Source organism: Nuphar pumila, chromosome 5 (genome assembly GCF_984573655.1).
Source record: "Nuphar pumila chromosome 5, dmNupPumi1.hap1.1, whole genome shotgun sequence".
Lineage (NCBI taxonomy): Eukaryota > Viridiplantae > Streptophyta > Magnoliopsida > Nymphaeales > Nymphaeaceae > Nuphar > Nuphar pumila.
The window spans coordinates 5,789,880-5,934,058 of record NC_143253.1 but is presented as its reverse complement, the minus strand read 5'-3'; the positions used below and the strand labels follow the sequence as shown (position 1 = coordinate 5,934,058).

General features: G+C 37.2%; 5 protein-coding genes and 1 pseudogene across 6 annotated transcripts; 3 read left to right on the top strand and 3 right to left on the bottom strand.

Annotated features, from left to right (window-relative positions):
* The first annotated feature begins 25,717 nt into the window (after nucleotides 1-25,717).
* On the top strand, nucleotides 25,718-26,506 carry LOC149836586 (protein DOG1-like 3). Its single transcript, XM_090006952.1, has one exon. It carries the CDS (start codon nucleotides 25,718-25,720, stop codon nucleotides 26,504-26,506), a length of 789 nt encoding a protein of 262 aa, XP_089863078.1.
* An 8,731-nt stretch (nucleotides 26,507-35,237) lies between these two features.
* LOC149836585 (uncharacterized) lies at nucleotides 35,238-59,673 on the top strand. Its single transcript, XM_090005449.1, has 8 exons — nucleotides 35,238-36,407; nucleotides 41,976-42,042; nucleotides 42,138-42,212; nucleotides 42,323-42,374; nucleotides 58,474-58,559; nucleotides 58,738-58,812; nucleotides 59,012-59,106; nucleotides 59,453-59,673. The coding sequence occupies exons 1-8, from the start codon at nucleotides 35,290-35,292 to the stop codon at nucleotides 59,571-59,573; spliced, it is 1,689 nt and encodes a 562-aa protein (XP_089861575.1). The 5' UTR covers nucleotides 35,238-35,289; the 3' UTR covers nucleotides 59,574-59,673.
* Nucleotides 59,674-83,404: 23,731 nt separating this feature from the next.
* LOC149836584 (secreted RxLR effector protein 161 pseudogene) lies at nucleotides 83,405-84,037 on the bottom strand (annotated as a pseudogene).
* Nucleotides 84,038-88,418: 4,381 nt separating this feature from the next.
* On the top strand, nucleotides 88,419-89,577 carry LOC149836583 (multiprotein-bridging factor 1a-like). The gene is made up of 4 exons (XM_090006951.1): nucleotides 88,419-88,445; nucleotides 88,494-88,656; nucleotides 89,288-89,370; nucleotides 89,458-89,577. Exons 1-4 carry the CDS (start codon nucleotides 88,419-88,421, stop codon nucleotides 89,575-89,577), a joined length of 393 nt encoding a protein of 130 aa, XP_089863077.1.
* A 6,411-nt stretch (nucleotides 89,578-95,988) lies between these two features.
* On the bottom strand, nucleotides 95,989-99,900 carry LOC149836582 (tubby-like F-box protein 1). Of its 2 annotated transcripts, XM_090005448.1 has the most exons (5): nucleotides 99,478-99,900; nucleotides 98,617-98,704; nucleotides 97,576-97,705; nucleotides 96,835-96,940; nucleotides 95,989-96,197 (listed from the first exon to the last, which is right to left on the bottom strand). In XM_090005448.1, the coding sequence occupies exons 1-5, from the start codon at nucleotides 99,817-99,819 to the stop codon at nucleotides 96,120-96,122; spliced, it is 744 nt and encodes a 247-aa protein (XP_089861574.1). In that variant the 5' UTR covers nucleotides 99,820-99,900; the 3' UTR covers nucleotides 95,989-96,119. The 2 variants fall into 2 exon arrangements, with proteins under 2 accessions (XP_089861574.1, XP_089861573.1); XM_090005447.1 differs by having other exon boundaries at nucleotides 95,989-96,940; nucleotides 99,478-99,882.
* A 15,068-nt stretch (nucleotides 99,901-114,968) lies between these two features.
* Nucleotides 114,969-115,295, bottom strand: LOC149836581 (heterodimeric geranylgeranyl pyrophosphate synthase small subunit, chloroplastic-like). Its single transcript, XM_090006950.1, has one exon. It carries the CDS (start codon nucleotides 115,293-115,295, stop codon nucleotides 114,969-114,971), a length of 327 nt encoding a protein of 108 aa, XP_089863076.1.
* Between the last annotated feature and the right edge of the window lie 28,884 nt (nucleotides 115,296-144,179).

The window sequence follows — 144,179 nt, the reverse complement described above, 5'->3', positions numbered from 1 at the left end:
ATGACGATCTCTCAGGATGGTGGATTGACAAAGGAAGGACTTATGAAAATGAAGAAGCTGAAGCCAGGAGACCAAAAAAGTGTATATGAGAAATAACACCTACAATGATGTGATCGGGATAGAGTCTTATAGGCTTCAATTAAAAGGGACCAGTCTACTGTTAACAAATATATTTTATGTATCATTCATGAGAAAAAAATCTTTTTAGAGGTAGCGGGCTTTACTAAGAAAGGCTTCAAAATTCATTTTTGGGGTAACAAGGTCACTATTAGAAAATATGAAAAAATAAAGTTCAGGGGTCGCTATGATGTTGATCTTGATATCTTTCATCTGAATATAACTCCTTTTATAAGTAATGCAATGAATGTTTCTTGTTATATTAATTGTGTACTTAATGTGGATGCATATTTATGAAATTTAAGGTTAGGACATACGAATGTTAATAAAATAAAAAAAATAATTCACATGTGATTGTTACCTTCACTTAAAGATATAGAATTTAAAAAAGTATGAACTATGCATATAAAAAAAAATGACTAGACAACAATTTTCTAAGGGTAGCAGGGCATTTGACTTACTAGTTCCAGTACATACAGATATATGTTGACCCTTAATAGTACAAAAATATAGAAATAAATTATATTTTATCACATTCATAGATGATTACTCAATGTATGAATACATCTACCCAATCTCTAAGAAATTTAAAGCTCTAAAAAAGTTTAAGGCATATAAACACGAAGTTGAAAGACTATTAAAAAAAATCAAGTTATTAGATCTGATAGATGAAGTGAATATAATTATGATGAGTTTAAGACTTTTTTCAGTGATAATAACATAATTCTCATACAACTATGCCTTATACACCTCAACAAAATGATGCATCAGAAAAAAAAATATAACTCTAATAGATATGACAAGATTCATGTTGGCACATGCAAATCTTTTCAAGAAATTCTTGGAAGAAGCAATAAGAATTGCCATGTATATTCTAAATAAGGTTTCTTCTAAGACTGTAGAGCTTACATCTCATGAGTTGTTGACTGGCAGGAAGCCAGACTTGAGTTATCTGCAAAAGTGGGGGTCGCCTGCTCGTGTTGATTCTTAGTGAGATTAGTGACAAGTTAGATAACAGGACTATCAAGTGTATCTTCATGGGGTACCCAAAGAGATCAAAGAGATATCAACTATATAATCTTGAGAAAGGATTTATAACAAGCAGAAAAGTGAAATTCTTGGAAACCAAAGAAAGTGGTTTTGTTCATGAAGATGGTGTCCTTCTGGGTATTATAAAAGATTCTAGAGTACCTACTCAAGAGTTAGAGCATAATGATCTAGTTGTGAATGAAGAGAAAACTTCACAATCAGTAACTGGATATAAAAAAACAAGAACTCCTGCATCTTATTTAAATGATTATTATATATTCTTGAGCAAGAAATTATGTTATTTCATGGACTTGAATAAAACTCTTGATAACTTGAGTTTTGATGATGTAGTTGCTTCTAATGAATCTAGACATTGGATGGAAGCAATGAATGATGAGTTTGATTCCATAAAAAAGAATGAAGTTTGATAACTAACCACTTTGCCTAAAGGATACAAGGTAATTGGTAGAAAGTCAGTTCTCAAGAAAAAACTCAAGGCAGATGAAACTATTAATAAGTTCAAGGTAGGATTAGTTGAAAAAGGCTATTCTCAATATGAAGAGATTGATTATAAAAAAACTTACTCTCTTGTGGCCAAATTATCCTCTATTCATATTATCTTGGCATTGGTAGCATATTTTGATCTTAACCTATATCAAATGGATATAAAAATAATATTTTTGAATGGTGAATTAAATAAAATTATTTTTATGCAGCAACCAGAAGGTTTTGAAATTGAAAGTTAAGAGGATAAAGTATACAAGTTGAATACATCCTTGTATAAACTTAAGCAGTCACCAAGACAGTAGTACTTGACATTTTATGATGCTATAACCAAATTAGGTTATAAAGCAAATAGTTTGAACCATTGTGTATATGGTAAGAATAATGAGAGTAAGTTTATTGTGTTATCCCTCTTTGTTGATGGCATATTAATTGCAAAAAATAACATAGACATGATAAATAAGACCAAGTCATGGTTAAGTTCTCGATTTGAAATGGAGGATATGGGTGAAACCTCATATATTTTTAAAATTAAAATATAAAAAAATATAAAATCGAGATTGCTACGTCTAAGTAAAAAAAAAATATCTTGACCACATTCTAAAGAAATTTAGAATAAAAAGTACCAAGGAAAAATGTACACTTGTAGTAAAAGGCTTAAAGCTAAGTCTAGTGAGTAAATATCAAAGTAATCCTAGGCTCGCTTATTGGAAAGCAGTGAAAAAGATTTTTCAATGTCTAAAGAAAACTAAAGAACTCAAGTTATGCTATCAATCAGATAGACTAAAGCTTGTGGGTTATTTATATGTTGACTTTGCTGGAGATAGAGATGAAACAAAGTCCATTTCTAGTTATGTATTTATGTTAGAAGGTGAGGCAATTGCATGGTCTTGCAAGAAACAAGGGTGTGTGACACAACATACTCAAGAAACTGAGTATATTGCCTGTAACACAACAACCACTTTTAGTGTGTAGATAAATCACTTTTTAAACGATTTAAAATTAGATATTTTAAAAGATTTAATTTAACTTTATCATGATAATAAAACTGCTATAAGATTGATTCAAACAAGAGCAAATATCTATAAGAGTAAGCATATAGAAGTTAAATATCAATATATTTATGATATGCTTATAAAAATAAAATAATTGTTGATCCTTAACATGGTTTATTTGCTATGTTAACAAGTTTAATAATATCCAAATGCTATAAGATTCAATTCCATGGTAGTGAAAAATCTCCACCTCGCAAATCATGAAGATAATGGCCCAAAATATTAGGTTGTGTGATTGTTGCAAAAATTTTCCTTTTCCTTTTCCTTTTTCTCTCTTTCTCTTTTCTTTATACTCCTTTTCCCTTTTTGAAGGAAAAAAAGAAAGAAAGAAGAGTGAAGAGAAAGAAAGAAAGAAAGAAAGAAAGAAAAGAAAAGAAATTCTTTTGCAAGGTCTCACTTGACCTTTATTTGAAAAAGATTTAAAAATTAACTCGCCTTCATTTTTGAAATATTTGCGGGAAAATATAGAGACGGGATTCGCTCGTCGATACGAGGTTCAATCATTTCTGGCGCCTTTACCAAGAGTAATTAAACCAAGGATCGAATTAATGCCTTTTGCTTTGCCTAAATTTGTCTAAATGATTATTCTGAAATCCTAAAATGTACATTGGATCATGCTTGTGCTTATGAAAAAATGCAAAGATGTATGCTTTTGATTGATGATTCAGAAATTTTAGATTTTTTCAAGTGACTTTAAAATAAGTTTGAAAATATCTTTGAAGAAATAGTTCAAAAAGTTGAACTTGATTTGGAAAACTGAAATTTGAATCTAAACTTGAAATTTTGAAGTGAACTTGAGATTTTGAAAAGAGAATTTGAAATTCTGAAGTTGAAATCATAACTGGAATAGATTAAAGACTTGAAATAGATTAAAACTTGAATTGGAGAAGAGAGATTTGAAATTGAAAGTGAATTTGAAAGTTGACAATGAATTTAGACTTTGAATTTGGAAATGAATTTGGAAATTGAGATTGAATTTAGACTTTGAATTTAGAATCAGAATTGAATTTGAAGTTGAATTTTGAAATAAGATAGAATGGAGAATAAAAGATAAATTTGAATTGGTAAATAAGAATTGAAAATGATTTTGAATTTTGAAAATGAAAAATGTATTTTTGAAAGTTTATTTCAAAATCACTTAGAATTTGGAAAATGATTTGAAATAATTTGAGAAAGAATGCAATTCTATCCTAAATGATGAATGATTTGAAAGAATTTAAAGATTGAAATTTAAAACCATATTTCATTCTTTAATAGAATTGAAATCAGATTAAATCATAATACATCCATGACTATGGTCACAAATATACTATAATGTAATCTATATTTGAATTCTAATAAAGAATAAAATAAATTTTTGTACCTTTATAGGATTTAAAATGAAATTAACTTTTAATATATCCATGACTATGGCCACATATATATCTTAAGTTAATTCACATATTAAATTCTGATAAAGAAAGAAAAGAATATTTCAGAAAAATATGATGATTTTCAAAAGAGACCTAAGTGAAGGTCAAATGTTATTACATAAAAGATAAAAATCCAAAGTATTGTTCACATTTTGACTATGACCATAAATGTGAATCATTTACTTAGAATTATTTACCTCTTATTAGAAAGGTGCACGTGTCATTCGTGTTTCACCATTCATGAATTTTTGAAATAGAGGTAAAAATGAGATGTCACAAGCAATTTATGAAAATTAAATGCGCATATATTCTATTCTAAGCTGAAAAGATAAAATTCTCATTAATATCTAATTATTACAACCTTGAATTGAATTTAAAAATATCAAAGTCTCTAATCTAAGAAAGGAAGTCTAAATTTTCCATGCATTTATGCAAAAATAGAGTTAGCACAAGATAGAGATAATGGAAGATATTATGTTTAAAATGCAAATGTACATGCTTATGCCTATTCTAATGGAAAATGTATATGCAAAATGCTATTTTTATGTTAAATTAGAAATGCATAAGGCACCCCCTAAATGCAATGCACAGACTAATAGAGAAGAGTGCATATGTAATATTTAAGTGTAATGCACAAACTGATGGGAAATGCAACCTGAAAGTACAGGTGCAACATGTGGAGATGATATAATGTATGCTGAAATCAACATGCAAGGGCTGAGCATGGGGATGAGAAAACACAGATAATGGAAGGTGCTAGAATGTGAAAATGCATTCAGGTGTGTGGAGATAGCAGTGTTGCTGTGAAGAAGTGTAATGAAGTGGGCAATATACAATGGTAGTTGCAGAGAATGTACTATTAGTGAGGTGTGCTGTGTGTTGGAGGTGAAGATAGCAACATGCTCATGCAGTGATGAAGGTGTAGAAAATGGAGAATGAAGTGGGTGAAGTATGTTGTGGCATGGTGAAAGTGATGCAAAGGGATGGCTAACAGGTGCAACAAGTGTTACAGGGATTATGGATGTTGGAGAGGTGATATACGGTAGTGCACAACAGGTAAGTATGGATATGGTGAACATGCTGTAGATGTGATATTGCTGTGAGTGAAGGTGTAGAAGTGATGGCAGCTAGTGGTGCTATAAATACTGTGTGGTAGGCAAGCGAAGATGTTTGCAGGGATGTAGCAGGTGAAAGGATGCTGAGTATAGCGGCAATGCAAATGGTAAGTGAAGAGGATGTGCTATGTTATGTTGGGAATGAGGTGCAGCAAGGTTACAACAGGTAGAGGTGAGTGCTGAAGAAGGGTGAGCATGTGTACAGGGTGTGTTGTATGTGATTAAGGAAGAGTGCTACAGTAGATGGAAACGGTGCAGAGCATAGGTGGGGTGCATTAGGTGGAGTGGGTGCAAGGTGTGGCAGGGATGACAGGAAATGATGTAACAGCGCAACAAGTATGCAGGAGGGGTTGCTGAAGGTAAATGTGTTGGGCAGCAAAGGCTAGTGAGGTTGTGGGGCTGGTGATGTGCTAAATGCGGATGCTAATCTACTGTAGCACGTAGGAGACTGATCTGCAGCAACTAGTGATATGCAAGTGAGGGACAAATGCTGGAAAGTAGAAATAGTGAAAGTGAGGCAGCTGTAGAAAAGTGCAGGGAAGATGGTATGTACTGTAAAAAAAAAGTGAGTGAGGTGCTGAGCATAAGTGCTGAGTATAACATGTGAATTATGCAGGAAGTTTAACAAAGATTTATCATTTCTTTGCCTATGTGCATATGTCTATGCTATGAAATAAAAAGATAATTCATTAGAAACAAGTTATGTAATCTCTATATTTTCTGAAGTTTTACTGTCAGAGCTAATTATCTGGAAATGCTCTCAGCATTTTGTAAGGTAAATGTCCTAAACTTTCAGATATGGTAAATCCACAACTCCCTCCATTCTCCCAATCTAAATCCCTACTTGCATTTTACTGCTAACAGAGTTAACTTCCCAACATTAACATAACGAAGAGGCATGATTAGGGCTTTGATTCTGCTGGTTCCAGATAATGCGAACTCTAACAAAATGCACTCTCAACAAGCTCAAAGTATATATTCTGCTACTACATTCAGGAATCAAACAATTACTGGAACAAAACAGTTTTAATCACCATTTGTAATGCAGCAATATAAAACACAATCTGCTAAAGAAAATAAAACAAAGGGGAGAGGGTACTTCAACCAAGTGATAACCACGAAATGAGAGAAGCACTAGGATGAAGCATACCACTCATAAGTCTGCTTGGTCCTTGCACATTTAGGCCACCAGTACCACTTATTAGCAGTCAGATTTACATATGAGACCGATGTAGGCACACTCAATCCACCACCAGAGTTCACATTCCTGGCACCAATCAAGTTTCCCATGGGGCTTGTAAGCCGATGACCAGTGTTGCCCCAAAATAGGGGAAACCACTATTTCAGAAACAACACTTTGGTTGTCTAGAGAAGCAGAGGTTGGAAACATGCCAGGAAGAGAACCACCAACTCTGTTCATGCTATTACTAAATGGAGGGCTTCCCACAACACTAATACTTCCTCTGTTTGTAACACCTGAACATCTATGTAAACCTCCAGGTGACAGCTGAAACCGTGTTAACAAATTGAAACCTTCGATGGAATTTAGTATAACAGACACACATCTGCGTGCGTATGTGCACGCTCCTGCACATACAATCTCTCCATCCTGAACCATTGGAGTTTTTTTTGTCTAGTAAAAATGGTAGACCAGAAACTCGTATGCAGGTGTAAGTCGCACCAGTCTAACCGTTAAAAGCATGATGGACTCTCCCATGTGTCCCATTGCTAATGAGATTTTGAAAATTTTGTAGTGATGCAAAATGAAGCTAATGGCGACATATGGGAGGTAAAGCTACAAGAAGTTTGCATTGCTAATGATACGCAATGAATTAGATGCTAATAGAAAGCAAAAATATCATGAAGTAGGTAAAATGCAAGGGGGATTTTGGACTTTGAAAACATGGCGCTGGCTAAATGGGCACAGAATAATGGACCGGATGAAGCTTTGGAAATCAAATGAAACAAAAGATCAGACTGAAAAGAACCTCAAGTGTGATGAACAATCAAATGCAACAAAAAGAATGAACACAATACCGGGAACAAAATGAAAAATATAACCAAAAGATCAGTCAAATGTAGTACAAAATAGAAAATCTGATATAAACAAGAAACCATAATGTAACAAGTCATCCAAACAATCAAAGCAAATGCAAAGGATAATAAAATAAGCTAAAGCAAAATGAGAAACAAGGTAGATCATGTTCTAAAATCTTTACGGATGCAGTGAAACACAATTGTAATAAATGACAGGTGAAATAAGATGGATAAGATGTTGTTGCTCTGAATCAAAGCACGTGTATGCAAGACGGGTTGATAAAACGCAGGCGCTACACAAAAACTATCGATGATGCAGGGGGAAAGAGAAAATGTAGAATAAAGAAAATGCATAGGGATCAAGGGATGTTGCTGAACATGAAATACATAGATGATGAATTGGGAGTAATGAAAGCAAAATGATGATAAAAAAGAGAGTGCTGATGACGATCTTTATAATTTGCAAAAGAAATAGCATGCGATGGCTAGGAATACAAATAAATCAAGAAAATTCAAAAGTAAATTATCCAAAAAATGTTGGAATACGATCACTCCATTAATATTGCACTACTACGGATCGATTTGCTATAGGCAGATCGATATCACAGGGGGTGCTTGAATGAGGAGATGAGCAAGGAAAACTAAGAAGAATAGAACAAGAGAGAGGAGGAGGGGAGTCCTTATCGTAGCCTCAGTTGTGAAATCGCTAGCTTCTTCAATCGGTTGGGAAGGGAACAGAAGAAGAAAAAAAGAGAGGGAAGAAGAAGAAGGGGAAGGATGAAAGGTCGATCAGAGGCAATGGGGAGGTGAAAGGCGGATTGCTGGAGCTTCAGAGGATCGTTCCTTCGGTTGCTTGAAAGGAAAACAGGGAAAAAAAGGAAGAAGGATATGGATCGAGAGGAAGAAGGGGAAAAGGAGAAGAAGATCGGATGCCAGAAGAGTGGAGAGGTGAAGACGATGAAGAACCATCGACCCCTGCGGCTTCTTTTATAACAAGAAACCGTTAGGAGATTTTCAAATTGAGTCCCTTTAAGTTTTGAAATTTTTCAAAATGGTGGCTTCTTTTACAAAGTTTTTCAGAAAAAGGGGGATGAAGCCTTTTTATAAAATTTTTCTTTTGCAATCTTTTTGAAAGAAAGACCTAAACCTATGAGGGATTTAAAATATTTTGTTTTTAGAATTTCGAGGTTTTTACAAAAAAAAAGGGTTTTGAAAATAGTGACATTGATTTAAAAATTGGATTTCAAAACGGATCTGGATCTGAGATCTTTGAGAAAATATTGAGTATTGAGATTGAATTTTGAATTGAGATTGGATCCAGATAAAACCTCTGAGAAAATACAAAGAATTGATTTTTTGATTTTTTTGAAAAATAAAAGATCCGGATTCAGAATTGGATTCAGATATCAGATTTGAATCCGAAATTGGGTTAGATATGGAATTTGAATTTGGATTTCGGATCTTCAATCAGTGAATCCGAGAAATGAATGAAATTTTAATCAGAAGTTGACCCGATTATTCAAAAGATGAGTAAAAAGGGATTTTTTTTTGGATTTTTTTGAAAAATTTGGGGTGTTCACGGGTTGGAATCAACTTTAACACATGAAAACAATAAACATAACATGCTAAAAATGATTCAAATGTTAGATTTTGCTTTTATAGATTAGATCTATACAAATAACGTGTACCACTACAAGTTGTGGCGTTTCAGTACCACAACGGGCACAATCAGATTTTACATATTAGCTGTTAGGTTGAGTTTACCTTTCTTTGAATATTGGGATCTTGCTTTCACTTTTTGGTCTTTCATTTTGTCGTTGTTCTGTTTGAACACGACGTAAAGTTTGGTTCACAGCAAAGAAGAAACAGTGGGAACTATCCTTCAATTCAAACAAAACCTTATACTCACTGCTTATGTTAAAACCAAAACCGTCCTCTGCCCCCAAGTATGCCACTATACCACCACCACCACCACCACCACCACCACCACCACCACCACACTGTTAAACTATAAAAAACTCCCCTTGAATTCTAACACCGAAAGCCTACACTGGTTGTGAGGTTAGAATACTATTGCCTTTTTCTTTTCTGTCTTCAGTAGTAGTTTATCTCTAATCCATGAGCCCTAGAGAATGGTTTGCATGACAACACCACGTTTAATACATACAAAGACGCTCCCATGTGAGAAAAAAACTTTTCCTCTGTCTGTTCTCTCTCTCAAGCTTACCTCAACGACACAATGTAACGTTCAAACAAAATGAATGCTCAGCTCTCAACTTTCATCTCTCCTTCGTCCTGTTTACTACTTTCTCTCTCTTCCCTCTTGTTGTTACTATGCTCCTCCCAACCACCTTCCTTGAGCTGCACACGGTAACCTTCTTTAGCAAGGTAAGTGCTCTTTTCTTTACACTTGTGGGTCATTTGTTTCACCCAATTTACGCATGAAATGGGGTTTACAGGTAAAAACCCTTCGTTTTCGTATGCAGGTAAAACAAACATGCTAATTTCATTTTCCTGTGAGGCTTCATGAGGTTATTATCATGTTGTTCATGCATTTACTATGTAAATCCATACACACCATCGCCCCCTATGAATGTACATAAGCACTTTTTCACACGGGGAATGGCCTTACCATCATGAGATGCCTTTCTCATGGAGTCTTTTCTTACGGGTGGGAATGAAACAAACGAACCGTCATCAAATAACCAAATGCATTCAACTTCTCTGCAAAGGGCTACCACCTGTCCACCTACATCTTTATCTCTTTTCATCTTCCAATTTATCCTTGGCATAAGCTCAAGTTTATCCCACCTTTCTTCCGGCTGGTTGCCAATATGGCACACAGCCCAACCAAAACCACCATCAGAAGCGGCTGCACAATTGCAACATGCTTAACTTCATGGTCCTCTTTCCTTGCATATGACAGCGGCTAAACATGGTTGTCTTGGCCTGCCTTGTTAGCAAACGTGCATGCCGGTGCACCAACATTGAGTTTGCTGCTAGGTTAGCCTGTGGCTGTCTCTTCTTCTCCCCCCCCCCCCTCCCCCCACACACACACACACCATGATATATACGTTGGCATTTTGGCCATTGTTCTTTTTAAGGTTGTAAGTATCGTATCATTTTTTGTATCGGTCGGTCTTAAAGCAACACCGTATAGTATTGTAAATTTTTAATAAAAAATTATAAATTTTTTAAAAAATGTAAAAAAATAAAAATATTTTAGTATACATTAAAAAAAAATCATATCACATAAAACAACGATGAATTGCACAAAATACAACCATAAATTCATATATGAAAGCAACTACATAATTTAAATTAATAACAAACTATGCAACTGATAGTTGACAATGTAAATAAAAGATAACTACATAATTTAAATTTTAAACACAATTAAAGCCTTACATTTAACCAATAAGAGTTCATGATAACTAAAAAAATATATTTAACCAGTCTTACATGCCAATCCTTATCTCTAAAGTTCTAAAGTTCTAAATTATAAAGATCCTAAAACTAAACTATTTTCTATAGCCTATTTGTCAAACATCATGATAGTATTTCCTTAGTTTTGCATCTAATTGTCACTTGATGATCTTTTTATGTTGGGCCATTTTTTTTGGCAAGTGGGACATCATCATCATCATCTTTAGAATCTATAATAATGGTTAGAAGTCTTTCATCTTCACATTTTTGCAAAATTCTTCTTCTTCAAATTTTTTCTATTTCAGCAACAACACTAGTACAAAAAGTTGCAGGAATAGATGAAGAATCACATGGATATACATTTTGATCTTGAACTGCAATATGTTGCTTAAATCTATGCAGCTCACCTCTAATAATAGCACCCCAAAATAAACATCTCAAATTTGATGGTAACCCTAGTCATGGTACATCATTAATGCTTTTGCATTATTGCTATGCATGATCATTTCTAATATGACACGAACGTGAAGACGACATCAAATGATCTAAAATAAAATAAAACCAATTAAAAAACTCAATAAAGCAAAAAACAAGAAGCACCAAACACACAGTTCTCCAAAAACACTTAATAAGAAGTAAGAAATAAATATTTTGTACCTTAACCCACTTTCTTGAGTGAAAAAATGATGGAATTGTACTCTTAAGCCTTCGCTCTTTCACACGAATCGTGTAATGTCCCAAATTTTTAAAACAAAACTTTGTCCAAATTTTATGGATTTCTTTTTTTTTCTTTGCAGCGAAATTTAGAAAAGGTTTTAGCATACAAAATAGATGATAGTTGGTCATCAGTTTTAGAAGATATCGGGCAAGTCACAAGTATGCGACCAATCACACATTGTCCACCAAAATATTTTATTTAAGGAAACCAAAATGAGTTATTTATTACAAATAATACTTCTTGGTAAAGCAGTACTAGATAAAATTGGGTTTGTAAACAAAATATCCAGCACAGTCTGGAGAAACTCTAAATATTGATGTTGCCCTGCTTTGTATATCACACCGCAAATTCAGTGCCTGTATCTCTCATAAAAATGGGGTCAGAACCATTCCTAGTCTGGTAGAAAAGCATTCCAATTTTAACAAGTATAATACTTTGAAAACATAAAAATCACTTTAGGCCTATAGTTGGAAACATCGTAGTTAAAGTCTCCACGACTTAGCATATCAGTATCCCATAAATTGAAGCAAGAACTCCTCACGCCTAGCTTAGCCATGCACATATAATTTGGGTCATTTGCTTGATCGGTCCAACAATATACCAAGATCAATACCTTACACAAGGTGATGTATGAGTAACACTAACACACATTCATTCATTCATCGTTGTACCTATAGCTAATGCATTGTTTCGATAATTACCTATTCACCCCTTGGTATTTTGGAGAAACTTGACTTCGACATCAAATGAAGCCATCTAGGTGTTTATTATGCTATGTATTTTTTGTATGCCCAGAGGCCTAAGTGACCTTGTACATAGTGGGGCGATAGTTTTTCTGCCGAGATAAACCCCATTAGGTTGTTTCAGATGCATTCTTCTACTATAGTAATGGGGTTGAATCCCTAGATCTTAAGGATGACTCAGTCTCCTAATCTCTGAGTGACCATGAGACCGCTTGAACTCTTTGGTTCATAAGATAATGTATGTCACTCGAGGTGGTATCATCATCATCTGCCTCGATAAACATAAAATTATGAAGTGGTTCAACGATATAATCATTCTTATTATGACATTGAGTGCCACATAGGCAATCTAGTGCATTCTGTACGAAAGAAATATGAATCCAACCCCAATCAGTTTTCTGAAGCACGGGCCAGTTTTTGTGTGGTCAGGGACTACCTTTATGTTTTGTTTATATACTTGTTGACATCGCTCTTGGCGTCTATGACATTCATGTGAGCTTCACCTCTTGCGGGTGGACAACCAACTCTGGCACAACGACGCTTATGAATGTTATTATTATACAATGTTTTACAAAGGCATGCATAAACAAAGACCACTTTGGATCGTCTGCTTTGCGTATTTAGCCACATCGAGCACTAGCCTAACAAGGTGCAACGACTACTCTAGCACAACGGTTCTTTCGAGTACGATGCCCTTGAAGGCAAAAATAAAATAAGCCATTCAGACAGGGTTCCAACAACGAGGACATCATCGTGCCATCCATACTAGCTTAGGCGAGTATTTTGCCAGAAATTTTGGCAACATCTCCCTTATTTAATGAGAAAAACATGATATTTTTTTGCTTAGAGAGCATCTTGTCAGAAATTTTGGCAGCATCTTTCTTGTTTAAAGGAAAAAATGTGATGTTCCTTTTAGCTCGACGAGCATCTTGTCAACAAATTTGGTAGCATCTCTTTTGTTTAACAAATAAATGTTCCTTTTAGTTCAATTTTGGATAGATGTGCACTGTTGTGCATATTTTATATCTTCTATGATATATTGGAAACCTAGACCTTAGTTAAGCCTTGCGCTGATGACTTAGATGTTTACATAAATGCGATTTTATGCAAATCTGAAACCTTTCTAATAGAGATTTCTTCGTCAAACAAGGTTTTGAACGAGATAAGGTATTTGGAATCGCTTTGGGTGATAGGAATCAGTCACCATTTGTACGCTTAATATAAAACAACTAATTTTATTAAAAGCAAAAGTCAGTGCACATAACAACAAGATGACAAAGTAAAGTGCATAAAGCAAGACCCGGTAAATGAAACCACACATCAAACTAAGTAAAATGCATAAGCAAGGCTCAGTGAATGAAATCATGCATCATGCTAAGTAAATTGCATAAAGTAGGAGCCTGTGCACATAACAATGTGATGGCAAAGTAAAGTGCGTAAAGCAGATCCCAATGTATGAAACCACACATCAGGTTAAGTAAATTTCGTAAAGTAATATATATATATATATATATATATATACATACATACATACATACATACATACATACATATAGTAAATAGAGAAGAAGTCACAAGGATACACACGTGGATACCGAAGCAAGATTGTGGTGCCCTATAGGGTGTAAACCAAAGGCTAAGACCCTATGACACTTAATTCATTGTAAATATTGAGGAATAGTTGCAATGGTACGTGTGTGAACATCGAAGCAAGCTTGCGGTACCCTGTAGGGCATACACCAATGACTAGGGCCATATATTATTTTAGAAAGGTATACGATAAGAAAAATCCCACCGTACACGATAGTTAATCCACTAAATAACTTGAAAAAGAGAGAACAATGTGCAAACCTATAAAAATTTGGCAGTGATGACTTAGTGCAGCGTAGAAGCGCTCCTAATTTGTGGTCAGCATGTCCTTATGTCCAGTACGATCACAACCAAGAGTGTCTTGTGCAGGACTTGTCAGCGCGGTGAAACGAAGAGGTATAGGCCAAAAATGGACTGGACGTAGTTTTGGTCCAACTATTTTCAAACCTACTTCAAGTGGGCTAGACTAGGTTAGATGGGTTGGACCTAGTCAAGAAAAAGATAGAGAAGGTCAGGCGGTCAATGCCTAGGGGCTTGACTCAACTGGGTTCAGTCTAGGTTAAGTGGGTCCAATCTCACCTCAACTAAGCTCGGTCTAGGTCAAGTGGGCTTGACTTAGGCTAAGACCAAAAACAAAAAGAGAGAGAGAGAAACTTACCTGATAAGTCAAGTGGTTTGACCTAAGTAGGTGCAGTCTAGGTTAGGCAGGTTCAAGCTCACCTCAAGTGGGTTTGGTCTAAGTCAACTAGGTTTAACCTAGGCTAGAACCAAGAGAGAGGAGAGAGAGAGAGAGGAGAGGAGAGAGAGAGAGGTCTGAACGTTTTTTCTAAAAGGAGGAGGGGTATCCTCTTATTTATAGCCAAAAGTTTGGATCATGGGTATGAGTATGGACTTGATCTAATACATCTAGATCATTCAATCTAGATCTAAACTTAAGGCTAAAGTAACATAATGACATCTATATCCCTGTGGGGCCCATTAGGTATTTTCATGGGATATTTATGTGTGGCCCACAAGATATTTTTGTAGAGCCCACCAGATATTTTTGTGGTGTCCACACATTTTAGGGGTTTCGCTGATATTTTTTTATATAAAAAATGTGCGTATGTCATTGTCTTCATCTCGACGAGATGAAGCGGATTGGCTTTGCAAAATTCTCTAATTTTGCCTAGTGAGTGAGATATGGCTCCCTGACTGTTTGATCGTATATCTTTGAGGATATATATGTTCTAAGTATAATTGGCTCTATGATTTTTTTTCGTTTCACATTCTAGGTTAATACGATAAATTTACATAAAAATACTTCTTATTTTTATTCAGATTTTTACTGAAAAATTATGGATCTTAAAAATTGGACCCCAAATGGATCTCACGAAACTTAGGGTGTGTGGCTTCCCTTCTAACAAACTTTATACCTAAACATATGGAGAACTCGACCCTCAAGAGGACTTTTAAACAAAAATAAAAATAGATAACTTTTGACCTTTTTTAAGTGCACCGACACTATATCGTACGATACATACTGTATCATATTATACAATATGATACATGGATATATCATACGATACACTCGATAGGGATACGATTCACACTCGTATCATAAAACACAAAAGCAACGATACACATTATACCATATTGTACGATATTGTACAATACCTACAACCATGGTTCTTTCTGTTTACTAGCTCAAAAGGATAAACAATTTGTTGGTAACGTGGTGGTCGGGCTAGGAGACATGTTTTTGAATAGGATGGTGAGCTTACATAAGGCTATGGTTGAATGGTAGTTGTCTGTGGTGATCAATGACACTGCATGAAATCCATGAACATAAAAGGCAGACTTGGCTATTAAGATCTAAGAAAGTTCCTAGGATCTTTATTGCAAGTTTGTGGGGGTGAAATCTTAAGCATGGAAACAATGGATCAAAAAATGCACCTAAGTTTTTAACATTAATCAAACACACCTATGTTTTAAAAGTTGTTAATAATACATCTAAAAATTGCCATGGTTAATTAAAATAGAAAATAATTGTATTGTACAAAAATGGCACATTTCTCAAAATGCCCTATAATTTTTGAAATCTTCTCCATGTCCAAAATCATAAATAACCAACTTCATTAGGACTTTTTTACCTTTCGCATGTGCAAAACTCATGAAGTTTGCGCGATATATCGCTCCACTCATCAGGTATTGCAAACTCCCACTTAAAAGGAGGTCCACACATTTTTTTTTTGTGGACATCACAAAGTTTACATAATCATATTTGCAATCATTTTGTTAAAACAAAACCTTAAAACTTCGCAAATACATGACTAAGTTTGCATGAAAAATGTGTGAACCTCTTGTTAAACTAAACCCCGTAACCTCACAAGTATCTTACTTAATCCGTATATGCCTCACAAAATTCACATAAAAATATTTGTGAGCTTTCTGTTAAACAAAACCTCATAACTTTGCAAATACTAGACTAAATAATGAATTTAAATTATATAAATTATGAGTTTAAATTTTAGATAATATTTAAATATTTCATTATTTGTAAATTACATTTTGCAAGTGAAGGATGTTCTTTAAACAGTTAATGAGGTTTTGCAAATTTTGTATGTTTAACTTTATTTTATATGTAAATTGTATAATTGCTATCAATTTGAATTGTGTAATTGTAAACAGGTGAATTGGATAATTGTAAACAAGTGAAACTATAAACAAGTGAATTGTGTAATTATAAACAAGTGAATTACGTAAATGTTGTTAATTTGAATTGAGTAGGTAAAACTATAAATTTTGGAGGTTGATGAAGTCCACATAAAATATAAGTAAACAATGGCCAATATTTGTGAGGATGAAGAAGTCTATATAAAATATATGTGTATAATAACTAATATTTGTGAGGATGAAAAAATCCACATCAAATATAGGCAAACAATGGCCAATATTTGCGATGATGTGGAATCCACAAAAAACATTTATGAACAATTGACTAATACATTTGTGAATTCCTCCTAAATATGCAATTTTCCTATTACAAAGAGTTGCGAGGATCAAACATTTTACAAAAAAAATGTGGTTTTCCCTTCATTCACATATTTTTTTGTTACAAAAGACTCATTTCTTGCAACTGTTTGTAGAAGGAAAGTCACATATTTAGGATGAATTCACAAATGTATTGGTCAATTGTTCAAAAATTCATTTTTTAAGCTTCCACATCCTTTCAAATATTGGTCATTGTTCACGAATAATGTATGCAGACTTCCTCATCATCGTAAATATTTGTCATTTTTGCCTATTATTTTATGCATACTTTATCATCCTCACAAATATTGATCATTTTTGCCTATTTTTTTGTGAACTTCTACATCATCACAAATATATAGTTTTACCTACTTAAATCAAATTCATAATATTTGCATAATTCACTTGCTTACAATTACAATCTATAAATATAAAAATCATCTGTTACATTCAAATTCATATCACTTACACAATTCATCTGTTTATAATTACAATCTATACATATAAAATCCATAATTATAATTTCATAAAAAGTTTCAACATTTACATAATTCACATGTTATATTCAAATTTATAACACTTACAATTCACATGTTTATAATTAAAATTTTCAATACTTACAGTTCAAATGATTTATGGATTTATTGTTGCACCCTCTTTAAAATCTGGTTGAATCGGTTCAGAGCTTGGACTAGAAGGGAGCCCTAAGCTAGCAATAGATGAGTACTCTAGTCTAAGCTCGATAGAAGCAAGAGGATCGTGTCTAAGGTTCTTAGACCTTCAAAGTTATGATGGACATGTAGAGAGTACCGAACTTTGCTGCACATGATGGGATAGAGGCCTAAGGGTAACTGTGATATAGGATTTAGGTAGTTTTGAGAAAAGACCTAAAGAAACAGGGAAACCAGGTAGACTAAAAATAGTTCAAGAGGGGTTTCAATTCAGATCTGATATGGACCAAACGAATGGCTTGTTGGACACCTAGGGACATGTGTCAGGATTAGGATAGGTTGTTGGTGGTCATGGATCATTGATATGGGTCAATGAGTGGCTGAGATGCCCAAACAGTAAAAATAGGTTTTTTGGGGTTAATCAGGTATATGTGGTTTTCTATCTAAGGCTTTGAAAAGCAAGATAATGCAACCTAAGATATGATTACATGTAAAACTTGAAAAATTTTGAAAATTTTTAGAAATAAATAAAAGGAAAAAAAATTCTTCAAAAATGGTTAAGATAATACGCTAGTATATTAAAATGTATTGAATCTAAAAGAATCTTGGATCCGAATAGGGTTATATTAAATCTAATATGTGGATTTAGAAATAGCAAGTGGATTCAGATCTCAGATGGATTCAAAACCCAATTGGAATTCAGTTTGAATCCTAATGGATCCAAGTATCGTATAACCCCAATCAAGATCCAAAAATCAATGAGAGGATTTTATAGATTTGTAATATTCGGGAACTCATCCAAAAAATCTGAGACCAGTTGGGGAAAACCCGAATAAAGGTATATTTAAATTAAAGTAGACAAAACTTGCAACGAAATGAGATGTGGTGTAGTGGAGAGGTTTGTTGCCTCTTGGGGGTTTGGCGTAGGTTTAAATCCCACCACACTCACGTGCGTGGTTTAATGAAAAAATATTATATTCTTTTTCACAAAAACACATAACTCTTACACCTGTATAAGTAAATTAACGAAAACTCAAATTGCAATGAAATAAATCATAGTGTAGTGGAGAGGTTTGTTGTCTCTTTGGGGAGTGACCTAGGTTCAAATCCCCTTGTGCACATGGGTTTTTACTTTTTTCTACTATGATTCTTCTTTTTTTTCAAAAAAAACTGAAATTAAATGGTAAGTTTACATTTTGTATTTATGCAAGACATAGGCTAGTCAAAAATTCTAAAATGAGAAACTCAATTAGAGTCGACCTGGGGGTGCAAACTCAAAAGAGCTCTCTATGGTCTGAAGCAAGCACCCTGAGTTTGGTACAATATATTTGAAATTTTTTTACTGTATATGGGTTTTTTTCTGAAGTGTGGATGATTCCTCTCTCTTTATATGTCAAAATAAAAAGGTGTCATTATTTTGTTGCTTTATGTTGATGACATCATCCTGGGAGTAGTTCTCTCTTTCTTCAAGAGTTTTTTGATATTGTGAGTAAAGATCTTCGTATAAAAGATCTTGGGTTGCTACACTTTTTACTTGGCATCGAAGTTCATAGATTTTCAAAAGGGTTATTTTTAAATCAAAGACGTTATGCTTATGAGCTTTTGGATAGAGCTTAAATGATTGGTTCCAAGCTTGTCTCCACGCCTATGGTATCTAATCGGCAACCCACTAAGGATGCTAACATATGTTTTTCTGATCCCACCTTATATCAAAGTCTGGTTGGTGGTTTGCAATATCTGACATTTATTCGACCTCATTTCTCCTTCAGTGTCAATTATGTGAGTCAATTTATGCAAAAATACCATGGAGGATGATCTGGAGGACGTGGTTGCTTACTACCTGGTGGTTTGTTTGGATGGCGCGTAATAATACTATTTTTCGTCAGATCCCGATGGTCATCCCCAAGCTCGCACATTGCATTCTGGCTGATGTTTATTCAATCTTGCATATCCATCTTTCCGATCTTCCCTCTCCTCGGTGCGACAATCAATCATTTTTGGTGCCCTCTGTCCTGGTGGCTTGAGTTTGGCATCAATTTTACTCCATCGGCCCTTTTTTTTTTTCCTTTTCCTTCTTTGCTTCTTATTTCCCTGCTATTTTTTCCTGTTTTTGTAGGCTCAACAATTTGTTGATCTCGCTCATTTTTTTGTTAATGTTGATTGTCCTGTTTTGGCTCTCTCTTCAATGGTTGACTTTTTGACGTTTCTCTCTCTACAATGGTTCATTTTATTACATTTTCTCAAACTTTTCTGCTGCAAAAATATCTTTTTTGTGTCCATTTGAAGGGTTTCAGACTATTTGCTTATTGTTAAGCTTTGTTTTATAGGGGCTCTGCTTGTATGGTAGGAGCAGGTAGTGCACGTCACCTTGTGTTGGGACGTAGCAAGTTCAAATCCCAATGATATGGTTGTATAATTGGTGGGGGTCTACCTAACCCCATATTGCCTACCGAAAAAAGAAAACAAGAAAACCTTTGTGCTTGGCCAAAACTTTCTTGGTCTTTTTGCAAGCTCTTCAGCAATTCACTTTAGGTTGGATATCGAGCTACCCTTCTTCTCCTTAAGGTTCTTCTTATTCCATCGTCAGATTTTCATGCCCAAGGGTTTTTGGTTGAATTTCTGGTGTGAATCTCTCGATCATCTCATTTTGGTTCTAATTGTAATTTACAAACAATATTTTCTTGGTAGATATTGTGCATATGCCAGCAAGGGAACGCTAAAACGAGATTTTAGAAAGAAGCTTGATAGGGTTTTGATTTTGGGGGTTTTGTTTGTTTTATTTTTTCAATTAGCATAATGTATGACGTTTATTGGGATTTAGGATTTTGATTTATTTTTTTCTATTTTTTTTAAATAGCATGATTATTTAGTTAGGGTTTTAGATTTTTTTGTGTATTTTTTAATCAATTAGCATTAGGCTATTTAATTAAGGCTTTTGGTTTTTTTGTGTATTTTTTGGTCAATTAGCATTAGGTGTAACTTCATGAATAATGAATGCTTGATTTTGCTTAGAATATTAGGAGTCCTATTTTTTAATGAGCATAAATTAATATTTTTTAAGATTTAAGGTATTGATTTTGATTTTGGCAAATGAAATAAATGTTTAGTTAGGGTTTTAGGGTTTCTTTTATGCTTTTTTGCTTTTCTATTATCATTAAGCATGATTTCATTAATGAATGCTTGATTTTAGTTATCAAACCATTAAATCTTTGATTTTATTAGGATTTAAGTATTTTTTTATGTTTCAAATGACATGAATATTTAACTAAACTTTCTAGGTATTTTTGAGTTTTTGTTTTCAATCAACATTAAACATGGTACCATAAATGCATGTTTGATTTTAATTAGTGTTTTAGGATTTTTTTTTCAATTGGCATATCTATTAATGATGTTTGTTGCTATTCAAGGTTTCAATTTGATTTTTAATAATAGCATAAATGTTTAGTTATGGTTTGGTGTTTTTTTGTTTTTTTTTTAATTACCATTAGGCATGAATCCATGAATAATTAATGCCTTTGAATAATTATTCAATTTTTTAAAACACATTATTGGTATAATTTATTAGTGATTATTTTTTCTTTTTAGCTATGATTTTGTGCCCACCTTTGTTTAGTTTCCTGGCTCCTATAAATTATATTAATAATGCGATAGAGTCTGTGTGTGTTCTTTTGTGCCGACCATTGTTTAGATTCTTTGCTCCCACATTATGGCATTTATTTCTTATATAAATATGCACCTCAAGTTAATCACTAGGGAAACAAATTGTTAGAGAGAAATGGGGGCTAGCAGGGGCAGAGCCAGGAATCTAAATGAGGGTGGGCACAAGAGCACAGTAAAATAAAAATAAAAAATACTAATTAATTATACTAATAATGTGTAAAAAAATAAATAGTTATTCTAAAACATTAATTATTCGTGAATTCATGCCTAATGGTAATTGAAAAAAAACAGAAAAACACTAAACCATAACTAAACATTTATGCTATGTTTTAAAGACCAAATTAAAACCTTGAATCACAACAAACATCATTCATAGATATGCTAATTAAAAAAACCATAAAATTCTAATTAAAATCAAACATGCATGTTGTTTAATGTTGATTGAAAATAAAAACTAAAAAATACCTAGAAAGTCTCGTTAAATATTCACGTCATTTGAAACACCAAAATAGTTTTAAATCCTACCAAAATCAAAGATTTAATGGGTTGATAACTAAAATCAAGCATTCATTAATGAAATCATGCTTCATGATAATTGAAAGAAAAAAAAAGGCATAAAGAAAACCCTAACTAAACATTCATTTCATTTGCCAAAATCAAAATCAATACCCTAAATCTTAAAAAATCATTAATTAAAATCAAGCATTCATTATTCATGAAGTCACGCCTAATGCTAATTGATCAAAAAAATACACAAAAAAAACCAAAAACCCTAATTAATTAACCTAATGCTAATTGATTAAAAAATACACAAAAAATCTAAAACCCTAATTAAATAATCATGCTATTTAAAAAATTTAGAAAAAAACAAATCTAAATCCTAAATCCTAATAAACATCATACATTATTCTAATTGAAAAAACAAAACAAACTAAACCCCCAAATCAAAACCCTATCAAGCTTCATTCAAAAATCTGGTTTTGGTGTTCCCCTGCTGGCATATGCACGATATCTGACAAGAAAATATTGATCATAAATTACAATTAGAACCAAAATGAGATGGTTGAGGGATTCACCCCAGAAATTCAACTAAAAACCCTTGGGCATGAAAATCTGACGGTAGAATTAAGAACCTTCGAGAGGAGAAGGGCAGCTCGGTACCAAACATAAAGATAACCGCTGAAGAGCTTGCAAAAAGACTAAGAAAGTTTTGGTCTTTTATGTTTTCTTTTTTTGATAGGCAAGCTGGGGTTAGGCAGACCCCCAACCAATTATACAACCATACCATTGGGATTTGAACTTGCTACATCCCAACACAATGTGACGTGAACTACCCACTCCTACCATACAAGCAGAGACCCGTTGGATCAAAGCTTAACAATACCGCAGTCCAAAGAAACCCTCAGAATGAAAACAAAAAGAGATTTTTGCAACAGAGAAATTGAGGGAAATGTCATGAAATGAACCATTGTAAAGAGAGAGAGAGAAACGTAAAAAAGTGAACCGCTGGAGAGAGAGAGAGAGAGAGTTCACGGGGAGAAGGGGAATCGGGGTTGGGGGGCGTGTGTTTTCACACGCCGGTCGGGTTCTAGGTTGGGCACTGCTCACCCTAGATTGAATCCCTTGTTGGAGATTTTTGGGGTCATGGTGGGCACGTGCCCACCCTGAGCCCTATGTAGCTTTTGTTGCTACATTTTGAAACTTTTATTTTTCTCTTATTTTTTTTTAAAATCTTGGCTGCAATTAATTAGTTAAATTGGAACTTAAAAAATATATAGGGCTAAATCTAAAAAAAAGAAACATAACACCATAGTCCATATCTATTTCAAAACTCTAAACAAAAGCATTTATCCAGGGATGCACAAGGAGCCGAGCTAGCTTGGACTGATCAACCCATTTAAGCTTGGCTCGAACTCATTCGAAAAAAATAAATTTGCCGTGAGAGTGGGGCCCACGTACATCTCCATCAAGTGAGATATCCAGTGGGGGATTGAATGATTGATAAATTGGTTATACATAATATTGTGACCCGAAGGAGGATGAGGTGCAATGTGAGTGCACACTTTCAGTGCATGTGTTGCTGCACCACGTCGCAAGGGGTGGTTCAGTGCATGCCATTGTAAGATACTCTCCGTTCACTAGATGTTACACATCCACTATTGGAAAAGGCGAGAATGGAACCATGTTATCTCCTCACTCAACACCTTTGCGAAGTAGTCGATCGCTCGATCTATCATATACCAATAGAGGTGATCGGGGTTCAAGTGATATGTCAAAACACAATTTTTTTTGTGTTCTGAAATCGTCAGTCACCCCAAAGGGGGTTGGCATAGTGGGCTGGGGCTTTGGCCACTAGACAGGTGATCAAGGTTAGATTCCCATATGTCTCATTTTTTGTGCAAGCCAACACCCAGCATAAGCCCTGGAGGCAGGGTCTAATTAGCCTCAGAGTTTTATGCTCTCGGGACGACGATCATAAGTATGGCAGGCTGAGCCAACGTGACCAGCTCTTTATGCCAAGTGTGATTTATTCGGGTTATAAATCCAAAAAAAAAAAACATGACATTCATGCTTCTATAATTATGATGTCGGCCTTTCTGGTGAGCTTGTACGGTGATTAGGGGTGGCAATCGGGTCGGCGGGTCAGGTTGGCAGGTCAGAATACCTCAACCCGAATACGACCCGTTTATTAAACAGGTCGGATGTGGCAAACACGAACACTATCCATTTATTAAACGGGTAACCCGACACGACACGATTAACCCGTTTAATAAATGAGTCGGGTCGACACGACCCAATTACATTTAATTAAAGAGTATAGACTGTCTAGGGCAGCTTAATTAATATGACTTTGTTAACCAACAAATTGAAAAAGGTGTACAACTAACAAGCAATATTTAATGATACCCTGCTCCCGAAGCACCTACTCCATTTATACCGTTGGATTATTTTTCAATTCAACGGTTTAAATGAGCTTCAAATTTTGTATAGCTTACCATCTTTAATGTCAAAAAGTAAATGAAAGAAGGGGTGGAGGCATTAATTCAATTATTTTCCTTTATTAATACATTCTAAAAGCTAAACTAAGGAGGCATGCGCGGTGGTGTGGGCAGATTTCAAAGTTATAAATTAAATGTGATTGACTTATTAATTCTCTCTCTCTTAGTTATCAACTTATCTTCACGCACGGTATCATTAAATATTGTATGTTAGTTGTACACCTTTTTTAATTTGTTGGTTAACAAAGTCATGTTAATTAAGCTGCCCTAGACAGGCTATACTCTCTATTTGGGTTGACGGGTTCGTGTAAACGGGTTGACCCCGGCCTAACCAGTATATTAAACGGGTCAAACGGGTTAGCGGGTTGGCATACCCCTAACACAAACCCAACCCATTTAATAAACGGGTTAGGTGGGTTGACCCATTTACAACATGAACCCGTTTAAGCCAAACCTGAACCCGGCTAAGAAGCGGGTTGGTGGGTAGGGTCAGATTTTGCCACCCCTAACGGTGATGAGAAGCTCTGAATTCAAAAACACAAAACAAAATTTTGTTCTGACCTCTATGAAAAGGGGGAGGCGTGGGGGCTCCCCTTGTTTAATAGAGGGGTTAATTAGTCACCGACGTGCAGTCAGTGGTTGGGGCTGAACACTTTATAGAGTGTTTGGTTTACATCATCTCTGGATCTGTCCACCAATTTAAAATGACACGTATATATGAGCAGGCCAGTAACAGAAAAAAACGAAGTCCTAATTAATCCTTGCCCACACGGAGTGACAGAAAGACCAAATATCGGACAATCTCATTCAAGGGATCTTGATAATTGATAACATCATCTTATCCCCTTTTTCTGAAGATAATCGATAGCAGCATTGTATTGTTTTATCTCATCTGCACAGTTTCAGCATTATCCAGACCCTCTTTTTCCATTTTGAAAATATTTACTCGTCATATATGGGAAGTATCTGGGTGTTTGAGCTGCATCAACTCTTGGCAAGTGGCCTCTTCAACCAAAAAAGCTTAGTCCCTCACTATTGTCCCTACTCTATCTTCCCCCAAACAGTGACGGTGCACCCTTTGGTTGTATATTTCAATACCACCTTCAATGGCTTCAAACCACTGCCTCACCTCTATTCCCGTCTAAGTACCACAGTTTGGTGTGCAAAATACTGTCCCGTCTAAGTACCACAGTTTGTGATCTATGATCTATATATCGTTTCCTCAGGATCTTTCACGAGCCCAGGCGAGCCCAACATTCATGTTCGGGCTCGACTTGTTTATACTTAACTAACAGCTCGTGGCTCAGTTGGCCATCTATATAGCTTGACCGTGAGCGACTCTGCGACAAGCCGAACTGAATTCAGCTGCGAGCTGTTTGACTGGTTTACCAACCGTAAATACAACCTGTCAGCTGTGAGGCCCAAAAAGCAGATAGATGGACAGCCATCAGATGCATTCGTATGGGTCGTTTCGTCTGTAAAATTTGTCCACAACCTTGCAGACTATACTTTTTTAGTATTGCTCTTCGTTTATACATATATTCACCATGGCTGTAGCATATCTTGGACTAGTATAAATTCTGGCTTTCAACTTCTTAGTTGCACAATGTTAGTCTCAACTACACAAAAATGACTTACCAAAAACCACCACTACCACCATTACCACAACCATTTGAGCAACAGCAGCAGCCACTTCATGGCTGCTTCCGCGAATGTCACCGCAGATGGATTGTACAACAACAATTAGATCTCCAAGAGCTCGTTAGAGTCCATGACAACAATAGAGAAGATGAGAAAGTGATCAAGGCGGCTTTGGCTAATGTCACTGAGCACTACCGTGACTACTTTGAGGCTCGAGCCCAGCTAGCCAAGCACAACGCCCCGTCGGTCTTCTCCCCGGCATCCAGCAGCGAGTTTGAAAACTCTTACCTATGGCTGGGCGGATGTCGGCCGACGATGTACATCCGGTTGGTCTACATTGTGGCTGGGCTCGAGGTTGAGGCCCAGATGCCAGACCTACTGCAGAACGGGCACGACCTGAACCTTGCCGGGCTTTCGGCAAACCAGCTCAGTATTATAAGCAAGCTGCAGTGCAAGACCACTGGGTCCGAGGACAGGTTGTCAAAGAAGATGGCAGGGTTGCAGGAGGCAATGGCGGATCAGCCATTGATAGGGCTGCTGCTGCCCGGCCGCAAGAGGGGTGGCCCGGGTGCTGTGCTGTCTGCAATGAAGATGTATGCAGTGGGGCTGGATGCGATACTGGAAGGAGCAGACAAACTGAGGATGACCACGTTGAGCCGAGTGTTGGAGATACTTAGCCCGCTGCAGGCTCTGTATCTGCTGATCATGGCATCTAGGCTGCATCTGCATGTGCATGAGTGGGGAAAGAGTTGGGATCGCTTGCATCAGAATGAATAACTGAAGCAGGTGTAGTTTTTTTCTTTTTGCTTTATTTTTTTCAGCAGATAGGCTGTTTGGTTGGGTACCTACGGTTTTGAGCCATTGAACTCGGTGAACAAGGCGGCTTTTTTCCCAGTTATAAAAAAATGTAATGGTTGTTGGTATTATATATATACACTCTGTTCTGTTCGCATTCTCCCTTTTTATCCTGGTTATTATATATATATATATATACATATATATATATATATATATATATGAAAAACCTGTATCTTCGAATGGGTTTTCCTTCAAACCCGTCCTTTTTAAAAAAAATGATGGTGGTTTTGAACTACTGATAATTGTCATTTTTTCTGCCAGGAGATTTAGCGGCAGCTGAGACCGCCGCTAAAAATCCTGAGCGCAAAAAAAAAATGATGAGGCATCGCTGTCGCGGGATCAACGACGATGCTTTGGCCAATGTATTGAAGATACTAGATATATATATATATATATATATATATATATATATATATATATATATGTATAGTTACTAGAATATTAGAACTAATGTGTAAACCACAATTTTCATGGATTTTTTGTTCTTTTCTCTTGCATCTAATGATAAGGATGTGATCTTCTTGCTTGGTTTTAAAAGAATTCTATTTTAATGCATAAACTAGATTTTTTAAAGGCTTTAAAATAATAGTTTATAATCTTAATAAGTATTCAAGAATTCAAAAATCACATTTTTCATAGAAAATACATGATCCAATTATTGATTTTCAGCAAATTCACCATGCCAAGCACATCCACATGATTGAATTTGCAAAAAAAAAATGTTGAAAATGCTCATATTTCTAGTTCTCATATTTTACAGGATTCCTCTCTCTCTCTCTCTTTATATATATATATGAGAGAGGAATCCTGTAAACTGCAAAGGCACTTTGTTAGAGCTTGGCTCATCTAAAAAAATGTTTGCAAACTGGTCCAATACTAATGTTATGAAATGCCCTGGGTTTTTGAAAGATACTTTATGGCATGTCACTAGGCTTCTTTGGATGGTAGAATGTCATGGACAAGTTTGGGCGTACAATTTAAGCCCTAAAACCTCCGTGTTATCCAGAACCAAAAATCCTAACCCTGAGCACTACAGTGAGTCAGTGACTACTATAAGGCTGGAGCCCGGCCAGTCAAGTACAATGCCCTGTCGTCTTCTTGCCGGCATCTGGCAGTGAGTTTGAAAACTCTTACCTATGGCTGGGCGGATGTCGGCCGACAATGTACATCCGGCTGGTCTACATTGTCTCTGGGCTCGAGAGGTCGAGGCCCGAATGCCGGACCTGCTGCAAAACGGGCACGACATGAACCTTGCTGGGCTTTCGGTGAACCAGCTCAGTATTATAAGCGAGCTGCAATTCAAGACGACTGGGCCTGAGGATGGGTTGTCAAAGAAGATGGCGGGGTTGCAGGAAGCAATGGCAGATCAGCCATTGATAGGGTTGTTGCTGCCCGACGGCCAGAGGGGTGGCCCACGTGCTGTGCTGTCTGCAATGAAGATGTATTCAACGGGCTGCATGTTTGCAAACTGGTCCAATACTAATGTTATGAAATGCCCTGGGTTTTTCAAAGATACTTTTGGCATGTCACTAGGCTTCTTTGGATGGTAGAATGTCGTGCACAAGTTTGGGCGTACAATTTAAACTCCAACTATTAATGGCAAAGCCCTAAAACCTCCATGCTATCCAGAACCAAAAATCCTAACCCTGTGCACTACAGTGACTACTACAAGGTTCGAGCCCGGCTAGTAAAGCACAATGCCCTGTTGGTCTTCTCGCCGGCATCGGACAACAAGTTTGAAAACTCTTACCTATGGCTGGGCGGATGTCGGCCGACGATGTACATCCGGCTGGTCTACATTGTGTCTGGGCTTGAGGTCTAGGCCCAGATGTCTGACCTGCTGCAGAACGGGCACGACGTGAACCTTGCTGGGCTTTCGAAGAACCAGTTCAGTATTATAAGCGAGCTGCAGTGCAAGACGATTGGGTCTGAGGATGGGTTGTCAAAGAAGATGGCGGGGTTGCCGAAGGCAATGGCAGATCAGCCATTGATAGGGCTGCTGCTGCCCGGCGGCCAGAGTGGTGGCCCACGTGCTGTGCTATCTGCAAAGAAGATGTATGCAACGGGGCTACATGCGATACTGGAAGGTGCAGACAAACTAAGGATGACCACGTTGAGCCGAGTGTTGAAGATACTTAGCCCGCTGCAGGCTCTGTATCTGCTGATCATGGCATCTAGGCTGCATCTGAATGAATAACTGAAGCAGGTGTAGTTTTTTTCTTTTTTCCTTGATTTTTTCAGCATAGAGGTTGTTTGGTTGGGTACCTACGGTTTTGAGCCATTGAACTCGGTGAACAAGGCGGCTTTTTCCCTGTTATAAAAAAATGTAATGGTTGTTGGTATTATATACATACTCTGTTCTGTTAGCATTCTCTCTTTTTATCCTGGTTATTATATATATGTGTGTGTGTGTGAAAAACCTGTATCTTCGAATGGGTTTTCTTTTAAACACATTCGAATGCGCGACATAATGCCACACGTTCTTTTTTTTTTTTGAAAAATGACCTTTTAGCCCAGTTTTGAACTGCAGCTAATTGTCATTTTTTCTGCCAAGAGATTTAGTGGCAGTCAACACCGCCACTAAAAGTCCTAAGCGCAAAAAAAAAATGATGAGGCATCACTGTTTGATTGTGCGTGATCAACAACAATGCTTTGGCTAATGCATTGAAGATACCAAAGGCGTTGCTAGGGGGGGGGGGGGGGGGCAGGACTGGGCTGTAGCCCAGTCCTGCCTCCCGAAACAGTTAAATTTTTTTTTTAAAGCCCAACCCTGATTCCATGTGAAATAGATTTTTATCCATTTTTGTAGCCCAGCCCAGTCCTAGCCCAGCCCTGACTGCAGCAAATAGTTTGATTTGTCCATATGAAATAGATTTTTATTAATATATAATTGTAGCTATTTTTTATTTTATCTCAATTTTTTTTCGGCGGCGCTGCCCCCGAACCCCCGACTATCGCACAAATAATTTTTTTTTTGCTACACCCCTGTTTGCCCCCCCCCCCCTCACATGAATCCTAGCTACGCCCCTGGAAGATACTAGTTGAGAACTAATGTGTCAACCACAATTTTCATGGATTTTTTGTTCTTTTCTCTTGAATCTAATGATACTGATGTTATCTCCATGTTTGGTTTTAAAATAATTTGCTCTCCAATCATCTGATTTTGATGCATAAACGAGCTTTTTTAAAGGCTTTAAAATAATAGCTCATAATCTTCATAAGTATTCAAGCATTCAAAAATCACATTTTTTCATCAAAAATACATAATCCAATTATTGATTTCCAGCAAATTCACCATGCCAAGTACATCCACGTGATTGGATTTGCAATTTTTTTTGGAAATACCCATATATATATATATATATATATATATATATATATATATATAGAGAGAGAGAGAGAGAGAGAGAGAGAGAGATCCTGTAAACTGCACACGCACTTTGTTAGAGCTTGCCTCATCTAAAAAACGTTTACAAACTGGTCCAATACTAATGTTATAAAATGACCTCGGTTTTTCAATGATACCTTATGTCATGTCACTAGGCTTCTTTGGATGGTAGAATGTCATACACTAGTTTCGGCGTACAATTTAAACTCCAACTATTAATGGCAAAGTCCTAAAACCTCCATGTCATTCAGGAACCAAAAATCCTAACCCTGCTTGGTCCCATATTGTTTTTAGGAACCCATTTCTCAAGAGCCAGGGCAGGCTGCCAAGTATCATAAATGAACTTGGCCACTTCTTTTGCTAACCATGGCCAATTTTTATAATTAGCCTTAAATTTTGGCTAAGCATTGCTAATGTTAGCTTGGAGTTAGATGCAACTAGGGTCAAACAAGCTATGAATTTGTGAGGAAGTGCTAGGAGCAGGAGGCCATGACTCTCTTGTGGGACTCATGAGTTTCTCACCCATTGCTTATTTGAAGAACATGTACGGCAATGTCAAAAGGGACATGCCTAATGACAAGTGGTGCAGGAGCCCCCCTGGTGCCAAAATGTCGACAGGGTAGCATGTCCTCCTACAAAAGAAGTTTCTAGGGTAATCAATAAATACTTGGTGGGAAACTAATTAACTAACTAATTTTCCTCTAAGGAGATGCAAGAAGATCATGCTTACTTCATTGTTGGGAAAGAGACATTCTTTCCTATGAAAGGGCCCTCATCTTTTCAATGAAACAAAATATTTTCATAAAAAACAGGTAGCGGAGTTCATATAATAAATGCAAAAAAGAAATGCCTTTTTCCTGAGAAGGATGGATGCTTTTTTACTACATATTTGCTACAAAGATGTTTGTTTCACACAGTTTCTTAAAGTGCAGGGATACAAATGGATGGGATCGAGGGTGAAGGTTTTGCAATTTTTTATTGTTTTGGATCTGATTCCAATTTGAATAGTAATGTATTTTACTTTTCCAAATCTGAACCATTTGCATCCTTACTCGAAAAGGTCACTTTCATTAGAAACAACATTAAACAAATGCCCCCTAAGAGATCTGAATTAGAGGTAACTTAAAAGACTCATGTATAAAGGACACACTATGTAGGAAAGGTTCCAAAATGAACCATGTAATATTGACTCTTAGCCTAAACGACACCCAAGGCACCCTTCACAATGAATCAAGTGGCATGCTAGGGGTGGACAAATTCACCTAGCCCAGGACTGACCCAACCCAAAATTTTTGATGAGTAAATGAGCATGGGTTGGGTTGGGTTGGGTCTATTGTGTTTCTGTCTTATCAGGAATCCCACACATTTATTAATCAAACCCGATTAGGCCAGAGTTATATTCGAGTTGCAGAAGGTGGTACAAACACGACGCATCTTCGGTTGGGTACTTAACCCAATGTCCACCTTTAGTTTTTGGTAAAGATCAGACTGAATTCTCTTTCCTGATATTTCTTTCATATGGAAAATTCATTTTTTTATAAGAATTCACCTCCAAAGTATATAGGTGACCCTTAAACTCCGTAAGTTTACCAATACCTTATCCACCCTTACTAATGTCATAACTTGTTAGGTTCTGCCTAACCCCAACTTGTAGGGTTGCATGACTTTTGCAAATTTTAGTTGTTCCGGATCTGACTCTTAATATGTATTTTCTAATCCAAAATCTGAACCGTTTGCATCCCTACCAGCTTGCCTATCGAAAAAAAAGCAGTTCAACCAAGGGTATTGAAGTCGTGATATTCCAGTACTTGGTGATGTTCACAAGCCCTTCTGACCAGATGAATGGAGCCCTTGTGGGTTCAGGTATGGGCTTTTTACTGAATTTAACCTAATTGGATACTATCTAATTAAGTTCAAATGGATAGGAGTAGGGTCCATTGATTCAATCAGTTTAAATTATCAAATGAGTAAGACTTTACACGTATTTGGTTTAAAAAATCCATCGGCTTCAGGTTAAATTGAACTCATATTTTGCTTACAATATAAAATTTCATACCCATCTGAATCAAATTGTTAACCGTATGCTCTTAATTGAATATAATTAAACACATACAAAATAGGGTTTGATCTATTTGGATTTGTGATGCAGGAGCGAAGCGACAGAATTCAAAGTCCACAAGGCCCATTTTAACCCATTTATTATTTTGGATTTTTTCTTAAATCTCTTGTAATGGGATCCAAAATATTTGATCCATATCCCAACTTGGTAGTTCATTAGAATTAGAAAGTTTCTTAATCGATACAACAACAACTACGCCTTCATCCCAAAACAATTGAGGTAGACGATATGAACCAAAAAAGAAAATCATTATGGGTCTTCCACATGAATCCTTCAGCTTCAATCATTTCTATTCAATGCCATGTCCTCGGTGAGGTTCAAAGCATTCATATAATTTCCTATCATCTCCATCCAAGTCTTCTTAGGCCTACCCCGACCTCTTTTAACTAATATATTTTCTCATTTCTCCATCCTTCTATTTGGAGCATCATTAGGCCTTCGCCGAATATGTCCAAACCACCGTAAATGATTCTCTCTCATCTTATTTTCAATGAGTGCAACACCTACCTTCTTACGTATCTCCTCGTTTCGAATCTTATCTTTTATTGTATTTCCACACATCCATCTAAGCATACGCATCTTAGCTACACTTATTTTTTGAATATGATGTCTCTTGGCAGCCCAACATTCTGTACCATATAGTAAAGCGGGCCTAATAGTCGTCCTATAAAACTTTCCCTTCAACCGCAATGACATTCTACGATCGCACAACACTCCAATTGCACTTTTTCATTTCATTCACCCAACCTTTATCCTATGATTTACATCTCCATCAATTTCTTCATACTTTTGAATGATAGATCCCAAATATTTGAAACAATCTTCCACCAGTATTTCTTGCTCATCAAGCTTCACTACACTCTCATCACTATTTCGTTGCTTACTAAACCGACATTCCATATATTCTGTCTTACTCTTACTCAACTTAAAACCTCTTGCTTCCAATGTCTGTCTCCATAAATCTAACTTAGAATTAACCCCAGCTCTAGACTCATCAATCAAAACAATATCATCAATAAACAACATACACCACAACATATTTTCTTGAATTGATCTCGTAAACTCATCCATCACTATAGCAAATAGGAAAGGGCTTAATGCAAATCATTGATGTAACCCAACCGTTATAGGAAAATTGGTTGTCACCCCTCCACAAGTGAAGACATTGGTTACTACTCCTTCGTACATATCTTTAATTATACTAATGTACTTGAGAGAAACATCTTTCTTCATCATTGTCCACTAGAGAACATCCCTAGGTATTCTATCGTATGCCTTCTCCAAATCAATAAAAACCATATGTAAATCTCTGTTCATCTTTTTATATCTCTCAATAAGTTGTCTAAGAAGATGTATAACTTTCATAGTTGATCTTCTAGGCATAAAACCAAATTGATTCTCCAATATCATGACAACCTTCCTCAACCTATACTCAATCACCCTCTCCCAAAGTTTCATAGTATGACTCATGAGTTTTATACCATGATAGTTTGTGCAATCTTGTATATCACTCTTATTATTATATAGAGGCACCAAAATACTCTTCCTTCACTCATTAGGCATCTTATTTGTCCGTCAAATCTTGTTAAAAAGATTTGTCAACCATTCTAAACCTCTCTCACCCAAGCATTTTCAAGCCTCGATAGGTATACCATCTGGGCCAACTGCCCTTCTTGATTTTATTTTCTTCAAAGCCTCTGCAATTTCTTTATTTTGAATCTTGCGCATGAAGTCACGATTCATCTCATGAAAAGGAATGGAGAAGTCTCCAAGATCCTGAGCATGACTTCCATTAAATAGCTTATCAAAATAATTTTTTCATCTCTCCTTAATCTCCTCATCTTTGACTAAAACCCTTTGTGTTTCATCTTTGATACATCTAACCATACCCAGATCCCTCAATTTCCTATCTCTCATCTTTGCAAGCCTATAAATATCCTTCTCGCCCTCTTTGGTATCCAACTTGTCATAAACTTCCTTATATACCTTATCCCTCGCGTTTCAAACTACTTTTTTAGCTTCCTTCTTTGCTATCATATGCTTCTCTAAATTCTCATTATCACGATTCTTACATAGATTTTTATAACACTCTCTTTTAACCTTAATAGCTAATTTGACATCCTCGTTACACCATGATGTATCCTTATCTAGCGGTGCATCGCCTTTAGACTCACCCAATGCCTCCTTAGCCACATTTCTCATGCCACCCACTATCTTATTCCACATTGATTCTGAATCATCCTCGAGACATCAATCAACTTCCTTAACTACCTGCTCTACAAACATTCATTGTTTAGCTCTTTTCAGTGCCCACCACTTAATTCTAGGATCTATCCTATATTTATCCTTTTTGCGACATTGTTTAATTCTAAGATCTAAAATTAAGACTCTATGTTGTGTAGCCACACTTTCTCCTGGTATAATCTTACAATCGATGCAACAACCCCTATCTCTCTTTCTAAGTAGAAAAAAATATATCTGACTCGTATTAACCCCACTTTTAAATGTTACTAGGTGAGACTCTCTCTTCCTAAACCAAGTGTTTGTTAAGATTATATCATAGGACAAACCAAAATCTAAATTCCTTTCTCCACTTTCGTTTCTTTCGCCTATACCATAGCCTTTATGGATACTCTCAAATCCATCCCTACTAATGCCTACATGTCCATTAAGGTTACCACAAATGAAAAGCTTTTCTCCATAAGATATCCCTTGTACTACTCCATCTAAATCTTTCCAAAATTGACGCTTAATGAAATCATCTAAACCTACTTGAGGTGCATAAACACTAATAATATTAATAATATCCGTACCTAATACTAATTTAATAAGTAAAATCCTGTCACCATTCTTACGGACCTCAACTACATTATCTATAAACTCAATAGTCATAACAATCCCTACTCCATTCCTATTTATTCCTGTATACCAAATCTTATATCCCCAAGGTTCTATCACTTTTGTTTTCTCACCTATCCTTTTGGTATCTTGTAGACATAAAACATTAATCTTTACTAACTTAATTTTATGGTCTTGGACTAACTTCTTTACTCTACTCATCCAACAAAGTGAGGGAACCGTTGCCTATTGGACACCACACCAGGGCGCGCCGGTGTGACGGGTCACTTTTGGGCAACGACCTACAAATGCCGGAGGAAAAGTAAAGGAAAATAGGGAAAGAGAAGACCCACCACCATGATTTCCTCTCCTTCTCGTCGCCTCTCCTTCATCTTCCTCCGCCACCTGAGCTCAGCCTCATCCGCCTCCATCCTCAACACCCAAAACCACCCCTTCCTCACCTCCAAACAGAAGTCCCGGAACGTCCTCGCCCTTCTCAAATCCGAGACCGACCCTGATCGCATCGTCGAGATTGCCCGAGCGGCTGCCCTCTCGCCCGAGTCCCACCTCGACCGCGTCTCCCTTTCCGTCGCTATCTCTAAGCTCGCGGCCTCCCGCTCCTTCGATACCCTCCACAAATTTCTCGAGCACCAGAAGAATCGGCCCGCTTTCCAACGCGATGAGCGATTCATCAACAAGGTGATCATCCTCTATGGGAAATCTGACATGCTTCACGAGTCAATCAGGACGTTTGAGCAGATGGATAAGCTCGGTCTCCGCCCCTCTGTGAGATCCCTCAACGCGCTCCTCTCGGCTGCCATTGCCGCCAAGAACTACAAAGAGGTCGGTAGGATCTTTAATGAATTCCCTAAAGCATTCTCGATCAAACCGGATTTAGAAACGTATAATACCGTCATTAAATCACTATGTGAATCTGGCAATTCGATGTCTGTTTACTCGATTCTGGATGAGATGGGTAAGAACAGGGTCGAGCCTAATGAGATCTCATATGGGACGTTGATGGCTGGGTTATACGCAGAGGAGAGATTCGATGAGATTGCGAAAGTTCTGGATATAATGAAGGAGAAGGGGTGCCATCCGAGCTTGACAACGACCAACATTCGTATTCGGAGTCTCTGTAAGCTGGGGAAGTCAGCATGGGCGAAAGCCCACTCCCGCCTCTCCTCTCCCTTCTGCAGGCTGAGGCGGATACCCTGCTCCGCCGGCTCGCTCTTCCTGTCCTCCCCGGCGTGGCAGCTCTCCCAGAACGCCACTCCTCTCTACCTGCACGGCGAGCTCGTCAGAACCCGCGCCGCTTCTCTCGGATTGGTCCGAAGTAGGGTTTTCCCGCCCCGGTTTCTCGTCGAGGACAAGAGATCCGTCCAGAATGTGGGGGTCGGCGATGCCGATGGTTTATTCAATTTTCCCAATTTGATCTCTTTGAGTAGAATGGCTTCCGGCCCTCTTCTCGGATGGTGAGTTGTTTACTGCTGAGTTTGAATTTGGAATGTGGGTGGAAGCCAGATTATTTTTTGCCTCATTTTTTTCTTTTTTCTCGTTGGCCTCTTTACATAATCACGTCTCTATCGACAATGGTTGGATATCATGTTCTGGGTGATTTGGGTGGTGTTGAATGTTGCATATGCTTTGATACCATTGTCTCGTTTTTCCTGATTCTCGTGTTGATTTTTTTTGCCCTTGCCCACTGTAGCTCGAGTTAGGAAGTCAGTCATATATTTTAGTTTTGTTTTGGTCAGTTAAATCCGTAAATTTCTTTTTTATCCAAAAATGGCTGAATTTGCTTCTGTTTTGAGTGAAATGGTATACTAGCTATGATCGTCGAGGGAGATACTTCAGCTTGAAACGAAAATGGGGATGTGATGCATGGTTATGTCATAACCCGTATCAGCCCGCCTATTTTTAGCTCCTTCACGTTTAGCGTCTGCTGTATTTGTTATCGTCTTTCAATATCAAAGGAACTTCATGCCATGTGCGTCCTATTTAACCATGTAACACACTCAAGGATTTGGTTTAGATCCCAGCCATTCTTGATGAATGCTCAATCATATGCTTGATCCCAAGTGGGAATTCCTTAATGCTTTCCAGCAGTAGTTGTCTCTCCTATGAAAGCGTCTGCCGTTTGGATATCCAAGGTACCACCACCCATCAATTCCTGGAGAGCATATGGTGCAGTTAAGGAGTGTGTAGTTTTACGATTTTGGCAGAATGCCTAAAGAAAACATACAGTGGTAGAATGCACAAATAGAGCATCATGCTGCTAAGGTAATCTTATGTAGAGTAAAGCTGCCTAATTTGGTTCATCTTTGAGAATTTTACAAATGTTGCTATTATTCTCTATATGTGTCCAACATTGAGTTGGAAAGGGATTTGACTTTTTCTGTGTCATGACCGTGGCATACACTTTTGGAGATTGTAAGATGCAGTCCAAGTTTTTGGGCCTGTTTATTATTTTTTGCTTATGCAAGAAGAAGAATAGAACCTCCAAAAGTCCCACGCATATATAAGCGGATTAGTCCCATTTGTACTTCTACACCTCGTTGTATACAGTAATCAATATAAATAATAATCGTTGCACACATGCTATCACAATAATCGCTATACATAGTAATCACTATCACAATAATCGCTATATATAGTAATCACTATACATAGTAATACATATCATAGTAAATTGTTCACAGTAATCGTTATACATTAATCACTATCACAATAATCGTTATACATAGTAATCGCTATCACAGTAGTACCTATCACAGTAAATCATGACAGACAATATCGATTTACGTACCTTGGTCACACTTTTCTCCTTTTCATCCCCTCCCTCCATCCTCTGCCTTTCTTGTTGCTCTATCGCCTCCCACTGCTTTTCTGCTTCTTCCGTTCTTCACTTCATCGCTTCCCTCGTTTGCTTTTCAATTTCTTTCTTCTTTTCTCTTTCTTTCTCTTTCTCCTCTTGCTTTTTCCTTTCCTTTTCCTTCTCTTCCTTCTCCTTCTTCTTCCTTTCTCTTTCCTTATCTTCCTCGTCCTCTTTCTCCTTCCTTTGCCTTTCCTTCTCTTCCTCATCCTGATGCTTCTTCCTTTGCCTTTTGCTCTTCCATCTTCATCATTTGCCTTTCCTTCTCTTCCTCCTCCTTCTTTTTCAATTGCCTTTCATTCTCTTCCTCCTTCTTCTTCTTCAATTGCCTTTCTCTCTCCTCCTCCCCCTCATTCTTTTTTTGCCTTTCCCTCTCCTCTGCCTCCTTCTTCATTTGCCTTATCCTCCTTTGCCTTTTAAAATATTCCTGCTTCATCAGTTGCCTTTTCTTCTTTTTCTCTTCCTTCATTTGCCTTGTCTTCTTTTACTTTTCATTCTCCTCCTCTTTCTTCCTTTACCTTTTCTTCTCCTCCTTCTTCTTTTGCCTTTGCTTTTCATTCTCCTCCTCCTTCTTCCTTTGCTTTTCCTTCTCTTTGTCATCATTTTTCTTCTTCTTCATCTTTAGTTCTTCTCCATTCTTCTTTTGCGCTTCTGCCTCAATATCTGATGGATAATCCTCCACATAATACAATTCTAACGCTTTGTCCCTGTCTTTATCATTCTCAATCTTCATTATATTTTGGTATATTTCATAACACTCATATAGATGGGACTGACAGATAACTTCTCTAATATTCAACCCATAGAACGAAGGGAGATTTATTGTGTGACAAGCTTTAGAGATTGCTAACCTGCACAACACATAAATTTAATCGCATCATTATATGTTACAACCGACTCCCCAAGTATATAATAATACAAATTATCCCATTCGTTACACAATCACCAACATTAAAAATCGTCGCAATATTTGGCTTCATAAGTAAACATCGTTGTAAGATTTAGCAAACTTAAGTATAAATAGAAAAAACTTCATAAATACACATCGCCAGTGTTTTAGATGTATAAATTGTTGATTCAAACTTACAAATCGTTGTATAAATCACAACCTTAATAAGTACATACTGTTATAACGTTTGGCTTCATACGTATACATTTTTGTACGATTTATCAAACTTAAGTACAAATCGTGGTAGTTTCATTAAATCGTTATTGTTTCAAACGTATAAATTGTTGCTGCATCGAACGTACAAATCGTTGTAGAAATTTATCCTTCTTAAGTACACATCGTTGAAATATTTGGCATTCATAAGAACAAATCGTACTAACTATTTTTCGACGCCCAGAAGCTGGATAGGTACAAATCGATTGATTTTAGTATGAAAATAGGTCTTATTTAGTATGAATAGTAAAACCAGTTGTAAGATTTAACATTCATATTTATAAATTGATTTGTTTGCATAGCGAAACCTTGGTAATCCGACAATGGAGGAGAAACACCCAGAAGGTAGATGCAGCCGATGCTGACAACGATGTTGCCACTGCGCAGTCGATGGCAAAGGATGCTTCACCAGTAGCAGATGACAGAAAAGGGTGTTTCGACGTCAATAGATGATGACAAAGGGTGCGGCAACGCAGACGATAGTAAAAGATGCTCCGACGAAAGCAGATGATGACAAAGAAGGTTCCAATCAATCCGATGGCAGCAGACGATGACAAAGTTTGTATCGTTAAAGGGAGCTCCAATCACAGCAGATGGTGCAAAAGTTTACTGCTTAAGGCAAAAATGAAACGTTTGAACTTTAAAGAGTTATCATCATTCTCGACCCGATGTTTCACTTTTCTAGATAAAGGATCTCTCATTTTATTTTTTTTTAATGAAAGATATTTTTGTCATCTTCCTAAGTCATTGTTTCTTGGCAAGAAAAAGTACTTTATGTCTTTGCACTCTACCCGAAGAGCTTATATACGTGGCGCGCATTGGACCCCCAAACACGCACTCTGCGGCCGTCTTGAGAGGGGGGGTGTATATAACCTGCTTCGCCTTTTCCACTTCTAAACCCACGATCCCGGTCCCATCCGAGGCGTCCCCCCCCCCCCCCCCCTTCTCTCCTTCTTCGCCTTGTTGTTGGACGACGAGCGAAGGAAATCAGAAGTCCAAAGGAAACCCCAAATCGCAGCACCGCGCGACTTTTCAACTAAGATGTGCGCCGATGGCGATTTCGAGGATCCTAAATTCCCTGAAAGCCCTAAAAACCGTGAGCCCTAGCCTTTGCACTACGCCCTACCACGCGACATCCGCCGCTGCCGCTCACCTGTGCTTCGCCTCTGCCCACTCCCTCCTCTCCTCTCCCTTTTGCAGGCTGAGGCGGATACCCTGCTCCGCCGGCTCGCTCTTCCTGTCCTCCCCGGTGTGGCAGCTCTCCCAGAACACCACTCCTCTCTACCTGCACGGCGAGCTCGTCAGAACCCGCGCCACTTCTCTCGGATTGGTCCGAAGTAGGGTTTTCCCGCCCCGGTTTCTCGTCGAGGACAAGAGATCCGTCCAGAATGTGGGGGTCGGCGATGCCGATGGTTTATTCAATTTTCCCAATTTGATCTCTTTGAGTAGAATGGCTTCCGACCCTCTTCTCGGATGGTGAGTTGTTTACTGCTGAGTTTGAATTTGGAATGTGGGTGGAAGCCAGATTATTTTTTGCCTCATTTTTTTCTTTTTTCTCGTTGGCCTCTTTACATAATCACGTCTCTATCGACAATGATTGGATATCATGTTCTGGGTGATTTCGGTGGTGTTGAATGTTGCATATGCTTTGATACCATTGTCTCGTTTTTCCTGATTCTCGTGTTGATTTTTTTTGCCCTTGCCCACTGTAGCTCGAGTTAGGAAGTCAGTCATATATTTTAGTTTTTTTTTTGGTCAGTTAAATCCGTAAATTTCTTTTTTATCCAAAAATAGCTGAATTTGCTTTTGTTTTAAGTGAAATGGTATACTAGCTATGATCGTCGAGGGAGATACTTCAGCTTGAAACGAAAATGGGGATGTGATGCATGGTTATGTCATAACCGTATCAGCCCGCCTATTTTTAGCTCCTTCACGTTTAGCGTCTGCTGTATTTGTTATCGTCTTTCAATATCAAAGGAACTTCATGCCATGTGCGTCCTATTTAACCATGTAACACACTCAAGGATTCGGTTTAGATCCCAGCCATTCTTGATGAATGCTCAATCATATGCTTGATCCCAAGTGGGAATTCCTTAATGCTTTCCAGCAGTAGTTGTCTCTCCTATGAAAGCGTCTGCCGTTTGGATATCCAAGGTACCGCCACCCATCAATTCCTGGAGAGCATATCGTGCAGTTAAGGAGTGTGTAGTTTTACGATTTTGGCAGAATGCCTAAAGAAAACATACAGTGGCAGAATGCACAAATAGAGCATCATGCTGCTAAGGTAATCTTATGTAGAGTAAAGCTGCCTAATTTGGTTCATCTTTGAGAATTTTACAAATGTTGCTATTATTCTCTATATGTGTCCAACATTGAGTTGGAAAGGGATTTGACTTTTTCTGTGTCATGACCGTGGCATACGCTTTTGGAGATTGTAAGATGCAGTCCAAGTTTTTGGGCCTGTTTTTTATTTTTTGCTTATGCAAGAAGAAGAATAGAACCTCCAAAAGTCCCACGCATATATAAGTGGATTATTGAGGTATTTATGTTGCAGCATAGCATCCTTTTGGTATCACAATCATGGATTTTTTCCTGTCACGTTTGTCCCAAGGTTCTTCTCTCCACCTTGCTGAAAAAGTGTTCAAGGCTCTTGAAGGTAGGGTGCAGTCTATGTGTTATTCAAGAAGAAATTATTTGCACACTTGGATATGGAACATTTATTTGTGTTTCGAGATCTCTGGTTGGCCATGGATGTTGAGGGCTAGGTTTCTTTCATGAGAGTACATTAAAGACATTTGGTTCTGTAGCTCTCTTTTTTTCTTTTTCTTTTTTTTTCCTCCTATCCAAAATAAGGCATTGTGGTTATGTAGCACATATTTTTTATCATGCTAGTCTTTGCTTAGCTTAGATATTAATACTCAAAATGTACATGTTTTCTGATATTAGTGAAGACACAAGAAAAGAAAAATAATTTTGAAAGAATTAATTGAAGTGTCTTTGCTGTAGGATGATTGTAAATGAGTATTACTCTTTAGCGTTTGTAGGACTGGCTGTATTTGGAGCTAGTGATTGGGTAAGAAGTCATTGCTTTTCTATTCCACAACATCAGTTGAATGGTTTCATTTGAAATCCTTAATATGGCTTCATTCTTATGCTTCTATTCTGTAGCTTGATGGATTTGTTGCTCGGAGGTTGAACATTAATTCTGTGATTGGATCCTACCTTGATCCACTTGCTGACAAAGTGAGTACTATCCTTATTTACATATTTACTATTTTTTAATTTCCCCAATTTACTTCAAGTATATGCTTTTTGTCAAGGATCATGCAAAATTTTTATGTTGCTTAATACAGGTTTTGATTGGTTGTGTTGCTCTTTCAATGATGAAGATGGATTTATTACACTGTAAGTATCCTTGAGTTTTCCTTTTGAGTTTTGTTGAGTCACACAAGTTGAACATAATGCAAAAGATTATTAAAAAGTCCAGTTTTGTATTTTGCTAAAAGTTTAAAGGACCACCTAAAATTTTTTTCTAGAACTCTACAACAAGATGGCAATACTAAAATTTGTTGTAGGAAATTGCAAACTCAGAACTGATATTACTGTTTTCTTTAGGATGATGACATAAATCAAATGGGGCATGAGAAATGTTAAGAAGCTTAATTCAGGCTTTTGTCAGTTTTCTTTCTTTAATGAAGTTCTTAGGTCACACAATAAGTAGCTACGCCAAAATATTTTTTTTTGATTTCCATGGAAACTTCATAACTGGTATGTGGAATAAGTAGCTATGCTAAAATATTTTTTTGATTTCCATGGAAACTTCATAACTGGTATGTGGAGTCTTTTTATTGCTTTTATGGTTTAAATTTTAAACATCCTGTTGTATATCTAGATTCACATATGAAGTTTGTATTGCCTTTGCAATTGAATGGGCTATAGCTGAAAATTTTCAAAGTTACATGTGTTGAAGTGATAAATTTTTATTTAACTTTGTAAAATAACTTTGAGTCATTTGCTTCTGTTATTATGGTTTCTATAGTTTAATTAATCCTTTTTACAAATTGATACTGATTTTCTTTAATAAAGTAATACATTACATTGAAGTTTCTGATTATTTTTGTTTGCAACAAGGATGTAACACCAAAAGATGACACATCTGTAGTCATATAAATTTAGTTGAAACCACATAGAGGCAACAAATTTGTTGGTTCATTTAGTAGTACACATTTAAAAGTTATTGTAAAATTTGAATTTGTTTGTAAACCAAGGTTGTAAGTATCGTATTGTTACCCGTATCGGTTGGGCCCAAAATAACACTGTATTGTAGCGTAAATTTGTAAAAAGTTTCCAAAAAATCCAAAAAATCAAGAAAAAATAGAAAAATAGAAAAAATTCTAAAAAAATCATAACACATGAAACAATGATGAATTGCACAAAATACAACCATAAAATCACATTTATGTCTCTATGAGCTACATAAGACATCATCAAACATCAACTAATATAGAATCATAGATAATATTGCATGCATATCTCACAAGAACAATGCCAATAGACTCATACTTTCATATTAGATAAACATAAACAAAATAACCAAGTTTATGAAATACGATTAAAAAAATGATACATATCGTACAACATAGGGGATGTATTGTACGATACATCCGATAGAGGTATGATACACACCCGTATCGAGATACGAGTGTGTATTGTATCATTTTCTCCAAAGTAATGATATGTATTGTTTGATACTTACCACACTGTTGTAAACAAAAGAAGTGTAATAAGTCATTTACCTAGCAGTGCTAAACAAAGGCAAAATAGTTTTCTTGAAGAGCATGTGTAGATCAGTGCAGTTGCTGCTAATAAAGATGATGAGATCCATGTGGCTACGTATATGCATGAATCTTTCAATGCAATTGCATATGACAAAACACTTTGATAAAACATTCATTTGGAGAATTGTCGTTTTTTAAATTAATTGAAAATGTGATGTTGAACAAATATTATAAGAATTATTCAGCAGAAAATAGTGGTGTAGAAAAATTTCAGAGCAATTAGTATTTGATGGTGTACTTAAGGAGTGATGATTTTTTATTTGCCCGAACTGGAAAGAAAAGAAGAGGGAAAAGGGAAAAGGTGATATCAGGCTCTTCTTTTCAAGCCAGAAAGGGTGATGCACTCACTAATAAAATCAATGAGTACGAACCCAACTACATCAATTAAGGCATGAGTGACCAGTGACACTAAGGAACGAATCCTAGTCAAGGCAAACTTAGCCTCATTTTTTGTAAATAAAATAAGTGTGAGTCCATTAATGTCAGAATGGCTCACACCAAAAATAAAATGGAAAATAATCACAATGCCCAACACCTAAAAGAGATACACGTATTTGGGCAAGAAAGCACTCATAAGTGCTTCTTGAACTAATGCCAAGATGCAATTTGGATAAAAGGCACCAAATCATTGGAGACTAAACTTGGTTTCTTCCATAAAAATGCAACCCGATATTATGAAGCCATCAAAGTCAAGGTTGCCAACAAACCAAGTGTAAAAATGGATGAATTCTCCCATGCCCTTTGATGATTCTCACTTTAAAGGTAAGAGTTGTTAAAATGTAAAACTGTACATATATGTATATATAATAATATTATATTATATATATATATATACATTTTTCATTTCTTTCTTTTCTGTAATTTTTTTCCTTTATTTTTTATTTTTTGTCTTTATGTCATCTAGTTCAGTTTGAACTAGAATGACTGTTGCTAGTCAAGTCCTGTCCAGACTTGACTAGCAATATAGCTGTTGGACTGACACAGTCCAACAGCTCTTAATAGAGCTGTTGGACTGACACATTCCAACAGCTCTTAATAGAGCTGTTGGACTGTGCCCAACAGCTCTATTGAGTCCTCTTTCAGCTGTGTATATAAAGGGGTGCAGCCCCTCTTGTATTTTACTCCAATGCTTCTTAAGCAATTGGTTTTTCATATCAATAAAGAATACATTTTTATTTTTATTTTGTTTCCAGTTATACCCTTTTTAAGGGTTATGCTTTAGTGTCATTCTTGACACTTGCTCTTGTTAATCTAAGCTCGTGTTTCGAAGATCCCCATTTCATTTCATGGTATCAGAGCCGCGGAAGTACTAAATCTTGAGGAAAAGCTGCCTCGGTTTCCGTGCCCGTTTGCAAAAGTGTTCGCCACTTGAAGAGAAGTGTTTTATCACTTCATTGGAGAAGATTTCACATCTTGTTGTATTGTTTTTTTTTTCTTTCTTTTTCATTTTCCTTGTTTCTCTTCTATCCCTATTCTTTCTCTCCTTGTAATCGATGGATGACAATGATAAAGTCACCATCATGCCTATGAAACTAAGCGATACGAACTATGTAACATGGGCTTCAATCATGAAGCACCATATATGGGGAAAAGGCTTATGGGGGATTGTGGATGGTTCCGATTTGGAACCTAAGCTATCTCTTACTAAAAAGGAGGTAGATAAAGAGGTCCCTCTATCGGAAGAAGAGAAAATCAAGGTTATTGCCTCATACGAGAAGAAATGGAAAGAATGGAGAATATCTCATGCGAAGATAATGTCATGGCTTATCAATAGCGTTGACATTAAAAAATGCTCAAGTCTTGCCAAATTTGATCATGCCGATAAGGCATGGGAATACCTTAAGAATATGTATTCCCTTAAAGATATTGCACACGTGTGCAACCTCCAAGAAAAAGTTCGAATGATGACACAAGGAGACAAAACTATTCGTGAATATTACAATGGGTTGTCCGAACTTTGGGAAGAACTTTCCCTTTTAGAACCAAAGTGGCATTGTGCCGAAGACATCGAGCTTCGTCAGAAACAACTCGATGCCGAACATTTTTACCAGTTTATCACTGGATTAAGGCCAGAATTTGAAACCACTAAATCGGCCCTACTTCACCGGGGAAAAATTTCTTCTATTGTTGAAACTATTGAAGAGTTAACAATGGAAGAAAATCGTCTCCGGAAAGGTTCTTTAAAAATTGAAGATGATTCCGTTTTAGCCGTGTCTAGACCAGAGAATCATGTTCGATCATATAGGCTTCCTCACTTTAACCGACAAAATGGTGACTATGATAAGAAGAAAGTTATTTGTCATCACTGTCATGAATCGGGACACTACAGGCCACAATGTCCCAAACTTAAGGAGCTGAGAGAAAAAAGAGCTGCAATTGCTGGATCGGAGCCTAAAGATCAGGATGCACCAGTTTCCCTGGCCCAACTAATGGAGATTCTTCAGCCTCTCATCAAAGGTGCCTCTTCCTCATCTGAAGCTTCAACCGGCGCAGCAGCCTCATCTTTTTCTGATCTAGGTAAAATTTCTTGGCTTCTTGACTCTGGTGCATCTTTTCATATGACCCCAAATAATCAAAGTCTATCCAAATGTGTTAAAAATAAAACAAGTGTGTCAAAGGTCTTTACTGCTGATGGGACTTCTCTTGAAATAGAAGGAATAGAAAATTTTGAAAAAATTTATAAAACAAAAAATTTTTTTATTCCAGAAATTAGACATGTTCCCAAATTAAATTTAAATCTTTTATCTGTATCTCAAATTTCTGATTATGGGTGTAATATTTCTTTTTCTTCTCATGGTTGTTGGGTACAGGATCGCCAGTCAGGCAAGCTGATTGGGGAAGGCCATAGAGAAGGAGGACTCTATTACATGGATTTTTTGGAAATGCCAAAGAAAGCTTTTTGTTATAATATTCAAAAAATAGAGTTGGAACTGTGGCATAAGAGACTTGGTCACCCACATATAGCCAAAATCCAACATTTTCCAAATCTAGGAAAATTTTGTAATTCTGAATCATTTGATTGTAAAGATTGTATTCTCGGCAAAATGAAAAGATTACCATTTCAGAACAGAACATTTTTCTCTTCAAGACCACTTGAATTAATACACTCGGATGTTTGGGGTCCTGCACCAGTAATTTCTAAAGGAGGATTTGTTTACTATGTTATTTTTGTCGATGATTTCTCCCGACATACATGGATGTACTTTCTCAAACATAAGTCTGAAGTATTTTCATACTTTCAAACTTTTCATAATATGGTTAAAAACAAGTTTCAAAATGATATTACTATTTTTCGCACAGATTCATGGGGAGAGTTCTTATCCACAGATTTTCAAAATTATCTTAAATTGCATGGCATCACACATCAAAGATCTTGTCCTTATACACCTCAAAAAAATGGACTGGCAGAACGAAAACATCACCATATTATAGAAACCACTAGGACTTTATTAATAGCAAATCAAGTCCCGAAAGACTTTTGGGCAGAAGCTGCCTTAACTGCCACATATCTCATTAATAGGATGCCATCTTCTTCGTTACAAAATATCACTCCCATTGAAAAACTTATGAACATTTCTCCAGACTACTCTAGACTAAGAATATTTGGGTGCAAATGTTTCATATTTACTGACAAAAATGATAAACTTTCCCCTCGTGCGATTCCTTGTGCCTTTTTAGGATATGCTGAAAACCAGAAAGGTTATAGATGTTTTGACTTCAAAAATAATAAACTATATGTGTCTAGAAATGTTTCCTTTCTTGAAAAGGAGAGCTTCTTTGATTTTAGAAAATTAAAAGACGTCACTGAGTACTCCTTTTTGCTAGATCTAACATCAACATCTAATGAATATGACCTTGACTGTAACTTTGATGATGATCAAAGAATTATTGATCTTAATGTTGAAAATGAAGAAGTTCATAGAGATACTAGTATTCAATATTCCAGGCGACAAGAGTCTAATCCTCCATGTGCACTTGAGAAATATTCTAACATTCCAACTAGACAATCAACCCGAATCTCGAGGCCTTCAGGAAAGTTTGTATCATACGAGTCTTTCTCACCCACATATAGGGCAGTTATTGCATTAATTCACTCATATGAAGAACCAATCCACATATTTTCAAGCAAAAAATGATATCAAATGGATAGAAGCCATGAAAGCTGAATTAGATGCACTTGAAAAGGCTTCTACATGGAATATTCAAGATCTTCCTCCAGGGAAGAAAACTATAGGATGTCGATGGGTTTATAAAATTAAAACCAAGAGTGATGGTACTCTTGAAAGATATAAAGCCCGTTTAGTAGCCAAAGGTTATGCCCAAGAATATGGGATTGATTATGAAGAAACCTTTGCTCCGGTGGCTCGTATGACTACTGTCCGAACCTTAATTGCCTTAGCTTCTATCAAAAAATGGTCTATTTTTCAAATGGATGTCAAAAATGCTTTAAATGGAAAGCTAGTTGAAGAAGTATATATGGAACCCCCTCCTGGTCTAAGTATTCCTAAGGGTAAAGTCCTTCGCTTAGAAAAAGCTCTTTATGGACTTAAACAAGCACCAAAAGCTTGGTATGATAGGTTTAGTCGTGTTATGATTGATATTGGTTTTCAATTCTGTTTAACTGACACTGCTTTGTTTATTAAGAATTCTGATGCAGGGATCATTGTGCTTCTTCTCTATGTGGATGATATGATCATCACCGGAAGCGATAAACAGGGAGTTGAAACAATCAAAACACTTCTTAAATCTCATCTTGAAATGACTGATTTGGGCTTGTTGAGATATTTTTTAGGCATTGAAGTTGCTTATTCACCTAGAGGATATTTATTATCTCAGACTAAATTTGCTTTTGATATTGTTTTCAGGTCTGGTATTACTGATGATAAGAAAGTCGACACTTCAGAAGTTGTTAATGTTAAAATGAAGATTGATGATGGAGAACTTCTTGCAGACCCTACTCCTTACAGACAGCTTGTCGGGGCACTTTCCTATCTATCCATTACCAGACCAGATATAGCACATGTTGTTCATACAGCAAGTCAATTTCAACATGCTCCTACTTCTGTTCATATGGGAGCAATCATGCGTATTATCAGATACATCAAGTCCTCTCTTTCACGAGGACTTTTCTTATCTTCCTCCTCTTCTCTTGATTTAATTGCATATACTGATGCTGATTGGGGAGGTGATCCCAATAACAGACACTCAACCACTGGCTTTTGTGTCTTTTTAGGGGAATCATTAATCTCGTGGAGGTGTAAAAAGCAGCAGAAGGTATCTCTCTCATCCACCGAAGCTGAATACAGAGCCATGGCAACCACGACCATGGAAGTAGTTTGGCTCCGACGACTGCTTGCTGACATGGGAGTTGAAGCAACAAAGGCTTCACAAATGTGTTGTGACAACAAAAGTGCGATCTACATTGCCAGTAACAGAACATTCCACGAACGCACCAAACACATCGAAATGGATTGTCACTACGTCAGAGAGGAATATCTACACGGGATAATTGATCTGCCATATGTCACTTCAGAATATCAGTTAGCAGACTTCTTTACAAAGCCTCTCGCTGCTCCCCGATTTCACTTTCTCTTAGACAAACTTTCGCTCATTGTACCGTAAGTTTGAGGAGTGTTAAAATGTAAAACTGTACATATATGTATATATAATAATATTATATTATATATATATATATATATACATTTTTCATTTCTTTCTTTTCTGTAATTTTTTTCCTTTATTTTTTATTTTTTGTCTTTATGTCATCTAGTTCAGTTTGAACTAGAATGACTGTTGCTAGTCAAGTCCTGTCCAGACTTGACTAGCAATAGAGCTGTTGGACTGACACAGTCCAACAGCTCTAAGAGCTGTTGGACTGACACATTCCAACAGCTCTAAATAGAGCTGTTGGACTGTGCCCAACAACTCTATTGAGTCCTCTTTCAGCTGTGTATATAAAGGGGTGCAGCCCCTCTTGTATTTTACTCCAATGCTTCTTAAGCAATTGGTTTTTCATATCAATAAAGAATACATTTTTATTTTTATTTTGTTTCCAGTTATACCCTTTTTAAGGGTTATGCTTTAGTGTCATTCTTGACACTTGCTCTTGTTAATCTAAGCTCGTGTTTCGAAGATCCCCATTTCATTTCAAGAGTTACTTGGAGGAGGAGGAGAATGAGAATTCTCAATTTTAAGGGAGTTAGCAGATTGTGTAGTTTAGTAGAACTACATATGATGTATCTTTTTTTTTTGTATTTTTGAGTTTAGGAAAAACTCATGCACATGTAATTTGAAATTTCCTTGTAATTTGGGGTAAACTTGTTAAGAGATGAAAATCTCATTTTATCAAGAGGGCCTCGAATTGTAATGAGCAAGGAAGCTACAATATTACTCAAAGACGAAGACTAAGAAGGACCGGTGCAACACCACCTCACACTACTCAAGCTTTGAAGACAAGTCCATTGGAAGCGTGGTGGATTGATACCAACCAGAAGGGAGGACAGTTCATGAGTAAGGGAGTCCACTTGGCTAGTTAAGCTCACATATACTCGAAGCAGTTGGTAATGCTTTGTAATTGAGGTTAGGTCAACTAAGATGTAAGAGATTGGAACAAATGTAGTAGAGTGGGTAATAAAGCCATGAGAGGAGAGGTATAATGGTCACTTGATGTAGGTCACGGAGGCTATAAATAGGGCTCATGCCTCTCATTTTGTATGAATCCTTGATCATTATTCATTAATAGAATCGACTCGCTTTGAGTCTTGGTTAGGGTCTCTCTAGCTAGAGATGGGATCAAGCACTTGATCCTTCTAGTGTTTGGGATTTCCACACCTCTTCACCATTTTCCACACCTTTCCTAGCCATTCCCATTCCTTTTAAATTTTTTACAATGGTTAGTGTAATGGAAAACAATTGGTTGCAACTATACAACATATTGATGACATGCATGACTAGACAACTATTACAACATAAAGTGGAATAGATAGGAGATTATCTTGATCATGCAACAGAAAGTTGAATTCAATGTTTTTATGATATGAATGATGACACCTCTTCTCAGCAGTTTCAATAGGAGGTTGGGTTATAAGTGAATCCACTAGTGCATAGGAGCTACCTAGTTCTTCAATCTACTTTTCTAAATATTGAGTTTTGGTAGTTGATTTTATAATTATTTCTCAAGCGATGTGCTTCTTTTCCTTGATATATGTCCATTTGACCCACATTGTTGTTAGAATTTCCACTTGTACCCGTATTGAGAAAGGAGAGAGAGAGAAACGAAGAAGAGAATGCAAGAGGGGTCTACAGCTGTCACGATTTCTGTGTTAAAGAAATCGTGACCTAACTTTATATTTATATTTGGATGTATAACATGGGTCTGGATCTATTATAATATCCAGACCCGAAACAAAAGTAACAAAACCTACATACAAGAGATAGTTGTGGGTCGGGTTTTGATAGCTGTGGGTCAGGTTTGGACCCGAATACCTAAAACACCTTTTTCACCCCCCCTCAAGTTGATCATGGTTTTGAATCATGAACAACTTATCTTTAAGCATCCAAAAACGATCTTTTGTCAAGCCCTTTGTAAATATGTCTGCAACTTGTCTTTCAGTGTTGACAAACTCAGGCACAATCTCTTTTTCTTCAACTTGTTGTCTTACAAAATGTTGGTCAATCTTAATATGCTTAGCACGACTCTGGTGAACTGGATTGAATGACATGTTGAGAGCACTTTAATTATCACACAGCAAGATAGAGCGAGCATTCGTTTCTCCTACTTCAGTTAGGAGATGTCTGACCCACGTGGCTTCGGCAGTAGCTGCAGCCATAGATCTATATTCTGCCTCAGTGCTTGATCTAACAACAACCTTTTGTTTTCTGCTGCTTCAAGAGACTAAATTTCTTTCAATAAAGACACAATATCCCGATGTAGATCTTCGTTCATCGGGATCCCCTGCCCAGTCTGCATCACAGTATACAGTAAGCTCGCGCTCATTCTTGCCCAACGACTGCGATAAATATATCAATCCGTCCCCAACGGTCCCTTTCAGATATCTAAGTATCCTCTTAACCGCTTCCATATGTCTAGTACGTGACGCATGCATAAACTCAGACACTTGATTGACTGAATAAACAATATCAGGTCGAGTGAATGTGAGATACTGCAACATTCCTATTAGGCTGCGATACCTGGTGGGATCGTCACATAGATCTCCATCATGAGCACTGAGTTTTTGGTGAAGCACACTTGGAGTTCCTAGAGGTTTGCAGTCTTTCATGCCTGCCTTGCTGAGAACATCCACAATATACTTGTGTTAAGTGAGCGTCAAGCCATGAGCCTGGTTATCAACTTCTACACCAAGAAAATAGCGCAGGACACCAAGGTCTTTCATCTTGAACCTCTGACCTAGTAAGTTTTTTACTTCTTGGATGTGAGCTTTAGAGTTCTCTGTGATGACGATATCATCAACGTAAATTAATAGTAGAGTAGTCGCATTCTGACTTCTAAAAATAAATAGTGAGTGGTCCAACACGAAATGAGCAAATCCACGTTTTTGAATCTCAAGCGAGAAGCTATCAAACCAAGAGCGAGATGCTTGTTTTAGCCCATAAATAGCTCTCTTTAACCTGCACACATGTGTTTTACAATTGTGTTCTTGATATCCAGGGGGTTGTTCCATATAGACTCCCCCTTTAATTTCGCATGCAAGAATGCATTTTTTACATCAAGCTGACTCAACTTCCATCCATGTTCAACAACTAGGGAAAGAATAATTCGAATTGTTCTCATTCTCACCACCGGACTGAAGGTCTAATCATAGTCTTGCCCAGCTTCTTGAGTGAACCCTTTTGCCACAAGTCTTGCTTTGTATCGTTTAATGGTCCCATTTGGCTTATACCTTATTTTGTAGACCCATTTGCATCAGACAACATTTTTGTCAAGTGGTCTGGGAACAACTTCTCAGGTTCCACATTCATGCAATGCCTGCATTTCATCATTCATGGCTTCTACCCATTTGGTAGAAGTGACTGCGAAGTGACTACCTGATAGTACATAGTGGGCTCATCTTCCTTATTGAGTGCAGTTAAAAAAAACTGAAAATTCAAGAAGTTGTTATAGCTGACCCACCTGTCAATAGGATGTCGTATGCGATTTGATTTTCTGACTTCAAGAGTATGAGAGGGAGTAGGATCGGTAACTGAGACATGATCTGGATGATTTGATGCTTTCGGTCTCTGTCTAGAATAGGAAATGCCTTTGTATCTGCCTGATATGAATGATGGTGCTTCCTCCTCATTCTGCGATCCTGATGTCCCAGTGTTCTCAAACATCTCTTCTTCTCGCTGTACATAATCTGGAGAACAAGCTTCATTGGAATTAACAAAAAGTTCTGAACTCAGCCAAGGATAGTAAACTTTAGTTGTGTTAGGGGACATATCCATTGTGTCGGTACCATGATCAAAATTTTTCTCATCAAAGACAACATTTCTTGAGATTCTGATGCGCCTGTTGGTTGGATCATAACACCTATATCCTTTGTAATCATCTGCGTATCCTACAAACCTACACTTCTGAGCCTTGTCCTGAAACTTGTTTCTCAGGGACTGATCAATATGCACATAACACATCCAAAGACACACAAATCGTGATAACTAGGGTGAGCTCCAAAAAGACAATAATGAGGAGACTTATTTTCTAGAACAACTATAGGCAGTCTATTTATCACATGAACGACAAAATGAAAAGCTTTTGTCCATAGGTTGATGGGAAGATTACTGTCATGAAGCATACCCATGGCACTTTCAACAATATGCCTATGTTTTCGCTCAGCAATCTCATTTTGTTGTGGGGTGTGTGAACAAGACACCCTTCTTCCTATTCCGTTATTTTGAAGAAAAGAAATAAAATCACGAGATGAGAACTCCCCACCTTCATCACATTGGAAAAATTGAATGGACTCAGAAAACTGATTTTTAACCAAGGAAAAAAAATTTTGAAACAAAGGGAAGACTTTCGACTTATTTTTTATGAAATATATCCAAGTGTATCGAGAATAGTTATCAACAAAGATCAGGTAGTATCTGCTCCCGGATCCTGAAACAATTGGGGCAGGTCCCCATACATCGGAACAAATTATCTCAAAAGGTTTTGAAGCTCTCTTATTAATGGAATGAAAAGGCAATACATGACTTTTGCATGAAAGACAACTGAGACACTTCTGACTTCTCTCATCCCCATTAAGACTTTCTTTTGGAATGAGATTATTAGAGACAAGTTTCTCAATAAAAAGACTCCCACAATGTCCTAATCGACTATGCTATAAGAATGACTTATTATATTCAGAAATACTAAAAACATTAGCAGAAGGGGATGAACACGACTCTAATGAAGACTTCGAATCCAGATGAACAGGGCGGACAGAATGACATGGAGCTTCTTCAAAGACATACATATTGCCTCGTCTCTTTCATTCAACGAATGTTTTCCTCGTGCGTAGGTCCTTAACTTGCACAAAGAAGGGAGTGAATTCAACTGAAACATTATTATCATCAATAAGTTTGGAAACAAAGACAATATTTTTCTTGATGTCGGGAGCATGAAGAACATCAGAAAGTGTAAGAATGGAATATGACATGGGAATGACAGTTTTTCCAACATGGGAAACAGGATGGTGAGATCCATCTCTAGTGACAATCTTACTTTTTCCAAAATAAAGAATAGGGTTAGAAAGTTTACCTGCATCGCTTGTCACATGAGTCGCTGCCCCTGAGTCGACAAACCAAGTGCCTTCACCACTCTGCTTCAATTTCAACTCTGCCAAGGCTGATATCAGCAGATCTTTAATCTCTCCACTGTCTTTGATATTTGTGAACTTTCTTTTGGTTTCTATCTGTGAACCCTTTCCTTTATTCTCTGGATTATGCCAACAATTCGCCTTGATATGCCCTCTTTTGTTACAAAGGACGCAAGTGGGGATAGATCTTTGTCCCTGTGCATGAGCTAACATATTGGGAGTGGGAAGCAGACCACGTCCTCCGTGTTCACTTCGCCCTTGTCCTCCTCGTCCTCTACCATAAGTCACTCCTGTGGCAAAAACCTTTTGGGAATTTGTGTGAATGTGAGTTTCTTCAGAGAAACCCTTCAGAGTCATTTCATACTGAATCAATTTAGCTCGTAGCTCATCAAAGGTAGGAAGGACAGTGAGGCACAATAGTGAAGTGACTATCATATTATAGTCAGATCCCAATCCACTCAGAGTTTGTTGCACCAAGTCACTGTCACTTACCGCACATCCTATAACTGCAAGCTGATCTGTGATAATCTTTATCTTGTTCAAATATTCCATGATGGTCATGGAATCTTTTCTTAGCAACTGAAATTCTCTTTTGAGAAAAACCATCTTCGCTTGTGAAACCTGCGAATATGTCTGAATCAGTCGCTCCCAGAGTTGTAGTGTTGTACAATTGTCAGGGATGGCAACAAGGACTTCTTGAGACAGGGTTGAAGTGATGTATGCGACAACTGATTGATCTTTCTTTTTTCAGTTGAGAAATTCTACATTTTTGACATACACGATCGAACTCGCCCCTTTATCATCTTTCTCTCCTCTCGGGACAAATTCTGGTGGGACTGGAGTGGTTCCATCCAAGTGACCTAAGAGACCTTGAATCCTTATAAAAGGAATAATTTGTCTCTTTCAAATCAAGAAGTTTGAGGTATTCAATTTTTCAGAAACGAGTTGGTTGAGAAAACTTAAAGAAAGATTTGATTGAGAGGAATAAGGATTCATTGAGAATGAAAATCAACAAGAGTGTTCACGAAATGCTCAACCCCCTTTTTTTTTTTGATGAACAGAAGATCGCAGGCTGTCAGATTCAGAGAATAGAGAGACTGAACCTTTTTCTATACACTCCAAAAACTGAGATTGACGTGATGAAAAATACTTTCACACGTTAGATGTATTTTCAAACAAGTATAGAAATGGATAATCAAGAAGTAAATTGCACAGCAAAACAATAAAGAATCATGAGAAAAGCTGTAATATTTGAATATGCAAAGGTAGATTCGTGGAGGAGATTGGGCAAAAGGAAGATCAAACAAATAGTACCAACAAAGGAGATCAAGCAAATAATATTAAACGAAAACATATTTGAATTAGCAATCGTGATTGGTTTGGTGTTTCACGTGAATCTATTTCAGCGATTCACGTGAAATACTGTCACCCCTTTTTCACGGTCTGGGTTCACGTGAACAGGATTCACATGAATCTCAGATCCACTAGAATATAAAACCCACGCGAGATGTGGGTACACAAGAAATTTCAGAAAGAGGGGAAGAATGAGAGAGGAAGAAAGGAAATGAAGAAGAATAGAAGAGTAGAAAGGGAAGGAACGAAAAACCTCAAATTTCTGATCGCTGCACCTGTCGGAATCCTCTTCGGCCTTTAGATGGATCTCCGCTCTAATACCATGTTAGAATTTCCACCTGTACCTGTATCGAAAAAGGAGAGAGAGAGAGAAACGAAGAAGAGAATGCAAGAGGGGTCTGCGGCTGTCACGATTTCTTTGTTAAAGAAATCGTGACCTAACTTTATATTTATATTTGGATGTACAACATGGGTCTAGATCTATTATAATATCCAAACCCGAAACAAAAGTAACAAAACGTACATACAAGAGATAGTTGTGGGTCGGGTTTGGACCCGAACACCTAAAACACTATGTCACATGGGTGCGGGTGCGGGCGCGGGTGCGGGGATTTGGCACTTCCAAAAAACCCGAGTGCGGGGGTGCGGCAGGGGCAAAAATGTCAAATATATATATATATATATTATGTATAGTGTATATGTATGAATGTATGGTAGCTGTTAAGGTCCATGACATTTATGCCCAACTTACTTTTTACCATTTTTTTATCTTATATGGTTGTCTCCAAAGATGATTGTGGAGCCTGATTCATTGTTTTTGCCCTTGCAGGAAGGGGGGTCCGGGGTCTCCCCCCGGCGCGGGTCCCGCTGCGCGGGCGGGGGCCCAAGGGGGCCGCCCCTGGTGGGGGGTTATAGGGGGGCACTGCCCCCCCTAAAGATTTTTTTTAAAATTCCGCAGCCCATTTCATAGGGCAAAAAAATTTTAAAAAAAAATCCAAAAAAAAAATGGACAAAAATGACCCTGGGTGCAGTCAACTCACCCAGGGTCGGGTTGACCGCACCCGCGTCGAGTCGCGTCGACGCGGGTGCGGCACCCTGCTAGCCGAATCCCTGTGACATAGCTAAAACACCTTTTTCAATTGTAGCCAGATTCACTATAATATAATATATCAAAAGTTGACAAAGAATTGTTGACATATTTGTTTGACATCACCATTTGAATAGCTTCAGCATGACAATTCTCCAAAATGAATGTTTAGCATTTTTTTTCATGATATACAGATGCTTTGAAGGATTCATGATATCCATGGCCACTAGGATCCTTTCATCTTTATTCGCGGTAACCGCACTGATCTGCACATGCTCGTTAATGGAGCTATTTTTCTGTCTCTTCTTCCTTTGGTGTTGCCAATTAAATGGTTTGTTGCGCTTATTGTGTTTGCAAACAGATTCAAATTTTGCAGTAACTTCAAAATGTTTGCTACTAAATGAGGCAGCAAGTTGTCTTTTTTTGGTTTCAACTAAATTCATATGACTGCATATGCATCGTCTTCTGGTATTTACACCCTTGTTGCAAATAAAAACAATGAGAAACTTCAATATCAAGGATTACTTTATTGGAGAAAATCATTATTATTTTGTAAGAAGAATAAAACCACAGAAACCGTTATAATAGAAGCAATGACTTACACTCATGGATTCATGGGATTAAGGTAAGGGATTTGTGGGGTTATAATGGTCATTTTTAGTATTTAACTATGGTTAGTGTCTAACTATAGTTAGTCTAACGCCCTTTTATCAGAAGGATCATTTTACACTAATGGCAGAAAAGGCGAGGACAAATTTGTAAAAGAGCATAAGGTGGGGGAATGATTTGCAAATCGCTGAAAAGGCAGGGACCATTTTGCAAAAAACTAAGGTGCCTTGTATAGCATCTACAATTTATCAACGTTTAAGAAAAATGTGCACTTCAACTATAAAATATAAGTATATTTTAAGTAATCTAAATAATATGATTAAAATTATAATATAACTAAAATATTCTTAGCATTATTTATATCAACATAAAATTTTAATATCTATAAGCTAGTTGAGAAAACTCTTTTTTACGATGATTGAGTTTTGAAAATGCTCTTTGTAAAGGAAATGCATCCATTGTTCCTCTAGTAAATACAAAATTAATTTGTGTTTACATCATATTTGAAACATCTCGGCTTATGAAATATGAAGTAGAATAAAATATTATGTAGTAGATGGCGGTTTTTGATTATTTTTAGCTCTTTTTCATAATGCACTTTGCCACTTTATCGTTTGAGAGAATTCATAATTGAAGTTGATGAGATATTTAACCATTGTAAATTTTCAATTACATAATATTATTAAACATATTTTTGGTGTTTTAAAACATCCATCAAAGTCACATGTAAGAGAGGAATATTAATTTTTTTTTTTTGGCTTGTTAAGATCTTAATATCAACATTGGAGAGTATATCTGATTTAGTTGTATTTGTGTTTAAGCTGCACTTGTTGGGCTTGTGGTGCTGAGAGACGTTGCTCTTGTTGGTGGTGCAGTCTATAAAAGAGCATCCAGCTTGGGTTGGGAGGTGAGCAAATGATGATGAACTGTAGGATTGTCCCCTTTTGGATCTGAAACCAAGGATTTTATGGTTCTAGCTATAGATCGGAAATAACTCATAAACCTAACTCTGTATAGTTGGGATTTGATCCATATAGTTGTGATAAGTCTTGCCGATGATGACTTATATACGGTTCTTGTTTCAGTGGCGAGGGTGGTATGATTTCATCAACTTTGATGCTATCAGGTCTGAGAAGATGGAACCCACACTTCTCAGCAAGGTATGCTCCTCTTTTCTCTCTTTGAAGCATAAAGTAAGATATTGCAAATAAGTTTTTTGCCGTGTCGCAAGGTTATTTGATTCTGAACTACTCGTCTTGTTCTCTAAAGTTTTAGATGATTATTTTTTTGCCTCTTGGATTTGTTGTTAATAGCCTCTTGCTTTGGTCAGGACTATCTGATGATGGGTAACTATTGTAGGTGAACACAGTCTTGCAGCTGACATTAGTTGCTGCAGCTCTTCTTCAACCAGAATTTGGGTCTGATGAGACGGCAACCTATATAGCTGGCTTAAGGTAAGAGTAATTTTGTTTCTATGATGGAAACAGAATACAGTCTTATGATTTGTTTGATGAAACAAAGTTGGTTCAACTAAGATTTTAATTGTGCTACACTGTTCGAAAGATAAAAGTGGACTGTGTCCATTTGTCCTGACAGAGGTTCCCAAGGATCGGCTTGGTTGTCTTGACAAATATCCTCTAGTTGTGCTTGGATTTGAATCTGGAGTTAACTTGTATCAAAGTTACAAGTCTTCCGGGAATAACTTGGCTTATGATTAACTGATTCAGCTAGACTTAGGTTGCTTGTGTTTGTTTTATTTCTTTTCCTCAAGAATGATCACTGAAGCTTCTGAATGGGCAGTTGGCTGGTGGCTGCAACGACCGTGGCATCATGGGCTGATTATGGTATGCTGTATATTAGGTGTCGATCATCACCAAGTTCAGGAAGGTGGCAGTCTATCTGTAGGAGCAAGCCTTCATGATTTGAATTTTGGTGAATTGTGATATGGGAAAATGTAAAAATAAAACGTCTGCTGTTTTATCAGGAAGGGAAAGAAAAAATTTGTTGCCTAGTTGATTGATTACCGACTTTCTGTTCTTAATGTTCCAATTGCAAATGGTGCTGGTTGCAGTATATAAACCATTATACGCTTCAAGAAGGGCTAAAAAAGGGTACTGGCTTGCCCATAAAGTGATCAAGCTAAACCCCAGCCCTGACCCAAAAGCCTGAAACATTGAGTAATAATTTTGGATGGTAGGTAAAACTGGCTCTTTTTCAGCCCAAGGGGTTTGGGCAGTGGAGGCCGCCTTGGCTACTAGGTGGGTGGTTAGGGTTTCATTCCCATGAGCATCAGCCCCGTGCATGAGGGCAAGGGATAAGCTCTTGCTCAGCCGAAGCTTGGCAAGTGCCTTGAGGCAAAGGGTGTGCCACAAGTCTACACTGTCGGGGCAACCACCGTAAGTACGGCAGGCTTAGCCAGCGCTATTAGGTCTCTGATCCTGAGAGTAGTCTCTCCGTCATTCATGGAAAAAAAAAGATAAAAAACTGGCTTTCTTCTGTAGATTAACATGCCCATGTGAAATTTACCATTAACTGAGCGCTGTTCCGCTCTGATAATCCAGCTTTTTTTGGATTTTTTGGAAACTTTTCATTACAAATTTACGCTACAATACAGTGTTATTTTGGGCCCAACCGATACGGGTAACAATACGATACTTACAACCTTGGTTTACAAACAAATTCAAATTTTACAATAACTTTTAAATGTGTACTACTAAATGAACCAACAAATTTGTTGCCTCTATGTGGTTTCAACTAAATTTATATGACTACAGATGTGTCATCTTTTGGTGTTACATCCTTGTTGCAAATAAAAATAATCAGAAACTTCAATGTAATGTATTACTTTATTAAAGAAAATCAGTATCAATTTGTAAAAAGGATTAATTAAACTATAGAAACCATAATAACAGAAGCAAATGACTCAAAGTTATTTTACAAAGTTAAATAAAAATTTATCACTTTAACACATGTAACTTTGAAAATTTTCAGCTATAGCCCATTCAATTGCAAAGGCAATACAAACTTCATATGTGAATCTAGATATACAACTGGATGTTTAAAATTTAAACCAGCATGATGCACTATTTGTGCATTCTGCCACTGTGTGTTTTCTTTAGGCATTCCGCCAAAATCGTAAAACTACACACTCCGTAACTGCACCATATGCTCTCCAGGTATTGATGGGTGGCGGTACCTTGGATATCCAAACGGCAGACGCTTTCATAGGAGAGACAACTACTGCTGGAAAGCATTAAGGAATTCCCACTTGGGATCAACCATATGATTGAGCATTCATCAAGAATGGCTGGGATCTAAACCGAATCCTTGAGTGTGTTACATGGTTAAATAGGACGCACATGGCATGAAGTTCCTTTGATATTGAAAGACGATAACAAATACAGCAGACGCTAAACGTGAAGGAGCTAAAAATAGGCGGGCTGATACGGTTATGACATAACCATGCATCACATCCCCATTTTCGTTTCAAGCTGAAGTATCTCCCTCGACGATCATAGCTAGTATACCATTTCACTTAAAATAGAAGCAAATTCAGCCATTTTTGGATAAAAAAGAAATTTACGGATTTAACTGACAAAAAAAAACTAAAATATATGACTGACTTCCTAACTCGAGCTACAGTGGGCAAGGGCAAAAAAAATCAACACGAGAATCAGGAAAAACAAGACAATGGTATCAAAGCATATGCAACATTCAACACCACCGAAATCACCCAGAACATGATATCCAACCATTGTCGATAGAGACATGTAAAGAGGCCAACGAGAAAAAAGAAAAAAATGAGGCAAAAAATAATCTGGCTTCCACCCACATTCCAAATTCAAACTCAGCAGTAAACAACTCACCATTCGAGAAGAGGGTCGGAAGCCATTCTACTCAAAGAGATCAAATTGGGAAAATTGAATAAACCATCGGCATCGCCGACCCCCACATTCTGGACGGATCTCTTGTCCTCGACGAGGAACCGGGGCGGGAAAACCCTACTTCGGACCAATCCGAGAGAAGCGGCGCCGGTTCTGACGAGCTCGTCGTGCAGGTAGAGAGGAGTGGCGTTCTGGGAGAGCTGCCACGCCGGGGAGGACAGGAAGAGCGAGCCGGCGGAGCAGGGTATCCTCCTCAGCCTGCAAAAGGGAGAGGAGAGGCGGGAGTGGGCAGAGGCGAAGCGCAGGTGAGCGGCAGCGGCGGATGTCGCGTGGTAGGGCGCGGTGCAAAGGCTAGGGCTCGCGGTTTTTAGGGCTTTCGGGGAATATAGGATCCTCGAAATCGCCATCGGCGCACATCTTAGTTGAAAAGTCGCGCGGTGCTGCGACTTGGGGTTTCCTTTGGACTTCTGATTTCCTTCGCTCGTCGTCCAACAACAAGGCGAAGAAGGAGAGAAGGAGGGGAGGGGGGAGCCTCGGATGGGACCAGGACCGGGACCGTGGGTTTAGAGGTGGAAAAGGCGAAGCAGGTTATAATAGTGCGTGTTTGGGGGTCCAATGCGGGCCACGTATATAAGCTCGTCGGATAGAGTGCAAAGACATAAAGTACTTTTTCTTGCCAAGAAACGATGACTTAGGAAGATGACAAAAATATCTTTCATTAAAAAAAAAAAATGAGAGATACTTTATCTAGAAAAGTGAAACATCAGGTCGAGAATGATGATAACTCTTTAAAGTTCAAACGTTTCATTTTTGGCTTAAGTAGTAAACTTTTGCACCATCTGCTGTGATTGGAGCTCCCTTTAACGATACAAACTTTGTCATCGTCTGCTGCCATCGGATCGATTGGAACCTTCTTTGTCATCATTTGCTGTCGTCGGAGCATCTTTTACTATCATCTGCGCTGTCGCACCCTTTGTCATCATCTATTGACGTCGAAACACCCTTTTCTGTCATATGCTACTGCTGAAGCATCCTTTGCCATCGACTGCACAGTGGCAACATCGTTGTCAGCATCGGCTGCATCTACCTTCTGGGTGTTTCTCCTCCACTGTCGGATTACCAAGGTTTCACTATGCAAACAAATCAATTTATAAATATGAATGCTAAATCTTACAACTGGTTTTACTATTCATACTAAATAAGACCTATTTTCATACTAAAATCAATCAATTTGTACCTATCCAGCTTCTGGGCGTCGAAAAATAGTTAGTACGATTTGTTCTTATGAATGCCAAATATTTCAACGATGTATACTTAAAAAGGATAAATTTCTACAACGATTTGTACGTTCGATGCAACAACAATTTATACGTTTGAAACAATAACGATTTAATGAAACTACCATGATTTGTACTTAAGTTTGATAAATCGTACAAAAATGTATACGTATGAAGCCAAACGTTATAACAGTATGTACTTATTAAGGTTGTGATTTATACAACGATTTGTAAGTTTGAAGCAACAACAATTTATACATCTAAAACACTGGCGATGTATATTTATGAAGTTTTTTCTATTTATACTTAAGTTTGCTAAATCTTACAACGATGTTTACTTATGAAGCCAAATATTGCGACGATTTTTAATGTTGGTGATTGTGTAACGAATGGGATAATTTGTATTATTATATACTTGGGGAGTCGGTTGTAACATATAATGATGCGATTAAATTTATGTGTTGTGCAAGTTAGCAATCTCTAAAGCTTGTCACACAATAAATCTCCCTTCGTTCTATGGGTTGAATATTACAGAAGTTATCTGCCAGTCCCATCTATATGAGTGTTATGAAATATACCAAAATATAATGAAGATTGAGAATGATAAAGACAGAGACAAAGCGTTAGAATTGTATTATGTGGAGGATTATCCATCAGATATTGAGGCAGAAGCGCAAAAGAAGAATGGAGAAGAACTAAAGATGAAGAAGAAGAAAAATGATTACAAAGAGAAGGAAAATCAAAGGAAGAAGGAGGAGGAGAATGAAAAGCAAAGGAAAAAGAAGAAGGCGGAGGAGAAGAAAAGGCAAATGAAGAAAGAGGAGGAGAATGAAAAGTAAAAGAAGACAAGGCAAATGAAGGAGGAGGAAAAGAAGAAAAGGCAACTGATGAAGCAGGAATATTTTGAAAAGCAAAGGAGGATAAGGCAAATGAAGAAGGAGGCAGAGGAGAGGGAAAGGAGAGATATGCAATCCAGTACAAATAGGCATTCAGTCCAGTGGGTGGGTTTGGATCTCAAGTGAATCCAGAATCCAACCCAAAACTAGATATGGAGTGGTTCAAATCTTAACAAAAAGGATCAAATTTGGATCCTGATCCAAATAAGAATGATGAGGATTCAAAAATCCTGATAATAAAGAAATAATATATATATATATATATATATATATATATATAGAGAGAGAGAGAGAGAGAGAGAGAGAGAGAGAGAAAGAGAGAGAGAGAGAGAGAGAGAGAGAGAGAGAGAGAGAGAGAGAGAGAGAGTATTGAAGGATAAGGTGGCTCGCCCCCTTGGGACCCACCTACCTTGTTGAGAAAATTTTAAACTTTAAAAAAATAATAATATATATAAAATACATGTGATAGAATCAAAATCCCCTAAAACCCTAGTTAGGATAGAACACTTACCTAATCCACTTCCCAAAATTGAAAAGGGAATGAAGGGTGGTAAATGGAGCAAGTGTGGGTCGCCCCCTCGGTGGGACCCATTAGCCTTCAAAGAGATGATGACCTCTCCCTTTTCTATCTATGTTATAATTTCAAAAAAATATGCATACCGAAAAAATATCTATACCATAAATTGAGCTAAGAAAAAAAAATTAAGAAGAAATAAAAGATGGAAAGAAATAAGAAAAGAAGACTTACCGTGTGAGAGTTAAGGAGCGGGAGGGGAAAGAGGGTGGCACCCCTCCCTCCTTCCAAATCTCTCTCTCCCTCTTTCTATATCTCCCTCTCTTCTCTCAAATCCTCAGTCTAATCCAACGATTCTCTCTCTCTCTCTCTCTCTCTCTCCATTGTTGGAGCTCGGTGGTTGTTCGAACTCGTGCATGTGACTAGAACAAGATTCATTTCACCAAGGTAGGATCTCTTTTCAAGAGTGCGTGAGTATTGGTCTAGCATGTAAGACCATGCTGGACCACACTCCGATATGACTATCGATCCTCCTTTTCATGGTGGGTTCGACGACATATTTAGTGCATTCGAATCCTACAACCTTGAGGATTCAAAATGTTGGAATGATATATATATATATATATATATTTGTCTCAATTCTCTTTCTAATCATCATTTCAAAAATAAAGAACGATTATTTATGCATAATCCATGAGCATTATTATTTTTACAAGATGTCATGGATTTGCCTATCCACATGTTTAGGTGCATGTTATTAGATATGCAGCATGAAAAGATTTGAATGCAAATGCTATGCATCCATATTATTACACTTTAATGTGTGCACACATGCACTCTGCTTAAATATGTTTTTTTATTGAATAATTTTTTTTTTGTTCATGCATATGCGTTGGAAATCGGGAACGAGCAGGGGTCGACTTGACCCCCAGCCGTTGTCTCATGTTATTGTGACAACATTGGCCCAACCGACTATTTTGGTTCGGTCTGATTCGGCCTGACCCGAGAACGGTTGGCCCTACATCGGACTCAGCATGCACGACAGGGTGCACAACACCCTGTTAGTGTCGTTGTCACTGTTCAAGGCACAACAGACTGGGGTTTGCCTAGACCCAACCTGCTGCCTATTGATGCGGGTGGCCGATGGCCACTGTGAGCACAGCCAGCTGGGGTTATCTCGACCCCAACCACTGCCAACACCTCAATAGCTTGGCGTTGCTGCCCATATCAGGCTGACTGGGTTTGATGTCCTAGTCGTCTGCTAATGGATAGCAGCTTGGTGTTGCTACTGAAAGTGCACTAGGATCGAGGCAATGAGCACTAGAGGGGGGGTGAATAGTGCTTTTATAAATTGTCTGCGGAATATTGAAGGATTTTGCAATTTGAAAAGCAATCACACAAAGAACACAAGATTTTATCCTGGTTCGGTCTATCCCGACCTACATCCAGTCCCCAAGCAAAACCCGCTTGAGATTTCCACTATCAACCTTGTTAACTACAAGATCACACAGATCAAAACCGGTCCCACTTTCAGTAACAACCCTACAGAAAGCAAATAACTCCTTTAAACCAAGGAGTCCTTCTTTTTACAGAAAATAAGTAACAACTTACAAAACAACCTATGAGCCTTTCTTTTGAATGTAAATGAGATGCAATTGGCTTTTGAGGTTGTTGAATTACTCTACTCACGAATTCACTATCTCTCAAAGTGATTTGAGTGAAAAACTGAAGTGAAAATATCAAGTGAGTGAGAAAACAAATACTTGAATGAATAGGAGTGAAAAGCAAGAAGTAAATGATTCAAATCAATTGAATTTTTGTTTTTTTGAGTGTAAAATGCATTCATATTTATAGTTGAAAGATTCCATACGTTGAGAGTATGAAAGGGTGTCAAAACAGTCCATTTTGAACGATCAAAACGTTTGAAAAATGAAAAGACACACTTTTTTGAAGTTTCAGAAAAACGACAAAATTAGTCGACTGAAACATCAGTTAGTCGACTAATAGTTAGTTATTAGTAGACTGACAGTTATCATCGGTCGACTGATCTGTTAATCGAGCCGTTTGAAAATCTAAACTTTTGAAACTTAGTCGACTAGAGAAAAACTAGTCGACTGATAATATCATCAGTAGACTGAAAAACCTTTCAGTCGACTGCTGCTAAAATCTTCTGAAAAACAAACATTCTGTTCGGTCGACTGATAAAAGCATTAGTCGACTGCTGCTAAATTTTCAGAAAACACATGTTCTATTCAGTCGACTGATAAAACCATTAGTCGACTGCTGCTAATTTTCCAGAAAACAGACATTCTGTCCAGTCGACTGATAAAACCTTCGGTCGACTAATTTGACAAAAATGACTTTTTAGAAAATATGACGCGAAAGTATTAGTCGACTGGTAAGTTTATTGGTCGACTAATAAACATGAAAATTTAATAAAAGAGTTTTCTAAAAAGATTTTCAAGAGGGTTCTTTTTAGAAAAGTTTTTCTAAAGACTTTTAAGGTGAAATGCAACCTAAATATGCACTCTAAGTAAGACTCTTACAAGAATCTAAGACTTTTAATGAATTAAACATTTGCACACTAGTCATCAAAGATTCTTCATGAAATTCTTCAATTTCTTCATAGCCTTAGCTGAAATGCAGTTGATTCTACTTGCTCATCATCAAAACCTTATTCTTGAAGTATCATGTATGGCTTCATTGTCGTAACAATCTCCCCCTTTTTGATGATGACAAACTTAATCAAAGATGAAGCATTTAGATGCATAGATGAAGATTTTACTCCCCCTATCAATATGCTACAAAACATTAAAAGTTAGCACATTTAAAGCACATATATCACATATTGATTGGTTTGCATTTCCATTCATCATTACTTCATGCATTTACAAATGCATTCATTCAAAGCTTACTTTTTCTCTTAATTTCGTATTTCTCTTGCAAGATCTCCTGCAATTTTAATGTAATGCTATCTTTTATCTTTTTCTCCCCCTTTGTCAGAATAAAAAAGAGTAAGGGCAGAAATAGCATAAGCAAAATAGAGATACAAGTTAAAAATATTACAACCCATAAAGTATGAAAGTTTAGACAACAAAGATCAGAAAAGTGAGTTGAGCAAATCCTTGATTGAAGTAATCTCTTCCTGAATCGAAGATAGTTGTTGAGTCACATCTTCACGAAAAGTGTGTTGATGCAGCTCCAAAGCTTCCAGTCTCTGCATAACTTCATCATTGTCTTGATTTGTCGAAAATTTCTTTCTTTTTGCATAAGATGAAGGTGTCGCAGAAGGTGAAGGTTCAGAAATTGATGGTTTAGTAGGATCAGATGGTTCAGTTTGATCAACATTTAAAGGAGGCAGATATTTAATTTTCATTCTTTTAAAAATTGTTTGATCAAAGAACTCTTTTTGCTCAATATATTTTTCATTTGTTAAGGGAACTTTAAAATATCTAAAAATACAAGTTAGAAGACATCCATAAGGAAGAAATGGTTTTTGTTTCCACAAATTTGTAAAATACACATTTGCTCAATTTACAGAAATATTTTCAAATAAAACATAAAGAGCCGTAGATAGATCTGTGGAATAATAATCAAAAGAACCAGTTTTAGGAAGAACATTGTGGGCAAGGATTCGTCCAGCAATGCGTGCACGAGTTTGAAGATTAGTATTTTTGAAAGGAGGGCAGTGAGATGCATCTGAAAGAAGAATTTGTTAAAAAACTCTTTCATCATTTAATTCAATAGTGTTGAAAAGAGTGTCTGAAGGTGAAATTTCAAGAATTTCTCCAAGTAGTTTCGAATTAAACTCGATTTCAACATCACGAACAAGAGAGGACAAAACTCCAGTTTCATGATCCATTTGTAAATTCGTGTAAAACAAGTGAATAAGAAAAGGATAGTGAAGGGTATCTGCACAAGCATCAAAAAGATGTGAAATTCCAGGAAATAATTCTCTTAAGTTGTAACGAGAAAACAGATGAAATAGAACATTTCAGCCTGGTAAAATAGGTAGTGCAGAAATTGATCCAAAAGTATCATACAAAAGAGGATTTCTGAGTAATCTGAGTGAAAAACCATGTCTTGAAGAAGGTGTAGGAGGAGGAGAACCTAAACCTTTTGCAGATGCAGACTTCGTACGAGGCATGGTTAAAAAAAAACAGAGTTACCAAAAAAATGTCGGCTTCCAAACGATTTCCGGCGTTGTGAAACATAAACAAAGTAGGATACGATGGCTGACGGCGAGGAGAAGTCGGCCACAAGGGGATTCCAACAATGGCGGAAAATACACTGTCACGACAAGAGGGTTCCGGCGTGTTTTGAAGATGCGCCAGTTACTGCAAGAGGATTCCGACGTTTCAAGATCACGGCCAGAAGATTCCGACGTCTCCCTGTCACGGCAAAAATTCCGGCGAAGATAGAGTCGAACGACACTCCGAGGGTTTTTCGGAAGAGAGAGAGGAAAGAGACCAAAAGGGGGTTTTCGTTTTAAGGGTTTCGTTTTTAAGAAAAATGAAAAGGTACGAAATTGAAGTGAAACAATGCCTATTTAAAAAAGATGGGTTTTTTTAAAAAAATCCAAGGGGTATCGGGTCCCTTTATTTAAAATTTTAAAAAAAATTAGTCTACTAAAACTTTATCGGTCGACTAAGAATGTGCGACTCATTCTAAAAACATCAGTCGACTAGAAATATATCGGTCGACTAATATGGTGCGATTCATTCTAAAATTTTAAAACATCAATCGACTAAAACTTTATCGGTCGACTAATATAGTGCGATTTTGAGATTTTGTTCAAAAAATCCACATTTTATAAATTCAAAAACGAGCAAATACCTAGTTCTCTCCTAATTCTCATAAAATCTTCATTTTTAGCCAAAATAAATCATCACGAGCCTCATTGATATTCTTTGGTTCTATTTTAGATATGAAAGCAACATTTGCAATATATTTTTCTAATTGCCTTCTAGTTTGGACACCACTCTTTATTTCTCCAATAACTTGTTCATGTGGATGATTAGGAACTTCTTTCCAAACAGGTTGAAGAGAAACATTTTCTAGAGAAGTATTATCTATCAAGGGTTCTTCTTGAAGTATTACTTCTTCTCCTACGCTTGGAGGTATGACCTGCTCAAAATTCTCATCAAATGCAACATATAAAGATTCTTCAATACAAGATGTTCTTTTATTGAAAATACGATAAGCTTTACTTCTAGAAGAATATCCAAGAAATATTGATTCATCTGATTTTGAATCAAACTTATCAAGATTATCTTTGGCATTTAACAGGAAACATTTACTACCAAAAATTTTGAAATATGAGATCTTTGGTATACGATCATAATACAATTCAAAACATGTTTTATGTAAAATTGGTCAAATAAGAACACAGTTTAAAACATAACATGTTGTATTTATTGCTTCAGCCCAAAAGTATTTTGGTAAATTTTTATCTTGAAGCATGGTTCTAGCACATTCTTGCAAAGTTCTATTCTTTCTTTCAACAACTCCATTTTGTGGAGCCGCTCTAGGAAAAGCAAAGTTGTGAGATATACCATGTAAATCATAAAACTTTAGAAAGATTCATTTTCAAATTCACCACCATGATCGCTACGAATTTTAATTATAGATGTAGATTTTTTATTTGTAATTCTTCTACAAAGTTTAGAAAATTCCGAAAAAGCATCATTTTTGCTTTTTAGAAAAATTACCCATGTAAACTGAGAATAATCATCTACTATAACAAAAGCATACTTGCTACCATTCAAACTTTGAATTCTAGATGGTCCAAATAGATCTAAATGTAAAAGTTCAAGAGGACGTTTTGTTGAAACAATATCTTTTGCTTTAAAAGAACTCTTGATTTGTTTACCCTTTTGGCAAGCATCACATAAGTGATCTTTCTTATATGGTATTCTAGGTAGGCCTCTTATAAGATCATTCTTGGATAACTTTGAAATAATTTTAAAGTTAACATGTCCAAGTCTCTTGTGCCATAACCATTGAATTTCATTTGAAACAATAAGACATTTTTTCATTAAAAGTGGGTAATTCATCTAGATATAGTTCATACACATTGTTCCTTCTTTTACCTTTAAAAATGATCTTTTTAGATTGAAAATCAGAAATTAAGCATAAATCATTTTCAAAAGAAACATGAAAACCTTTATCACATAATTGACTAATAGATATTAAATTATGCATTAAACCATCTACTAAAAGAATATTTTCTATCAAGGGAAATTTTGGATTACCAATATTACCAATACCTATTACTTTTCCCTTGTTATTGTCATCAAAGGTGACGGTTCCTCCATCCTTATTTCGAAGGGTGGAAAATAACTCCGGCCTTCCAGTCATATGTTTGGAACAACCGCTGTCCAATATCCATTTGCTCCTTATGTTGTGTACCTACAACAAAATTAGAAAACAGAGCATTTGACCCCTTTCTATTTTCGGGTCCATGAGAGTTAGTCTTAGGAACCTATATCCATTTGGATTTTGGTTTCCTTTGATAATAAATATTCTTTCTATAAAAGGATTTATCATGTTTAGAATAATCATGTCTAGGCTTATAAGCATTATAGTTTCCATGATTAGATGCATTTTTATTGGAATTAGAAAGTTTAGTTCTATGAACAAATGGTTGAGAATAATGTCTTTGATTTTTCACCACATAGTTTGGTCTATTTTGAGTATCAAAGAAGCTATATCCCAATCCGGTTTTATTAACCGAGCATCTTTGAGAACCAAGAAGTTTTTCTAGATTCTCTTGACCATTTGTGAATTTGGTCACTATGGAAAAAAGATCATTTGATTTTTCTTTTAGACTAGATAGTTCTTTTTGTAAGAGATTGGTTCTAACTCCAATTTCTTTTATCTCAAATGCTTGGCAAGAGTTTTCCTTCTTGAGATCTTCTATCTCTTGAAGTAACACTTTATTTTGAGAGTCAAGAGTTAAATTTTCAGTTTTTAACTTTTATTTTTAGAACTTAGACTCTTAAATTTAGCATATAAATCATTAAATGCTTCAAATAATTCATCATAGTCAAATTGACTTACCGAATCTTCTTGTGCTACAAGACACATGTTGGCGACTTCTTCATTTGATTCTTCATCGAAAGATGAGTCACTATCATCCCAACATGCTTGAAATGCCTTTTTCTTCTTGAATTGGTCCTTGGGCATGATTTTGAGAAGAGGACAATCTTTCTTGATATGTCCTGCCTTTTTGCAGTTAAAGCACTTGACTTCATTGGGATTGGAAGAATCTGTTTTCTTTACCTTTCTTTGAAATATTCCCTTTTTGATGAATCTTCTGAATTGCCTTGTGATGAGGGCAATATCTTCATCTTCATCTTCTTCTGAATTTTCTGAGTCAGAAGTAGCCTTAAAAGCAAGAGATTTCTTCTTGGGCTCTTCTTCTTGTCTGTTTTGAAGTTGGACCTCATATGCCATTAGGTTACCAATCAAATCTTCAAGAGTGAGAGTGTTAAGATCATTTGCTTCTTCAATAGTAGTGGTTTTTCTCTCCCATTCAGGAGTTAAACACCTTAGAATCTTTCTGACTAAATCCACTTGTGAATATTCTTTTCCAAGGGATTTCAAAGTGTTAGTTATATCAGTCATTCTAGTTACCATGTCCGATATAGATTCATTTTGTTTCATTTTGAACAATTCAAATTTATGAACTAAAGAAGCAATTTTAGATTCCTTTACCTTTGACGTATCTTCGTGAGTCACGAGAAGAGTATGCCAGATTTCATTTGCTGTAGAGCATTGAGAGATGCGATTGAACTCTACCTTGTCAACGCCACAATATAATGCATTCATTGCCTTGGCATTAAGTGAAGCAGTCTTCTTTTCTTCATTGGTCCATCGGCTAAAATCAGTTGATAGAGTTTGGTACTTTTCTGAAACAACTCTCCAAATATCTAGATCCATGGATTGCAAGAATATTGTCATTCTTACTTTCCAGTAACCATAGTTTGTTCCGTCAAAGAGAGGAGGACGAACAGAGGAGCATCCTTCTTTGTGCTGAGATGTTGTAGTTGCCATGCTAGATGATGATCAAATCAAAATAATAACAAACCTACTCTGATACCAATGGAAAGTGCACTAGAATCGAGGCAACGAACACTAGAGAGAGGGGTGAATAGTGCTTTTATAAATTGTCTGCGAAATATTGAAGGATTTTGCAATTTGAAAAGCAATCACACAAAGAACACAAGATTTTATCCTGGTTCGGTCTATCCCGACCTACATCCAGTCCCCAAGCAAAACCCGCTTGAGATTTCCACTATCAACCTTGTTAACTACAAGATCACACAGATCAAAACCGGTCCCACTTTCAGTAACAACCCTACTGAAAGCAAACAACTCCTTTAAACCAAGGAGTCCTTCTTTTTACAGAAAATAAGTAACAACTTACAAAACAACCTATGAGCCTTTCTTTTGAATGCAAATGAGATGCAATTGTCTTTTGAGGTTGTTGAAATACTCTACTCACGAATTCACTATCTCTCAAAGTGATTTGAGTGAAAAACTGAAGTGAAAATATCAAGTGAGTGAGAAAACAAATACTTGAATGAATAAGAGTGAAAAGCAAGAAGTAAATGATTCAAATCAATTGAATTCTTGTTTTTTTGAGTGTAAAATGCACTCATATTTATAGTTGAAAGATTTCATACGTTGAGAGTATAAAAGGGTGTCAAAACAGTCCATTTTGAACGATCAAAACATTTGAAAAACGAAAAGACACACCTTTTTGAAGTTTTAGGAAAACAGCAAAATTAGTCGACTGAAACATCAGTTAGTCGACTAATAGTTAGTTATTAGTAGACTGACAGTTATCATCGGTCGATTGATCTGTTAATCGAGCCGTTTGAAAATCTGAACTTTTGAAACTTAGTCGACTAGAGAAAAATTAGTCGACTGATAATATCATCAGTAGACTGAAAAACCTTTCAGTCGAGTGCTGCTAAAATCTTCTAAAAAACAAACATTCTGTTCGGTCGACTGATAAAAGCATTAGCCGACTGCTGCTAAATTTTTAGAAAACACATGTTCTGTTCAGTCGACTGATAAAACCATTAGTCGACTGCTGCTAATTTTCCAGAAAACAAACATTCTGTTTAGTCGACTGATAAAACCTTCGGTCGACTAATTTGACAAAAATGACTTTTTAGAAAATATGACGCGAAAGTATTAGTCGACTGGTAAGTTTATTGGTCGACTAATAAACATGAAAATTTAAGAAAAGAATTTTCTAAAAAGATTTTCAAAAGGGTTCTTTTTAGAAAAGTTTTTTTAAAGACTTTTAAGGTGAAATGCAACTTAAATATGCACTCTAAGTAAGGCTCTTACAAGAATCTAAGACTTTTAATGAATTAAACATTTGCACACTATTCTTTAAAGATTCTTCATGAAATTCTTCAATTTCTTCATAGCCTTAGCTGAAATGCAGTTGATTCTACTTGCTCATCATCAAAACCTTGTTCTTGAAGTATCATGTATGGCTTCATTGTCGTAATAGCTACCCCGCTAAGCACAACAGTACCAAACTGTTGTGCTGAGCAGCGACAGCAGTTGCTGCACCATGGTGGTGCAGCAAACTGAGTATGTCGACCCCAGTCGCCTTGTCGATCTCAGGTGACCAGCAGGGTGCTCCACCTTGCTGGTGTGCCATGACTTGTACTATATAAGAGAAAAAAAGAAGAAAGAAAAATGAAAATGAAATACAGAATATAAAATAAATAAATAAATATATATATTCAAAATGATATATATAGATATATATTTGTGCATATATTGAAAGGGCCAGAGAATGCGCAACATTCACAACTGTATATACATGTGACATATGTGTGAAATATACACACACACATACATACATACATATATATATATATATATATATATATATACATACATATATATATATATATATATATATATATATATATATATATATATATATATATATATATATATATATATATATATATATATATATATATATATATATATAGGTCTCAAACAACAAGTTTCAAATTAACACAAATAATGATTATTAATTTATCGAATGTAAATGCTTAATGATTGAATATGCATAAATTCAACTAAATAGATATCAGAAATGCTTGTTCTTGACAATGACAAAGAAAAGTGAAAAAATGATAGTTTTGGCCATCATTTCATGTGAAATAATAAATGCGAGAGTATGTTCGCAAAGTCAGTTTCATTTACTATTTTATGCGAAAGTGAATGAATCATTTTCTTGAATGGTTTTTTTCAAAACACGTAATATAAGAATTGTGATGTTAATTCAATTGCATTTACTTCAGAAATCTATTTGGCATGATCGGGTCTCACAAACTCTTCCATCGAACACATGAGATTATGTATCTTTCGCATGTGAATGTCATGACCATGATTCCAAATATAGAATGCATATTATTTAATACATGTGTTTGATAAATCTTATGGATATGGTGGTTCATGATTGTGCAAACGCTAAAAAATGAGCAAAACAGGTTCAATAGAACCTCTATAGTGCCACATGAGCACTTGAGATTGTGTTTGTGTGTCATGTCAATACTATGTTGTGACGATATCCAGAGTGCACCTAGCTATGTGATCGCCCACGAGCTGAGTCTGGGATCGAATTGGACCAATGAGGTATTCCATATGCGCCCAAGATAGCACTATTGAATAACTGCATAAACATAAACATAAATTAAGGCCCAATCGGTTTCGTACTAGGGCTTATTTTTGGACCTCGTCAGTGTTTTGACACCACGAGTACACTGGATGGGTAACCATAGTTCACCATAAATTAATGTATTGATTACCACATTAGTGTAGTATGTGTTCTGGTCATGAGGGTAGACTTTTGTGTACCCTGGTATGGTATGTGCACTTTCAAAGCCTTGGTTGCTCAAAGAGGCAGGTACAATAATGTCATAAACATTAAATTGATGAGATTGATGCTTATTTTGGTCCCAATGTTACCTTAGAGAGAGTAGATGGTACAAACTTTGTGGGTTATTATTCTTGAAACGTACAATATTTTTTAACATACTACGAGAAACAATGACTTGACGGTCCTCCGCTCACAAGAGTTAGGAGATCCGAACTACCAAAATTAAATCATAGTTGAGTAGGTTCTTAAACTTCCGCATAAGTCAGATGCATCATGTTCTCTCAGTCTTTAGGGGTTATCTCTTGGTCATTATACCGCCCCTTTTGGAATTTGATCCAAATAGTCAACTAGGTATTAAATCACCTAGATAATAATATACCCCCAATTGATCTCATTTGTATTGACATATTTGAATTATGCATACCCGCATGGGGTTAATCAAGTGAAACATAATTATTATTACATAGTCTTACTTCCTATAAATTTTAATATTTACATGAATGAAATTAATTGTTGTTATGCTTGTGTTAAAATGTATTACTGGTTTATTTGAACTCCATTATGATCTTATGTGTGGGCTCCTTACTTGTGTACCTTGAAAAGATTCCTACTGGGACCTGTGGAATTTGACCCCTAACAATTACTATTTTTCAGGTCAGGAAGAATGATGGGAGTTGTTACGATGTGCTAGGACTTGAGCCATGGTGTTCATCTCTTTCCTATCATTTTGTGATCCACTTTCAGTTACTTTAATGTTTCTTATTAAATTTAGAACTCTAAGACATAATAATTATTGAAAACTCGATGAATTGGTGTTTATTTTTAGTAACTTGATCCGAATTGCACTGAATTGTAATCTCCCAAGATTTTCCAACTTCAATCAATTATTTTTGTTGCGTATTTAAAAAAAATCCTTAAAATTTGGATAAAATTTTAGGGTATTTCAAAAAGATCCAATTCTACATAAGAAATCCAAATAAAAAACCCTAATGAAGTTAGATCCAAATGGATCTTTAGGGACCCGAGTCTTCTGCTCTGCTCCTGCATCATTCTCCCCAGGTTGAAAAAAAAGCTTGCCCTCAAGTCTTGATCCCACTTACGTTTCTTCCAATTTCGCTAAACTTCTAAGAACCACGAAGGTGCCGATCTAGAGAAATTGACGACGACAAGATCCATATTGCCAACAATCCAAATATAAAGAGTATATGAACCTTGTTGCTCCTTGGTTGTTGGTGTAGCATAATACTAAGTGAATCCACTTACAATATTTGAGACAAGGTAGAGAGATCCATCTTTAAGGGCTTTTGAATCCAAGTATAACTGATTGGATCCAAAAGGGTTCCACCCAGACCAAATGGGTACTTCATGGGTTTTCTAGGTAGTGGATAGGTGTGCAGGGGTATTGGTGGGTTTTAGACAACATTTTGGTTGGTGTTGGTCTATTTAGGAGATTGGGTTGGGTTAATTTTGACTTGGTTAAGATCCCGTTGAATCACGACTGGATCAGGGACATAATGATTCTTCAGACTCAGAATGGGTTGAGTCAGATACTAGTTCAGAGTTTGATGGAGATAGGTCTGGTTTAGCCCCAATTTAGATCCAAAATATGTACTGGTCTTGACCTAGTCCGCATTGAAACTGGAGCTTCATCCAGATTCGATTAGGTCCAGTTTGGGTTTGGATATGAAAATTCAGACCAAAATTAATGAGTTGGGCCTAGTCCAATGACTGAACCCCTTGAACTTGACCCACATCACCCAAAATTGGAGTGTATGGGATCAGAACCGACCTGAATCAGGAGCCTAGACACTTGGAACCGGGTCTTGCACATAGGAACCCGGTTAAAACCTATTTCTTGAGATGACCTGGTTATGAGAACCAAGTCGGCAATATGAATCATGGGGTGCCCTAGCTAAGACAAGATTAACCCGTGTGAAGGGTTCCTAGGGTCGGTTGGGCACCGCAGTCATGGGGAGCATATCGGTGTGAGGGGGCAGCAGGCCACCGATGGCAACTAGCCATCATTGGCTACCTCATATCACTACAGATTATTTCTTTTTTAAGACGAGGGGCGGTGAATGGCAGTTCACCGTCGTCTGTTCTGACCGCCATGAAGGAGCCCCACCGACCTGATTCCTCCAACATAGAAAGTTCAGAGGGGTCAAAGTCGATGAAGTCACTAGGTTATGGCGGTGGTGGAAACGATAAGAGAGGGGATGGAGGAAACATGAGGGAAGAAGAAAAAGCCAATGGGAACAAGAGGAGGTGGTGCACCACGTTGGACATCGCACATGGCATCGAAGTGAGCAACAACCCTTTGTTGCGGCTCGCTGGACCTCTTTGACTGATGCATCTCGACAATTGTCCTACCACCATCGATCCGGTGTTGCTGAGCTCTTGATAGGGGTTCTCCTTAGGTGTAGGCTCTTCAATGGGGCATTTTTTTAGATGCCATTTAAGGCCATCGATATGTCTTTCTATTGCTTCAAATCGATGATTCAACTTTTAATCACCTTGAACATCGTTCATCTTCTTGTTTATGGATGTGATATCATTACTAAAGTGAAGGATAATTTTTGTCAGTGATGCCATGCTCACCAACATGTATCCAACTCCGCTTTCGGGTTGAACGTCTGACGCCTTTTCAAATCAACAAGATCGCCCCTCGAATGAAATTAAAGCGAAAAACCTTGCTTTGATACTAGTTGATGTAAATCAAGAGGGCTCAATTTACGATAAAACTACGTTACTCTACTCTCATGCATGGAATCCAAAAGCAAACCCAAAACAGAAATCCAAATCTTAGGTCTACTTTAGATCCTAGATAAATCTATTACATAAAAAAATCCAATTTTACATAAGAAATCCAATAAAAAACCCTAAAGAAATTGGATAAAAATAGATCTTTATGGGCTTGAGTCTTTTGGTTCGCTCTTGTATTATTCTCCCCTTGATGTAAATTGAGAGAGATCGATTTACGATAAAACTACATTACACTACGCTTATACATGGAATCCCAAAAAAAAGTAGGAAACATCGAAAGAAATTGTAGAAAAACTATGAAATAAATGAAGATAACAATTTCAATAATCTCATAAATTCTCAACTTCAATATGTCTTTAATCCCTCCTACATAACGAGTATTTATAGAAAAATAAAACTCTAATCCTATGATGGATCTTGGATAAGATCAAAATACAAAAGCAAACTCAAAACAAAAATCCAAATCATAGGTCTATTTTGGATCCAAGATAGATCCATTACATAAAAAAATCCAATTCTACATAAGAAATTCAAATAAAAAAAACCTAATGAAGTTAGATACAAATGGATCTTTATGGACCCAGGTCTTCTGCTTCACTCCTACATCATTCTTCCCTTGATGTAAATTGAGAGGGCTCGATTTACGATAAAACTATGTTACCCTACTCTTATACATGGAATCCAAAGAAAAGCAAGAAACACTGAAGAAATTGTAAGAAAAACATGAAATAAATGAAAATAACAATTTCAGTAATCTCATAAATTCTCAACTTCAATCTGTCTCTAATCCCTCATACATAACAAGTATTTATAGAAAAATAAAATCCTAACCTTACGATGGATCTTGGATAAGATCCGAATACAAAAGCAAACCCAAAATAGAAATCTAAATCCTAGGTCTACTTTGGATCTGAGATAAATCCATTACATAAAAGATTCAATTCTACATAAGAAATCCAAATAAAAAAACTCTAATAAAATTAGATCCAAATGAATCTTTGCATAAGAGGCAAACATGCCCTTAATTACTCTGTTGGTGAATATATGATCCTATCTTTAATTATTTGCTTTAACATTCTTAGATGTTTTAGATTTGTCTTGCCATACCTGTTTCTGCAGTGATTGAAGAATGAAGCTACATTGCAGTAGAGATGAACTAAATGGCTTACATGGAAGTAAGGCCAAAGGAGACATGCATGCTTAAGCTTAACTACTAATCCATAAGAACATCATAAAGATGGTCAATCAACTTGAAGACTGCACTAGGTGAATGATACAAATATAAAGTTAGGAAACCATGATCGCTTACCACGATGGTGATGATCATGATCTCGATGAACTGGTTATATAAGTGTAAATTGTCTCTTCTAGTTATATACGCCTAGTAATTGATAGGCCTTCTTACGTACGTAAGGACATGCATAACAAATGCATTGCATGTTATGCAACCTTAGATCAGGTGGACTCATTTTTCTGTCTTCTTCTTTAGGTATTTCCTCACATACTCGGCCCTTCATTATTCACGATGATCATTTTTTTTTTGTTTTTTCAGGATCCCACTAGAGTTCAACATTTCACTCAAGATAAAGTTAGGCTTAGCATGCTTCAATTTGTTTTTTGACCTTGTCTAAGGTAAATTCACAACCAAACTTCTCAATCATTTTTTTCTCCATCACCCTCATGGCTTTATACTTCAAACCTCCACTTGTGTTCATTTCAAGGATTCAGGCTTGCTCTTACATGAAATCAAACAAATATTCTATTTGATGTTCCTCTCATTATAGTTTGTCCACTAGTTAGACTTCTTGTACTTTTGAGTCTCTCATCACTGATGAACATACAAAGATAAAATAAAACAAAAGAAATCCAACATGTTTTTCATGCATATACCAAAAAGTAATCAACCAAAATAAATCCAACATGCTTTGTCATGATTTTTTCATGCATATACAAATAGAAATACATTCAACATGAATTTACACACAAAATCCTTAAAATCCCAAGCCGTAAACAAAAAAAAAACATAGATTACAAGTGTCAGCTAAAGTGAAAATCAACAGATTTGGCTTCATTTTTCAGGCACAAAATCCCTAAAACCTAAATGCATAAATCGAAAAAAACAAACAAACTCTAGATCAAAAGGGTAAACTCAAGTGAAAATCATTCTATTTTGCTTCATTTTTAATGCATATACTCATAGAAATACATTTAACATGCATTTACATCCAAGATCCTTAAAATCTAAAGGGATAAATAAATAAATAACTAAATCAAAAGGGTTGGTCTAAGTGAAAAATCAGTTGATTTGGCTTGACTAAGTGGTTCTATTTACGAAAAATGATTGTAGTGTACGACAAAAATGATGTCATTTCCTAAAATACTTTCAATTTGACAAAATTTGCTCGATGACCAATTAAAACCGCAAAAAGTCAATTTCGTTAGGACTTTTTTTACCCTTCGCATGTGCGAATCTCACGAAATTCGCGTGACAAACTCCCACTTAAAAGTAGGTCTGTACATTTTTTTGTGTGGACATCACGAACTTCACATAATAATATTTGCTAACATCATTTTAAGCCTAAACCTTGAAACTTCGCAAACACCTAATAAGTTTGCATAAATAATATGAAATTTGCATAAAAATATGGGAACTTCATATTAAACTAAACCTCGTAACCTCGCAAATATCTTACTTAATTCACATATACCTCATGAAGTTCACATAAAAATGTATGTAGTGAACTTCCTGAAACTGAAACCTACCAATACTTGCGAGATCCGCATAAAAATAACTTGTTCATACAATTTCATTCAATTCATTCATTCTAAACATAGTCATACATATATTCATTTCATTCATTCAAAAATGAATTTGCTCGTACATATATATTCATTCAAGTCATTTAAAAATGAACCTGCTTATACGTATATTTATCTCATTCATTAACAAATAAATATGTTAAAAATATTCAAAGTACATAGCTCAACATTAGAAGGTTCAACAAGCGACGTCGTGGATGGTCATTAATTGATGAAATAGTAAAAAGACTCAACATCAGGGAGTTTGTTTTTAATGTCATTCAGGTTATTGTTTTTGTTTGCAAACTCTCTCTTCTCTCGAGCAAATATTTGAAGCAAAATTGCCTCATCTACAATCTGACTCTTGAGCTTGCGAATCCTGCAATCTAACCTGACTCTTGAGCATTTTAAGTTTGATCTTTGACTTCTTAATGCTAGTTGGATTACTATTTTTGTCTATCGACCCTCTTTTCTAGAGCAAATAATTATGGTGAAACTGCCTCTTTTGCACACTCTATGCAATAAAACTTTTTTTTTTTTTAAGAATCATCAACATCATTCACCACCTCAATATCTTCAATTGTTTTTTTCCTTAAAACTTATAAAAATAGATAACAAAGTTAACCGTATGACCTACTTTTTTTTTTCACCAGTGACCAACATAAATATTCCCTAAAGAAATTAGGGATACTATAGAAACGTGTGATTTGGAATCACAAGGGGACCATTGCAATTCCATTTATTGCACGAATGAGAAAATCAGAAAATGGCTCTCAATCTCATTGGCCGTGCAAATGAGAGTCCTCTCGTGACTCTCATGTTTGCTTTGACTTGAAAGAAGAGAGTTCATGAGAATCATTCTCTCATTTACGTTGAGGGAAAGACTCTCACCGGATTTAATCGATGGTAAAAAAAATCTCAGGTACCTGCTAAAGTAGCTCTGCCCACCCTATTTTTCTGACTGATACCTGTCCCGTTCGCCCGAGGATGGTTAGCTTTTGGAGGGAGGATCAGGTGCATTGTGATGGTACACTTGTAGTGTGTGATGCACTTGATCAACCTCCATCTTTCACATCAAAAATTTTTTGTGCAATCGAAGAAGCATGTATCATTTGATGAAAGGAAGAGACATTTTTTTGTGCAATCACATTAATGCACACCTGAGTGGAGCAGCGCTAACCAAGCTAAATGTCCTAAACCCTTAACCCTCGTCCTGGTCAAGTGGGTCCTGCCACCTTTGGTATACACGGTCCAATCAAAGCTAATCTTGTTGTATGGACGATCCACCGAAGAGAGTATAACCAATCAAAGCTAATCTTGCCAAAACCTAATGAACAGTGAGTCTCATACCGCTCTCTCTCCGGGCCAAGTTAATTAGGCACTAGTTCATTAGAGGGAGGGGGCTGCCAAATAAACAGGCCTGCCTCCAAACATCAATCAATCAGCAGGATCCCATCAAAGGTTCTCCAATCTATCCAGAAAAGTCAATAGCACCCACAGACAACTCCAAAGAAGAAAAAGAAAACAAACCCAATACTACAAAATACATGTAAAAAAAATACCACTAGCTATTGACCGTGATAAGCCTTTTTAAGAGCTAAAAAACGGATGGGAATATGAAAAAAATGAATAAAATAACATTACCAATTGATGAATCCCTGTCAACCCATCCAACTTCATGTTTTAATATATATGTTTTTCTTTCTCAAATCTTTCTTTTGTAGATTGGTGGGCAAAAAATCCAAAGCTTTTCAGTCACGTTTCCACAAACGCAGTTGCTCAAATCAACACGACCAAACGTGGGGGGCCCCACCAATCGACCGACGCCAATCTCGCTCATTCATAACAAGTTGAGGGCAAAGAGAACCTCCTACAATTAGGACCGATTTCTTAGACTCTTGTTCTCCTTCCTAGTGGGAAGGCAAGGTAACCAACAACTAAGCATATAATGAAGTTAGTAGCGATGGAGAGTTCTGTCCCGGTCTATCTATTGCGTAGCAACAATAGAGTTGGATAGCATTTTGTGTCCACATGTTTGAATTCGAGGGTAAAGAGCCCGCTTGTTATATGTGATCTGATACATTCCAAAGGGAAAAGCAATGTTCCATTCTTTTCAGAATGGCATCCTTCTGCATTGGTGGTGAGTGGATTTCCACAATCCCGTTCATCATTTTGGATCTACATAAGCCAAAGCCCATAGCACTGGCGACGTCTTTGTTGGAATAAAGCAAAGATATATGCAGCAACAATATAAGATATTAACTTAACAATGGAGTAAAATATTGAAAATCTTTAACACAAAGTAAAAGCAAAAGGTGAGAGATTACACATCTCGTACAACCTCCAAGACCTCTATTTATAGCTAAAAAGTAAACTTATAACTGCCACTTCCTCATTAATAGCCACTACTCATGACCCATTTATAACTCATGAATTACATAACTTACTTCTTAAGTTTAAGAACCACAACACAATCATGGATTCTAAAACGTCTCTAACGCATACCCACTAACCCATGACTTATGGTTACCCATTCACGTAACCCCCTTTTGCATCATATTCTATCACTCCCCCTTGATGCAAAACTCGATACACCTAAAGTGGATCTGAATTTTATAAACTTTGAATAGCTTAGTGCTTTTGTAAATCCGTCTGCAATTCGGTCATTTGTAGAGCAATATTTCATTGTTACAGCTCAATCGGCAACAACTTGTCTGATAAAATGATGACGCAACTCAATATGCTTGGTTCGTCCATGGAACACAGGATTCTTTGTCATGGCAATGGTTGCTTGATTGTCACAATAGAGTTCCGTTGCATTTGCTTGTTCTTGATGCAAGTCCGCCAAAATTCTTCTTATCCAAATAGCTTGACATACAGTTGCATTCGCAACAACATACTCTGCTTCTGAAGATGAAAGTGCTACTGTTGCTTGCTTCTTTGACATCCATGACACGGCTCCTGATCCAAGATTAAAGATGAATCCACTTGTGCTTTTCCTGTCATCTACAAAACCAGCCCAATCACTGTCAGTAAAGCCAGTTAATTTGAACTCAGAAATTGATTGGTACCAAATCCCATAATTAGTGGTAGCTCGAATATAACGAAGGATCCGTTTTGCTGCTCCAAGATGATGTATCGTTGGACACTGCATAAACCTTGAAATTAGGCCAACAGGAAACACAATATCTGGACGAGTCTGTGTAAGATACATTAGCCTTCCAACCAAACTTCTATACAACCGTTCATCAGCCTTCATAGTACCATCATGTACTGATAATTTCTCATTAGTATTCATGGGAGTGGAACACGGCTTGCATGACACCATGTTAAACTTCTCAAGTAAGTCTAAAGCATATTTTTCTTAAGAAATAAAAATACCATCAACACTTTGTTGAACTTGAAGTCCAAGAAAATAGTGTAACAACCCTAAATCTGACATTTCAAATTCATGCATCATGTCCTCTTTAAATTCTTCAAAAAGTATACTCGACGAGCCTGTATAAATTATGTCATCTACATAAACACAGACAATAAGAAAGCCAGTACCTGATCCTTTTACATATAAAGTGTGCTCACTCTCACTTCTGTGAAATCCTCTTTGCATTAGATATGAGTCCAATCTCCCATACTAGGCTCGTGGTGCCTGTTTAAGGCCATAAAGCGCCTTTTTCAACCTGTACACCTTCTCTTCCTTCTCTTTAACAATAAATCCTTGATGCTGGCAAACATATACTTCTTCTTCCAAGAACCCATTCAAAAATGCATATTTTACATCAGATTGAAAAACTGACCATTTCATATGAGCTGCTAATGCCAAAATAATTCTAACAGTTTCAAAACGTGCAATAGGAGAAAAAGTTTCTGAAAAATCTACTCCAAATTCTTGAGCATACCCCTTAACGACTAACCTTGCTTTATATTTTTGCACGCTTCTATCTGCATTATATTTAACCTTGTAAACCCATTTCACACCAATAGCATTTTGACCTGTGGGTAAATCTACAAGTTCCCAGGTATCATTTTTCTGAATGGCTACCATTTCTTCTTTTATGGATTTTATCCATTCTTGTTTCTCACTAGCATCCTCGTAGCACATAGGTTCTTCAACCAACAAGGCAAAAGTACACGATTCATAAATCTCTTTTATGGATCTTACCTTTTTAGGTGATGAGTCTATGTCCTCATTATTACCATTGTTTTGAGACATACTTGTTGAAGCTTCCAATGTCTTATCAGATGCAAGAGGAACCACCTCTATTTTTGACTTATCTGCATCTTGATTCCAAGTCCAAGAGCTTAATTCATCAAAAATAACATCACGACGAATGATTAAACTCTTAGATGTTGGATTATATAATCGATACCCCTTTGTTGTGTCACTATAACCAACAAAAAAGCAATTTTCACTTTTCTTATCCATCTTGCTACGATCACTATAATCGATCAAGGAATAAGCAACACAACAAAAAATTCTCAAATTACTTACATTTGGCTTTCGCTGCCACCACACCTCATATGGAGTCATGTTACGCACAACTTTTGTTGGAGATATATTAAGTAAGTATACTGCTGTGTTCACGGCTTCAACCCAAAATTCATTCGGGAGTTGTTTTTCAGTCAACATGCTCCTTGCCATTTCCACGACTGTACAATTTTTTCACTCAGCTACACCGTTTTGCTCTGGTGTTTTTCTTACTGTTAGCTGCCTGCGAATTCCATTTCTTTTGCAAAACTCTTCAAAATCATTAGACAGAAATTCTCCCCCTCTATTTGTACGTAGACACTTTATGACATGCTCACTATCCTTTTCTGCAAAAGCCTTGAACTCTTGAAATTTTTTAAATGCTTCTGATTTTTTAGAGAGAAAAAACACCCAACTCATGCGAGTAAAGTCATCAGTAAGCAATAGAAAGTATCTACTATTATTTAAAGATGGAGTGTTCATGGGACAACAAAGATCTGCATGAACTAACTCAAGAGGCTTTCTGGCTCTCCACGCCTTTCCGATGGGAAATGATAAACGATGTTGCTTCCCATATACGCATCCTTCACAAATTCCATCATTACACGTTATACTAGGCAATCCCAAAACCATGTTTTTGGTTCTTAGTATTTTCAACCCATTATAATGTAAATGGTCATATCGTAAATGCCAAAGATGTGATGGCTCATCCTCTTTACCAATTAAAGCAACATCATTCACGTGTGTAAATTCAAGAGGGAACATTCTATTAGGTGCCATCTTGACTCTTATAAGAGGTTCACTGTCCATTTTCCTTTTTCTTATTTCACATATTCTATCATAAAAGTTAAGTACATACCCATTCTCAATTAATTGTCCAACACTCAATAAATTGTATGATAAACCAGGTATATAATAAACGTCATGAATCATTCTTTTATTACCTGATTTAACATCAACTTTAATAGTTGCTTTGCCTTCACTTTGTACCTCTTTGTTGTTTCCAAGACGAACATTCATTCTTATGGACTCATCAATATTGTGAAAAAGTCTTTTTTCACCTGTCATGTGGTTACTACACCCACTATCTAGAAACCACATATTATTAACCTTGGTTTCAAATTGTGCACGAAAAAGATTACCTTGTTCTTGTTCTTCAGCAACATTAACCTGCTTTTTTTATTTCTCCCAACACCTTGCTTCCACGTGCCCATACTTCTTGCAATAATGACATTGTTTGTCTTTATAATTCGGCCTTTGATTGCTTTCATTGTGCCGACCCATTTCAAATCTTCCACGACCACGACCACAACCACAATATCCTCCTCTACCTCTTCCTTTTCCTGGATATTTATTCTCTAAGGTACCTTCGCCACTCGTTTGCTTGTTGGAAATATCTACCTTGGCCTGAAATGCATGTTCAATGCTTTTTTCGGTTGACCTGTTCAATCTAGCTTCATGTGCCAAAAGTGAACCCATTAATTCGTTAATAGAATAATTATTCATGTCCTTAGATTCCTCTATAGCTGTGACGACATGATCAAACTTTGGTGACATGCTTCGTAGGATTTTTTGTACTACTTTTTTATCATCAATTATTTCTCCAAATGTTCTCATTTGATTTACAGTAGTAGATATTCTAGAAAAGAAATCTTGCACGGGCTCATTTTCTTTCATTAGCAGGGTCTCAAAATCTCTACGAAGTGTTTGGAGTTTTACAATAGTTACCTTACTATCTCCATGATAGGCTTCCTTCAAAATAGTTCATGCTTCATTTGACTTGGTGGCTGCCGCAATTTGAGGAAAAATACTTTCAGTCACGGCTTGCTGCAAAATGAGAAGAGCCTTGGCATCTCTCTTACGCAACTCCTTTACTTCATTTGCTGCCTTTTCTGTTGCTTTTGAGCTTTGTGTCTCTACAAAACTATTTTCAACTAGATCCCAAAGATCTTGAGAAATGAAAAATGTCTTCATCTTAATACTCCAAAATTCATAATTTTCTCCATTAAAAATGGGTACCAAGGCATGTGAGAGATTTATAGAGTTCAGATTTATACCGTTAGACATCGTGAATTACACCACGTAATTACCAACCAACTTGAAGATCCGGCTTCGGCAATGATCTTTGCAATGCTCAAACACACCCAGCTTAATCGAACCTAGGGCTCTGATACCAAACTTGTTGGAATAAAGCAAAGATATATGCAGCAACAATATAAAATATTAACTTAACAATGGAGTAAAATATTGAAAATCTTTAACACAAAGTAAAAGCAAAAGGTGAGAGATTACACATCTCGTACAACCTCCAAGACTTCTATTTATAGCTAAAAAGTAAACCTATATATAACTGTCACTTCCTCATTAATAGCCACTACTCATGACCCATTTATAACTCATGAATTACATAACTTACTCCTTAAGTTTAAGAACCACAACACAATCGTGGATTTTAAAACGTCTCTAACGCATACCCACTAACCCATGACTTATGGTTACCCATTCACGTAACCCCTTTTTGCATCATATTCTATCAGTCTTTGCCATAAATGTGAGGAAAATGTATAGCCAATGTAGGATCTTGTGGAAGGCGTGCCATCGAAGATCTGTCTACTGGAGCTCTTTTTCTATTATTTCTTTTTGTCATGTCTATCATAGCAGGTTGGTTGGCCCTGACGAATGGCCGGTCACCCTTTTGGACGATAGAAGTGCAAAGGGCCGGGGGCATTGCAGGATGAACCAATGCGAATGAGTGTAAACTTCGTTGCTCAAACATGATTGGTGCTGACCACTCTTTTTTTTGTATTTTTTATGATCATGCCCAAACTGCTTTCGAATGCTGCTTACTCCATCGAAAACTGGTTAATCCCCCCTCTCGATTCCACATTGATAAGTCTCACCCCTCTCTTCGGTAGATAGTTAATATGTTACCCACCCATCCAGTAGTTAAGCATGACGATCGTCTATTCTGGTTCTACCTGAATCCCCAGAGCTTTGGAATGAATATAGAGCCCCGACAATCCAGCATCATATATTGATAATATTGGGAATTCATTACAGAAACCATTCCACTTGCATGTTAGTCCTTTCTCCGATACATCTCATTTCTGTTTCCAGCTCGAAAAGGGTCTGGTGAAATGGACAGTAGGACCAACTCTCAGTCTAGCGGTGTTGATTCTTATCCTCTGCTAATCTAGTGGTAATCGCAGTTATTCCTATCTGTCCCTTACTTTAAAGGGAAGACATGGGGCCCATTAGTGGAGTAAAGGATGTGATCCAGTCTTTGTGAGGTCTTTGTTTGGAGCTTCGGATATGATAGGTTGGAAAGTTGTCATTTGCTTTGGCAGTTGGTAACTATGCTGCAGGAAAACAGACAGGGCTTGTTGTAAGCTACAATATGGAAGGGAAAAATATATGCATTTACCGGATCAACCGTGCCTTCATGTATTCTTGTCTTGGATTCACTTTTGTGCAGCTCAAAGGCATGCTGTAACACCATCTGTGATGAATATGCCCTAATGCACACACTGCATTTTACTCCACCCAGACTGATTATCAGGCAAAGGAGCGGACATGCATGTCAATCTCATGAGGGTGAAAACTGCAAGTAACCATGCATCAGTCGTTCAGAATCGATATACAGATCAGACTTTAATTCAGACTGATTTTAAGATGCTTCAATCCACCATGAAGAGGGAAAAGCCAGCATGAAACCATCAACATCGTTAAAAAGGGAAAATGAGAACTACAGCTTCTTGCTGAATTTATCATGGTGTCTGGACGTGCAAGCCAAGAGGTTTTGTTTTGTGCAAATTTACTTCAGCTTCTGGGCCTCATGCACAATATTGATGTCTATGCTGAGCTCTTTGCTGCCTGTCATATGCTTGAATTCTTCTCACCCTAATCTCTTCTTTCGTCTACCCATATTAAACTATTTGCACCTTTTCATTCATTCACTCTGACTATAATTGACATCCTTTCATGCATCTAAAACTAATTTTAAGACGACTTATTATGGTTCATATTGTTTGCAAACTGGTTATTACTGGGATTTTAGGACTTGCAAATTTCCTTTTCTTTTCACTTTTAGCTTTACATAATATGTGAACCTAGATGACCGAGTACCTGCCGATCTAAAGAAGAACATCATGCAAGCTCGGACGGACAAGAAACTTACCCAAGCTCAGCTGGCACAGGTAAGTGATTTCCTTGGTTCTGAACTTCTGATTCAGCAACTCTTTTCTACCGGATGTTTTAGTCATACCAGAAGTTTGTATTCGCAGTTGATCAACGAGAAGCCCCAAGTGATTCAAGAATATGAGTCTGGAAAAGCTATTCCAAACCAACAGATAATCTCAAAGCTGGAGAGGACCCTTGGTGTCAAGCTTCGAGGGAACAAATGAAACACCCTTGTGCATGATGGCTGGGTTGCAGTTTGTGATGCTTGTAGACAGTCTGGCAGTTTTTGAGTGTTTGTGTCAGGTGCATCTGTGAATAACTTAACTGGATTACTGATACAAAGATGAATTTGCCTCCTGAAAGTTCTTGCTTGATCGTATGATGCATGCCTTTCACGTTCATTGATTTCCTTCCTGCATCTCTTTCAGCATCAAATCCAGATGGTATTTGAGTTTGAACTCTTGGGTCAGCCTCAGGCTTGGTCCAAGATCGGGTTCATGCCATTTTGGTGCTAAATTAGTCCAGATTGAGTCAGGTTGGGGTGTAAATGGATTGGGTTTAGTCAGGCACTGGATCTGAATCCAACACTTTACTTTTGGATGTGGGCCCCTCAAATATGATTCGTGTGGTTTTGATTTGCATTCGCTTAATCCGATTGTTTTTTCAGATTAAATCCTTATTCGGCATAATATTTTGTGTTGGATACTTTTTTTGTGTAAAGTATTGGCTTTTAGGCATCTTTTTGTGAGTCTGGTATTACCATGTGCATTTTGGATTTGAAATTACCTTTTTAGATAAGATTCGTGTCCAGTCTTGGATTTGTATAATGTGGACTTTTATAGGACCAAGTATGATTTGACCCTTATCTGATCAGTTTCCACCTCCAATTCAGTTTCATCTGCTCGAGTCACCGAGGCTGTTTGCCACCATTAATATTTCTCTCGACTGTCTGGGCCTGAATTTGGGCATAACGTAAACCACCTCATTTTATCTGTCAAATGTAGCTATTAATGGAACAATCACATTTACCAGAATCACATGCTGTTCGAGTAATTTTCATATCCAAAGCATTGGCATATTCAAAGGTGGCGTGATAAATTATTTTCCGTAGTTTTCCCTTTTAGCAATTACAATTTACGAGGTCTTATGAAACCTTAGCAAAAAAAAACTCGACAAATGTTGTAATTTTTTGAAAACGTTGTTTTTTCTTGAAAAACCATAAATCATATAAAAATATCTCAATAACTGTTTTTATCATGTTAATATCACAATAATTTCATAATAGGTGATATTTTGAAAAGATGAAATTCTTTAATGTTTTTCGATCTTTGGCAATATTGTGATAAAAGCACGATATTTGCTTCTCAAGTAGCTTTAACTCAGATTATCAGGAAAAAGCTTAGGAAGCATGAAAGTCTGTGTGCTTCTTTCACCCTTTTTTTTATTGAGGCATCCCTCCTTTCCATTAGACAGGCAGTTATTCAACCACCCATACCAGTGAATTTAGAACTTTCAATGTCCCATCGCATGGTCTTGCACAAACTGCTCCTACCAAACAGGCAGTGCCCCTGTTGGTTGTGGGTCTTCCGCCTTGAAAGTTTTTTTCCTTAAAAGAACATTTTTGTTGTTATAAATGCAGTTTCTATGTTAGTTCATTTTCATGCCAAAAATTGTATTTTTTTATCATACAAACTTTTTTCGAAAAAATGATTGTACTGTACAGGTAATTTGATGTGTTTTCTTAAAAAACTTTATAATTTTTTATATTCTCCCCATGTCCAAAATTATTAATATCTAGATTTAAAAAGACTTTTTTACCTTTTGCAAATGTGATTTCTTAAATATATGCGAATTTTCTTTCAAATATGTGACTATTCTCTGCATAATAGTCTATGTTCTCATGTATCTACCTTTTCGCTCCGATGTCAAGAACATTCATTTTAAATATATGCGAATTTTCTCTCAAATATGTGACTATTTTCTGCATAACAGTTTATGTCCTCAGGTTTGTACTGATCTTGAAAATCTGTGTTTTAATAGTTGTTGGAAAGCTGAGATATATACCTATAACTTTTCTGTTTTGAGTCAAAACAAAAAATTTAGGGTTTTCATTTTTTAGCTTCAAAATTAAAATAGAAGCATGCTCTTCAAACTTAAACAAGCATGGCTATGCATTTTTTGTATGTTTTATGCTATTTTCAGCCACATGTATTGAAAATTGAAAAAATTAGAAAAAAAAGATACAAATAGATTAGGATGTTAGCTTTCCAACACCGATAAGATCATCTTGGTCTGATGAGCAATTGAAGAGAAAAATTACTTGGAAGATAGACTATTCAGTTGTTCTAGTATGCAGGGAATGCTTCTATTCTAGTTTTGGAGCTCAAAAACGAGAACCCTGGAGGGGTTTTTGGCTTTAACTCAAAATAAAAAAGTTATAGGCCTATGTCTCAGCTTTCCAACGACTATAAACCTGAAAACAAAAATAGTCCTGTAGAAAATATATAAGCGATTTTTGTATATTTTTTTATGATTTTCTCTTAAATATATGCAATTTCTTATTATATATATATATATGCTTTTTGCATATATTTTTTTATGATTTCATCTTAAATATATGTAATTTCCTCTTAAATATATATGATTTTATCCTATATATGCGATTTTTCTCTTAAACATGTGATTTTTTTCCTATATATGTGATTTTTTTCCTAAATATATGTGATTTTTCTACTTTATGTGATTTTCTCTCAAATTTATGATTTTTTTCTTAAATATATATGATTTTTATGAACAAAAAATCACATATATAGGAGAAACTTTGCATATATTTAGGATAAAATCATATATATAGGAGAAAATCACATATATTTAAACAAAAATCTCATATATAGAAGAAAAATCATATATATTTAAGAGAAAAAGTGTATATATATATATATGAGAAAATCACATATATTTAGGAGAAAATCACATATATAGAAGAAATACACATATATTTAAGAGAAAATCACAGAAAATATATACAAAATTGTATATATAGAAGGAAATCACATATATTTAAGAAGAAATCACAAAAAATATATGTGAAAATTGCATATATATTTTCTACATAACAGTCTTTGTTCTCAGGTCTATATCACTCTTCTCCAATATCGAAAACCTACATTTTTAAAGTCACTAGAAAGCTAAGACATAGGCCTATAATTTTGCCATTTTAAGTCAGCCAAAATCCCCTTTAGAATTTCAGTTTTTGAGCTCCAAAAATGGAATAGAAACATATTCTGCAGACTGGAACAATCGAACAATTTATCTTATAGATAATGTTTCTCCCAAACCACTCATCTGATCAAGGTGAATTTGGTGGCGTTGAAGAGCAAATGTCCTGATCTATCTACATCTTTTTTTCTATTTTTCTTGATGTTTAGTGCATGTAACTAAAAAATAGCATATAACAGACAAAAAAAGGCACAACTGTGCCTATTCTAGTTTGTAGAGCATATTTCTATTCTAATTTTAGCGCTGAAAAATGAGAACCCTAGAGGAGTTTTCAGTTCTTACTCAAAACAGGAAAGTTATAGGCCTATGTATTAAATTTTCAACAACTATAAAGATGTAGGTTTTCAATATCAGAGCGGAGAGATACAAACCTGAGAATAGACACTTTTGTAAAAAAAGTCACCTATTTGAGAGAAAATTTGTATACATTTAGGAAATCACATGTGAGAAAGGTTAAAAGGTAATTTTAAATGCAGATATTTGCGATTTTGAACATGAGGAGAATATAAAAAATTATATGGTTTTTAGGAAAATGAATCAAATTGCCTATACACTAGATTCATTTTCTAAACCTTTTCTTCAATAAATGTATTCAAAGTAAAAAACCCCAGTTTGATATGTGGTCTTTGTCATTTATTTTTGTGCTTCCTAGATGCTTCACACATTAAAACCACCTTGCATATCGCTTTTTAACTCGCTTCTTACACTTTTGTTTTATCTTTAAACACAAATTTCGAGATACAAAGTGGAATTTCTAAAGAACAAATGGAAATAGATAATAACAAAATTTTCATGAGGAAAAACTCTCTAAATAATTGCAAGTTCTTTTGGTAATGAACAGTTATGTTTGGATATTTTAGACTAATACCAGGGATAGAATCTAATCATTTAAAGGTAATGCAGTATGCATTACCAATCATGCCATTAAGGAATCACATGGATCTGAGCTGATGAGCTCAATCTTGTGCAATAACTAAGGTTGGAAAATAAACCAATGGCTCAACTTGGTTTGGCTTTCCATGAATTTGTTAGATATTTTATATGGCCTTGCATAGCTTATTATGAAATTCATGACTATTCAAATATGTCATGATTATGTTCATAAACCTGATATTACATGCAACTATAACTTATCCAAGATCTTATCATATTTTTACTAGGTTTGGTTGCCAGATGAGCTCATCTAGAAACTTATATAAGTTGTGTCAATTTGGACATGAAAAAAAACCCAACCTCAAAACTTTGGATACATTGCTTTAGATGTTTCACAAATTAGGTTAGTGGTATAAGCATGAGTGAGTTAGGGTGATGTAGTGTATCTTATACTTTTTTTTACAGTAAGGTCTCTTGAAGATAAAGCCTTCAAGAGATAGACCTACTTACAACTCCAGTATGGGAAAATCACTCGATGGCCCAACATAGACCATGAACCATGCAACACACATGCCAATTTGATATACGCAAGGGCAAGTATCCCTATTAAGAGGCAATGGTTAATAACCACACTCTTAGCATTCAAAATATGATTGGTTACATGAACTTTGGTCTTAGACAATAAACATATCCTATATTGGTATTATTTCTCTATGTATTGGGTGAGCAAAGTTTTTTTTTATGCTTATAATGGTAACTACCGTGAGCGTATTATATTAAGGTCAGGCTTTGAGTACATCTTTCAATACAGTCTTAATTAATATACTAGTAAATATACATATATTGGGTCAAAGTCATGATTTGTCAAACAAGTTTTTTGTAAATCTTGTTTTTTGGGACATATATAATTATTGCATTTGTTAATTTTTTTTTGTATCCCTAAAATCTCTATAACTTTTAAAGTCTTATTTTAATTAAAATTATTATTTAATGAAAGATGAGCTTGTTAATTAAGAAATAGTAGTAGGAAGTTGGCATCAACTATGACTCTTTTTCTTAATGAAAGACTGAAGTCTTGATACTCTAGAAATGGAGGGTCTCATCATAGGGAGGAGCAATGGAGAAAACCTGCTAGGTAGCCTTGTGCCATGTAACCAAGAGGCAAGCTTAGGTATGTCTCCTTAGGCATGCTCCTAAACCTATGTTGGATACAAAAACTTGAGCCTGGTTTTCTTTTGATGGTGATTCAAGTTAAAGTAAGTTGATCTATGCTTGTGCTATATTTTTCTTTCAATCAACATGGATTTGAAATCTTTGAACAATGAAGATATGTTTTTTCTTTCCCTCATTCTCAATGATATTATTAATTTATGTCTGTTATTTATTCAAATTCATGCTTGAATCCTATACATATATTTGGGTCTGATCATATCAGAATTTGGATAACACTTGATATAGTCAGCTTGCAAAATTTATAACTTTGCAATAGTATATCAAAATTCAATGAGTTTTAATGCGTTGAAAAACTTATTCAATTCAATAAATTCTTTACTTTTAAGCCAAATGCAAATTCCTCATCCTTTATGTATGAAATTGCATGATAATCAAATGGTTTCTATTTTAACATATTTGGTTGCTTATTTAAATAAGTTTGATCTTATTTTTTTATCTTATCTAAAATCATATTTATGATTATTGCTTATAATTACATGTTTGCTTCTAATTGCAAGTGTCTTCTATTTAAAATTTGATCCATCTAGATAAACTTAGATATTTCAATTCATTATTTATGATATTATATACTAATTTAAAACATTGATTTGGTCTAGAGATTTTATTTTCATATTTAAATTGACATGTTACATGGATCATGTATAAAAAAATGTGACTTCTCTCGTTACTATGATTATTTTAAATTAAAAAAAGACATTTGATTGTTTATCATAAAATAAAGTAATAAAATCTTATACTTGCAATCATAAGTGATATGTGATACTTGTTGATAGTATTTCTTGTAGTATTTAAATTTCATATAAGTTATTTTTTAATTCTGATCTTCCATGTTTTCGAACAGAATTCATTTGTATTTAGTTCGTGTAGCTGAAAAGCAAGCCACGAGCAGCTCATTAACCAAAAACAAGTCATGCATGAACAAAGGGTGTTAGCCTCAGTTCAACTCGTGTAAGCTCATAAAAATATAACATATAGAATTTAAGTGCAACATTTATTATAAAAATTAGTTTTGTACAATTGGTTAGTGTGTATGGCATGTGCTAGAGAGGTTTGAGCCTTTGAGATTCAATTCCCATTGTTGACAATTTCAAATTTCACATAAATTTTCTTACAAGAGATATTGAGCAGAACCACAAAGTTTTTTTTATGGAAATGAAAAGCAACCTTAAATGCATAGAGCCTCATAGGCTGATGGTATTATAAAACCTAAGAGAGCATGTTGCTTCCAGGTAATAAAGGAGACTCTGGCATGTGCAATTCTTAAATCTTTTGTCTTGCATTATCAAAGTCCAATCTCAAGACAACATAAGAAAATTCAGGAAAATTGACAACGACATCTTCAGAAGGAAAGAAGTTTCCCACTATTTTCCAACAAGGGAATTCAACCCCCTTTTTCTCCATTGAAAAGCAAAAACCACGTGGGCTGCCATGAGAAGACTACCAGAAAGAGGTCAGACACCTGCGTAACCAGCTACAATACATCACTGTTGATACATATAAAACCAACAAAATCTTCATACTGTTCAACAAGAGATAACACGTATATTGCAACAGACATTGCGAGCTAAACACCATCGCTACAACTTAAGCTTCCGCAAACACAGAATGAGTAGAGATGGTTGTCACTCACAAGCAAGCTTTGTACCAAAGCTGGTGAGACAAATAGCAAAAGCCTGAAAGGCAGAGAGGGGCTGCCTGTAATCCATAGTGAACATGTCATCCCCCACTTTACCGAATTGGAGGAGCACCAACTCATCATCCCCGCATGCCCCAGGCTGGGTCGGATCGATGGCTGCAACAAGCTGGAAATTCTTGACAGAAGCAACCGTGACACGCCCATGAAAATTCAAACACCAGCATTGCAGATGCTCATGCCACCTTGGGACCTTGTTTTTAAGAATCATGTTTCCTGAGGTTGAAGTAGATGCTTCAAGTCTTGGGCTTCTATCTTTTTCATGACTCCTATCCTTGGTCTCTAATTGAGAAGGGCAGTGAAGAGTGCAATGCATTCTTCTTGGGCCTCTCGATTTTAACAAATTGAACTTGTATGAGACCTGCCCAATCTCATAATTTACAGCTGGAACTCGTGGGCACACCTGCTTTGGGGCAAACCGACGGCTGGCTCTACATCCTGAAGGTAGTGCACCAGTGTATGGCTGATGGCTATCATATATAGTGAAATTGGTTCCTAGGAAATCAGAGCTGCAAAAGTAAAAGAGCTAAGTTAACAGATTGTAAGTTGGCAGACAACTGTAGGATCTTACTCTTTAAGTATCCATGTCCTTGAATTTGTGAAATATTTTAGTGATGGAATGAGGTTCTAAAAGGGATTCATCACCAAACCAAAGAAAAGCAATTATAGAAAAATAGCCTCTGTATTTAAAGAAAAAGGACACTAAAAATCCAATAATATCTTCCACAAGGATCATAAACTAATCTTACATCAACTCTATAATCATGAGAAGAAACTAGAACCCAAATGATTGATCCCAACTTGCAAAGTGACCCATCAAAATCAAAGTCACATGATACTGTTCCAACGCACCATGAATTTCAGAAACATCGTATACATTCTCTTTTGATCTTCAAATTCTAGAAGTAAAAATGTTTTGTTAAAAAAGCATGATAAGCCCTTTCCAAACAAGCATCTGATTAATCCAAGGCCTGGACAGAAGCAATTCCTCTTATATGCAGACTCATAGTTGCATATAAGAAATGAGACAAAATCCTATCAAAAGGAATTTTATGGTCCAAGGTCAGATAACGCTTGTGGTTCTCAAGGCACAACACTTTCAGATTTTTAGCTGTGAATTTCTTTTTTCTATAGAACTTGTTACCTCAATTTCCCAACATAAGCACTACTTCCTTGTGATAGGTCTTCAGCATCAAGAGAAATAATATATTCAGTGTGAGCACCATGCCTATATCGCCTAGCTGCCATGAGGAACTTGCCTTTTTCCATGGAGGCTGAGGGGTAATAAAAAAAGCAAATTTCAGACTCTGCTGTAATATCATATATAAAAGTGAGGAAAATATCATCTACACTGGACTTTATATGCACAAAAAACAGGAAAAGAAAATAGTTGATCAAAGAGAAAAGAAAGGAAACCAGCCAAAGCTATGTCACATGGGCACGGGTACTGGTGTGGGTACTGAGGGTATGACACGGCAATTTCAAAAAGTGAGGATACGGGGACATGGCTATATATATATATATATATATATATATATATATATATATATATATATATATATATATATATATATATATATATAGAGAGAGAGAGAGAGAGAGAGAGAGAGAGTTTGGGTATGGATCAGGTGCGGCTCTCCATTAGGATCCATATTAGAAATTTAAAAATAAAATCCCCTGAATAGAATTTTTTTTAAATGGTATGGGGTTGAATGGAATTTCTTTAAAGGGGAAGGAATTTGAATTTTTTTTCAATAAAGGGAGGGTGGGAGAACAAAAGGGGCTTCCCCCCTCTCTCCATCGACTCCTCTTCCTCTCTTCTTTTTCTTCATCTTCTTCTCCTTCTCTTTTTTCTTCTTCCTTTTCCTTCTCCTTCTCCTTTTCTTTCTTCTTCTTCCTCCCTGCCCTTCGAACCCAGGTCAAAAGTAAAAAAAAAGTTGTTATTTAGGTCTTGTCCGGTACCCTTACCGTGTCGGGCCGTGTCAACACGGGTAAGGCTGTTTGATAGACGTGTCTATGTGACATAGAGACAAAGTAATGCAGATGCCTATGCAATGCTAAAAACAAATAAATAGGAAAAACGATAGAACAGAGAAGGCTTTCTACACAATGCAAACCTGCAGTTAGTCTGTCAAGATATTCAAAGTAAGAAACAAACATGATTAGCATCAGCAAACTAACTTACTTTGTGACAAGCCAAGATAGAGATAAAATGTTGAAGTTTTCTTGTTCCTCTTTATACAACAATGGAGGGGGATGTCCCGAGGCCCTGGCTGCATAAACCAACATAAACTATCAGTAACATTTCTGGATCTTGTGAATTGTAAAAATAGCTGAAAAGGTGCTTATTGACTAATCTAAGACCAAGAGAAATACATGATTAATCAAGTGAATGCTCAGATATCTAGGACTTATGCCTCAATATGAGAGAAAACTGAATGGACAGAGGGTAGTCTTCTTCTTCTTCTTCTTCTTCTTCTTCTTCTACGCCGTAATTTGAAAAGATAAACCCCGAGATTTCATCATTCAAATGCGGGTAGTCTCCCAATCCAAGCGAATCAACTTAATATTAAAATCCCATTTTTTTTACCTCAAAATCTCTTCCCTTCACTACATCCAATCAGTTCCCGGCAAGCTCCGCGCAAACCACACGAATCACAATACCTTATCCGAAATTCAGGGAGGGAAAGGGAAAAAAACTTCCATTTTCGCTGATGAACTATCACATAGGCAAGCATATAACAAGAGAAACGAATCCAGATCTACAGAAACAAATTACAAACGAAAACATCAACTATAAAAAGAAAAAAACACCAAAAAATTCGCAAACAAATAAACAAAGCTGAAATCAGATCGTAAATTCTCCACAAGAGAGAGAGAGAGATTCAGCAAATCTGAAAATCCGCTGCCAGATCAGAATCTCTAATCTCCTCCAACGAGAAATGCAACTAAAAAATGCGATTAGAAGAAGAAGAAGAAAGAAAGAAAGAAAGAGCTAGAGATCAAGATCACGAGAGAGAGAGAGAGAGGCCCTGAGGGCGCTAACCTGCTTGAGGGAGGAAGGGAAGGTGATGATGCCGGAGTCCTGGGGGGCCCTAACGATTGCCCTCGTGACCTCCCTCCACCTCCTGCAGACGGCGGCGCACGCCACCACGTTCCTCCTGAGGGGCCAAGCCTCGTCCCTCGCCTCCACCCTCTGTATGATCTCCACCAGCAGCTCCGGCAGTAGCCTCGACCACGCCCTCACCCCTTCCTCCTCCTCTCCTTCGTCTCTGGGATCCTCTAGCTCCGATCTCAGCGTCAGGAATGGAACGGTCTTCCCCTTCTCCTTCCTGGAGAAGCTCCTCCCCAGAGATCCCATCCTCACTAGGCTCCTCCTGAGAGACATCTCTTCTTCCTCTTCTTTTCCCCTTTATTTCTTCTCTAATTTAAAGGAGAGGAAGAAGGAAGAGGAAGAGGAAGAGGAAGAGGAAGAGGAAGAGGGGAGGCTTTTTGTGTGATGATGTCGACGTCGATGCTGTTCATCAATCATCGTCGTCATCATCATCGATTTACCGTCATGATTATCATCACGGGGCTCATGGTCAATGGAGAGATGAGAAGTAGTCAGAAGACACGGAAATAGAGCATCGTCCGTTACCCCTCTTTTTTTGTGTCTGTGTCTGTAGCTTTTGACAGTGTCTTTTTAAAGACACGGAGAAAATTGTTTTTTTTTTTTCAGCGTTTGTTTTTTTTTTAAAACTTGGTCACAACTTTTAAAAATTGGCCGCCCACGAGTGTACGGTACATTTATTCAGTAACAACATGTTTTAGATTATGAATTTCGTTATTTGCTTGTGTTTTGCAAAGTGCTAAAAAATGATGACCCCACAATGAAACATGCTATATGGGTTTTTCACGTTTTTTTTTAATGCATTTTTCATATTTGGGACCCTAGACATATGCCCGGCATGGTCGATTTATGAGAAATTCATACTTGCATACAGTGGCGGAGTCAGAAGTTTTTCGTTGGGTGAGCAGACTTCGGGTCTCGGGGACAATGTTATGGTCTTGAAGGACGATCTACTTATTCGAACCAGTGGCGGAGCCAGAAATTTTTCACCCACCCATCGTCAGAAGAAATTTTGGTTGTGCGTGGTAGATCTGACATGCTCTTTTAGAAGCGGCCTCCCTGGCGGGAGAAGGCGATTGCCATCAAGTTGATGGTACCATCTGGTTTCATTATTCTGAGGGCATTAGCCTGCTCGTGACCCGGCTATAACAACACACTTTCAATCCCTCTGTTCCTCCATTTAGTGAAGCAAGCCTAGTGTTTTGCATGGCACCCATAACCACATTTAGGTTCCAGTCATCCATATCGTCATTCCTGTCATTAGGACCTCACCGATGCAAGTTGTTTTCATCAAATTGGACCCTGTGTATGTGATCTACATCATCTATTTAGTGAAGATCGGCATTTGAATAGACAGAATCTGACTTATGTGCAGGACTTTTTGCTGATTCAAAAATCAATAACCATTAATAAAAACATGATTTATTTTTTGTTAAAGACTCAAAATAATTTGAAAATCATGTTTTTTTGTTACAGAACACTATCAAAAGATTGATTTCTATTAAATCAACAGTGTTGAACCCATCGATAGGGCCAGATTGATCAAAACAACTTAGTACCAATGAGATCCCAGAGGGAGTTATGACCACAGAGGATGATACAGGGATGAGTGGAGCCGGGTTCCCCATAAATGTAGGTTACACGGTTTCACAAAGAACAAATAACAAAAGAAGAAGCTGGGGAAAAACACAGATCTTCGTTGAATATTCACAAGAGAGAACTCCAACTCCCACGAACTAATAACCCGTCTCTTCGGAGGTTTTTACACAATTCAATAAGGTGAAAAAAATTAAGGGAAAAGATTAGCACTACCATCGTCAGAAGAAAACACACATAGACACATATCCTTTCCTTAACATCGTCAGAAGAATTATTTTTTTTCGGTTTCTAATTCTGGGGTGGGCGACCGCCCACCCATGCCCACCCCTGGCTCCGCCAGTGCTTGCATAATGTTTTTTCAATAAAAAAAAAGGATATTTGAAGCCTACAAAATTTATGAAGATTTTGGGCCGTCAATTTTTCAAACCTTATAAAAACCTACTCGTGTTGCAAGCCAACATCCAAGAGTTGATCCCAATGTGACAAATATCGTGAGATTTATGAAAAATCTCGCGATAATATCGTGAGATTTATGAAAAAACATAAATACCGTGATTTAAACATGATATTTACGTTTTAAACAGCTATTTATCGCGAAAAAACATGTATTTTTATTTTTAAATAATTATTATTAATATTTTCTTATAAAAAATATTTTTTATATTTTTAATTAATTTTTTAATTGCCAAGATTTTGCCAAAAAATGCGAGATTTGTGATTTTTTTTCAATTTCTCTCGAGTTTTTTTAAAAACGAGAAATTGCCGATAAAAACGTTTGTCACTATGGTTGATCCTTATAAAATCAAGCACTTATATCGCATATGTATGGACCCACAATTTTTTTGAGAGCCATTCAAGTTTGAAATGAACAGCATTTATAGCGCAAAAAAGAATGGCTAAAAAACAAACAAACTAAGATGGTGTCCTGGCTGCCATTCATCAAATGGATGAACGACATTCAAGGCAGCTCCCACGGACCTGATGCACTTTCTAAACGGATTTGATTCAGAGATGCATGTTATAAAGAACCAATCAAGTCAGATGTGAGCAAATTTAGGTGATAAATTTGTTATAGTTAGGACCAACCTACTTTTAGGACCAATTTTTGGATCCGTACCAACCCATTGGTTTACTCGAATGAGGCTGAGTCGCATCTAATCAGTTCGATTTCTCTGTTTGGTTCAGGTTCACGTGACCCAGCCATGCCCTTCTGCTAAATGGATCCGGGTCGGCTGAGTGTAGCCCATAAGTTAGAGGGCTTCTTTTAAATTACTGTAAAATTTTAAATTCCCTCGTAAGGGAGTTCCTTTTTTTTATAGACAAGCTGGGGTTAGGCCAGTTATACAATGTAACTTTGGGTTTTGAACTTGCAACATCCCAACACAAGGTGACGTGCACTGACAGCTCCTACCAAACAAGCAGAGCCCCTGTTGGTACTTGGCCAAGAACATATGGCTTTCATGTAAGTGTATCTTCACAATGGTTTTAGGTTGCATACAATGTTTTATTGTTTCTAAGAAATGACAGTATTCTTATCATTTGATCAAGTTGTAGTATGTATCAAATATGGGAAGTTGGTGTCTTTGTTCATCAATTAATAATGACATGTTCCATGCCCCACATCTCAAATTAGGAAAAAAAAAATTAAAAAGGCTAAATGAATTATTTAATACCACTTTCCTTATATTCCAGACATAATTCAAATGTATCCTTGGTTCTCCTCTTATCCCTTATCCAAAGGACAAGCCATATGAACAATTTCTAATTAAACCAATCAACATCAAAGATGCAAATATCCTTACTTTCAAAGAAGGAAATGTCACCATAGTTGCCAACCCCTTGTGCAAAAACCAGGCTTATGTTGGATACCCTTCAAACTTTATTGATGTGAAACATGGGATCCATTTCATTGCATCTGTGACTGATTTTGTGTTGGTGCTTGCCAGTTCTTCTAGACAATCTCGCAAGTAGTTGGCAACTTCGCATGCACCCGGGTTTACCTTGCAGCGGCGGGCCCATTAAGTGACCCGGTTCTCGGCAAGGGTTCCCCGCCACCAAAAGAGAAAAAAAAAATAGGTTGTCTATTAGAAAGAATGTGCATTGTTGGGATTGATTGAGATGGCTGGATGGTTAGGTCCAATGTTCTCAGTATCGGCCCATACTTATCGCATCGGCATAAAATCAATAGGATACTAACCTGAATCAGTTATTTTTTATAAATATAAAAAAACTTAAAATTAATTTGTTAATATTATTTTAATGGTTTTAACATGTGTCACAGTCTCATTGACACAGAATATTTTTAATTTTTTTTAGTCGATTGAGAAAACAAAGTGAACTTAACTTCGAATTCCATAGGATTATACTCTAGTTTGCATATATATATATATATATATATATATATATAAGTACATCGTGTGTCCTTTGTTGGAAGGCCAAAATTGGGCTTATTTTCAGGTGGAAATGGGGGACTTGAGGTTTTTGAACAAATAAGCACGTGAGTGAGCAAAGTGGTTTTCCTTAGTTATTAGAAAAATCAAGTGGGACTCACTATTCTTGGAACTCTTTGATGCATATCAACAAGAGTGGATGGATGTGAATCGGGACCTATAAGATCCTTTGGATCTATTAGTTATCTAGGTTTTCATTTCGATCTTTTGAAATATATTTAAATATGGGACATATATTATGTCTATACCTTTTTTCGTATAATTCAAGAGAAAACCCTCCCTGCCCCGACTGCACATTGGTTGGCTGATTGATAAAACCCTTGAGGTGCCCCCCCCCCTGCCCACCGGGGATTACACCCAAGGGACACCACTCATGGGTTTCAAACTTATGACGTCCCATCAATTTGATGACATTCACAAGTCGCCCTTACCAGATGAGCATAGCCCTTATGGGCATATTAAATCTATACAAGAAATTAGGACTTTTTAGTCTCTCTTTTATATAGAAGTGATTGACCGGGAAATTCTGAGATGGTTGATTATTTTGTCATTTCTTGATTTTCTTATTAATTCTTTAGTTTTGTATTGGTTTATAGATTTTTATATATTAATTTTCATTTTGGTATTCAGATCTGCGAGCTTCAATGCCTCGTGAACACCTTTTTTGCAACCTGCATCACTCTTTACACTTTTTTTTTACGGTAATCTAAGGGAAAAAATCCCGGATCACCATCCTTACATTGGTTGGCCCCCGGTTGGTAAAACTCGTGAGATCCCCCTGCCCATCAGGGAGTACACCCAGCTTTGACTTTGCGGCAAAGGGTGCCATCTGCTGGTTTCGAACTTGTGACGCTCTAGTCAACTTGATGACATTCACAAGTCGCCCCTAATAGATGAGCAGAGCCATTGTGGACCACTCTTTTAAGTCCACATGAAGCCTCACTTATTTCACGCTAAAGGATGAAAGGAAAAGGCCACATGAAGCGATAATTAGCGACGGATTAGCGACAGTATATATTTCGTCGCGGTTTTTGTATTTTAATTTAGCGACGGAATGTTTCCGTCGCTAAGCTGTCGCTAAATATCGCGTAAATCCCTAATCCCATCCCTCTTTCTCTTTTTCCTGTTTCGCTGTATTGCTCCCGCCCGCCGCCCTCTCCCTCCCGCCGCCCGTCGGCTCTCGCCACCGTCCGGCCGCCGCCGTCGCCGCCTCGCCGACGATCCTCGCTGCCGACCTCCCTGCTTGGCTAGCGGCTGCGCCAGGGACTCCGAGCACCGGCGACCCGCCGCCGACCTCTTCCTCCTCCCTGCTGTTCCTCTATGGTTGCTGCCGGGAGGTGTTGTCTCCCCTTCGCCGGCGACTCGCAACCGGCGTCCTCAGCCGCCGACGACCGACGATCCTCCCTGCAGCCACCTCTTTGCCTCCGCTCTGAGTTCCGGCGACCCAGTGGCCCCCGAGCTTCGCTCCAGGTCTCCCCCTCTCTGCTGTCGTTAGTTAGAGTATTTCATAAATTTTTGAGATTTAATCAACTGTGGTTAGTTAGAGTATTTCATAAATTTTTATCAATTTGTTAGTTTGTTCTAGTTAGAGTAGTTCATAAATTTTTATCAATTTGTTAGTTTGTTAATGTCTACTGGTAGTTAGTTTTACTTCAATTTGTTTTCTTGAAATCTGGTTAGTTAGAGTATTTCAATCTATTAGTCTTTTATAATTATATTTTTCTTAGATAGATTGGTATTTAATGTTCTAACAATCAGTTAGTTAGATTAGGGCTATTTGAATTCTTTATGATAGTGGTGGTTAAACGGAGTTCACATCTTTTCTAGTAAACTAATTGATTGATTTACTATTCCTTTGCTAAGTAGTTCAGATTAGAAATTGTCTATGACTTTATGTCAGTCGACTGGTTCAACATGTTATAGCTGGTTTGTTAAATTAGCATCTTCTAGTTAGATTTGGCTTAACATATATACTATTTTTCTTTTCTCTTCTTTCAATTAGTTAGAGTTGTTTTAATTTGTTTTATTTTTTTTAGTTAGTGTTTCATCTTGTTTCATGATTAGTTAGTTTGTTACTTAATTTGTTTTGTTTTTGTGCAGATTTTTCAACGGAACCAACTCGTGCTCGGCCACCTGTGGTAAGTAAATGACAAAAACAATGCAAATCGGGTAAATACCCGTGGTGAGTAAGTGATGCAAACGTATCACATGTTATTTAATTTATTGAATGCAACACTTTATTGTTCACACACTCACTTAGTTGTTGATATCTATGACTGCTTTGTTGGAGTTCGGAGATCATGCTGAGCATGATTTTAATGTAGAAATATAGAAGTGTTCTTATTTTTGGAGTACGGAGTCCATGCTAAGCATGGTAGTAGTTAGTGAGATATTGAAGTGTGTTTGCTGCAGGTACATGTTTGCCATTTATTTGATATGAATGATTATGATGTATTGCAATGTTTGATGTAATTGTATCCATGCTTGCATGTAGTTACTTTCAATTTGATTTTGACTTCCATGTGAAATTTTATAATAAAAGCATGCTTCAAATGATTGTATCATGTCATTAATAGTTTGCACATGAAAATATTAAGTTATCAATGCATGCATCAAAATTCTTGTTATTGTTTGACATAGTATATTGCATGATAAATTTGATATTTTCTTCATCGTCGCATTCTGATTGTTTTTTTCTTAATTCGTTAGGATACTATTCGTAACATCATACGACAGAATGACTGCAAACCATGAATGGATGTACCGTAGGATAGTGGACAATGAGTTATCGCATAAATATATGGATGGTGTCGATAGTTTTATTGAATTTGCAACGGCGAGTGTCAGTACGGTAGATCCCACAGGTCGGATTAGGTGTCCCTGCAAGATTTGTAAGAATAATCGATTTGTAGAACCTCATGGCGTTAGACATCACCTATACAGGAAGGGTTTTGTGAGTGATTATCAGAACTGGGCGTTTCATGGAGAAGAATTTAGAAACGATTTTGATGCACGAGTGAATGTGGTGCACGATAATCCATATACGAATTTGATATTTGATGCTGCAGGAACAGAACTGGGTTCTGCTATGAGTTCTAGTGATGTAAGAACTGTCGTAGATGAAGAATCACCAAACGATGCAGCTAGTAGATTTTATGATTTACTTAAAGATGCTGATGAGCCACTTTGGAACGGTTGTGAGAGTCACACTATCTTGTCTGCAGTTCTTCAACTAATGAATTTGAAGTCCGAGTATAATTTGAGTCAATCATGTTTTGACCGTTTGTGCATGATTGTGAAGAGTATGTTGCCTAAAGATGAGAAATTGCCACAAAATTTCTATCGTGCGAAAGTTATGGTCAACGCTCTAGGTATGGGTTACAAAAAGATTGATGCTTGTCCAAATCACTGCATGTTGTATTTCAAGGAGCAGGAAAATGACATATCATGCCCGTCATGTGGGCATCCTCGGTTCAAGCCAAACGACATATCATGCCCGTGAATGTATTATAATTTATGCAATTAACGAATGATTTGAATTAGTGCAATACTTGATGTCAATGATTTGAATTATTTGAATGCATTGCAATGCTTGATGTGAATGACTTGAATGCATTGTAATACTTGATGTGAATTATTTGAATGTATTGTATGACATATGTTATTTGTTAGAATATGGTTCATGGAGGTTATAGTGGTCGCTCATCCAGTAGTAGCCAGGCTCAACCTTCATCTTCACGGGCTCCTGTGATAGGTATATCATATAACTAATTAGATGCTTGATTAGTTCAAATGCACATTCTGAGAACTTGGTGTGTATTTTTTTACAGATGATGTTGCGCCTGTACACGACCCACCTACACCAGTTGATCGCACAAGTCAACAGCCAACACAGGAAACAGGGTCTTCTCAGGCTGGCACAAGAAGACTCATTCGAATAGTGTATATCGATAATCGACCGTAAGTATTTTGTTTTCAATTATTGCATATCTTTTAAATATTTTATATTGATATTTACTGTGTAACAATTCATGTGCAGCACGAGGTTTGAGCCACAAGAAGTAGTACGGGAGATTAGGAATTCACTTCTTCAACATCTACCAGGACCAGTTGCTCAATGGAAAGAGTACCCAAAGGAGGTGTTAGACAGATTGTGGTCCTCATTCATGGTATACAGTTGTTCCTCATAGTTAATGTGTTTTATATTTAATTTATTTAAGCAATGTCTACTAACTTTCTGAAAATATTTATAGGCTTCGAATCGCTTTGCAACTACGGTGGAAGAAAATGATGCAAGGAAGGTGTGGCAGAAGGTGGCTGCCAATCGATTTGCAGACATGCTGCACACTATGAAGACTGCAGCAAAAAAAGCATCTGGCGTAGTAGATGATCCATTACTGTGGAAGGGCCATGGTCCTATTACTATCAGGAGAGATTACTGGGATGAAATGTGCGATATGTGGGCGGGAGATGCATTTAAAAATAGCTCTGCGAAGGCTTCACAAAATCGATCGAAGATGCCCGAAGCCCATCTACACACAGGTGGATCTAAGACATTTGGGAGCCACCTAAAGAAAATGGTAACTCATCAATATATAATATTAATTTTATAAGTATTATTGCAAATTTGTGTACTAAATCTTTTGTCATTTAACTTCGCAGGAAGCAGAAAAAGGAGGCAGTGTACCATATAAGGATGTGTTTGTAGAAACACATAAACGGAAGACCACGGGAGTCTTCGTATCAGAGAAGGCGAGAACGACAACGGTATGTATTAATTCTATTAATAATCATTGCAATATATATGCAAGTCATCATAATGTTATCATTAATTATTAATGAATACTTTAAACATTATTTTGTAGGAGGCATATGAGCAACAAATGGTAGAGCGATATGGCGAAGACGCTACTCAGCATCCATCATTTGATCCTACAGCATGGGTGACTGCAGCAGGTGAACCCAAAAAAGGTCGCGTGTTCGGGTTTGGGAGTAATATGAACACTTCACCAGTTATTGGTTCTTCCAGTTACGGCTCACCAACTTCTTGCGCCGACATAAGCTCCAAGCAGCCGACTATTCTTTCCGGTGATGATGTACGCGAGATCATTAATGAATCACTGAATAACTACTTCTAATACACGGTCGCCCCCTTTCTCCGAAATGAGATCAAGGCCGCTGTTCAGGATAGGGGATCTTCGATTCCAGGTCCCTCTCAGGTATAATCACATATATAGTTTTTTTGACTGTCTTAAAGCACATCTGAGCATGGTAGAATCACATATAGAGTTTTTCTAGATGCCTTAGAACACATATGAACATGCTATAATCACATATTCAATTTTTTTACTGCCTTAGCACACATATGAGCATGATAGAATCACATATATATATATTTAACTTTTTGTCTGTCTTAGAGCACATATGAGCATGATAGAATCACATATAAAGTTTTTTTGATTGCATTAGAACACATAAGCATGCTATAATCACATATTCAGTTTTTTTACTGCCTAAGAACACATATGAGCATATTATAATCACATATTCTGTTTTTTGACTGCCTTAGCACACATATGAACATGCTATAATAACATATAGAGTTTTTTAACTGCCTTAGAACACATATGAACATGTTATATATCATTTATGATAGAATCACATATAAAATTTTTGGCTTTGCCTGCCTTAGAGCACATATGAGCATGCTATATTCACATATTCAATTTTTTTACTGCCTTAGCACACATACGAGCATGATCGAATCACATATATAGTTTTTTGCCTGCCTTAAAGCACATCTGAGCATGGTAGAATCACATATAGAGTTTTTTTATATGCCTTAGAACACATATGAACATGCTATAATCACATATTCAATTTTTTGACTGCCTTAGCACACATATGAGCATGATAGAATCACATATAGAGTTTTTTTATTGCCTTAGATCACACATGAGCACATGATAGAATCACATATAGTGTGTAATTTATTTCATTATATTTTGTTTATCAATACTGACTGTTCTTTTCTTGTGTAGGCTGCTAGCGATAATCAGGGTAGTGGAGCTGAAGGGACAGATAAAGACAATGAACAAGAAGACGCACAAAATCTTGGCGATGATTAGAGGACTGTGTTGAAGAAGTTCTATTTTTTTTATTTTTCCTAATTGTAATTGTTGAATTGTAAATAATTAAACTTCTTAGTTTTAAGGTGGAACGATTAATTATTATAGATACTTGTTATATGAATTTTTTTGTGTGGTTTGTTTTTTATTTACAGGAAATATAAATTGTACAGTTCTCGGTAATTAATTTTTAAATAATTTTTTTTTGATTTTTTTTCGTTTTTGCGACGGATTAGCGACGGATGATTCCGTCGCTATTCATATTAATCTAGCGACGGCTTAGCGACGGAATTAAATCCGTCGCCACGCCGTGGTCGCCGTTTAGTACCGGCGGATTGGCGACGGAATATAGCGCTCGTTATTCCGTCGCAATTAGCGACGGACTTGGCGACAGAATTATTCCGTCGCCAGTTAGCGTCGAAATATTCGCGACGTAAGCATACTGTCGCCGCGTTGTCGCTAATCCGTCGCTAACATGGTTAGCGACGGATTAGCGACGGATTAGCGACGGAATGTGGTCGTCGCTAATCTACTGCTTTGTTGTAGTGTGGTTGACTTGCCTAACCTGTTTATTAAATGGGTTGGGTTCGTGTTAGGGGTATGCCAACCCGGCTGACCCGTTTAATAAACAGGTTAGGCGGGCAGGTCAACCCGTTTACCCGAACTCTACCCACCAACCCGTTTACCCGACCCCGACCCGACCCGACCCGCCTGCCAACCAGCCAGCCTGCCCGCTAACACGAACCTGACCCACCAACCCACCCGCTAACCCACCAACCCGTTTACCCGACTCAACCCGTTTATTAAACGGGTTACCCATTTAATAAATGGGTCGGGTTCGTGTTTGCCACAACCGACCCGTATAATAAACGGGTTGGGTTCGTGTTGAGGTATGTTGACCCGCCAAGCCGCCGACATGACCCGCCAACCCGACCCGATTGCCACCCCTAGATGGCAGTGGATTGAGGCGGGGGCGGGAGACAAGGTCTCTACCCTCGCTCTGTCTCAAAATTCTGCCCTTCATACGTGCCTTCATCCTTGCACGGGTTTTGATTTTAATCTTCATCCTCGATCCAAACGAGGTGAGGCAAGGTAGGGCGTCATTTTTCCTCAATCCATTGCCATCCCTAAAGAAGGATTGGGGACAGGGCGGGCCGGGGCAAGGCGGGGATCGAAACAGGGATGCGGTGGGGCCGGGAAAACCATAATTCCATCCCCACATAGGTTTTGATTTTAACCTCCATCCCCGTTTCATGTCCTCCATCTCTGGTTCAAACAGAGCGAGGCGGGAAGGAGCCGTGTTTCCCCCCGGTCCACTGCCATCCCTACCCTCCGCTACACCAAACCCCTTTGGGACGGGGTAAGGTAGACCTTGCAAGGGCACCTGGCTAGGTGGGTCAGCTTAAACCTTTTGAGTTGAAGAATGTTGTGTTTGAAAAAATGAAAAACGTAGACCTTGAAAATTTTAGTTGACTAGAGAAACCAAGCCATTGGACTGAGAATTTAGCAATTTCCAAAAGATATAGTCCAGGTTAGATCATTAACGTCATATTTTAACAAATATATCCCATTGTTCCATGAGAACAACAAATCGTCCAAGAATACACAAAAGAATTGTGAAATTTACTACGAAGCGGCATAACTTATCAGCTATTTACATCAATAATTTCAGTAATTACATTTAGCTGCCTGCTTCTGTAATTTTCTTTCAAAGACACGCTTGGTCCTAAATTCATCAAGTTGACCAATCTTTTGGTTAAACAAAGTGACTAAAATGCTCTCTTTGCTGAGTTTGTATAATAAAAGACCATACGAAAAAAAGAGTTCTTCTACAAAGAAAAGGACAAAAATGGTATTTTAAACATCAGGCAAGTTTTTGAAGTGCATTCAAACAGAGTAGGTGGTTAGATGTAATAACTGAAACATTGGGTAGCTTTTTGTAAATGAATTATATATTAGGGAGCTTTTTGTAAGCCACAAAGGGTTCTTTTCTTGCAGGGAAAAACAAAAAAGAAAATGTCACAAAGAGTTCCAACATCGTTTTCCCATCCCCCACGGGGTTGATAGTGATAACAAGGGTAGCAATTTTATCAAAATCAGTCTGAATTGGCCCCTTCGGATCTGATCGGCCTAAATCCGATTCGGAAGGGCCCGATTCAAATTCAATTTTTTAATATTTTTAAGGGGGTTGTTTTTTTTAGGTCTTTTAAGTTTTTAATAACGAGTGTCATTTGATGGTAAAAAGGGGCCGATTCAAGATCCGTTTCGATGCGATTCAATTCTATTTTTTCAGTTTTTTTTTAAGAAACCGATTCACCTAGGAAACCAATCTTAACAACATTGAATGGTAAATTAGTAAAGCAAAACAGAAACTTCATAATATGAGATCCAACTGGACATCTTGATGGAAAATTAGCTGGATATGCTAAGGAGCTAATAATACGGATCGAGCTATTTGTTAATTTCTTGGTGAACACATATTTGTGTTTGTTTATGAATTATGAGCAGGTGGGCTTGTGCCCCCCAAAAAAGGGAAGATGAAACGTCGATTTGTGGAACTGGATCCAGTTAAGAGACCCGGGGCAATGTTACCAGTATCGGTGTGTATCTGTCGACACCCATCGTATTGGCAGAATTCGATACGCTGCAGGCCTGAATCAGATATTTTTTAATAATTGTAAAAAAATACCAAAAAATACTTTTTAATATTATTTTAGATTCAGTTGAGTATCGGTATGGGGCCGATACCGATACAGACAACATTGCCCAGTTCATTGAATTTTAATAGCAGGCTTTTAAGCGGCAATGCTAAATTGACAACCATGATAATTGACTACCACCACGCTGTGGGACCCATGAGAACTCGTGAGCAGCGAGTTCCTCCAAAAACGGTGAGGGTCCACAGTACATCATGTTCATTACAAGTGGGTGAAAGTGGGCTTGTATTGGTTGAAAGTAGGGGTGTCAACGGGTCGGGTTTGGTTGGGACTCAGGTAGAACCAAACCCAGACTTGATTTGAGATAATGATACTGGGTCCGGGTCTAATCAGATTCACCATAAGAGAAACTATACCCAGTTCTTATAAGAATTCCATGAACCAGACCCAGAACATTTCTAGTAAAATAATAGTTTTATATCTTCTTTACATTGAAAATGTGTGGATCTTAGTCGAAACTTGGATTGGGTCCAGGTCTGATATTAAATTTCACAAACCATACCAGGCTCCATATATTAATTGAACCCTTTGAGTCCGACCCAGATTCTAATCAGACCTTCTTGTTTATTACCAAACCCTGACCCTATATATAGGGCAGATGCGAGTCGGGTCTGGGTCAAACCAGACCCATTCACACCCCTAGTTTCAGGGACCCCTTGCTGTCGGTATCTTCGTATCAGGTTTTAACCCATTTTTTCCTTGGGACAATGTGCCTATGTGGTTGTTCATATCCAGAGAGAGAGAGAGAGAGAGAGAGAGAGAGAGAGAGAGAGAGAGAGAGAGAGAGAGAGCATTGATGTAAGAATCAACTAAATCGGCTGGTTCAAAATCGATTTTCTAAAGTGCCGATTTGTTTTAATGGTTTTTTATTTTTTAAATATTTTAAAAGAGTAAATACAGTTTTAATATTTTATATTATTGTTTTTATTTTTTAACGATACATGTCATCTAATGGTTAAAAATTAACCGATTCCCATCGATTTGGTTTGATTTTTGAATTGGCTAATTCTGTTTTATTTTCAAAATCCATTGGGACCCAAAACCGGTTCTGAAAATTTTATATATATACACGAAAATTTGTAGCTTGATTACTTATATCTCAACTCACATTTGATATCGAGCTAGAGACGTAAACGGTTATAATTCAGGTTTGATATCCAACTGAATCTGAATATGTTTAGTTGAATTTCGGTAACCAAAGTTAGATCTGATTAATAATTGGATCTTGACTGGGTATTGAGTTTTGTCCCTGAATCCCTGGTCGAAACCTAAGGTATGTAAATGTCAGGTTATATCTCGAGTTTAGATTTAATATAGTCGATTGTAGTTGAAATCTAAAGATGCAAGTTGTTTTGACTCTATCTAACCTTGTAGATGTGTTCAACATGCTCGTTGGATCATGTTTTCTTGATGATAAATATTTTTTAATCGAGAAAATAATTTTTTAATCAAGAAAAATCAATGCAATTACAACCATTGATTTTTGCATAGCCAGAAAAACCTGTACACATGTTAGATTCTGCTTATTCAAAAGGCCCAAAGCTGGTTTTCACATGTAGAACACAACCATGGGATCGCTTGGACCCCCCCAAAAAAAGGAAGTTAATTCTTGATGGGCTTGATGCCAGATTCAACACATGGATCTAACATCTGTGGTATTCAGACGAGAGAACAGATTTGAATTGGATACCCGACTGAATTAGAATCACTATAATCAGTTTCGGTAGACTAGGGAATATCCAATAGCAATGAGATTGGGATTCCTTGTGATAAGCATATGAATTTGACTATGATTTGATTTTAAATTCGATGGATATCCTAATCCAATTATCTTGAGAAGTATATCCGATTTACTATTTTAAACAATTTGAATCCAGATTTCATATTACCATTTCCATTCACGTATGAATTCGATTAGCCAATATTTGTTTCAGCCGGAATTAGGGATGCAAATGGGTCAGATCCAGGATGAACCTTTTACAAATTTTGGTTGTTCTGGATCCCAACCAAACCGGACTCTCCATGTATTTAGCTGTTCCCTAGCCAGAATTAGTAAAGCTTCTGAACCAAATCTGAGCCATTTAAGGTGCCTTTGAATCGTGGATGCGCCGGGACATCCACGGATAGGACAGTAGGCACTGTCCTGCCCTGTCCACTCGCCCCAAAAAAAACCTTTTTTTTTGGTGCATTTGTGACTGTTTGTCTACCACTGTTCAATCAGGGTATGTTTGATGTCTTGTCCGGGGTTAAACTAAATGAACAAAAAAGATAGAACAGAATATTGGTTATGTTCGTTCCGCAGCAACTGTTTCAAGTCCAATTATTGTTTGGACCCTACTCAGATGCTATGTTTCCAATGTTCTTTGTTTGATATTCGGTACCAAGAAACCCCTGAATTCGTCTGAATCCGACAGGGGGGATAGCTTTTCGGTGCCGCGGGACGGATTCACCGTGACCCCAATGGGTTCGACAAAAACTACTGATCGTGCACCGGTCGGTGAACCAGCGGCAACCCCTGTTGAAGAAGGAGCTCATTGGCGCAGGCCATTAACGAAGGCTAGTGCTCGACGTTCACGGACTTTTTCATCTTCCCCACACACAGCAGAGCAGTTTGCCATCTCCCCGAACCTTTTCTCCTTGATAAACCGGGTGAGGTCCTCTCCTTCCCCACCACTACCACCACCATTGTTGTCGCCGGAGAAAGTGAGGTCGAGGAACTGGCCGACGACCATGCTGGTGGAGCCCACTATGCGGACAATTTCGGTGAGGACGCAATCGGCGGGCACCTCCAACGACGAGAGGGAGACGATGTGCTGGAATCCGAGGGGGAAGAGAGCATTGCCAACGAGGATGGCCATGTCAACACCGTAGACAGTGTGGTTGGAGGGTCAGCCACGACGCTTGGGGTCGTCATCCATGCAGGGGAGGTCGTCGTGGATGAAGGAGGCGGCCTGAACCATCTCGAGGGCACAGGCGGTGGAGAAGGTGTGGGCTTGGCTGCCTCCCACCAGCTCGCAAGCAGCGATGCACATGATAGGCGAGAGAGAAGGGTCTTGCAAACTGTACATGAGGGAGAGAGAGAGAGGGAGGGTGGTGTATGTTCTCCCCGGATGATTCACTAAATCCCACGTCTGTATTCGGGGGTCTGAATGAGCACCATGTATACAAGCACATGGGGCTCGTATTCTCGTGTATGTTGACATCACTTAGCATTGGAGTCTGGTGTGGTTGCAAAGACTTAAGTACCCTTTCTTGCTATTCTTCTCATAAAACGACGGTTTGAGAAAATGACAAAAATGCCTTTCATTCAAAAAAGAAAAAACAAGCGGTTCAAAAAAAGGACAAACATGTCCTTCATTCAGAAAGTCGAGGATGATGTTGACTCTTCAAAGTCTACACAACAAAACAAACCTTAATCATTTTGCCGATGGTGATCCGACAAAACAATGGTAAGTCGACGATCTAATGGTGAGCCGACGATCCGATGGTCATCCGACGAAACGAACCTGAGCCATAAAAAATGTTTGTTTTAACTTTTCATCGTCATATTCTTCTTCTTCCTTCTCCGTAAAACACTGTAAAAACCCCTCTCTCTCTAGAGAAGAAATCAAGGGAGACAAAGAGTTTCCTCTGGAGAAGGCCATGAACATCAACCCTCTCACTCTCTCTCCCTTCTCTTTCTACTTCTGTGCACATCTAGCAGACGATTCTACATTGCTCCATCAAACAACGACTGACTTGCACACTGACTGTAGCATCGTTCAACTTGATGAGTTGTAAAGCCTGATTCATAGTTTTTGCCCTTACAGGAGGGGGTTTGGGGGCTCCTCCCAGCGTGGGTAGCATCATTCAACTTGATGAGTTGTAGAGCCTGATTTAGAGTTTTTGCCCTTACAGGAGGGGGTCTGGGGGCGCCCCCCCAGCGCGTGGGGCTCATGTTTCCTTCAGTTGTTTCTTGCTCGAGGTTTTTGTAACACCCCTTCCCACGATTTTTCTATTTTTCTTTTTCTGTTTCTTTCCCACGATTTTTTTAATGACTCCCCTATAGCGATTTTTAGTGTTGTCGGGTCTCCAACGAGCCTCACAGTGATTTATAATGTTGTCTGGTCTTTCAACAATGATTTGTAGTATTGTCGGGCCTTCCTACAGCGATTTGTAGTGTTTTCGGGTCTCCAACGAGCCCAACAACGATTTATAGTGTTATCCGGCCTTCCAACAGCGATTTGTAGTATTGTCGGGCCTTCCTACAGTGATTTATAGTATTTTCGGGTCTCCAACAAGCCCCACAACGATTTATAGTATTATCTGGTCTTCCAACAACGATTTGTAGTGTCTTCCATAAATCACTATAGCTATTTGTAGTGTTTTTGGGTCTCCATCGAGACCCATAATGATTTGTAGTGTTGTTGGATCTCACTATAGCGATTTGTAGTGTTATTCAGTAAGCAAATCGCTGTAAATCGCTACCCGAATTAGGACCAACTTGTCAGGGTCATATCTCCCTAACCGGAGGTCATATTCTAAATCCGTAAAAAATGGTGTCTTTGTTATTGAGTGTAGTTTATTTCTGTAAATTTCAACGATTTTTATGGTCATTTTATTCCTTATTTTAACTAAAAAACAGACATCTATTATTCTATGTTGTGCAATCCCAAAACACTACAAATCGCTATAGTGATTTGCGAAAAACACTACAAATCATTGTTGGAAGACCGGATAACATTATAAATCGTTATGGGGCTTGTTGGAGACCAGAAAATACTATAAATTATTATAGGAAGGCCCGTCAATACTATAAATCGTTGTTGAAAGACCGGATAACACTATAAATTGTTGTTGGCTCGTTGGAGACCCGAAAACACTACAAATCATTGTAGGAATGCCCGACAATACTACAAATCGCTGTTGAAAGACCGGATAACACTATAAATCGTTGTGGGGCTTGTTGGAGACCCAAAAACACTACAAAACGTTGTAGAAATGCCCAACAATACTACAAATCGTTGTTGGAAGGCCGAATAACACTATAAATCGTTGTGGGGCTCGTTGGAGACCCGAAAGCACTATAAATCATTATAGGAAGGCCCGACAATACTATAAATTGTTGTTGGAAGACTGGACAACACTATAAATCGTTGCGGGGATCGTTGGAGACCCGACAACACTAACAATTGCTGTAGAGGAGTCATTGAAAAAATCGTGGGAAAGAAACAGAAAAAGAAAAATAGAAAAATCGTGGGAAGGGGTGTTACAGAAACCTCGAGTAAGGAACAACCGAAGGAAACATGAGCCTCACGATTAAACAAAACACTTTATTGCTCTTTTTCAATAGTTAAAAGAGGGAAAGAAAATAAAAAAATTATACAATGTCCCAAAAATAAAAAAATTATACCGGACCCCCCTCCTGTAAGGGCAAAAACTCTAAATCAGGCTCCACAACTCATCAAGTTGAATGATGCTACCCACGCTGGGAGGAGCCCCCAAACCCCCTCCTGCAAGGGCAAAAACTATGAATCAGGCTTCACAACTCATCAAGTTGAACGATGCTACCCACGCTGGGAGGAGCCCCCAAACCCCCCTTCTGTTAGAGCAAAAACTCTGAAGCAGGCTCCACAACTCATCAAGTTGAATGATGCTATCCACGCTGGGAGGAGCCCCCAAACCCTCCTCCTGTAAGGGCAAAAACTCTGAATCAAGCTCCACAACTCATCAAGTTGAATGATGCTACCTACGCTGAGAGGAGCCCTCAGACCCCTCTTTTGTAAGGGTAAAAACTCTGAATCAGGCTCAACAACTCTTCAAGTTGAATGATGCTACCCACGTTGGGAGGAACCCCCAAACCCCTTTCCTGTAAGGGTAAAAACTCTAAATCAGGATCCACAACTCATTTAGTTGAATGATGCTACCCACGCTAGGAGGAGCCCCCAAACCCTCCTCCTGTAAGGGTAAAAACTCTGAATCAGGCTCCACAACAGTCAATGTGCAGGTCAGTCAGTGCTTGATGGAGAAATGTAGGATCTTCTGCTGGATGTGCACAGAAGCAGAAAGAGAAGGGAGGGAGAGAGTGAGAGGGTTGATGTTCATGGCCTCCTCCAGGGGAGTTTTTTTTCTTGGATAATCCTGCAATGCAGAGACTGGGTCTTAAATAATCATCTTCGGGGCACTTAAGTCTTTACAACCACTCCTTTTCTAGAATCGTCATTTTTTTTGGCACCAATGGAGGAGAGGGTACTTAAGTCTTTGCAATCACATCAAACTCCAACGCTAATTAATGCTAACAAACATGGGGATACGAGACACACATGCTTAAATACGTGGTGCTTTTTGGGATCCCTGAGCATGAGATGCCCTGTTCGGGGGGTAACATATAACCTGCTTCGCGTATCGATGGCCGTGATGCACCCGTTGATGCTTTTTTTTAATAGTTCTGCTTGCCCCTGTTGTTTTTGTAATAAGGGGAAATGTAGAACAAAAAGAACAATGAATAATGGATGCGGCGGCGGACAACATTCCGCACGTACACTGCATCCCACGTTTGTTAAAAAAACATGATCTTTTTATGATTTTTGTCCCGCGAAGCTTGCCATCAAACATACCCTTAGAGGGCCGGAGGGCAAAGAGCAGCAGTGGATGCTGTTTCGGCGTCCGTTGGATGCACCATTTCAGCATCCGTGCATCTCGTGTTTGCTTGGGTGAGCAGAGATGCGCGTGGGGCCTGCACTCGGTGCATCCTGTGGATGGGGATTCAATCATTCAAACGCCCCCTTATATCCCTACTTAAAATATTAACCAAATTTGAGCCATTTATAATGTATAAGGCTATCCGAATGCCCTTTTCTACGGGGGGCTCCACAGATAGGTTACTTTCCTGCGAGCTGCGTTAAACCTCTCAAGAAAATGGTCCTTTCCCCTGCAGGAAAGTGTCGTTTTCTCATGAAAAAATGGGGCCCAACGGTTGCATCAAAAGTCAAATGTGATACAACGGGGCTCCTCGTGGTTGGTAGGAGCTGTCAGTGCACATCTCGTGGTGGGTGTGACGTTAATAATAACTGGTGTGGTCTGCCTAACCCCTGATTTGCCTTTCAAAAAAAATTTAACAAGTCAAATGTGATGGTTGGATGGTAAAATTGCTCCGTCTTGGGAAGTACATCTGATAGGAATTTGAAAAACACGTTCTCAGCGTGCACCATGTAACAAGGTGAATTACATTTGATTGAAATTTGGAAACACATTTTCCTCTTTATGTAGCTCGTGGAAAGATGGGAATTTCGGCATTGCTTTTCCCTATCACAGCCATTGCCACTATTGGGAGCCTCCCACAATTTTTTCATGTTCTACCTAATGGAATTCCCACACATTGCATTTGAATACATTGTAGGGTGTTTGGATATTGTAGACACCAAAATTTTCATGATGCTCGATTAATGACATCTTTCAAAACAAGTGTTTGGAGGTACCTAACAAGAATCAAATACTCTTCAAAGTTTGGACAACAAGAAAGATTTTGTCGTTCATCTAAGAGATGGTTCACCTAACTGTCGTATGATATGGGACAGCAGAACGGACCACCGTCTGCTACGAGATGGCAGGACTTACGCTTGTCCATAATTGGGGACAATAAAATGGAGTGTCATTTGGCTTATCCTTGTCTCTTTCTAACCGTCCTTCATATTTTTCAGTGTGAAAGGTTTTCTCTTGGATGATTCCTCGAAGAAGACTCTCTTAGATGAGTCTTATCTTCATCTTGAGATAAACTCAGATCCACTAAGATTGGATTGGATCTAGATTCAAAAAAATCTCATGACTCATATCCCATTCTGAGTCCTATAAATAGGGGTTGACCCCTAGGACCTAGGCATTTGAAAATTAGATACTGAATTGTTGGCCCTACAGAATAAGTCTACTCAAACCCTGCCATCATTCTATCACGAAGCTATTGAAGAACCATCATACATATGTGAAGGTGTTGATAAACGAAAATGAATATAAAAGCTAAACAAACCCTCAAATTCTAAAAAGGCACTTTTTCATATCCTTTACTCTTTCTTTTAATTTATTTAACTCATTCAATAGAGAATTATACACATTTTGATTTTATTTGCATACTTGAATCCGCAACGGCGTGCTTCGAGCTGCAGATATTGAGAAATTGGTCTAGGCTTTACCTTTCTGTCAGGCTATGGACGATCAAGATTTGTAAACAACGTCCCCACATTCTCAAAATGGATTTCGTGAACCCAGGTGAGTTATTATTCCCACGCTCAAATTTTTACTAATAGTTTTTGGATATCACAATGGGACACCTTGTTTTTTTTTCATAGCTAGAATTGCATTTTTCAGGGTTTTTTTGTCTTTGTGCAGATGACAAACCATGTTTTGTCATCCGCTGGCCAATTGCCATCCGACTTTCGTCGTTTGTTGGCATTTTGCCATCCGAATTCTGCCATCTACAAAGCTTTTATCGTTCGACATTGTGTCGTTTGGCAAGATTTTGTCGTTCGCAAACCCAAAGTTTGCAATTTTTTTCTTAGTTTTGCCATCTGCGGTCCCACGTGTCTACAATTTCACCATCCAGTAGACAGAGTTGTCTAGCAGATAGCACCATCTAGCAGACAATGTCGTCTGCAGATAATGTCATCTACTCTGTCTGCAACATTAGCAAAAAGTGTTCCTATATCCATAGATAATACCAATCGTAGACAGTGTCGTCCACAGATAGGGTCATTCATTGTGCCTGCAGTCTTGGTCAGTTCTGTCATCTGTTTGATTCTGCCATCTGACAGATTAGCCATCTGTTAGTTTTTTCTGTTTGGATGACTACAGTTCGTATAGTGCAGTATAGATTACATTGTTGTTTTTCTTTGTTTCTCTTTGGCAGATCTTTTGTTTACCATTTTTTTGTTGTTTATCTCGTGTATAGGTCATTTGCATTAAATACATGCATAAACATGAGGTTTAGGCCTATCACATTTTAGATATTCTTGTTGGAGATTTTTAGGTCATATTGAAAATAAGAAAAATATAACCTCTAGCGAGTTAGGGTTTTGTTTGGGACACTATTTGATCTAATTGTGTGTTCTTCATTTTCTATTTTCCTCTCTCCTATAAAAAGAATCATCTTTTATTCAAAATTTTGAAAAATAATTTGTCCTATCATTTAGATATTCGGATCCCTCCACTAATACCCTTAAGTTGTTAGTTTGGATATATAGGCGGTGGTGTCATTGGAGCAAGATAATCCATATTAGTTACCTTAAGTTGCTAGCTTGGGTATATCGGTGTAGACCCGAAAGGAAACTCTAAACCTTAGAACTAAAAAAGACCTCATAGATCCGTGAATACAACTTTCGAGGTAGAACTATGGCATTCATCAATTATAAAAATCTTTTATTACTTATTTAGATCTATTTGAACCAAATGCTTGGAGTATAATGAATACCCGAGCGAATGCCCAAAAACTCCAAATCCAATATATCCTAGTGGAACTACCTCTGGAGAATCTCACGTACGGAATGTTACCCCATATGATGCAAAACATCATATTCGATGAGAACCCTGAAAAAATGGCCCGCATTGACATTTCTGTTGAGTCTATGAATGACCGAAAATGGAAAAAGGCTCTGATGTTCCCTAAGTCCAGCTCACGTTGATATCCTCATCGATCTCGTAAAGTCTCCAAGGCGGGTTATGAGACAAGTAATTCTAGCACAAATGAGTCTACCAAAATATAAATCCTAAGGGCCTCAGCATTTCAAATTTTGTCCATAGAAAAGCACCTTCATTAATCTCATAAAAGTGTCCATGCGGGTTACAAGACAGACAATTCTAGTACAGGTGAGTCCACCAAGAGAAGAACCCCTAGGACCTTACATTTTAAAGCTTGATCCAGAAAAAGGAATGTGTTTGCACATGACAAACAAAACATGGAGATGATTGAAGAGAAAATAAGAAAGATCTAAGAAAGGTTGGGGCAAGAACATACACGAGTTGAAAGAAAAGCTAGGAGTGCCCAAGAATCATATTTTGAGAAAGGCTATAGCCAATGGGATGAGTCTCAAGTGTCTGACTGGGAGAGGAAAGTTTATAGACCCGGTCTAATCGCCCAGTCCAAACCTGATCTTCGGAATTAAACAAGAAAATCAAGTCTTTAGAAGATATGGTTTGAAACCTCAGTGCTAGAATGAAATATATAGATCTGGATCGAAAATAGTACTGCATAGAAGACTTCTTGCCTAAGGAATATGACGACGACGACGATGATGATGATGATACACCCCTCAAGTTTTTGAAATTCAATAAGAAAGGAGATCCAAGGATTCACATGGCCCTATTCATGGGCAGTATAGCTAAATATCGAAACATTGATAAGAGGTTGATCAATTGGTTCCCTAGGAATCTGGAAAGAGAAGCACTGTAATTGTTCTCTACCTTGAACCTACAATAAATAAGAGAATTTAAGCAAATCATAAATATATTCATGGACCATTTTCATTTCAACTTAGAGGTTGTTCCCATCATAAGCCAATTGTATGATCTTAAAAAAAAGAAGGATGAAAGTGCCTACAAATTCATTAACCAGCGGTGGTCTATAGCCAGCAAAATGAAGAAGCTAATCTCAAACTCCCATGCACCAGTCATTTTGAGTGACAACTTCTCCCAGCCTCTATGGAGCCTCATCAACATGGCTCAAGTTGAAACCTATGTCGACTTTATAAAAAGGGCTACAACCTTAGAGGTAGCATCAAAAGAGGAGTGTGTTCTAAAAACCAGTAGGAACGAAACCATCTGCAAAAAGTTAGACCCGATCAAGGGTGAAGTCAATGTAGTACGAACCTCATAACGAGGTGAGCAAAGGCTGAATGATCGAACTCATTCCAAGCAAGACGATCAAGCCCGAAGAGCAAGTGACCAAAATGCCTCACCCAAAAGGTAGAAAACAACTGGATATGGAGGAAACCCAAAATGGACTAAGGACAGAGTGTTCACTAAGTTCCAACAAGCTCAGTCATATGTCCTGGATTTCCTATTGAAGGATGGGTTGGTGAAGTTTTCTAAGGTGTTTTACCCACCACAAATGAAAGAAAATGACTTGGCTAAATATTGTCGGTACCACAGAGTTGTGGGGCACGATACCGAGAAATATTTTATCCTCCAGCATGTTATCCATGACAACATTGAAAGTGGTGACCTCCTTATAAACCAGGAACAAGAATAGTCCCAAGATAATGAGGACATAACTCACAATGAAGAGAAGAAGTCCAAACTTGTGAGCCTATAGATGAATGGTTCTCGAAACAGGTCAGCGATTACAAAGCGTTAACCAACACAGTAGTCTATATTCTTCGAGTCATCTCATGCAGTGATAGTCTCTGTCAGCCATCAATGGTTCCCTAAGTATTCTATCAAAGGAGAATGAAAGTACAGAGAAGATATGTTCTACAATATAAAGAGAAAATTTCAAGGACGTACCCTCATATAACTATTATTCGCCTAGGCCCACCAGACGATCACACCAAAATCTCCTCTCCTGTGTTCTGCAAGAAGGATTACATCCTACAAAAGGGTAGTCTTTCTATGCTCTAACTCAAGAAGAAATGACTAAGAGATAGGGCAAACTAAGTCAAAAAAGGCACACACTTATTTTCTCACCAAATTATCTTTTTGCCCAAAAGCTCCAACCATAAAAAGAGGATAGACGATTCTTAGTTTAGAGGTTGCCCTCAATATAAACAAGACTCTAAATACCTCAATGGTTAGATAATCGCATGTTACATGGGGCACCAACCTTTCGAGTGGCTAGAAAAAAGCCAACTGAGCATAAGAGAATCTCTCTCAATAGTGCCAAAAGTGGAAACCCAACGTCTTGGCTAGAAGGATCTTGAATAGAAATGGAGTAAAAAAGAAAAACTCTCATGGGTCCTGAAAGATTACTTCACTAGCTTAGTAGAGGGGCCTGTTACAGCAGATAACACAGGATTGATACTTTCTTTGCATCAACTCAGCCTAAGATCACAAAAATCAAACAACTACTCGAGCTCCTCTTCCTCTCCGTTTGAAAAAGATCGACATGCTCAGAAAAAAGCGATCACGAGTTAGGGCAGAATCACAATGGTACGAAGAGAAAAAAATATCTTGCACGAGTTACCATCCCACGACCCTAGGTCTTGGCTACAAGGTCTTGGCATAAGAGAATCTCTCTCAATAGTGCCAAAAGTGGAAACCCAAGGTCTTGGCTACAAGGATCTTGAATAGAAATGGAGTAAAACAGAAAAACTCTCATGGGTCTTGAAAGATTACTTCACTAGCTTAGTAGAGAGGCCTGTTACAGCAGATGACATAGGATTGGCACTTTCTTTGCATCAACTCAGCCTGAGATCACAAAAATCAAACAACTACTCGAGCTCCTCTTCCTCTCTGTTTGAAAAAGATCGACATGCTCAGAAAAAAGTGATCACGGGTTAGGGCAGAATCACAATGGTATAGAGAGAAAAAAAATATCTTGCACGAGTTACCATCCCACGACACTAGGTCTTGGCTACAAGGTCTTGGCATAAGATAATCTCTCTCAATAGTGCCAAAAGTGGAAACCCAAGGTCTTGGCTACAAGGATCTTGAATAGAAATGGAGTAAAAAAGAAAAACTCTCATGGGTCCTGAAAGATTACTTCACTAGCTTAGTAGAGAGGCCTGTTACAACAGATGACACATGATTGTCACTTTCTTTGCATCAACTCAGCCTCAGATCACAAAAATCAAACAACTACTCGAGCTCCTCTTCCTCTCCATTTGAAAAAGATCAGCATGGTCAGAAAAAAGTGATCACAGGTTAGGGCAGAATCACAATGGTATGGAGAGAAAAAAATATCTTGCACGAGTTACCATTCCACGACCCTAGGTAAGTATTCAAAATCTGGATTTTGTAAAACAGTCTTTTGAAAAATCCAAAAAAAAATTAAAAAACAAAAAATCTAAAAAAATAGAAAAATTTCGAAAATCCAAAAAAATAAAATATTCTAAAAATCTAAAAAATGAGAAAAGCAAAAAAAAATTATTTCTAAGGTCTAAGCTATCATATTCATTGTAGGATCATACTATTCATGTTGACAAGACTAAAAAAGCTTTTATCAAATCCCTTTCTTTGTTTTTTCTGATTATTCTCAATGATATTTTTTATCAAAATCATATGTGGGCGTGTCAAAAGAATCTATCTAAAACCCAGGGATAGAGAATTATGAAGTCATTCAAAGTCCAAATCTCTTAGTCAAGAAGAAACCTCTAGCAGCCAAACATACAAACAGTCAATCATAAAATGACTTGACCTCATTCGATAAGACCCAAGTGGTCTTGAAAGCCTAGTTTACCTCTGTACACTGGTTCAACCCCGTTCGACGAGACCACAAAATGATCTTTATATTTCAGTTGTCCTAGACACTGGCTTGACCTCATTTAGCGAGACAAAAAAACAGTCTTCGCATCTCAGTTGTCCTTAAATTGGTCCAACCTCGTTTAGCAAAATTTAGAACGGTCTTGATAGTCCAATTCACCTTGACTCCTACAGTCATAAGAGGAGGATAAAGATTCATTATAATACAAAGTATATCATTAAAAGATCATTAAAGGTCAGAGATCTTGTCCCAAAATGGATTCAACTCTCTTCAAAATGGTCATCCCTCAAGTATTTTTCTGCACACAAGAGTCTATCACATAAAACATCCAATTCTTAAGAAAAAATACGACAGTGATATAGTGAGGCTAAGGTATTTTAATATAATAATTCTAGCTCATAAGTCTATAAGGATAATTATAGGAGCACTGGATTATTATCAATGCATAAAAGTAAATTCATTGAAAACCACCTAAGCAACCAACTTCATAAGAAAGAGGTTGGATGTTGAATATCTTTAATGCTAATAAGCTTTATAAGTTGGTCTCTTGATGAGCCTTTTCTTTTATCTTGATGGAAAAAATATAAAAAAAATATAAAAAATTTTAAAAAAGAAAAAAAATTAATGATACCTGTTTCGAGCCCATGACAAGGTGGCATGCTTCAGGCATGAGGCTGCCTTAGGGGTAGAGGTTAAAATAGAAAGACGTGTGCTAGGAGAAAGTCAATACTTACCTCTAGACATATGGCAATGTGGCAAGCTTCAGTCATATAACTTTTGGAGACAAAGGTTAGATATGTAAGATCATCCCTCCTTAACCAGAAAACAATGAGACTCATGGTTGTCAGACCTCAGCATAAATGATGACAAAAGTGAGGAATAAAGCCCCCTTAAGTTAAAAACAAAGACTTTAAAAAATTTACATAGGAGAAAGAGGTGTACTTGAATATATTTTTATCAAGCCCTAGTCATTCAGAGTTCAAGCCTTAGTAGAGACTATCAAACCTAACAGGAATGCCTTGAGACTTAATATCATATCCTTATAACTAATCACTTGAAACCAAGGTGAAATTAGAGCAGAAAAATTTCAGTGAAGTCAAGTGTCATATCTTAAACCAACCTGAAAGAAAGAAAGTCTAAAGTGTAGGAATCTCGAGTGCAATTACGAACTTGTTAGAAAGGTTCTAATTTTTTAAGAAAGAACAAAAGTTTGTGACCTTATATGATCAATTATTCATAGTTGTCATTGGTTACTCGCTTTATTAAAAATGCATGAGTTCCACTGCATATCATAAAAATTCATTACATGCATAAGAGAGTCGAGTCCAAAAAATGTATTTTTTCAAATCCTCTATTCTTTCTTTTAATTTATTTAACTTATTTAGTAAAGACATACACATTTTGATCTTATTTACATACTTGAATCCGCGACAGCATGCTTCAAACTATGAATATTGGGAAACTCGTCTAGGCTTTACCTTTTCGTCAAGCAAAGGAGGGTCGAGATTTGTAAAAGATGTCTCCCAATTCTCAAAACGGATTTCACGAATCCAGGTGAGTTATTCTTCCCACATTTAATTTTTTATAACAGATATAACATATATTTTTGGAGAGCAGCACAATATTCTTGTTTATTCCAATTTTTTCATGCAAGTAGGCAGCATAGTGACAAACTTCAGTATCTTTAAAAAATATGAAAATAACAGGATAAAAATAAAAATGCCCAATTTCTCACAAGAATATATTCACCGTTGTTTTCCCGTTTTAAACTTTTATCACTATGACAGGCAAAAAACACTCTTGAGACAATGTTAGAATTATAGAAAATTGTGGATGGTGGCTTACAAACTATTGGATCTTGGAAATCCGAAATTTTCCTAGATAGAGATAAGGGTGCATGTTAGAGGTGAAAACTGAATGGATATAGATCAGACCATTGACGATAAAAAACACGGGAGAAAATTAAAATTTTCTAATGACTCACGAAAATATATTTGCAGTTATTTTCCTGTTTAAAACTTTTGTCACAATGTGTTAGAGGTGAAAACTGAATGGATATAGATCAGACCAACGATGGTCCTACTCGAGTTTGGACTCTCTTAGTGCATTTGGTGCTGGATTGGGTTACACATTGGAGCCAAATTTAAGATTATAGACCAGAATTACCAGAAACTCCACTTAAATGTGGGAAACTCATTTCTTGGAAACTCTTTTCCCTAAACCAAAAACCATGCATTTCTGAAACTTGTGGAAAACTTCTAAAAAATCACGAGAGACCTATTCTTCATCGAGTGAGAAACCTGTTTCAGATCACACATGAGAAACCTACTTTTATGAGAAACTCGTTCTCCTTATTTGAGAAACATGTTTTCCGATATTTTTTCCAAGTATTTCTTAAATAAGATTTTTTAATTAAAAGTTGAGATATGTGTTATTCAAAATTTTAATTACTTGTTTTAGTTGTAATAATGTAATCATATACTTTATAAAAAAAATATTAATCCTTACTATTTATTATAATTTTATTAAAAATTTAAAGTTTATGTAAACTTATAATATTTTTCGTCTATATTGTCGACATTTATACTTGTAATATAAAGTTTATGTAAACGATATATTGTCTATATATATCACGTTTTTAGAAAGTCTCCTTACTCATTTCTATTTCCCTTCTTGGTAACCTTCATATAGACTCATAACTAGGGCTGTCAATGGATCAGGTACGGTCAATTCTGACTCGGATAGGATATATTTGATAAGACCTCGGTTTGGACTTGGTGATATAGGTCTGATTAGCTGATCAGATCAAACTTTTAAGATCCAAGTCCCAAGTAGGATCAACATTAAGTTTTGATCAGGACCGGTTTGTGCTATCTGTAATCTGACCCACATGTGGTTGTTCACTCATGCCTAAGCCAGGTCCGGTCGACCTGAATCTGGACTCTGCCTTAAAGCCAGACCCGGATTCCACTCCATGAAGGGCCCAAATGGGTCCAACCAAAACCCAGACTGGGCCAACCTGATTTCCACTCCATGCATTGAGCACTACAGCCGAAATTATGGGGTTTGTTGGATGCAACCACTAGGATAAGTTGAGTAAATGCATTATAGAGATTATGCAAGTTTCCAATTTATCAATGCTTTTTTTGGGATAACCGGTTCTGTCTGGAAACCCCATAAAGAGTTCAAGAAATCTGGCCACCAAAGTCTGTATAATTAGAGGTGCAAGCTTATTAGATACAGGATGGATCATAGATCTGATTTTGGATCTGAATTAAGATAGAATATGATAAAGTAGAGCTTAATCGGATCCAAATTCTCTATAATAATACCGGATAAGGGTGCAGGGGTCCTAGCCTTAGAGTTTTACGCTGCCGGCACAATGACCGTAGGTATGGCAGGCTGAGCCAGCACGACAAGGTCTTTGTGCCGGTGTGGTTTCTTGGGGTTATAAATTCAAAAAAAAAAAGAGAGGGCAAAGGAAGACGTTTTCACATTTAAAAGTTTTAAACACATAAGGTTTGATCTGATCTCCAAACAAAGTTAACCAGTGATCCATGAATCTAAATCCAAAAAAGTCGAATATGATAAATCCGAATCTGATCCATTTTCTGAAACCGATGCATCAGCCTTGCATGGGAATATTGGCTAAATTGTCCAAATATATGGACCCGTTGGGGTCCGAATCTCCTTGGGATCCATCCTAGCAGCATTCACTATTAGGGCTGACAATGGGTCGGATCTGACATGTAAACTACCAGATTGAGTCAATAGGACCTGAGGTTAGGCTTAATTAAACTTTCTTTTAATTTATTTACATGAAGAAACCCAAAGCCTGGTATTAAGTAGATCATAGATCAAACTCCGGGAGAGAAAACTCTGCAACCAGGACCCTCACCCCCAAGACCTATGTTGGGTGTGAGCTTGTACAAAAGGATATGACGCCCGCAAGATTCGAACTAACGAGGCGTATGGCGGTCTCGGCCTAACCCGACTATGCCAACCAGGGCGGGTTTAATGAAACATATGATTAGCTGATCTTGCCGGACTCACAAGATCAGAGTAGTATATGACCCGGGTCTAGATTCTAAAACTTCAGACCGGATCAAGTTCTGACTCAAGTTCTGACTAGGATCCGATATTCAACGTCCAGAGGTCAAATTAAACGATTATCGGGTCAACTTTATCCGTATTTAACCCTGGATCTGGACCCATTCTTCTGCTCCTGGCAGAATGGTATGACGAAAATATCCTTGTGAAATTGGAAAAACAAAAACAATGTCACGAGATACAATAGGGGCAGTTTAGGAATTGTGATAGCAATTGCTGTTGCAGTGGCACCCTTTCTACCCGTCATAATTCTGCGTGGTCTTTACGTTCTCTTTTTCTTCAACTCGCCGATTAATCGTCACTAGCTAGTCGTTGGCAAGAAAGGGACACGTATTAAGAAAAGCGGACCTGTCGAATCACAGTTCGAAAAAGGACAAAAAAGATAATAAATTAAAAATAAATTCGTTGTCGCGTAAGTAGGGGTGGCAAAATCTGACCCCACCCGCCAAACAGTTTATTAGTCGGGTTAGGGTTGAGCTTAAAGGGGTTGACTCGCTTAACCTGTTTATTAAACGGGTCGTGTTCGGGTTAGGGGTATCCCAACCTGCCAACCTGTTTGACCCGTTTAATAAACGGGTTAGGCAAGCGGGCCAACCTGAAGCCCAAGACCTCTCCTCTCCGGTGGTGGTGTGCAGCTGTGCAGTTACACTACAAAAAAAATGTTAATTAACGATGGAAATTTGCGATAGATTTTTTTTGTCGCAAATTTACGACAGATTAGCTAAAAAAAACTTTCATCATGAATCCGTCGTTATTGAGCGATGGATTAGCGATGCCAAATTTTCGTCGCTAATTCTTAATACAAGAAAATATTTTAGCGACGGATTTAGCGAGAAAAAACTTTCATCGCCAATTTTTTGTTGTTAATTCTTAATACAAGAAAATTCTCTCGCTAAATCCGTCGCTAATTTTCGATTTAAACCGACCGATCAAGAGCGCAAAATTTTTCCTCTCTCTTCGTTCGAAATTTAAACCGACCTCGCTCGATTTAAGCCAACTTCTTCGTGGAGGGCGACGAAGTTCGAGGATGGCAAAAGGGATGATATTGAAGGACGACGACGAGGTAGAGCGATCATTGGAGGACGACGACGCCGGAGAGCATGCCGATTCACGGAGGACGACGACGACGAGGCAGAGCGATCGCTGGAGGACGGCGACGCCAGAGAGCACACCGGTTCACGGAGGACGACGACGAGACAGAGCGATCGTTGGAGGATGACGACGCCGAAGAGCACGTCAAAGAGCGCTCTGGAGAGCACATTGGTTCATGGAGGACGACGACAAGGCAGAGCGATCGTTGGAGGACGACGACGCCAGAGAGCACGCCGGTTCAGGAAGGACAACGACAAGGCAGAGCGATTGTTGGAGGATGGCGACGCCAGAGAGCACGCCGGTTCACAGAGGATGACATGGATGATATCGGAGGACGGCGACGCCGGAGAGCACGTCGAAGAGCACACCGGTTCTATGCAGAAGACCCCACAGTGGCGGGTCGGTCCGCTCGGGTCTAAGACCCTGTGCAATGCCTGTTGGGTGCGGTACAAGTCTGACTTATTGTTGCCGGAATGCCGCCTTACAGGAATCAATTTTTTTTATTTTTTTTAAAATTTAGCGACGGATTAACGACATATAATTTTCATCGCTAATCTGTTGCAAATTAACGATGGAAGTAACGACAGATAAGTTTTATCGCTAATTAACGAGCAAAAATTTACGATGGATGCTATTCAGCGCTAATCCGTCGCCAATCCATCGCTAAACTGTTTAGCGACGGATTAGCGATGGATATCGTTCGTCACTAATCCATGATTTCATGTAGTGTTAGCGGGTCAACCCATTTAATAAACGGGTCACCGTGTCGTGTAATCGTGTCGTGTCGACCCAACCTGTTTATTAAACGGGTTAACCGTGCTGTGTTGGGTTACCCGTTTAATAAATGGGTCGTGTTCGTGTTTGCCATATCCGACCTGTTTAGTAAATGAGTCATGTGCGTGTTGAGGTATTCTGACCGGCCAACCCGCGGACCGACCCTATTGCCACCCCTACTCCTAACGTTGGACAGGGTGAAAGAGCCATTTACTTACTTGCAAGAAAACATGTATAAAAATTAAAGAAAATTTCATTTAGAGCCACTTTCTTGTTTCAAATGTTAAAATGAGAATTATTTTTCTAAAATTCTTATTATAGGTTACAGATTCTCTGAAAACGAGGGATGGCACTGTACCGGGACAGAGCGGGGCGGGGCAGGGGACAAGGTCTCCACCCTCGCCCCCTTCTCAAAATTCTGCCCTTCATCCCTGCCTCTATCCCCACAAGGGTTTTGATTTTAACCTCCTCCATCCCCATTTGTTGTCCTCCATCATCTGTCCAAACGGAGCAAAGTAGGGCGGAGCCCGTTTCCCCTGGGTTCATTAACATTCCTAAAAAAAAGGATTGGGGATGGGGCAGGGCAAGGCAGGGATGGAGACGGGAACGGGATTGGGGAAAACTTAAGTTTTTCCCGGCCTCCATCCCCGCATGGGTTTTGTTTTTAACCTCCATCTCCATTTCATATCCTCCATCCCTGGTCCAAACGGGGTGAGGTGGGGCAGGGCCCGTTTGCCCGGGTCCATGCCATAAAACTGTCAAATATAAACCTTAAGTAAACGTCGATCGTCTTGAGAAACTTGTTTTTTCTTTTACTTGTATTGTTCATTAAATTGAGAAATACTTATTTTTTCTCGTAAAAAAAAGTTATTTCCATGTTCTGAACATTCTATTATGAAGGCTATTATTGTAATTTGATTTCAGATTTTACTTTAGTCAGTGAAGAGTAATAAATGTAGAACTCTGATTAGCAGTTTCCAAAATGCCAAAGGCAGTATCAGGAAATGCATAGATGTGAAGTTCATTTTTGGAATTAAGGGCAAAGGTTTGGCACATAAATATAATTTTTTATTAAAAAAGGAAAAAAATTAATAACAGACCTCTTAAAGAGAAATATGCTAAATGAATGGGTTTTTGAGCTTTGTTAGTTTTATTTGTAAATTTTGACCCTACAGATGTAATCTAATTACTCAAGTTTACAGGGATCAGCTCTTAAGAGTGTTCGATTACGAGCAAGAAATCATAAGTACAAATTAATTAATTATATCAACTCGATTCAACTACATTCAACACAATTTATTGGGAAAGGATACGACTTTTGGATTGTGTTTTTCACTATAAGAATATCATTTCTTGAATCAATGAGGTTTTGGTGCATTATGGGGCCATTGAATTTTATAACTCATGAAAAACCTTCTCATATGTCATATAATACTGTAGTGTTTGACAACTCATAAGTGCAACCTTCGCTTAATCAATCTTACCTTACAATTGTTGGTAGGAAAGAAGAAAAGAGCATTATGTTAAGATATATCTTTTCACGTTGGAAGTTCGAAACCTAATTGTTTATAGTTGTATAACTGGTAGGACGAAAGCTTCCTTAACCTTCCTTTTTGCTGCCTGTCATTTCAGCAAGCTTGCTTCTTAGAGGCCTATCTGGCGAAGCATCTCTTCATAACATAAACATTACCAGTGCTCTTTTCTCTACAAAGACTCACCTGGAAATAAACATAACTTTAAACAGCATGATCCTCAGACCAAAAAACTTCACCAAAAATTAGGTATCCAACAGATTTTGTTGATAATTTATTCTAACTCCATACAACGCCAAGGTAATTTCTCTTTTATTATGGGAACAAAAAGATTCGTCACTAATCTAAATGAAAAGGAAGATAGTAAATAGAAAAGGTAATTTCTCTTTTAATATGGTAACAGACAGATTTTGTTAATAATTTAAGTAAAATTCAAATGAGAAAGTAACAAGGTATTAAAACTCTATTCTAACTCTATTTCCCATTTCAAAATGTTGTAGAAGAGGGAATTACATCATTGAAAATGGATTTCAAAAATAGGATATTAGGAAATTATTCCACGACAATAAGTGATGTTAATTGTATAAACAATGAGTAAGCCTGTTTTCCTGAATAATAAAAATGATAACAATAATTAGAAGAATTATTTATAATTATAACTATAATGAAGAATGAAAAGAAGTTCATGATCTGTCATTTATCTTTATCTACTTGAAAATGAAATTTCCTTTGATTTTTCAGACTTTCTAATGGTTGTGTATCTTTATTTATTGATAAAATAAAGAAATACTTGAGGCTTCCTAACCCATTTCTTCAAGATATTTTGGGATGTTTGCAAGAAGCATATTTGTCAGATGGTTTTGGAGTTCAAGCATGTGATGCTCTTGAAGGATCTTAATTAATAAATCAGACCTTGTTCTTATTCTCAAGGATGCACAAGCTGATGATATATCTGGTTACTGCCTTATATCTTTACTTGGTGGCCCGTAAACTCCTCCCCAACTGCCTTAAAGAGGTGCTTCCACACTTAGTTTCACATTGTCAATTTCGCTTTTCTTCAGGGCCTTCGTGAACATGGCATTCTTCTTGCCAACGAGGTTGTTTACTCGCTTATCTCCAATGGAAAGCCGACTTTTGGTCTGAAAATTGACATTCATAAGGCATTTCACTAAGTTAAGTGAAATGGTCTTTTTTGGAGTTCTGCTTAGGGGTGTCAACGGATCGGGTTTACCCAGGCCCCACTGGGACAAAACCCTATAGGGTCCAGGTATGGTGACAAATAAGATGACCCGATTAAGACCCGGGTCTGGACTCGAAGGTCTGATTAATACATGGACCCGGGTATAGTTTGTGAAAATTTATACCAGACCAGCCCCGACCCGAGTTCGGATTAAGACCCACAAATTTTCAATGTAAAAATGATAAAAAATATTATTTTACCGGGTATGATTCATATAGTTCTTATTGGGTTTGGGTATGATTTCTCTTATAGTATACCCGATTAGACCTGAGTCCGGACCTGATACTATACCCAAAAATCTGGTCGAAGTCAGGTTTCACCTGTGTAAGAACCAAACCTTACCCGACCCATTGAGAACCCTAATTTTGTTTGTCATCTATGGGGTGAGGGAAAAAATTTATCAGCTGGGTTATGGAGCTTATTTTGAATGTGCAAATCTCTTTGGTGGCCAATGTTGAAAAAGGAGAACCTTTTAAAATGAAAAGGGCTTGCGTCAGGGTTGCCCCCTCTTCCCCCCACCCCCTGTTTAATACTGTGAGAAATTGCTTGAAAGTTTAGAACTGTAATTTCTTGTGAGATTTTTAAAATATCGTGAGATTTATGAAAAATCTGTTTATCGTTTTAAAAACCATGTGTTTTTATTTTTTAATAAATTTTATTAATATTTTCTTATAAAAATGATTTTTTATATTTTTTAATTTATTTTTTATTGCCATGTTTTTACCAAAAAATGCAAGATTTATGAAACAATTTCAAAATCTCACGAGTTTTTCAAAAATGACATTTTACCATTTTTAACTTTTGTCACTATGCATAGGGGAGGGCTTTAATGTGTTCTTTCCCAAGCTGCAGACCTAAACTTGATTGATCAAATATCTCTTTCGGGCCTAGATAACAATACAGAATAGAATAGGGATGCACAAGAGCCGGGTTCGCCGAGCTTGGGAGAAAGAAGTGGGTTTTAAAGGTTGGCTTAAGCCGAGCTTTTGCTGAGTCAAATGTTCTTTTTTAAAAACCTTATTGGAATTTGAACACAGTATTGGGTCTAGCCCTATCCTTCATTAATGACATGGGGAAGTGGAATAGCCACCCACTGCTTCTCATTAATGCAGGACAAGTTGAAGAGCCAAAACCCCTTCGGTTTCTTAAATGAGTCCAAAAGGCTCATATCTAGAAGGCTCACATTTAGAAGGTTCACATCTAGAAAACTTTATGCCATCTATAAATAGGGGTGCAGAGGTTGTGTACTAGTGAGAGAAGAGCAGAGTGCTATGAGTAGAGTGGTTGTGTGCAACATGCAGAGAGAGAAGAAGTAAGAGAGAGAGAGAGAGAGTGAAAATAATAAGAGGAAGGAAGAAGGTTCATCACCACACATTGATCCTCAGAGAGAGGTGTTGGTTGTGGTGTGGGTTTTGACTCGGGTTGTGCACCCGAAAGGTAATCTTGTATCCCGCTCTTCCTGTGATTACTTTATTGTTATTCTCTTTAGCTTTGGACAAGCTATTGGACGTTGCACTCTCTACTCTTATTATAATAGATTATTCTCTCTGTGCCCCGTGAATATAGGTTGTGTTGACCAAATCACGTAAACCCTTGTGTTGTGAGTTGATTGTGCCTTTGTTAAATCCTATATTGCTTCCGCGCAAATTTTTATTACCCTAATTACTCAACAAGTGGTATCAAAGTTAGTTCATGAAAAGTTATGTCTTCTAAGTCAGTTAGCTCCAAGTTTGAGGTAGAGATGTTTGATGAAAAAAAACTTTTCTTTATGGCAAAGAAGAGTGAAGACTCTGCTTGCACAATAAGGGTTGCACAAGGCTCTTGTCGGGAAGGCGAATAAGCTAGAGACCATAACCGATGACGAATGGAATGATCTTGACTTGAGGGTCGCTGGTGTGATTGAGTTGTGTCTATCAGATGAAGTCATGTGTAACGTGATGGAAGAGAATACAACGACGGGATTGTGGTTGCGGCTAGAGAGCCTCTATATGACCAAAAACTTGTTCAACAAGTTACACCTCAAGAAACAACTTTATAGTCTTCGTATGAAGGAAGGTACTCACATTATTGACCATCTCAGTGTGTTTAATAAGATTATTGTTGGTTGGTTTAGTTTGGATGTTAAACTTGAAGATGATGATAAAGCTTTGTTATCACTAACCTCATTGTCTCCATCTTATGAGCATCTTGTGACAACCATAATTTATGGAAAAGAAACATTGGATATGGAAGATGTCACATGTATGTTCATTTCAAATGAAATTAAGAGAAGGTCATTACCAAATGAGGATTCTGGTGAAGGATTGGTGGTGAGTTCATCCAAAAGCAAGGGTCGGTCAAAAGACAGGAAAAACGACCGCAGATATAGGAGCAAATCCAGGTCAAGAAAAGGCATCACTTGCTACAATTATGGAAAGAAAGGGCACTTCCAAAATCAGTGCAAACAGCCAAAGAAAAAACAGAAAAATGGGAAAGAGACAAAATCATCAGAAACCAAAGAAGATACTACAACCACAGTTGAAGGTGAGCTTGTGATTTTGTCTACTACTAATGATCCATGTATCTGTGTGTGTCAAGATACAAATTGGGTCATAGACACAGGAGCATCGTACCATGCCACACCACGGAGAGAGTATTTTAGTACTTACAGAACCGATAATTTTGGTATTGTCCGAATGGGAAACATAGGAACATCAGAAATTATAGAGATTGGAGATACTCATCTCCAGACCAGTCTTGGGTACATGTTGGTGCTCAAGAATGTCAGACATGTTTCAGACTTGAGGTTGAATTTGCTTTCAGTAGGAAAGCTTGATGAAGAGGGCAGAAGCAGTGTTTTAGCCAAAGACAATAAAAATTCAGTTGCGGGTCATTGGTTCAGGCCAGAAAAAAGAGATGTTGTACTCTTTATAAGATGCAAGGTAAGGTATACAAGGAATAGTTGAATACAACTGAGGACTCTTCTATTGATTTGTGGCACAGTCGATTAAGCCACATGAGTGAGAAGGGCTTGCAAATTCTTTCTAAGGGGGAGCAACTTTCAGAGTTAAAAGATACACATCTAAACCAAAGTGTTTATTGTTTAGCTGGTAAGCAACATAGGGTATCTTTTGTTAGAAATGTCTTTCATAGAAAATCTCATATTCTGGAATGAGTTTATACTGATGTTTGCGGTCCTTTGAGAACAAAAATTGTTAATGGTTTTACTGGTGTGAAAATTTTCAGTGGTGCACTTTATTTTGTTACTTTTATAGATGACTTCTCCAGGAAGGTTTGGGCATACCCTCTAAAAACAAGGATCAGATTCTTGATGTATTCAAGCAATTTCATGCTATGGTTGAAAGGGAAACAGAAAAATAGCTTAAATACATCAGGTCAGATAATGGTGGTGAGTACATAGGTCAATTTCATGAATATTATAAAATTCATGAAATTCGCCATGAGTTGACAGTTTCAGGTACCCCACAACACAATGCAGTTGCAGAAAGGATGAATCGTACAATTGCATGAAGAATCAGGTGTATGCTTGCACAGTCCAAGCTACCAAAAAAATTTTAGGGTGAGGCTTTAAGGACAATAGTTGATGTGATCAACTTGTCTCTTGCTCATGCCTTAGCAAATGATGTTATAGATAGGGTGTGGTCAGGAAAGGATGTGTCCTTTAAGCGCCTGAGGGTATTTGGATGCAGGGCATTTGCACATATCTCCAAGGAGGAGAGGTTCAAGCTTGATGATAAATGAGACAATGTATTTTTCTGAGATATGGTGATGCTGAATTCGACTACAGGCTATGGGATCTAGAGAAGCAGAAGGTATCCAGATCCAAATACGTGGTATTTTTTGAAGACCAGACACTTAAAGATATCAAGAAAGATGTGTCAATTCAGACTTCTGCAAGTGGATCTATCCACTTGGATTCAGTTACTTCTCCAATGGCACAAGTTGAAGAAAGAGCAGTGTAGGAAGATGATGCAGATGTTGATATTGATTTACCTGCAGGCCATGTTGAGCAGGAAGAAGTTGGAGAACAACTTTCTTCAAAACCCCAGCTGAAAAGATCTTTCAGAGAGTCACAACCTTCTAGAAGGTATTCTCTACATGAGTATGTGATGCTTACTAATGCAGGTGAACTAAAGAGTTACCAGAAAGCACAGGAGTATGAGCAGAAAGAGCAGTGGCTAATAGTTATGCATGATGAGATGGATGCATTGCAGAAGAACCACACTTATGACTTGGTGGAACTATCAGAAGGTAGAAAGGCCTTGAAGAACAAGTGAATTTTCAGGTTGAAGACTAAAAAACAAAGTTCTCAACCAAAGTACAAAGCCAGATTGGTTGTGAAAGGCTTTGATCAAAAGCAAGGTATTGACTTTGAAGAGATTTTCTCTCATGTTGTTAAAATGTCTTCTATTCGTGTTGCTCTAGGTATTGCTGCTAGCTTGGACTTGGAGATTGAACAGCTAGATGTGAAGACTGCTTTCCTCCATGGTGATTTAGAGGAGGAGATATACATTGAGCAACCAGAAGGCTTCAAAGTCAAATGTAAAGAAAATCTTGTCTGCAGGTTGAAAAAGAGCTTGTATGGGCTGAAGCAAGCTTCAAGACAGTGGTACAAGAAATTTGATTCATTTATGGCTGAAAATGGATACAATAGATCGGCTTCAGATCATTGTGTCTACATAAAATGGTTCGGTGAGAATTTTTTTATTCTCTTGTTATATGTTGATGATATACTTATCCTTGAAAAAGATATGTCTATAATTGACAGGCTCAAAAAGGAACTGAGTAAGACCTTTGCAATGAAGGACATGGGGCTAGCAAAGGAAATATTGGGCATGCAGATCTCTCGTGATAGAAAAACCAAAAAGATATGGTTATCATAGGAAAAGTACATCGAGAAGATATTAGATAGGTTCAGTATGAACAATGCAAAGCCAATTGGTTCTCCTTTTGCAGGTCACTTTAAGCTGAACTCAGAGCAGAGTCCATCAAGTGACGAGGAGAAGGAGAAAATGAAGAAAGTTTCTTATGCTTCAGCAGTCGGAAGCTTGATGTACATGATGGTATGTATGAGACCAGACATCGCATATGCAATAGATGTTGCTAGCAGATTTCTTGCAAATCCAGGAAAAGATCATCGGGCAACAATAAAGTGAATCTTTAGATATCTTAGAGGGAGATCTAAAGTTTGTTTAAGTTTTGGGGGTGGACCACCTGTCTTGACAAGTTACACAGATGCAGATATGGTTGGAGATATTGATACAAGGAAGTCCATGTCAGGTTTTGTACTCACTTTTGCAGGGGGGGTTGTATCATGGCAATCAAAATTGCAAAGGTGTATTGCTTTGTCTACTACTGAGGCAAAGTACATTGCTCTTATAGAAGCTTGCAAAGAGATTCTATGGATGAAAAGATTCTTGAAGGATTTGGGTTTAGAGCAATACAAGTACTTGGTGTACTGCGACAGTCAGAGTGCCATTCATTTCGCCAAGAATTCGAGTTTTCACTCAAAGTCAAAGCATATAGATATCAAGTACCATTGGATCCGAGATGTGTTTGAAAAAAAATTACTACAACAAACCAGTGGATTAGCGACGACCTAAATTCATCGCTAAACAGCTTAGCGACGGCTTAGCGTCGAATAAGCGACAGATATCTTCCATCATGAATTTTTCGATGCTAATAAGCGACGGAATATATCCATCTCCCATTCCATCACTAAGTAGCGACAGACTGTATCTGTCGCCAGTTCCGTCGCTAATTTGCGACAGAATAACGAATGACAAAATCTGTCGCAAGGTCATCGTTACTAAACAACGACTTCAGTTTGGCGACAAATTTATAACCGTGGCTAATCCGTCACTAAATTCAACATAAATAGTCATTAGCGGCAGATATATCCATCACTAATCCATCACAAACAAGGAAAAAAATATAAAAAAAAATATTTGAAAATTAAATATCGAGAAAAAATTTCTCGTGCTACAATTTATCTCTTGTGAATAAAAAACAAAGTACACATAAAAGGAAAGTAAAATAATTAATTGTTCCACTTTAAAATTCGCAAGTTTTAATTATTTACAATTCAACATTTACATTTTCGAAACAAAAAGAAAGTAGAACAAATTCAACACATTAATCTAATCATCGCCAAGATTTTATGCGTCTTCTTGTTCATTGCCTTGATCTATCCCTTCAGCTCCACTACGCTGATTATCGCCAGCAACCTACACAAGAAAAAAAGGTCAGTATTGATAAACAAAATATATTGAAATAAATTATACACTATATGTGATTCTATCATGAATGATATGTGTTCTAAGGCACTAAAAAAACTATATATGTGATTCTATCATGCTCATATGTGTTCTAAGGCAGACAAAAAACTATATATGTGATTATATCATGCTCATATGTGTTCTAAGGCAGTCAGAAAAACTTTATATGTGATTCTACCATGCTCATATATGCTCTAAGGCAGGCAAAAAACTGTATATGTGATTCTATCATGCTCATATGTGTTCTAAGACAATCAAAAAACTGAATATGTGATTATATCATGCTCATATGTGTTCTAAGGCAGTCAAAAAAAATTTATATATGATTCTATTATGCTCATATGTGCTCTAAGGCAGGCAAAAAACTTTCTAAGACAGGCAAAAAACTTTATATGTGATTCTATCATGCTCATATGTGTTCTAAGGCAGGAAAAAAAACTGTATATGTGATTATATCATGCTCATATGTGTTCTAAAGCAGTCAAAAAAACTATATATGTGATTCTACCATGCTCATATATGCTCTAAGGCAGTCAAAAAACTGTATATATGATTCTATTATGCTCATATATGTTCTAACACAGACAAACAAATGAATATGTGATTATATCATGCTCATATGTGTTCTAAGGCAGTCAAAAAACTTTATATGTGATTCTATCATGCTCATATGTGCTCTAAGGCAGACAAAAAACTTTATATGTGATTCTATCATGCTCATATGTGTTCTAAGGCAGGCAAAAAACTATATATGTGATTATATCATACTCATATGTGTTCTAAAGCAGTCAAAAAAACTGTATATGTGATTCTACCATGCTCATATATGCTCTAAGGCAGTCAAAATACTATATATATGTGATTCTATCATGCTCATATGTGTTCTAAGGCAGGCAAAAAACTAAATATATGATTATATCATGCTCATATGTGTTCTAAGGCAGTCAAAAAAACTTTATATGTGATTCTATCATGCTCATATGTGCTCTAAGGCAGACAAAAAACTTTATATGTGATTCTATCATGCTCATATGTGTTCTAAGGCAGGCAAAAAACTGTATATGTGATTATATCATGCTCATATGTGTTCTAAAGCAGTCAAAAAAATTATATATGTGATTCTACCATGCTCATATATGCTCTAAGGCAGGCAAAAAACTGTATATGTGATTCTATCATGCTCATATGTGTTCTAAGGTAGGTAAAAAACTGAATATGTGATTATATCATGCTCATATGTGTTCTAAGGCAGTCAAAAAAATTGTATATGTGATTCTACTATGCTCTAAGGGAGTCAAAAAACTGTATATGTGATTCTATCATGCTCACATGTGTTCTAAAGCAGGCAAAAAATGATATATGTGATTATATCATGCTCATATGTGTTCTAAGACCGTAAAAAATCTGTATATGTGATTCTACCATGCCCATATATGCTCTAAGGCAGGCAAAAAAATGTATATGTGATTCTATCATGCTCATATGTGTTCTAAAGCAGGCAAAAAAATGTATATGTGATTCTACCATGCTCATATGTGTTCTAAGGCAATCAAAAAATTTGTATATGTGATTCTACCATGTTCATATATGCTCTAAGGCAGCCAAAAAACTGTATATGTGATTCTATTATGCTCACATGTGTTCTAAAGCAGGCAAAAAACTGTATATGTGATTATATCATGCTCATATGTGTTCTAAAGCAGTCAAAAAATTTGTATATGTGATTCTACCATGCTCATTATGCTCTAAAGCAGGCAAAAAATGTATATGTGATTCTATCATGTTCATATGTGTTCTAAAGTAGGCAAAAAAATGTATATGTGATTCTACCATGATCATATGTGTTCTAAGACCGTAAAAAAGTTGTATATGTGATTCAATCATGCTCATATGTATTCTAAAGGGAGTAAAAAACTTATATGTGATTCTATCATGCTCATTTGCATTCAAAGGCAGTAAAAAAACTATATATGAGATTCTATCGCGCTCATATGTGTTCAAAGACAGTAAAAATATTATACTGAAATATTATATAAAAGGTTAGTATTGATAAACAAAATATATTGAAATAAATTATATCCAATGCACCTAAGTTAAGGCAATCAAAGTTATATGAAATCTAACGACATGCAATATATCGCATGAAACTTTCATACCTGGGAGGCACCTGCAATCGAAGTTCTCCTGCTCAGCAAAAAAATGTTGAATTCAGCTCGGAGAATGTCGGCGATGGTTTCATGAAAGTAGTCATGCATTGTGTCCTTAACAATCTGGCGTACATCATCACCAGAAAAAATAGGATGCTTGGAGCTGATGTCGACGAGAGAAGTCTGTGAGTCGTGACTGGAGGAAGCAACGAAAGGTGAGGTATTCATATTACTCCCAAACCCAAACACACGATCCTTTTTGGGTTCACCTGCTCCAGTCACCCATGCTGCAGGATCAAATGATGGATGCTAAGTAGAGTCATCGTCATATCGCTCTACCATCTGTTGCTCATATGCCTTCTACAAAATAATGTTTACAGTATGCATTAATAATTAAGAATTATAATATTGATGATAACTTGTATATTACAATGATTATTAATAGAATAAATGCATATCGTTGTCGTTCTCGCCTTCTCTGATACGAAGTCTCCCGTGGTCTTCCATTGATGTGTTTCAACAAACACATCCTTATATGGTACAATGCCTCATTTTCTGCTTCCTGCGAAGTTAAATGCTAAAAGATTTAGTTAACAAGTTTGCAACAATACGTATAAAATTGACAATATATATATTGATGAGTTACCATTTTCTTCAAGTGGCTCCCAAAAGTCTTAGATCCACCTGTGTGTAGATGGGCTTCAGACATTTTCCTCGATTTTGTGCAGCCTTCGCAGAGCGATTTTGAAATGCACCCCCTGCCCACTTGTCGCACATTCCCTCCCAATAATCTCTCCTGATAGTAATAGGGTCATGACCCTTCCACTGTAATGGATCGTCTATTCCGCCAGATATTTTTTTTGTTGCAATCTTTATATATTGTGCAGCGTGTCTGCAAATTGATTGACAGTCACCCTCTGCCACACCTTCCTTGCATCATGTTCCTCCATCGTAGTCACGAAGCGATTCGAAGCCTATATATATTTTCAGAAAGTTAGTAGACATGACTATAACAAAAAATTAAATATGAAACACATTAACTATGATAAACAACTGTATACCGTGAATGAGAACCATAATTTGTCTATCACCTCTTTTGGATACTCTTTTAATTGAGCGACCGATCCTTATAGATGTTGAAGAAGTGAATTCCTAATCTCGCGTATTACTTCTTGTGGCTCAAAC

Excerpts from the sequence above, each read along its gene's own strand:
- LOC149836586 (XM_090006952.1), top strand. The coding sequence starts at position 25,718 with ATGACTTACCAAAAACCACCACTACCACCATTACCACAACCATTTGAG.
- LOC149836585 (XM_090005449.1), top strand. The coding sequence starts at position 35,290 with ATGATTTCCTCTCCTTCTCGTCGCCTCTCCTTCATCTTCCTCCGCCAC. Across the intron at positions 42,043-42,137 it reads TATTTGGAGCTAGTGATTGG|CTTGATGGATTTGTTGCTCG; the intron begins GTAAGAAGTCAT and ends TCTATTCTGTAG. Across the intron at positions 42,213-42,322 it reads TTGATCCACTTGCTGACAAA|GTTTTGATTGGTTGTGTTGC; the intron begins GTGAGTACTATC and ends TGCTTAATACAG.
- LOC149836583 (XM_090006951.1), top strand. The coding sequence starts at position 88,419 with ATGGGGCCCATTAGTGGAGTAAAGGAT. Across the intron at positions 88,446-88,493 it reads CCATTAGTGGAGTAAAGGAT|GTTGGAAAGTTGTCATTTGC; the intron begins GTGATCCAGTCT and ends CGGATATGATAG. Across the intron at positions 89,371-89,457 it reads CCCAAGCTCAGCTGGCACAG|TTGATCAACGAGAAGCCCCA; the intron begins GTAAGTGATTTC and ends TTGTATTCGCAG.
- LOC149836582 (XM_090005447.1), bottom strand. The coding sequence starts at position 99,819 with ATGTCTCTCAGGAGGAGCCTAGTGAGGATGGGATCTCTGGGGAGGAGC. Across the intron at positions 98,705-99,477 it reads TCCCTTCCTCCCTCAAGCAG|CCAGGGCCTCGGGACATCCC; the intron begins GTTAGCGCCCTC and ends TGGTTTATGCAG. Across the intron at positions 97,706-98,616 it reads CTATCTTGGCTTGTCACAAA|CCTCCATGGAAAAAGGCAAG; the intron begins GTAAGTTAGTTT and ends ATTACCCCTCAG.
- LOC149836581 (XM_090006950.1), bottom strand. The coding sequence starts at position 115,295 with ATGGCCATCCTCGTTGGCAATGCTCTCTTCCCCCTCGGATTCCAGCAC.